Source organism: Poecilia reticulata, linkage group LG10 (assembly GCF_000633615.1).
Source record: "Poecilia reticulata strain Guanapo linkage group LG10, Guppy_female_1.0+MT, whole genome shotgun sequence".
NCBI classification, from domain to species: domain Eukaryota; kingdom Metazoa; phylum Chordata; class Actinopteri; order Cyprinodontiformes; family Poeciliidae; genus Poecilia; species Poecilia reticulata.
This window is the reverse complement of record NC_024340.1, coordinates 17,169,329-17,285,372: the sequence shown is the minus strand read 5'-3', so window position 1 is coordinate 17,285,372 and position 116,044 is coordinate 17,169,329. Positions and strand designations below refer to the sequence as shown.

The 116,044-nt window shown below is 40.5% G+C and overlaps 1 protein-coding gene across 7 annotated transcripts; it reads right to left on the bottom strand.

Moving 5' to 3' along the window:
• Positions 1-25,237: 25,237 nt before the first annotated feature.
• On the bottom strand, positions 25,238-108,221 carry pcdh19 (protocadherin 19). Of its 7 annotated transcripts, none has more exons than XM_008420593.2 (5): positions 104,990-108,221; positions 99,394-99,526; positions 65,123-65,181; positions 59,634-59,818; positions 25,238-27,889 (listed from the first exon to the last, which is right to left on the bottom strand). In XM_008420593.2, the coding sequence occupies exons 1-5, from the start codon at positions 107,119-107,121 to the stop codon at positions 27,330-27,332; spliced, it is 3,069 nt and encodes a 1,022-aa protein (XP_008418815.1). In that variant the 5' UTR covers positions 107,122-108,221; the 3' UTR covers positions 25,238-27,329. The 7 variants fall into 7 exon arrangements, with proteins under 7 accessions (XP_008418815.1, XP_008418816.1, XP_008418817.1 ...); XM_008420594.2 differs by having other exon boundaries at positions 59,634-59,806; XM_008420595.2 differs by having other exon boundaries at positions 59,634-59,806; positions 99,394-99,508.
• Between the last annotated feature and the right edge of the window lie 7,823 nt (positions 108,222-116,044).

Genomic DNA, 116,044 nt, shown 5'->3' with positions numbered 1-116,044 from the left:
AGTATGCAAAATCAGCCAGAACCCAAAACGCAGCCAAGACCAGAGATCAGATCAAAAAAGTTTATTACTAAATAAAGGGAAGGGGGTGGGTTCCACAGGGAGTGGTCACACTGGTGAGTGAGGAAGTGGGGGACCAGSAGGGTCGGGGAGCCAGCTTGGAGAGGGTAGGGTGAAAGGGCAGAGGGGTCCGCAGGGAGGAACTAGATGACAGGGACAAAATCCACAAACCAGAGGCTAGTCGTTAACACAGTCCAGGGTCATGCACAGGGGTTTCTCAGGCAAGGTAATCCAATAGACAGCAACCAGGAGGCAGGGTCAGGACCAGGCAGGGTTCAGCAACAGGAGGGCACAATCTTCAGAGCAGAGGGAAAAGGCAAAATCAGTGGTCAAAAAACAGGCAGGATCAGAAAACCAGTAGACTACTTGGAACATGGACAAGGCTTGAAAGCTGTGACAGTGGCAACAGACGATCTCGCACTGAGCTGGTGACGAGCAGCTGTTTAAATAGGGAGCAGCACAGAGCAGGTGAGGGTAATGAGTAATCAGCCCACTGAAGGTGGAGCTGAAGGGCTGAAATCATGACAAAATGTTGCCCATAACTGTAAATTTTTACAAATAAGCAATTAAAATATCCCAAAAGTTTGGCTTCCGAGCTAGTTTCAAACTAGTGTGACTTGCCTTTGATATTTCTCACCATGGCAAGAAATGCTATGTAAAATATGTGAGACTGCTCATTAGAATAAATCTGTTTTGAATGCAAGAGTCTGATCGTCCTTACCTCAGGAAGAATTTTGCCTCGGGGGACAAGCTTTATGTATGTTTTTCAAAGAGATACAAGATAAAGCAATCATTAGCATCTTCTTGGTATGAGCTGTGACCAGTACCTCTGAAAACAATACTTCCAATGACATTCCACTGTTTGATTCGCTGCAGTAACCTTGGCAATTGCCTCAATCACAGCAAATTTATTCCAGTCACACCACCACCACAACCTCCCCTCCTCCCCTGAGTTGTATCGGGTCTAAGCATTGTACCGCTGGCCTTGATTTACCCTGACTATCAGCCAAGCCCAAAGATTTTCCGGTCCCCAGACAGGTATCTGTCTGCTCCTGCTCCCAAAATGGTCAAAGTTGTGGCAGATTCGGTCCTCCTGTATTACCATATTCAGACATGATGTCATAGCAAAGAGGCTGTCTTTGCTTATGTAACAGCTTCACATCGTCTTGGACAAGTTTGGAAATGTTTGCCTTGTTGACAGTATTGTGTACAGTGCAGTAGAAAAGTGTGGTTTTTCACATTTTATCACATTACAACCACAAACTTCAATGTGGTTTTGGGGATTTCATGTGACAAGTAGATATTTGGGAAGTGAGCAAGTGAAAGTCAATTACTGCTTTTTGTTTTAAACCAAAAAGCAGTCCCTTAGCATTATGTTGCCACCACCATGTTTGACTGTGTACATAGTACAGTTTTAGTTTTCCAGCACATACACTGTAAAAACTGACAGCGCTATTAAGTTAAATGCACTTATTTTTTTCTAAATGCTAGTTGAGTGAGTTTTTCATACCGAATGTAAGTTAAATAGTTTTAGAGTCTCTATATCACAGCCACTTAATTTTGTCCTGTTTTTTTTAAGATCGTCAACATTCTTTTACCTCACATTTAAAAACTGACTTTACTCACCGCTTTAATTCAGCTTTTCAACTTTAACTTTGAAGTTAAATGATTTATTAGTGTACAAATCCTGTGTACCTACTCTATTGAGTGCATGCTTATATTAAAATCCAGATCAAGTACATGGATCTATGGGGTTTTCATGTGACAAAATGTGAAAAAGGTCACTGCTATGCACTGTAAATAATAAAATATTCCACAAAGATTTCAGCTTTCCATTTGAGCACAAATGTGTTGCCACCAGGATATCAGGTCGAATTCTGAAAGTACTTGGCCAATATGGGCTGCTCTCAGTTTCAGCTCATAGTTGAATAAGGAAACAGCATCTGCTCCTCGCTGCCGTTGTGCTGCAGATTGCTGTTACCACTGACTCTCCCTATTCAAAGGGCCGTGTAAGTAGCTCCATCAACAATAACGGATGCTGTGATGCCAGGCAGGTAGTCTAATTTCCACCACCTCACTTTTTGTAATGCACAATTAATGAGCCGTCTCACACAGGTTAGACGAGGTCTTTTAAACTCTGAGACATTTTCAAGAGCATTATTTAGAGTCTTATTTGTTCTGGCAGACTGGCCTCCTGCAGGATGAAATGTTATACTTTTTAGTTTGAAGCCGTTTCTTTGTCAGTTTTATACAAAGTCATAATCCAAATTTCATAGGGCGCTCTGTTGGGAAGGTTTTGATGAATATATAATTGACAACTGATTGCCGTCATCTCACAGCATGCAGGTCATGGTTTAAAACCCAGAGCTGTCAGGAAGGTTTTTATTCGTCTGCGTTTCAAACTCGTACGTTCTCTCCTTGTTTGTCTGAGCTTCGCAGTAATTCTCAAAGACTCCAGATGGTGGGTGAGAATATACTGAAACTGTAACAAATGTCTGTAGGTGCAACTGTGAGTGGTTATCCATCTTCATATCGGAAATGGGTGACCCACATATGCCATGCAAAACCTTTTGTCGTAGTTTGAACACCCCGTCTTCAACAACCCTGAACACTATAACAGGCAGGCGGATGAATAATTAGCTTTTGTACAAGACAGAATCTGATTTTAGCAAAACATTTTAAATGTTTATTCAAATACTAACAGCTTTTCCTTTGTCGTCATTGACAAATTCATCTGCAAAACATTCATAATCTAAGTTCTGAATGGATTTTTAATCAGGGGGAATGATGTATGGCTCATGTAAAGTAATGGTGACTTTGGGGGAGGTAAGTTGAATCTACAGTGGGAGGTTGTCTTATACCAAAGGCATCTGTGTGGGAGTGGCTGTAATTGGCTGCAGTGTGGAATTGTCTCATTAATATGTGGCCCTGGGGAAGGAGACGACCAACTTCTTCCCTCTGTGTTTGGGTGTTTGACTGGATCATCATTGATGCTAAATGCAGAGCTCACGGGAAACCCCATGCGTTTTTGCCCGCTTCCGTTAAAACCAAGAATATGAATATTAATGTAACAGTCTCTGAGTCGCACTAATAGACTGGCGTCAGAAGTCTGAAAGGCCTTTAACCCTGATGTCTGGATGGCTCTAATGGAGCCTTTGTGATGTGGGCTAAATTTGCAGGATGGAATGGTTCATTGGTGTATGGCTTATATTTTATATACCTGTTTGCAGAGTCAACAAACACCTTGAAAATGTACAGGGTGCATTAAACGTGACATTTAAATGTTTCAGTCTATCAAACATGTTCCTGGTCCTATGTGAAAATATTAATATCCAATTGTTGAGTAAACACATTTTTTGGAAACTTTAATTTCACTTGCTAAATCCACCACACCACAGACCTGCAGGATCAAAAATCACTTCAACAGAGACTGTTTGGCAGCATTAGTAGGCCAAAAGATCTAATAAAGTAACATAGCATGCCTCAATCTACAGAAATTCAAGATCAAATGACAAAAAATGCATTGACATCTTCTCAATGCATTTGAGAAGATGTCAAAATTACTTTTAATCCTTTAAAGTAATTTTAAAGGATTTGTGACTACAGAGAACCGTGTTAAGGGGTAAGAGAGGTGTAAAGAAATTAAGAAAATCTGGGAGAGTGGCAAAACAGTCCCTGACAAAGTGCATCAACGACTCATCCAGGAGGTCACTAAGGTCACTAAAATAACTCAGGTCAATATTTAAACTCCTCCAGGCCTCATATGCCTCAGTTAAGGTCCATGATTCAGCAAAGAGACAGATACCTGACAACAACATCCACTTTCAGTTTTTAACTTTAAAATTGATTTCTCATTTCACTGTGCATTATACATCTAAAAAGAGTGTAGAGGGTTTAAACATCATCTTGTTTGTTCAGTAGTTTCCACTCTCAACAAAGCACCAGAGCTCAAAGACACCCAGATAAGCTTTAAACATCTGATGGAGTTGAGGGATGAGTTTGTTTATGTTCATATCCCTCCACCAGACCATGCAGCCCTGGGCAGTCAGCCATATCACCCACATCAAAATCTGTCATCGGTTACATAATCAACTAGAAACACTTCATTTAGGGTGAGTGAATAGACTGGAGCAAACTACTAATATGTCAGTCTCTCCACTGGACTGCTATCTGTCTGTGATGAGCGGATGAATAATTAATCACAGAATACATAGAAGCCTCACTGGGGAGCTGCTCTGTATCCTCCGAACAGAAAACCACACAGGGACAGTCAAGGTCAGGTAAAATAGGTTTCTTTGCCGACTATGTAAGAATAAAGACACTGAAAAATACTTATAATTGGTTTAAACAGTGGCTCCACACTAGCCCTGCGGTCATATTGGCTTCTTTTCCAGCTGAATTTCGGCAGAATTAATGAAACTTCAATTAACCATCAGGGGTCCATCATCTGCCTAACCTTCCTAATCTACTGTGATGGAAGCAGTTAAAGAATCAGCAGAGCCAATTTATACTATCCCTCCAAGTAGTCAGAGTGAGAGTTTTGGGTACTGGTAGTTATAACAGTGACATGCTTCCCCTGTCAGAGTCTGCAATGTTGCATCATGCAGTGTCACACTGTTTCTGTTTAGCCTCCCCGATAATTTGTAGCTCTATAAACACTGCCACATTATAGAGCCGATGTCACACTGTTTAATAGAATCTGACCCCTGATGGTTAAATTATTTAGGTGCTTTGAAGAGAGGAACCCAGCGAGCCTCCTTAATTGATACGCCCTCACACAAACGCTCCCGCTGCTGTGAAAGGGTGCGCTGATCAGCAGCGCCGCGGAGGCCTTTTGGGCGCATTGTCATCCTCCCCTCAGCAAACTGGAGGCTTTATAACGAGCGACCACCCTGTTTTCCGCAGCATTGTTTGCAGCTCAGCTATCCACAGCTGGATTTCAGGACCAGGTGGAGTATTCATTATGCTGCCTCAGTGAATAGGATGAATCACTGTAAAAGATTTTCTTTGTGTCCGACATCATTTCCCAATTACCATTTTGCTGATGCTTCTTGTCACACATCATTTGCGTGGTTAGTCTCCAGCACAGTTTTACCAAATGATCTTAATTCAGGTTAATTGTGAAGAGAAAAAGAGTTGGTTATTGATTGCACTGTCTGCGCGGCGGATTTAAACGGATTAATCAAAACGGGTTTCGAATTTGTGAATTCTAGCACATCTGCGTTGACGTAAACATGCAACAAAATGGCACCAGTGTAAAGCCGCTAATCAAAACACGCAGCATTCTGTTAAGTTAAATATTCATTAACCCAAGCACTTTTTGAATACATTTTATTTCTAATTTTTGCATCAAGAATCACATGCAATTCTGAAAAAGCTGTCCCCCGCGTGCAAGTGGGTTCTTGTGCAGAAGCCAAAATGTGCCGAGTGAAATATTTATCTTACCATTAACATATGAGTGACTTATGCTTGCCTAAGAAATCGCTCTGTAATCCTACTCCCTGTCTCCCTTCCAAGGCTAACCACAAAACATTGGAAGGACTTAAGGCAGCTCTGGCCAGGGAACAACAATGAGCCAATTGCCATTTGTTAGCTCCATGGTGTGCAGGTAATAACATAACAACATAATTGGCACCCTTTCTTTTAAAGAGACAATCGCTCAGAAATATTACATCCAAGCCAAGCTGCAGGCTGCATGTTGCGCTGAGAGTTTCGACCGCGGTTATGAGTCGGACATTTCCTACAAAAATGAAAGCATTTTTATATTGGACATTTTAATGGATCTGAGATTTGATGTTTGCTTCAGGTCAAAGGTTTCTGATTAAACTGACAATGGACAGTCCCAGGGACATAAACAAATAAATAAATAAACATCAAGAGGATTTCTGTTGTGCTGCTCAGTTCAGAGAAGAAAGTATTCATTTCTCCCCCTATTCACATGCTGCACCTGTAGACAATAATCAGCTTATCCATATATTTATTAGAAATCAAAGCACATCTTCACAACTGGCTTACTTGAATGTTCTTGTCTTTTTCATTACAAAGACTTCCTGAGGGAAAATGGCTTCTATATAACAATATACAGTAGCTTGCTAAACTCTTCAGACCCCTGGACGTTTTCAACATGAGGTCATGTCAAAACCACAAACTTTAAAGTATTATAATGGATCATGTTAAAGTGAAACTATTTGTTGTGGATTCGTATTTCGCCCACTTTTATTCTGATAGCACTAAAATAAAATAAAGCTGTCAAAACATTAATTGTAACTATGGAGGAGCTGCAGAGATCCACAGCTTAGGTTGGAAACTAATTAAAATTAACAGAAAAATTTGGACAACATTGGAGAAGATGTCTATTGTCAAAAAAAAGCTGACAGACGTCACATTTGTAATGTGTCAAAAGCCAAGTTTGGCACTGAAAACGTGGAAACATGCTCTGGTCAGGTGAGCTAAACATAAAACTGAATATCACCCTGAACAAACATTCCCTAGAAGGGAATACATTTCATAAACTTTCTAGAAATTGCTAAGGGAGGCTGCACTGCGATGCATTTGGTATCACTGCTGCCTTGTAACAAGAAGGTCTGAGGTTCGACGCCCCCAATGAGCCTCCAAGGAGACGGGGATAAAGATACGGGTGACGATAAACCAGGGACTCTGTTAAAAATATTCATATTTTATTCCCTGGTTAATAAATGTTCTCAAAATAAAGGTTTGCTGCTATAATGAATATAATAATTGATTTTAAAGCTTTTTACTCATCTTCACCAGGAGTGGCAGTAATTGTGGAGGCACTGAATAAATTCTCCCAAAACAAAATTAGTTGAATATATTCTTCTCTACTTCAGTGCAGAGCAGCTTGTGAGCTCCTCATATTAACCCGCATTAAAATGCCAGATTCTTTTTTAATTTCCATGCTCAGAATAGAGCATCTATTTGTCTATTTACATGTGTCTCTGTGTAAATTTGCACAAAATAAATATCAACTTCACCTCACGGATGAAGTGAAAATGTCTCATTTGAATAAGGAATGTCGGCAGCGCCAGGAAAGTCGGCCTGCTGAAAGATCCAAACCTTCACCTGGAATATTGTCACGTAAAATATGGCACTTAAAAATTGACCCGAAAAGACAAAAATTAGCTAACAGCATGATTTCAAATTACTTTCCACCGCTGAAAGCAAACAGCTAAGTGTGTTTGGTATTATTTAGAAATCAACAGGGGACTACACTAAAAGTAGATGCCAATTCATTATCATCATTGCAGATTGTCATTTTTTACGTTTAGGACGATTAATCTCGTTTCCAAACTGAAGCCTTCTCTTTGCGGCGAGCGTACGGACAGGTGTGGTGAAACTCGTAGGTGTCAGTAGGGAAACGGTGATTTAATGCTCGCTCCATATGCTTAATCATGTAAAACACACAAACATGGCGGTGATTTGTTGGCTGCCAGTCTCACCCGCATTCAGAGCGAGCCATTTGATAGATCAAGCCAGCTGGATTTTCACGCCTCCATTTTAACTTGAAAGTCATTAATCCATGCCTGTCTCTGCGCTTTTGTTTTGTAGTTAGTTTGACAGAAAACAATAATGGTGATAGGAAAAAAAAAAAATCCCCAATCGCTTTCATTCTCTAGCAGTGATTTTCCCTTTCAGACAAAATCAAATGGAACCCACACAGGGTTGTTCTATTCCTGTAAACATTTTAATGAGGTGTATTGTGTAATATTATTGTGAATCAGCTGTTCATTGTACATGATTCTTCTCACACGAAACAAGAGCAATATAAGAAATAACAAAAGAAACCAAATGCAAATCTCTTGAGTACATTAATTTAACACCTCAGCTATCCAAGACAAAAAGCGCACAGAGAAACTGGCTGGTGAGAGCTGCTTGATAACTCGATATTTTTCCTAGAAGATAACACACCATACATAATTATTACCACGTCAACTCTCAACAAAACTCTTTGGTGTTTAAGCTCTTTCTGATTTAAGACTCGCCTAGTTCCTGTGCCACTGAGTCCCAGAAGCATCAACAAAATGCAAAAGCCCCAATGGAGCAAAAGTCATGCTAACAGCTAAAAATAAAGCTAAACTAAAACAGATATTCTACGCACTGAAATGCGCAGCTAAAAGCTAAAAGGTAAGTTTTGAAAGTTACATTAAAAATGAGTTTTCAGTAAAACAATATTTATGCTGACACGTTAGTTATGATGAACTGGATTTATTGATGATCTTGGTAGCATCGCTTCCATTTCAGCAACATCTTTGTTGAGGCTTTTATTACTTTAAAATCTTCAGTCCATGTGCTTCATATTTCTGGAGCCACATTTGCAAGTCCGTTTTGAAACGTATTTGCCAAATATTTTGCAGCCTTCATGTTGATCTAATAATAATAATTTGCAATTCGTCTGAGATATTTCTAGCTATTTAATTCAGGATTTGTAAAGGTTAAACTTTTCTGGAGTCTGAGTCGGACAAATATCAAACAAACGAAATGTCAGAGTTGGTACCCCTGCTCAAATGAAATCTCAGGGACAAAACCTTCGCCCAAAGCCCTCCCTCACCTGGCTCATCACCTCCACAGAGCCATATTTGTAGTTGAACATAATCTGACAGACCAAATAGGCTTTCTTTCATTGTGCTGACCCATTAGCACCTTGTTATTTGAACTGCTGAATGAAAAGTGCAAGGATCTTTTGCACCCATTGCAGAGAATTAAGGTCACAAAGTTAAATTTTCAGGTGTTTTTTTTCTCCATCTTTGGGCTCCTGGTTGTGCTGTCTCTTGTTGTGCTGCCTGGCACAGAGCCCCAATTCCTCCCAGTGTGGACATTTTCCCGTGCACCAACTCTCGACTATCAAAACAACAGTCATTAGGCAAATTTGCTTTGGTGCAGGATTACGTTAATTATCATGGAATTATCACTTCATTAAAGCAGGCAGAGATAAATTAACTCTGATGAAACGAATGCAAAATGAGGAAATAATGATCATGCCAGAAAAAAAAAAAAAATAAATAAATAAATAAACAAAGAGACTACTCGTTGAAGGAAATCAAGTCATTGTGTTCCAGAGAGTTGATCCCTCTGAGGCGATGCAGCACAGCACAACATGACGGAGCAAGTGGGACTCCACAGAGAGAGGAGTTAGGACCACCCACCCATTTACCCAGTGCGATCCAATTTTCCTGCCTGAGCCTCGACAGAGCCCGTAGACTCGGCTGCAAATTGGGAGTGTCATTAATCATGCCAAATCCCACTTTTAATGAATGCCCGCATACACCCAGCAGCACTCTTTGTTTCCGGGCAAAAAAAAGAGCCTTTGTTGCTACAGCAAAACTGGAGAGGGAGATTCTTTTACTACTGTAAAGATGTAGAAGTACTTCATGGTCATAAGCAAGCTTTCACTGAGCAAACTGCAGTTATGGTGAAATGATAGTGTGGAGCTGACACAGCCCACTCTGCTTTATTATGGGCGTAGTGGCTTGCCAAAGAATTAATACCGCTGTTTATTTTATTTATTTCATTTTTTTGTCACATTATAATAACAAATGAACAACAAACAAAATAACGCTTAGTTGTAAAGCAAAAAGAAAATGAAAAAACAAAGAAAAAAGAATGAAACACTTTTTGCACTAAGCTCCCTTTACCCCCATGCACCTAAATAAAACCATGTGCTACCACTTACCAGTTAGAGTCCAGTTGTATGTAATTTGACAAGGAAGCCATTAAGTTTTACTTTACTCACAAATCTGCTTTTTATGTAGGAGAGGCAAGATAAAAAAAAGTAATTGCTGAAAGAAAAATCTTAATAGATTTTTTTGCATCTGGAAACATCTATGAAGAAAATTCAACATGCAAAAAGATAAAGTAAAACATTTTTTAAAAATGTGTTGTTTTTTTTATGTGGTAGCTGCACATCAATCCTAAACCACAATCAGCATTGTGAAACATAGTGGTGGCAACATCCTGCTGTAGGAGCATTTTCTTAAGCAGAGGCAGGGAAGCTGTTCATTTGACAGGAAGATGCTAACTACAGGAAAATCCTGAAGGCTTCGGAAGTGACAAGACCTATGACATGTTCTCTGACTGAGGTTGAGGAATTTTCCAGAAGATTTGACAAATGTTTCAGTCTCGATGTGAGCTAGCACAAAATACTAACAGCTGAAAGTGTAGCAAAAAAGTAGTGCTGCAAAGTGTTAAGTCAGACAGGATAAAAAAAATAAAAAATCCATGGCAAACTTTCCAAACTCTTGTTTTGTGAAATCAATTTGTTCTTTCAATCCCGCTTTACAGATTGGCACCACTTTCTGTCTATCACAGAAAATCCAGATAAAATGCAACGATTTTTGTGATTATTACATGGCAAAATGTGAAAAAGCTCAACGATTCAGAATACATTTGCAAGCCCTTATGTATGCTTACAAAAGCAGGAATTACATGTGCAAAAGCGCAGCTGTCATTTCTGCTCCGTCTTGAGGCTGTAAAGAGAAATTTAGCACATTTATTCTCAGACTTGTCTATAAACCAGTGTGTGACATCTTGATAAATTAATCATTCTGCATCCATAGTTTCCTCTGTGGAAGCGAGGAGTGGCTGTGATGAATTTGAAGCATTGTTACAGCAGCGTTTTTTGTTTTAATGAAACTATCTGGATCACACAAATCGCTTTGTCACACCACCAGCTCCCAGAAAAACGGGAACAGAAAAATAACATCCTCAGAGTGACATGTTATTCTTTTCTTGTGTGTTTTTTTTCCCCCCATCCAGACAATCATTTAAATGATTGCAGCACAAAGACAGTGGTCTCTGTTTGATTTACTATCATGAGAATAATCATATTTCTATGGTGACATTATGCAGTAACAGGGGTCTTGGCAACATTCACTGATTCGCAATGTCTAAGGAATAAAGTGGTCCTGCTAAGGTCCATCGTCTGTTTGTGAGAAATATATTGTGGAAGTGTGATAAAGGAAAAATATTGCCTCAAATTATGCTTGACCTTTTATCTCCCGTGTAATTTATTTGTGCACTCAATCTTCTGGGTAAAACCGCATTGTTCTGTTGCTTGTTATGCAGCAGGTGTGATGATCGGTTTGTTGCTTATTCTCGAGGCTTCCAGCTCTAACCGCCTATTTCAGAAACACTGACAAATTGTTGCCCTACAAACCAGAAAAGGCTTTTATCCTGCTCAAGTGTTGTATTTTGTTGATGTTGGGTACAGCCTTAGAAATAGTTCCTATAAATGTGACCATGTGATGTTTGAAAGAATGGCTCAGATGCCTCACCAAAAGTCCAAATTCCAAGGTCTTGTTTATGCAGATGGTGACCGTTTTAAAGTTCTTAACTTTTGTTTTCACTTGCACGTGAAAATGGCTGCAAACAGTAATTCTACAACCGTACATCTTTGAAAAGCAGAAGTGGAGCCTCCTGCATAACTAACAAGAATATAGCAAGTGGTTTCTGGATGGCAAGTCAATGAAAAAACACTTCTCTTTTCCAGCAGCCATTGTACAGCGGAAAACCAGCTGACCACATGTACTGGAGCTCCGCTTGGGGCAGTGCTGGATAATTTGTGACGTTACATTCTGAAGGATTTTTAAATGATTAATTTTCCAGACAATGAAAACTTTTACTTGCTGCCAAAAAACAGCTGGATGTTTTTTTTTCCAAGTGCTTAGGTTTTTTTTGGAAGTAGTACAAACCCAAATGGAAGCACAAAAGTGTGCAAAACGTGATTTTTTTGCATTATAGATCCCCTTTAATGACTCCTGGTCCTGTTGGGACACCTCAATATGTCCCATGAGGGGGGGCAGATTTTAGTTCTGAGACGCTTGTGTTTATTCAGGCGTAGTTTAGGGATTATTTCTCTCATCCCTGTGTTCTTCCTGTGATACTCAAGTTGTTCTGTCATCTTCTCCAGTATTTCTTTGTAGTTGTTATATATTCCCTTTGTCATTTCTAGTCATTTTCTCTCATATCCACAGTTCATGCTCTCCCGGAACTACTCTTTATTCAGTTATGTAGACTCACCTGCTCTTTGATTCACTTATCACTGCTCAGAGTATATACGTTTCTTCTCTTCCTTTTCCTAATATTCGCACCTCAAGTTATTCTGCTGTTTGTTCTCATCATGTTCTCGTGTTCATCTCTTTAATGATCCATGTTTTGCGTCAGACCCCTGGCCTGCTCTTGGACAAAACAGTTTCATTTCAATGGCATGCTACACATTGCGACATATACAATTAGATCACCGTATAATCAGGACTGCCACTGAATTTTTTAGACTTGTTGAAAGAAATTCCACCATAAGTGCCACAGCACCGTAAATAGTTCAACTGTGATTCAGAGATTGTAGCAATGACCCAATAATAAGGTTACTTAACCTCACCTTGATGCTATGCAGACACTTCACTCCCCTCAGGATGCTTGATGCCTGAAACTGAAGGTGAAACTGTGGGAGTCACTTTCTTTCTGATTAGTTATGAATAGGCACATATATTAGAAAGTGAATATGCACATATAAATATACATATTTACAAGAAACTTTTTTTAACTTTCTTTTTATATATTTATATTATGCTGCCGTCTGGATCCAGAACTGTGATTTCCACGGACTTATTTCCAAGGCTCACTTACTATTCAAGGCGCCTTTTAAAAGTGCATACTTATAAAGCACAAACACACATACTTAAAAAATGTGGCAGGACTTTGAGTTGCAAAAAATTCTATTAATTACATTGCATTCACACTCAAGTAAAGAATATTTTTCCAAAATAGTGTGTGGATGGAAAGATAGGAAACAGTATAACAGCAACTTTGTGAATTGGATTCCTTTACTTTCTTTAATCCATTTATGTGTTGGTTTGGACTCTTTATCATAGGTGTTTATATGTATTCAAACTAGTATAGATTAGAGAAACGTAACAGGAAATCTGTACTAGTGCACCCAATTTTTGTTTCAAAAAATGCACAGCATGTTTTATCATTATCAAGTAAACCTTTCACAAGGGCTGTAAGTCTAATTTAATTGTCAAGAACAGTTTCTGCTCTGCAGAAATGTATATATTCAGCAGGTCCAGGGATTGGATTAATAGCAACACTAAAGCTTTAATGTAGCATTCTCTGAATCCCTCATAATAGTTGTGCATTTAAAAAATGTAGGTTTATTTCAGAAACACAGAAGCATTGTGGTTAGAAAGCAGTCTGTTGAATTTGAGATTAGGTTCCCATGTGAGTTGCTGAAGAACGACATAAGAAACACCAGAGATAGGGGATTCAAACATCCAAAACTGACAACTTTCTTTAGTGAATCCCTTGCAGATTTTCCCCCTCTCTCCCTCCCGAGCCGTTATGGTGGTATAACCCAGGTCTTCCATTGTTTGAGTGTTTTTGGGGGGAGAAAACCTCACACCAGGCAACTTATTCTTCATGAGGTCACATTATACAAAGACACTTACTCCCCATGGGGGACCAACTCTGCAGGTTTTTCTCTGCCTCCTAAAAGCCTTGCATTGTTAGACCAAAGTTGCTTTGGCTACAGGAGGCAGAATACAGCTTTCTAAGGACAAAAAAGGGGCCATAATCAATTTTAACAAGGAACACTAAAGCTTGGAAATTTAAATAAGGCTTTGAGGAGCAGCAAGCTCAGTGTTTGACAACAAAAGTATGTCCAGTAGAATATTGCGGATAAGGATGTTATCCAGGAATAGTAAGTCAGTGGCAAGGCCACAAGTGTTGGTAAATCTTCAGCTTTTGTATGCAGTACTGGCGAATACAATACCACAGCATGGAGACTTATACACTAGGCTGATTATCCTGGTGTCGAGTAACAAATTACATAAACCACCCACAAGAAATCTGTGAAGATGCATTGTAATGATGCAGCTACTTGAGTGCTCTTTCTCCTCGCACCCTTTTTTTTTTTGAGCCAGTATTTAATGTTGTCCCTTTGTACTGAGGAGAAAATTGTTTTGAACGATTTATACAAGTTTGGCCCAACATAAAAACGTGTTCAATTTCCTCTGCCTGTACCACTTTAAGCTACACGCACCTGTAGACAAAAGCTCCAGGCTCTCCGTTAGCTTTTGTTCGGAGATTTAAATAACGCAGGGAACAGTAAGCAGCGTGCTCTCTGCAAACTGTTCCAATTTCAGCTCCGAGTAATCTCTCATTCTTCTCTGCGGAGAGCTGAAATCCATTCAACCTTTTCTTGTCATTGACTCGCCAAATATCCCCGATGGTATTTATTCAGAACTCCAATGTAAACAGAAGGACTATGTACCACCTAATCATCTTAGACTCAGCTTAAGTTCCTTATGATTTGCTTTATATAAGTAGAAGATGTTCTGTATGAATTATAAATTGAACCATACACGATAGTTCTAACAAGCGGTGAAAAAAGCCTAATTGACACCTGGCCACATTCAGGTGATCAGACAGTAGAACAATTTTTAGAATGGAGGCAACTTGTGTATCAAGCTTGCTTTGCAACATTTTGAGCGCAGAGAAAAAAATCCTTCACACACAGAGGAAAATTCATTAGTAGACACGCAGAACAAAACAGGTAAATATATTATATTAATCTTTTCTCACTAATATGTTCATCACACTCTGATTGCCCTGCCAGATTTCCAAGTCACACTTTTGTTCGCATTTGAAGAATAAAGTGGTTTGTATCATTTAACTAGCATTTGCAGCACTTTATTCTCTGTGCTCTATTATATTGTTTCAATACATCGAATGATTTTAATCAATCCAGTTTGATCATGTATATCCTCAAAGGGGCCAATTGTCTCAGAATGTATAGATAAAACTACAAACAGTTAAAATATTACAGCTTTCTCTACATTTGACTTGTACTTCTTAATATTAAATAATGTGTAATATTCATATATTTTGTCCATATACAAATAAAAGCTCTTTTGATTGGTAAAATGATATATAAGCACAGTATTACCGTCTTGAAATTAAATTTCTGTGGCCTTTCATACCTCAGATTGCCAGACGTTTCTCTAACCGGGTGGGATTTGGCCCGTGGGCCTTCAGTTTGACACGTTATTTATGTGTAGAAAGTACCCTCATTTAGCCGTTTTAGTAATGCTAGCCATGCTAATTGCTACAATAAGACGCTAAGGAAAGTCTAGCCTCATTTTACATCGACTACTCACACACACAAAAGAAGTGTGACATTGCATCTGCTCCTAATTAAGATTATTGCTCGCTGTTCATAGCAGGAAGGCTGGAAAATACTTTACTGATGACATTAGCAATACTTTAAAATAAGAGTTCATGTCCAAGCTACAAAGACTCAATGACTGGATCTTATGATTTTGGTTGCAGTAGCCACCAAATTAAAGCATCTGTAATTCTTTTAAAAAATTTTGACACTTTCATCTAAGCTGATTACAGCATTTGAAACAAATACAGTTGTGTATGTTCACTGGCTATAAAGTTATTCATAGAAAACGTGTTAACTGTTTTGCTCGTGGAAAAAAAGGATTTGACTCAGTAAGAAGAAAACAACTTGAACCATAATAAACGGATGCAAATCAAATGGTACGAAGCTTGAAAACACACTGGCACTGATTATATTTTGTGTAAGAGAAACTTAATTGTCAAATTATCTCAAGAAGCAGAACGTCTAGTAACACTTGAGAAAACAAAGAGCTTGAACTGTTTTAAATGTTTTCAATATGCGCCACATTCGAGGAAACGTCTCGTCTTCTAGAAGCAAGACGAGATAGCAGTTTCAGTCATGTGCGGTGACATCTAAAGTAGTACTTTTTTTGTTTTGTATTGATCTCACCAACACTAGAAGCCAGTTTTCAGGCATCTAAAAGAATTTGTAAAATATTTATATCACTTATGAGCTAAAATTCAACAAAACTTTGTTGTTTTTCTCCTCCTGGAGGTCGGCGAGGTCAGAAAATGTCCCTGTGCCAAGGGTAATATAAATCGTTGACAAGCAGAGACTTTGGGTCAAATAATCACCCCTTTGATAATCCATGTCCATGGATTGGGCTGGTGAGATTCATTGCAGCACTCCTTCTGACAATAATGGAGGCTTTCAAAGGCCACAGTCTTTAATTTCTAGTCCCTGCCATCAGCGTTTTTATCCTCTGGAGAAGGGGGAGGGTCAACTACCCCTGTTCCACAGCCCTAGAGCCGGCATTCTGGGCATTAAGGGCTGGGAGAGGTGACAGAGGTCAGGCTGTGATTGCTGCTGGAGATGGCTGACTGACGAGTCCCAAGGCTCATCGGACCCTTCCCAGACAAAGAGGCTTCACAGAGCAGCTCCCAGGTCAGTCTTTATCGGGGCATCACTAATGGTTATGATATGATCTGTCTAGCATCACTTCCAATTAAAGCTTGTTGGGGAATGTGGCAGACACTGCTGCTCGTCTCACTGTGAGGACTATTGTTTGAGCCACTCATTTCAATGACGATCAAAGTTCTATTGTGGCTCCCACAAAGGGAAGTGGATACTGGCCGGGCCTATTAGATATGTAGCCATGGAGGGGAGATAGAGAGGGTAATCAGTCTTCTTACCGATAGCAATGGCCACTGTGACAAAGACTAACCTCTGCAATACAATATCAAGCTATAACAAAAGACTTATTCTTGTTCAGATTGCCGAGCATTTCAGCAAGGAGAAATACATTCTTTTAACTTTCAATATTCTCTGAAAAACTTTTTTTCAGACCTCACACCAGTCTCCAAGCTAATATCCTATTCTTGGAACTCGCAACTTTCAAATGACTGTGACTGCAGCAAAAGCTTGAAGGTGGCAAAGTCTGAACATGTCATCCCAAGCAGAGTGAAACCCCTGAATCCACCAAGGACTCAAATCTCCTTCCAGGTCCAGACTGACAGCTCTGCAGGTGTTTCTTAGGGATACACACTCTGGCCCGATTCAATTTCCAGCCAATAAAAGATGTAAAAATACATGATAAAGGAAATTGCCCAAAGACTGATGAAATGATAGCACATCTCTTGAGAAAATAATTTATAGTTTGAAAATGTCTATTATGAGTGTGAGTGATAAAGATTAGATGTCAAAGTATATAATATATTTTTGTACCATACCCAACTTCTCGGCTCCGATTCTGGTTTCCTGACCGCCCCACCTGCTTTTCAGTGATGGGAATGAGAGAAGAAATGTCAGCTTGAACTTTTTAAAGTTAGAGGATGTGTTGGAAAGTGTATTTTTTCCAAAAGGCATAGTGTGCCCCACAGTGTGAAAGCATTGGCACAGAAGAACCAAACTGGAAATCCACAGTGTTCGATTCCATTCACCTGATTTACATGAAACTAGTTAAAGACAAATGTCATCTTAAGGCATTTATTAATTTCTTATCCTCCACCACGCCAATCCTCTAGTGATATTGTAGTAATTAGATGATACACCATGTCACAAAATTCACATAATCTCAACTTATTCTTGTTGCCATTGTTTATCTATTGCAGAAGCGACAATGGGCATCGCAAAACATGCAAGGCTAATTTTTGGAGCACGACACTGAGCTTACTGTACGGAAATGACCTCAATAGCCCCCAATCTCAGTCCAACCGAACACCTTTGGGATTTAGTGGAAAAGGATTTAGTTATATTACAATACAGTCAAATTCACAATATGATGCAACGCCAACTGGTTAAATATTATCTATGTAAAGAAGCCAATCTAATTGCACAGAGTCACTAACTTAAGAGAAATAAGTCTTCCTAAACATGCATGTGGCGACTGTAGGAGGTAAAAACTCCACTTTAACGGGACGGATATGACAGAAAAACAGAGAAGCACATCAGTAATATGACGGGAAATTTACACTCTGGGAATTTCCCAGGCTTGGAGTCAAGCCCAGTTCTTCCAAGACCAAGACTAAATGTTAACAGTTTGAGTAATATTATGATTTTTTTTTATTGTATGCCACAAAATTTTAAAATCCATTTTAAAAAATGACTCAATTATAACCACTTTTTTGTATTAAACTAATAACTGTCAGAATAAGCCAATACTTAAATTATGAACTGCAGCCGCACAATCTCTAAACCTAATTAATCAGCATGAACTGCACATTAGTTATCTGAGAAATTTTAACAAATAGTTAAGAGAGGAATAAATGCTGGTTTATCAGAGATCTAGACCAGGAAAAAAATCACAAACATACTGCATCACAGTTTCTTCATCTTGAAGGTTTTTGTCATTGAATGAATTCCTTCTTCTAAGTATTAAATTAAAACGTTTATCTTTCAAAATGCTCATGAATGTTACCATTTAAGATGAAACCAGCATAATTTTATGGTCTTGAGTCTGAGTTGCTTCAGAGCGACAGACACATTGGCCGTCAACCTAATCCAATCCTGAACTTCCACCAGAGGTTAGTGAATGGAGTTGTTGGTCATAATGAGGCGGCAGCAGCTGCAAGCCCTTTTGATAGAATGAGGTCACTGGAGCAAGAGCTATCAGTGTGTCTGATTGGGGGGTTGGCTGAGCGCGGCTCCCACTCAAAAGAACAGACGACAAACTATTTCGTATTGAAGGAATGTCAAGCTGCAAGCCCTCCTTCTGCTCTTTGTCAATGCACAAATACACTGAAATGAATCACTGTAATTGTTCCATGTTTACCCCGGTCACCATTTTACAACGTGATAATTAAAACATTAATAGGATCTTAATGGGCTGTATGTCCCAGTAACCTTTGCTATAAACCTCAGCATGATGTCGAAGACTCTCTGTGACCACTAAGAATAAAGGGTAATTAAATATGTGTGCACTAGAAGCAGTCTGGGAATTTCCTGCATTAAAAACGAGGTCTAGAGGTTGCACATGTATGTATAATGAACAGCACCTGCAACGCTGCGTTGAGGTTAATGACAATCAAACTAGGTTTTCTATCTGAAGTTTAAACTGCCTACTTTGCCCTTCAGATGGAGGCAGGACTGTACCTTTGGTGTAGTTTGTTATGGAAACCCAAGGGTCTAAACAGTGCTGAAAGGGCATGAGTAATTCATATGAGTGGGGCAGGGCTAGAACAGTGGTATTGCCCATGAGAAGAAAACATAGCTGGAGGAAACAAGATCTTCCTTATAGACTAATGGATGTGTTAGCAAGTAAGCTTTCAGACCAGCTTTCATGTTGGCTCCACCAGGGGGTATAGAGGGAATGGCAAATTAATTATAGAAATGAAGCCAGCCTGTTTTTTTCTTATCATAGAGGGCAGCTGTGTGTTTTCTTCCACTTGTATACTCCCTTCTCTTTCCAGCGCCAGAACGCGTCCCGTTCTGTGTCGTTTCTCTGCTGCTCTTTATCAATCCATACTAACTTACTTAAGAGAGATACCTGCTGGCTGTGGGGGAGGTGAAAAGTGGAGCTTTTATCAAATGAAAGTATCGCTGAAAGTGTCGTAGGCTCGCCAAGAAAACAAAATCTTGCTTTTCCACTTGTCTCATGGCTGTAGGACCTTTCCATGAAAAAACAGTTCACTGATTAATCAATACTTCAAGTACAATCTGGTGTTTTAATGGCATCATACTGGTAACTGTGAAAGCAAATCACTGCTAGTGCATGAAGAGCCTCAGTGACAGGCTACATGGCTCCGATCAGCAGCAGCATTATGGCGCTTTGAGAGACGTCTCAAATATGGCAGGTCTAACATGCTGCAGCAAATAAAAGAAGTATTATATCAGAAAACAACTCTAGTGCACAGTCGGCTCACTTGTAGGAACATTCACACGTTTCTCCTGTGGCACTGTAATGAAAACTAAGTTTGGATATTAGAGGCTGACTTTCACAATATACAAGATTATGCCATCTTAAAATAGATGTTTGGGTTGGCTTCTTTACATTTAACCAGTTGGCATTACATCATATTGTGAATTTGACTTCCATCCTTCAGGGTAATCCTTTGGATTTCCCTCTTAATTTTTTCACATATTGAAATCAGAACTTCATGGCATAGATTCAAAAAGTTATTCCAAACTTTCTTCAGAGAATTTCGCCCACATTGCCATTAAAGCGTCATAACGTTGATGCAGATTTGTCAGCAGGACATCCAGGATGATGTTCCAGCACATCCCAGAGTAAGATGAGCTTCATGTGCTGGAAGTAGGCCTCATTAGACAGAGGGCTACTATAGGCATTTACGTACATGGTATGGACCCATATTTAAATGATATTCATTAGACATTGAGGACCCTAATGCCAAAGTTGTTTTTGCCAGTTTATTCATGGCTTCTACTTGTTCAAGTCAAGCTAATTTGTCTGTGAACGTAACACCTGGTTGGGGCTCATGGACGGCGGTAGCTAGCTTAGAAACCGACATAAACCTCCTCTCTCCGGACATGTTGGTCAACTTACCGTCTCTGCCTGAATTCAAACCACATGATTTATATCACTATGTCAAAAATGGCATTTCCCCTTACACCAGAGCAGCATTAAAAACGTACAAAAAAACCCGAGTCTTTTTGCATACATGCTAGGCTATATGACGGCGGCATTCCCATGGTTACCAATTGATAGAAGCAAACATTCTCTATAATGGGATATTTTATATATTTCTAATAATACTTAGTTATAAAGTATATAAATGTTAGTCTTCTTACCTTGTAAAAAAAAAAGAGTTTGCTGCAAACACGCGATTACACCGTATACTGACATTATTGACGGCTGCTATCCATCGCGCTGCATCTTTCCTCATTAAAAGTTATAAAATTAAATGACAGGTCTGGTTTGCATCCCTCCCTGTTTGTGCAACCGACCTCGCAGCAACCTATGACCATTTATAAAGTGAAATAAACTAAATAGAAGCGACATTAGGCTACAGATGTTAGTTTTTAGGCTAGCTTTGAGTCGTCCGTCGCGGTGGAGAGGGAGGAGTTCTGGAGAGGGTGACGTCACGTGAAAAAGGTCACGACCCCATGCCATCACACCACCTCCACATCCTGCAGCTCACACTAATGCTAAACATGATGATGGTAGCATAGACTTTTCTTCAGTGGGACAGGAAGTCTCCAGACCAATCCTAGACATAAAAGATTTTCAATTGTCATTATGTTGCTGGAACATAATGAAATTTTAGTGGTGTCCTTGATGATAAGAAAAATTAAAAAACTGAAAGTAAAAAGGATGGATGAGAGAAAACATATTAACGTCTGCAAATGACCTGAGAATGGGGTGGAGATTCACCTTCCCACAGGACAAAAACCTTGAACATAAAGCCAGAGCTACAATGATTATGTCAAGGCATGTGTGTTTGGATGGTCAATGCTAAAATTTAATTGAGAATTTTCTTATCAGCTTAATTGTGGATGTGCAAGTACCCTCTTTGTCCAATTTAAGTGAGTCCCAAAGAAGAAGGATAAAAAAATAATAATTCTTTCTAGATGTGTAAAGCAGAGAAATTTTGTTTTAGGATGGACCCATGTCATGCATGTGACACTTCTTGCCTTTATGGTTCATTTTAATAAGGCATTACTTTGCATTGGCCACATACAATCCAATTAAGAGTTTTTGACTTGGATTGCAGAAACTTAAGAGGCTCAATAAGACTCAGAATGCAGAAATCATAAATCAGTTTCCAAATCATCTGAACACATTACAAATCAATCCATAATTATTAAAAAAAGAAAAGCTTAAAAAGCCAGATTCTTGTTTGAAGCCTTGCAGGAAGAAGCATCTTCCTGTGAGTGTTTGACAGTTCATCCTCACACTCGGTAGGTTTTACTGCCAGGAACCCAAGGTGCAGAAGAAGGTGTGAAGTCATTCATATTGTCCTGAGAACTGCCTCTGCCTTGGCGCTTTCTGCTCATCCACCCTCTCTGTCTCTTTTCTTTCCCTTATGGTGCTTGATTAGAGAAACAGTGGACGGTCTGTAGGTTTAGGCCAACAGCAGCTGCCCAAATTTTGACTCCAGGCTCAAAACAATGTTTTATTTTTTGAATACATCTTAATGATGATCAGGGAACTCTAACAGGATGCTATTGTTTTGGAAAATGCAAATTTAAAAGTGGAGAAATGATGTGAAATGTCCAACAAGTCTTTATAATAAATATTTTATAATAAGTCAATTAATTCATTAGTGCAGGTTTTAGCTCTAAAACTGTCATGTTGATGTGTTTGTATTAAATTTTAGCATTGTGGCAAAATGTTTTGGCCCAAGTGTGACATTTTCTTAGTGGAAAACTTGTTGTTCATCATTACATTAAATTTGTATTTTTGAAAGAATTTCTTCAATTAGCAGAAATGCTTCAAAAGTTATGTCATGCGAGTTGGTGGCCATAACATAAGCATGGCGTCTTTTTAATTACCATTATTTTTTACCATACAATCAAAGTTTAATAATGGAAAGACCAAGTCGAATCTGCCACATGTGAACAAATTAACTTAGAAAAATAGCCTAATTATGAATTTGGAGCATATAGAATCGGCTAGCATGTGAAAAACAACTGCAATGTTTTGGTTTGTTTTTTCTCAAAATCTCAGTTTTGTGGTTTTAAACTTCATCTTTTAAATAACATTTTCTGCATCAGAGTAAAAGAGGCATTATATGAACATCAAATGTTTAGTTGAATACATAAAATTTAAATAAAGCACATTGAATTTTTAGCATTGTGTCATATTACAACCACAAAGAGCATCAAATTGATCAAACATATTTTTCTTTCCTAATCATTTATCCTCAAGATTATGTGATATCACATTTTAAACAATTATGTCAGAGATAAAAACAAAAGGCTTGACATGTTTATTAGCAGTTTTGTTTTACAGGGTGAGTAAGCTTTTAAGACGAGCATTATGTTGAAGCTGTAGTTTTTCTCTTTGTTCGCCTCAGATATTAATCATTCCTCTTCCTCAGTGGAAATACCACAACCAGCCCACTCCAAGCAAACAGTGAGAGAAAACTGTCTCCAAGGGAAAAATTCATGGCCGGCTTGAAGCAGCTTCAGCAGAACCTTTTTATTTTATTTTTCTTTATGACAGCAATAAATAAGCTACCATCCTGTGTGTTTTTTGTTTTTTGTTTTGTTTCTTGAAACATTAATTCTCACCTCATATTTTAGACTGTATACAATATTGCTTCAAGTCTATAAATAATCTGGACACACTCATACTCGCATCCCACATTTATTTTATTGATTTTTCAAGATTAATATCTTCAGTTTCAGTGAACAATACACATAAATGTTGATCCTGTTAGGTCCTTGTATGGTTTGATTTTCCTTGTTTGTTTAAATGTATAAAGATCAAGCTGAACATGTAATTTTGTGTATTCTCTGTTTTGACTGTGTTCTCTCATTTGTTGTTTGTGAAGCAGTAACCTGTTCTAAAAATGAACTTTTTTCAGATGAATAATCTTTCAGTGTAGGTAGACCATAATAAACTAGGCTGCAGTGAAACCTAAAGAGTGAACATGCTTTTTTTGATTCATTATGCAGATGGATGTGTTTTAAACACTGCCTTTTTTTAGTTTAAATGAATGTGGCTTTCAGTTTTTGAAAACCTAAAGTTCTAAAAAATATATTTTCTTAGGAAATTCAAAAATGTTACATAAGAGCAATGAAAAATATATGTTTAATACAGAAATGTAATGCTATGACATATACACGTAATGGGAAGATTGCTAAGTTAACAGTCCACCCTCCTAAAATGGGATTTTGGTAATAAAAACCCTTTTCTAAAAATCGATCTGATCCCGTATTGTGTGTTTCCTTTTCTTTGTTTCCTGTGTTTCAAATTCACTATTGTTCAAAGATTTTAGAACCTCCCAGATTTTCCATTTTTATTCCATTAATGTAAATATTGAACTAGTGGTTAGCAAATAATGCACATTTCAGAATAATAAAAATGTTCTTTTTCAAGGAACTAGAAATGAACAACTAAAAGTTTCTACAACAACTTAGGTTGATCCAAATTTGAAAAGCTGTTCCTACAGGTTCCCATGTCATCTTGATTATCGACAGCTTCCTCTTGTTCATAGGAAACACCTGCTGAAAGAATGGAAAAACACCATTGTAGTATACCCTCTAAAAGCATTATTTTAACAGTATTGCACTGCAAAAGGCATAGTGCTGCAATAAACTGTGATGAAAAAGATAATTAAAAAACAAAGAGTGATAATAAATAAAAATAGGCTTTTCTGACAGAAATTGTGAAGAAAGTCAGAGTGTCAGTGAGAACAGCTCTCCCTTCCTTAACAACTGGGACTCAGAAACTCGAAGAATCTGACAGGAAGATGCTTGAAGAGCCAAGAACTTATGAAAAAGGCGTCTCATGGGACAAAAGCTTCAAGCACAACTTAATACTGGCTGTAGTAAGCAAGTCTTAATCTTAACTGCAGAGAGAAGACTTTAAAGTGCAGCAAGAAAGATACTGCTAAGATATCAGAAGAAGAGAAAAAGGATTTCCTGGACCCTGAAACATGACCCAAGGGGTTACTGATGATAAAAAGAAGGTGTTATGGATCTTAGAATCAATTATTTCAATCTTTAGTTTGTCAAAAATTATTTTTGTAGAGTCCAGCAGGGCTTTTTAAAAACCTAGTCCTCAAGGCACACTGCCTTGCATGTTTTAGGTGTTTTCCTGCTTCAACACACCTGATTTCATTTGATGGATAATTAACAAGCTTTTTGCTGAGCTGCATTCATTTGAATCAGGTGTGTTAATCCCTGGCATGCAACTAGTTAGTCAGTAGATTAATTTTACGTTGAGATCATTACCAGTGGCTTACGTTTGTGCTTCCTGAAGAAAAAGCTTGACACCGTGACCAGCAACGTCTCTTAATATTACCTTCACTGAGCTGACTGGGATGAACTGACAAGACAAGTGAAAGCAAAGCACCGATCAAGTGGGAAAACATATGGGAACTTTTGCAAACACCAATGAGTGCATTCAGCTTCTAATTTGAATTTATTGTGTGTCACTTGTACATTTGTGCAATGAGATTAAAATCAGCTCCAAACCAGCGCAAACAATGTAGGACATGTTGAGCTGCTTGAATTTAAATAAAAAAACTGGACGACCAGATGTACTGCTGTGTTTCAAATGAATCTCATATACAAGTTGAACTAAACTACAATTTTTTTGAGGTTCGAATTTTATTGGCATGTACCTCGATGCATGATTTTAGTTTAACTAGCATCATTTCATCAGGTCAAGTAAAGACAAGAAAACAATGCAGAGCACATTTAATAGTTTAATTATAAGCTGCTGTATACATTCAGTGATTATTCCGATTTTTATGTTGCCAGAAGCATGGGTGAGACCAGCAAAACATTCAGCCACAGGATCTAGTGTGTTGTATGCATTCTGTCCATTTCCATTCATCGACTTCCACATTGTACAAACTACTGTGCACTGCAAAGAAACATTAAAGCCACACTGCTGGCGTGCAGCGTGGGTCTTCCAGGACCTTTGCTGGTTCAGACATGATTCCACCCAGTCTGTTGTGTGGTGCTCATAGGAGGGGAGAGCCCTGTGTCTACCACTCGCTGCCGTCTCTACCTCATCTTGGAGATCAGCTGAACACAGATGGCACATGGTGACAGCAGTGCTGAGTAAAGCAAGTCTGCATGTCAGGAGCTCATTTGAACTCAAGTCCAGCCTTACAAGCTGGAGCTAAAGGTGTGAAACTGCAACAGCTTTCTCCTCCTGAGATGCTAAGGATAAGCAACATCCTGCAGTCAGCACAGTTGGGTTTACATCTTTTTTTTTTTTTTTTGGTTTCTTTTGCTATCTCACTCTAAGCTCGTCGAACGGACACACTAATGTTGGTGCTGAGATTGCTTTTTTTCTTCTTTTTTTTTGTCTTTTTTTCCACATTTTCTAGTAGCCCACACAGAAACTGGATGGCACAAGAACTGACCAATAAGAAACTCTTTACAACAAGGTAGACTGCAAGTCAACGGTTGCCAGGGATCACACATTAAGCAAAACAAAACCAAAAAAATCCAATTTCATAAAAAAGAAAAAAAGAAAAATCAAGATCCATATAAAAGCAAAAGACAAATGAACAAAAAGCAAGTTAATTTCAAGTATAACTTACTCATAAAATAACTACACAGCATTAAATATTCTCATTATACATTTTAAATTATTTATAAAATATATTTTGGCATATATGTTTTTTTATGTTATTTTCGTGTTTGTGTAACAAACGCTACCGTAGCTTCAGTTGAACACCAATGTTTATTCGATTTTTTTTTCCTTTTGAAACAAAACATTAAAGGGATTGTCACATAACAACAGGTTATTAAAAATGATAATAGTAAACCCTATACAGAGTTCCACATAGCAAGACATGAGTGACGATCCCTTCTATCCTAGCCCCATAGTCAAAAGTCAAAAAAAGTACAAGACCAAAAGCACAAAGCTCTAATTTGTGCTCCACTGGCTACAATCAAGGTTGGGCACAGGAGATTTCAAAAGCATTAAAGTCTTTAATTTGTTCATACAACTTGTTCTGAACACAAAGATCGGTCTGTCCCACTTCCAGCGTTCAGAGAGGCTTGGCAGATAGCAGGAGTTCATTTTGCTCCTTCCGTGATAAAATATAAATACTTTAAAGACCTCACAGTCTGATGATACCAGGTTGTCCTCAGGGGGAAAAGCAGAAGTTTTCTCCTATCAGCCAGGCAGAAGACAAACGAGACCGAGAGGACTCTTGATCCTGCTCCTGAACGCACCACGAAGGAGCCAATGAGCAACGTGTGTTTGGGTGAATCCTGCGCGTGTGTCTGTGGTTGTTTATTACAGTGTCAGAGCTCACTATACAAAGGAACAAGGAGCGATTTTAGCAGCTAAAACACACTGCAAAACCAAAGAAGGCAAATGTCATTTTAGTCATACAAAAGTAGTTCAAAAGGCATAACTGTACGTAGGAATTGGCACCTCATGCGTCTGAACATGTAGTGTCCTGCTTTGGCTCGAGGGCTGGAGGAGCTCCACTGGCCGCGTCCATGCAGTCAACAGTAACCTGCCTGTTTACTTAATGCAGACTGAAAGAAAAACCGAACAAAAGCAAACGAGGAAAAAGTACTGCGACTACGACAAAGCCACATCCACTACCTGGGCTTGAGCACACAACTAGCTGCAGCAGACTACAGTTCATCATCAGCAGCCCAAGCTGGTTCTGGAGTTTTGGATTCTGCAAATGGGTGTGTCTCTACACTTCCACAGCCTGGCTGTGTACACACAGCTACCGTGGGGTAAATATATATATGTGAGTTTACACTGTATATGTGTGTGCGTGTTGGAGTGTCGCCAAGAAGCTTGCTAAAGCACAATGTCCTTGAGGCGCTTGCTGCTGGGGGACTCCTTGTCTCGGCCGTCGTGCAGGAGCGTGTTGATCTCCCTGACGGCCGGCTCGCTGTCCTTCCCCTCAGGCTGCCGCAGCAGGCTGTGGTTTGCGATCCGCTCTGCGTCACGACATTTCAGTGTATTGTAGGAAGATGACGCCTTGGACATCGGGCTCTTCAGGTGCACGGGGGAGGTGATGGGGCTGGCGGCCTCACGCCCGTTGCCGGCTTCGCGAATTGCCCCTCCGTTGGCCTTGGGGCTGCACACCTGAGACTCCTGAGTCCGCTTTCCCTTCAACTCTCCCCGTTCAACATCCTCTGGCCCATCCTTGCCAAAGGTGGCAAAAGTCCTCTTGATAGTGCCGTCCTCGTAGTGCGGCACGTCCACCGTGGTGGCCTCGATGGACAAAGCGATGACGTTGCGAGCGTGCTCGGGTGACTTGGCGCGTGCTGGGACCGAAACCCGAGGCATCCAGCAGCGGTCAGAGTGGCCCAGTATGCGGCACTCGTCCTGGCAGTGGAAGCCCTCTCCGGGATCTGCAGACAAAGAAAAAAAGTTTCCTAGATTAGTTTAAATTTAAACCACAAATTTTATTTGTGACCATTTGGGCTGGGAAATAAATCAGTAACATGCATCGCAATAAACACTTGATCAATGTCAGTAGATAATACAACCATATTCAATAATTTCACTGAACTCCGATCAATAACCAAACAGCATTCTGGGAAATGTAGGCTGATGAAAAGCTTTAGCCGCTCAATCTCTCACTGCCAGCTAAGCAAGGTTGGTGGCATCAACTCACTCACTCACTCTTCAGTTACCTAGCAACTGACTCTGGTTACCTAGCAACAACCTGTTGAGTGACTCGCACAGCAGCAGTTTCATATTTCATAATTGCTCAAAAATAAAAACACGAGTGAAATGAAAGGAGAAAATGAGTACAACAGCTTGAGAGGAAATTGTGGATGAAACAGAAAAGGTCACATCACCAGTTTGGCTGTACTTCAGATATTTGAAACAAAAAAATAGTCAATGATTATCAATATTGACAGATATGAAACCCTTGTATTGTGATATGTTTGTCAGACATATCATCCAGCCGTAGGGATTAATGACAGAAATCATTTGTTCGTGTCAAATCAGCCATTAAACAACTTAAAGAAAAAGCGATGAACAAGATAGGAAGAGTTTTTGAAGATGATTTGGCTTCATTCAGCAGGAAACAACATTAGACCCCCATCTCTCCCAACAACCACTGGCTAATCTAAGGCAAGTTAACTTTTAACTGGATATGTACTGTCTCCAGAATGGTCTGTGTAACTGCACTGTTTGTGTTCAACTTTAGCTTGGAACATGCTTTTTTTTTTTTAAAACATATTTTAATAGAAGAAGAATAAGATTGATACCCAAAGTGATTTTAGGCTGTTAAATTTCTACCATGTACATCAACTTCAAGATGCAGTCTCTCTCACACTCCTCCCAATCATAAACTAGATGTTTGAGGCACATCTAATGTACCAATTAAACCATGTATTGATAAATCAAAAGTCCATTTGGAGCTGTTGCGTAATTGGGTTTTCACTACCAAACGACAGATAAAAGGCAGGTTTAAACAGTGCAATCAGATATCCCAGAGAAAGACACCAGACGAGTTGCGGCGTTGCTGCCTGGTTCATATCTCTTCCTCCCTCTCTGTCTCTGTCATCTGGCGCCGAGTTATAAATATGTAATGATGTTTAACGCTGGAGCAGGGGGATAAAAAGCAGATTAGTCTGACTCTGTAAGGCTGTGCTGCACTTTGTTGTTGGTGGGAGAACTTTCAAGAACATTTTGGCATCATTGGTGATGACAAAAAGATGCTATGATCACTCATTTAAATTTAAATGCTGTTTTTCCTCAAAACCAGTGAAAAATTTGTTTGATACATAAAATAAAAACATATTTGATGTGAGGTAAAAAGAGCATCAAAAAGCGCTTAAAAAATGTTTGACTTAAAGTATTAAAGTTCATTTTTAAAATCTCTCGTTGCAGCTGTAGCATGTTTCTCCTCCAGCTCAAGGTCTAAAAATGAACCTGCTGCACGAGCACACGTGAGATATTTCTGTGCTCCCTACTGCTTGTTTCACTCCAAGCAGCAGCCATCCACCGTTCCAGAAGCACGAAATGACAAAAAAAGAAAAAAAAAGGAATTGTGAGAGAGGGATTGAGATCGACCCAAATGCATATGCTTACATCTGGCAATCCCAGCTTGAAAGATCACCTAATTAAAATCACTAATGATCTGTTTTATTTTTTTCCCCCCCTTCTTTTTCACACTCGCGAGAGGCACCTCTGCTAAGGCCCTGGGGATCGATATTTAAAGATCGGAGACAGGCTTTTCAGGGGCAGATGTGTCAGCGCTGTCTCTCATAAAGTATAATCTGATGGCGCTGACAGATAACACGGAAACTAAATGCCTGAATGAAGTGAGTAAAAGGGATCAAAGGCTATCTGAGCCCAAATATGTGGGAGTTGAATTATGGGCAGAAAATATGAGCACAGGCACCAAGAATGCAGGCCGCGAGTGACTGATACAACGGCACGACATTTCTTTGATGATTTCAGCCTAAATTTGGACACTGGGAAGCATTTATGAACATTTAATGGCTTTGAAAAAACCTCAGGTGAACATGTAATCCACTGACTGGTTTCAACGTGTCTCAAAATTACAAAATGTACCAAGAAACTGCCAGAATGACCAGAGTTTTCCTCATTTTTACGGCTCATGCAGTCATGCATTGTTGCTGCTCCCAACTTGCTGCTGTGCATTCCCAGAATCAAAAATGTCTTTTTTTTTCCTGTCACATCATTTCCTACGATCTCTCGGACGTTCAGTGAGGTTCCAGATGAAGTGCAGAAGTGACTCGAGTTTCCTCCATCGTTCCGTAGCATTTGATAATGCAGCGTTGCCCCTCCCCAACCTGTTGCTTTGTGGAGCCGTGTAACTGTATGATGTTTTTTCCCCCCGTTGACCATTCCTAACATTAAAAAGTAGCTTTTAATGACACACCAGAGAATATTCTGGGGTGACGGGAACATTTTACAGCTTTATGGAGCACAGTCTAGAGTTGCCCCTCCCCTACCTGTTTCTGTGCACCACCAACCAGTTTGCTGAAAGAAGGCTCCTTTAACTTCCTGTTGCTTACATGTTAGCATAGGAAAGGAAACATTATGATGTTGACTGAGACTGTCATATTTGATCAAATATGAGATGTCATATGCATTATTACAGCATATAATCTGCAGTAATAATGTTGAAATAACATTATTACAGCATAAATAATAAGTCTGTTTGAGTACTGTATCAGGAGAAATGAATAATTGTTGCTCTCCTTTTGTTTTTTTAAATAAAAACAGATCACCCTCGTTATACCATAAACTTATTCTGGTTTTCCTAACGTCGTCATCTACTGATAACTTTAAAATGTTTGAAGAAAATATTAACTTTAGTTAATATACTGCCATAAGGACCTGTGGAAAGCATATGAAATAATTTTATGCGGCAAAACATAACAAAAGAGGAAAGAGTATTTTTCTCTTCCTGGTATTATAGCTGGTGTATAAGTTCCTATAAATCCACACTGATTGAACTGACAAACTGCAAAGGCAGCAATCAAGCAGACAAAAGCTATTAAGCCGGGGATTTCTTTTTTTTTTCTTTCTTTTATAAGATATGCAATCAGTATGTAACAATGCAATCACAGGAAAAAGTCTTTACAAGGTACCACAAACATAATGAATGGTGATGACTGAAAAATAAACACATCGCTTAAGGCTATATGGTACAGAAAAACAGCCCCTTTTTAAGCAATTTTCATCTCCCTCTGCTTCCTGCAGGTCTTTTGTTACGGCTTTCTGAGCGACAGGTTTTTGAATGCATCCACAGACAATAGAGGAACAATAAGAAGTCACATTTTTGATCATTACACTAACATATAGTTACCATTTCTGTGCTCACTCCTGTACGTAATTTGATTTTACACATGTAGGAATGTGAAAATTCCTGTAAAATCTTGTTTGACGTGTTTGATAAAGCAGATCTTTTTCTCCACTGATTAAAAATTTACAAGCATCCTGGTAATGAATGCAATTTCCTCTAAACACTTTGGCTTATTTCTATAGCCCAAAGCATCCTCTGGGGCATGAAAAGCCTTAAGGCACAAAGAAATATACACAAGTTGCATGGTTGCTACTTAGCTGCGCTTGCATATGCAGTGAAAGCCATTTTCTCTCTTTCCTTTAGGGGTCTATCAGAGAGCAACTGGGTTGTAAATGACATTGTTATGGAAGCCAAGTGCTATTAACACTCACACATCCTGCCTGTGCTCGGAGCTTCATAAAACGCAGATGTTGCTCTGAAAGATCCACAAAACACTGAGAGAAAATTTAAATAAAAAAAAGTGACAGGCCATCGACCTCTGACAAAGCATAATCTCTTCCTATTTGAAATAAAACGAGGCGACTGTAATGGAAAGAGATGAATTAGGGGCTCTTACAGCAGCGCGAGTACAGAATAGGAGGCTGTGAAGGCACCTCCTGCTGAGAATGTGTATTCAAAGTCATCAGGAAAAGTCAGGAAATAGGGTTGCCAATCAGTGCAAGGAGCAGATTTAAAGCAGACGCACAAAGCAGGATGTTGTTGGGAACATTTCCGTTTGCAGATTTAATACCTATTAATTACTAAGTGACTTTCACTGAAGGGCGGAGGTTGCTTGTCTTTTGTTTTACATGATTGAAGCACTTAAACTACAATGCATTCTACTGGAAATGCAGCCTAAAAAGATCCTTGTCTGCCCACCGCTGCCTTTGGCTCAGGCATACTGTGCTTTAATACAGATTTCAGGTCAAAGGGCCGCTACGCTCTTGGGAGAACTTCCACAGCATGGGAATCTAATAAATAATGCCACTTCAAATGCCCAATACAAATCCCCCGGCAGCGCTGCTGTCCTTGTTTTTCTGTTTGCAGTTACCTGGAAAAACATCCCTTTGCGTCACCACGGGGAGAAAATCTACACATTCTGAGTCATTTTATCTTAAATGTGCAGCCTGCGACGGCAGATTCAGCCCTGACTCATTCTCTTGATCAGTTAAAGGCATCTGAACTTCAAGTTACAGATCTTTAGCTTCACTGTGGGAATCCCACAACCTGACTAGCTCATTGCTCACTTTACTCTGGTGTACTAGATATAATGATCCCTTCATATTATATGCCTACAGGCACTATTTTTTGTTGCTAATGTAGCAAAAAACGAGGAATCAGCAAAAGACTTAAACCCTCTGACACAAAAGCAAAGAGATGTGCTCCGTGTAAAACTCCTCCAGCTTTCGCCAGCTATTTTTCGTCCTTTTTGGCTCACACATGGAGCCTCTCTTGGAAAACACAGGCGCTTATCGCTCCAAAAGTAAGTGTTGCAGCTTCCACCTGTATGTAGCACCTCGTAATATTAAAACATCACAATGTGCCTTGTGAAGCACTGTGTAGTTGCTATTTTCGTCCAGGCAGTTATTACAAGCCCCAGATTTAAAGGAATGTGCTCTAGATGATTTTGTCCTTTTTTTTATACAATTGATGTCATTTCTTACCTTCCTTGTTTTCATTTTACATTAAAAGATAACTTGCACATTGTGAAGTAGTAGTGTATTTTTCTTCGAAGTTAAGTATTTTTATATATTACACAAATAATTTTTAACATGTTTAAAAATGCTTAATTCATTCACGTGTATAATTTAGAATAATTTAATGTGCACCAAGGTCCATTGACTGTAGTTTTGAAGCTTAATTATGGTTAGCTACTTTATACTGTTAAATACTATTCATTGGAGTCATAATGCCTCATTTCACTTTACTACTCAAAGTGAGTATGAAACCTGGTCAGTATGAATTACAAAATGTTTGATACCAATCGTTTTACAATAGCTTTGTAAAAAATTCTATAGATATAAAGCTTCAAAGTGTTGAAATGACTCGTTTTAAGCTGGATTCCCTGTTTAATATTATTTTAAAGGAAGGCAGAATGTACTCTTGTCTGATGAAGAGTACACATTTACCTAGACACTGAAGGCAAAAGTGGAAAATAAATGGTACCACGTTGACAGACAAAATAAACAACTTGTAAAAAATACAAATGGCTAACCATTAGCCAGCTAGCACTAGCTTAGCTTGTAATTTAGTCCAGATAGATATTTTTAAACTGGAATTCATAAAAACATTATTCTAGCAGTCAAAACAAAAAAGGAAAAATTTTAGAAACTTTAGGAAACTTTTCAGACCCAGCATAAAACCCACAAAAAGCAGATTAATGAAAACCTGACTGGAATCTACATGAGTAACAGATTCTTTAAAATGAAGTTTGTTATTCTGGGTCCTCTAGCGTAAAAAAAAGAAAAACAAACATACAAGACAGTGTGAAATAGATTACAAATGATTTTAAAGCATTTCAAGAACACTGCAGCTGGCTAACTCTTAGCCAGTAACAACTGGCAGCAAAGGCACCTGAACTGTAGCTGTAGCGCTCTACTTCAACGTCTAAAATATTTATAGAGGTAAACCTAAACCTGATTGCTTAACGCCGAGCAGCGGTTCTTCAAAGCCCAGTTTGAGATTTATGAAATATGTATAATTCTTTGCAGTAACACACAATAAATGGTTTATTTTTTGTGCTTTTTTGGTATTAGGATCTAGATAAGATAAAAATCGTAGCAGACTGACTCGTCAAACTTGGACTGAATTAATCTACATTTATTATAGACTCTAAAAATTCACTTATAAAAACAAAAAAAGTGGTTTATAAACAAGAAAGTGGTTTTGGGAGCTCGATCTCATGTATCATATCAGCAGCTGGATGCTTTGTTACACCTCAGTATGTAGCCGTGAAAATTAAGAGTAATGGAGGACGGGAGGCAGGACTGAATTCTCCTGGAGTCAGATTCGAGTGGCAAAATCTTAATTTTAGATGAACCACAAGCCCACAAGTATGTGCAGCGTGACACAATTCAGTCAGTTCGGCTTTAAAGCCAATGAACTCCAAAAAGAATGTGGAGCAGCTATCTGGTATGATAAATTATTTGACAAAGAATATCAGCAACTTTTGTCCTTCGCTACTTTTCTCTTTATGCTGACATTTATGCTGAAGCAACAAATGTCCCAATTCTGTTAGTCATGAAAACAGATATCCGTGCACAGACAGCCAGACATTTTAGCGATGCAGATGTTACAAAAGGAAATAATTTGGAGCACTTTAAAGCAGATACACGATTCCTGTGGCCTACACCGACTTTACACATTCTCTTTGATTTCCTGTTGTTTGCACATTGTCTTTGATAGTGAACCCCATTAAAATGCTGTGACAAAGCCATCACACAGAGCCTGTATAGTCAAGGAAGACAGTTATTAAGCTCTGCTGACTAAAAGAGCAAACAGCGACTCTGTCATTGCTCTCTGGCCTTTTTTTTCTTTTTTCATCATAGTAGCATGTGGCATATTTTAAATGCAAAAGAGCTGCACCTTAGGAAAAGCAAAGTAGAACCTCTGACGATGCTGTTTATAAGTTTCTATTTCCCACAGAGACTTTCCCTGCTTTTCTGCTCTCATCACCGTATTCGTGAGCGTCTCTGACACCGAGATGACTGTTTTCTAATTGCTCTCCATATTAATTTTCCATCCTAGCAGTCACATGGCAAAGATTGATTAAATCTAAATTGTTGCTACAGTGTCTTGATGGAGCCTGTGATGCAGATGCTGATGAAAGTCTCAGAGTGGAGGAGAAAAATCTGATAATATAGCGGCAGCGGCGGCTCAGAGGGCGACTCTCTCTGTGGCCGGTTTGCGCTCGAGACGTAACAGGCTGGGTCCCGTCTGATCTTTACACCGCGAACGGAGCTCAACATCCAGCGTGTCCTGTCTGAGGACAGTTCTACGGCCAGCTGAGGCTGAAGCTCGGCCAAGCAGCCTCCTACACTACTCACGAGGGAGAGTCCAAGCTCTGCTGTCATCCCAGCCAGCCAATTCAGTCTGCAGGCCATAAATCAGCCTGGAGGCTTGGCTCCTTCGGGAGCAGCAAGATGGAGTGTGATGGTCTTGTTTTTACAAACAGTAGAGGGGCACCCTTACTGCGCCACGTAAGCCATCATTCTCTGCACAGCGTCGAGTCCTTTCCTTCTCCCTACAGCATCTGGCTCAGCCACATCAAGCTCGCCCCCCTAAAAAAAACCCCAGATTCATCCCTCACCGCTCCCTGCACAAGGCCATCTTTTATGCCTCTCCTCCTTCTGTCCTCCTCTCCCATCTAACCAGTACTGCCAGATCACGTATACTGAGGTAATTAAATGAACCCCTCACATAAAAAGAAAATCACTCTCTCTGCTTTTTTTCCTACCTGACCAGAATTCCTTACGTTTTTTTTTTTTAAAGTCAAACAGTAAGTGCTGAGAATATCAGACACAGGAAGCGATCGAGAGAGTCACTGATGTATCAGCTGGTGACTGGTAAGGGACGGTTTTATGCTGGTCACACCCTGAACCAGATCAGCCAAAATTAGATTGGTAAATATGGGATCAACTACGCCTAACAGCCAACAAGTCGTGCTGATGAGACTCTTTGATGTGGAAGTTGATGCTGAGAGAAGACTCAGATATTTTCAATGTCAGTAATAGAATCATGTCAGGTCCAGACATGCAGATAAATCACACAGTGATCAGCTAATCGTATGCTTGATGACAGCGATCAGCTGTCAAAATCTGAGTTTTTTCCCATAAGTGAATGTATCATCACTAAGCACAAAAACTAGAAGGGAAGTTGCATTTCTGTGAAGACGTCTGTTGTAAACCAAGATCCTTTACATTTTTTAACAGTTTTTTTTATGTACTAGTAGCTTTAAATGTAGGTTTTAGCTAACTGAATAAATATGTTGAAGTACACGCTATGGTATATTGTTTTGTTGGCAAGAAATGCTGGAAGCTATTTTGATGATTAGGGGAATTTATGAGTACATTTTTTATAACCTGTTGATTTTGATTAGAGCTGATCACAGGGATCACAGGGATCAGTTCCAATCCCTGTGACTGGAGCTGCATCTCTATCAGTGAAATCCTGTTTGACTGCAGTACTGCCCTCTAACACACAGGGTTTGACATCCCCCGTGTTCTATAGATTATTATAAATAAAACGCTGCTTCACACTCCTTTATAGTTAATAAAAAATCTGGAGACATCTGACAGTAAATTACTGGCCAACACGAGTATTGATTTTTAATCGATTGTGCAGAAAAACATATTTTTGACGTGCAAAACACGTTTGTGAGTTGTCATCAGTATGATTTGAGTTGTATCCGTACAAATGCGTCCCATAACCTTTATTCTGTAGAGCATTATAACATTTCCTGTGGTTTACAGAGAGGTATCGTTCTGTCACTTGATCCTGTTTTGTTGTTTTATTTTATATTAAACATTTTATGAAAACAGTTACATTTTCAATTTCTCCAGAAAGTAAAAAAATTATAATTCGGCCACAAAATCTCTAATCGGTGAATCTCCAGGTATGCGTGCTTTGCAAGGTAAGGTCAGTCTCTTATTTCTATTCCTGGACCTCAGCAACAGTCAGAGAGTCAAGAACAAATTCACAGAATATCCAGGATCTTGGGGAAAAAAAAAAAAAAAAAATATCTTCGTCTTCTAGTACATCAATAAGAATTACAGGCCAGGAACAGTTCAAGCCAAATTATGAAAATATTTTCTTCCAATGCACGCTCCTCCCTCCTCCTGCTGCTCATCCATACAGCAGAGCCAGGGCATTGTGTAACAGCCTCCTGGTATAAAGAATGAATTTCCAAACTGGTGTTGACAAACAATGCACTAGCTTCTAAATTGGTACAAACAGCATCTGCTTAACAGCTGTGTAACAGCAGCGGGGAAAAAAAAAAAAAAAAAAAAGCAATCGCTCCGCTGTTTATAAATCACTATGTCATCGTAGAGCACTGCTCTGTTCAGGAGCAGGACCACTGGCCAATGGACTGCTTGATGTAGTGGAAACAATGCGAGCGGGTTGTCATGATGACATACGTGGGTGGGCTGGTTTCGGTGGCCTGGCAACAAATAGTCTTTTGCTGAGAGGATTCTCTCACCCTATTATGCCCTTCTGCAATGATTACTGGCTCCTAAGGGGTCACAGTGCCCCAGTCATACTTTCTAAGCCTGAAAAAGAGTCACCCTTGACTCATATCCTGGCTTACAAAACTCTTGGAGGAGAAAGGTTTGCCTTGATGTGATCCGTTGTTGTGCAGACCAGCCAATATTATAATTCATGCCCTTTTTCCCTACATTACATGAGCCAGTGGCCGTTTAACTCTCTCAACGGGCACTCTGAACTGGATTTAACCCAGGCAGGAAGGCGTAAACAGATAAGCCTGGATGCACAAGGCTAAACTGTGTTAAAGAGGAAGCAGAGAGGTTTTCTCAACACAGGCTTCGGCAGCGACACAATGCCCGTATGTGGCCGCCGAACACCAGAAAGCCTGTGGGGATGGCTGGTTTCATCTCAACCTGAAAAGAGCCCAACTGTTCGACCGTGCTGCCAATTCAACAACATGCAGAGATTTCGTAGAGAAAGTGACACACTTCCAGCAAGAATCCATTACTGGGCACAGAAATACTGGATCACGGCGGTCCAACAGCAGCACTGGGCCGTCCAGGTATCGAGATGTTGGTGTTTGTTTCTCTAGTTGTGAATATCAACACGACGCTTCCCTGATGTCTTCTTATTTCAGGAAGCTTTAGGACATTATTATATGTTTAAATGATCTAAATAGACTACCAGAACAAAATTTCTGGTTATTTATTTATTTTTTTTTACAAAACAACAATAAGTAGATGAATAAGTCTTTCAAGTGTCTTTGTGGAAAATCTGTAATTGCCACTCAATGCCCTTGCTGGTTCAGGACTTTATTTAGGACATCAGAGTGAAAGGGGAATGAAAACAAATGCAAACCACACTTTTTTTTTTTTTTTTTTTTTTTTTAGCAAAGTGGAAAACCATATGCTAGGCAAAGTACGAGATTCTCATGGCTTAATAGCCTTGAACTCAGAAAACCGAAAAGGAGCAATTATTCCTACTGCTACAATAATATAAAATTGCTAAACATTAGGAAAAGCATAGAATAAACACCCCCTAATCTTCTTAATAGTTTTAAAAGTGCCTATGGCTCAGAGTATTTAACCTACGTGCTATTTTGACAAGTTGATATTAGCTGGTTGCTCTGGGAACCAGCCTGCAGTCTTCGTCATACATTTGTGCTCATTTCAGCTGAATTAGTTTTTCTTGTAACCAACAGAAAACTCTATTTTTAGGAAGCTTTCTGTGTCCATACAGTTTGAAAAAACGTTTCATGCGTCCCAATAAAAGTCTTCAAACTGTAGCAAACGTAAATATGTAATGATAATGAGAGAAAAGGTAATTAACTGCAAATTGTTGGAATTGCTTTGATCTCCTTTTCCTTTTATACAGGTGATTTTACTGAAACAAGAAATCAGCTCAGCAGGTTTATGCTTGTAAACCGAATTATAGTGTTAGTCTATATAAGTACTGTGGAAAAAAAAAACAAAACTATTCACCGGTGTAATTCAGTGATGAATTTTATTGGATAAAATTCATCTTTTCGGCTGGAGTGTTTTAAAGAGACAATTATTTTAACTTGTGAAAGATGGAGGGAGAGGAAGAATGCAATTATAGTTCAAATTAAACCGAAACTCCAGCTCACCTTGTTCGCATAATTTGATCTGTTTCCAGTTAAAATAGGATTTTGTGGAGAGATATCTTGCAGGGTGGAATCTATTAAAAATATCCGAGGAAACATTAGATCATGCTACAGATTTGTTTGATAGGAGGTGTTTGCTCTAGCGTGGCATAATTGGTTGTGGCAAATTTCCAGACAAATTGCCTTTAAAACGAAATGCCCAACATATGGTTCTGGAAAATATATTTTCTGTGAAAATTAGAGATAACTTTTGGAAACATGTTGACCTTCATCTTGACCTTCACAACATTCAGTTTTGAAAGAACAATTATGCAAAGCAGAGTGTTTACAGTCTGCTCCTAAAATGCAGGCCTGCGTCCTGCTAGCATCTCTATGGTAGACCTGCCCACTCCGCTAAGCAAGCCAGCCAGACCGCCTGCTTCTGTCTGCCTGGCTTTCATTCATTCTGCAAAGCATCGACAGAGGACAACTTTAAATACACTGGAACAAATGCAGTATTTCTGTGTTTAAGCTTGACCGAGCTGGCGAGCTAATTTGCTCCTAAACCCTTGAGTCTGGGAGAAGCGAGGGGGCAGAAACAGACATTTAAATTACATCCATGAATGGGGCTGAGGGGGGAAGACGAAAGATATACGAGCGGCGATGGAAAAAAAAGAATAGACGAGATGGGTCGAAGATGGAAAAAAATGGATGGAAGGAAGGAAGGAAGGAACTTCTTCTTCTTGTGTTGTCAAAGCCTACAAAGAGACAATTGATCACAAAAACACTAAATAAACTACAACCAATTCTCAGCTCTTAACCTGAAAGCATCTCAGGTCAGTGATGGGGAAAAATGAAACAGACAATATTTGAACATCATTCGCACTGCGAGAATACCGTGCCTGGCTAACCATTAGCCGCTTACGCCACTGAAGTTTCCTTAATTCTCAGAGAAACCTATGTGGACAAAACTCAGATCACTTTTCTTGCTTCTAGGCACTTAGATATCCTTAAGCAACAGCTAGAGATGTAGTAAGACAGTGTTTTTCAACCACTGTTCCGCGGCACACTAGTGTGCCGTGAGTGATCGTCAGGTGTGCCGTGGAAATTATTCAATTTCACTACGGTACCGTATTTTCCGGACTAAAAGCTGCTACTTTTTTCCTTAACTTTGAACCATGCGGATTGTAGCCTGCTGTGGCTTTTCTGTGGATTTTTCTTCAACCACCAGGGGGCTCTCTAGCAGGAAGTGAATCATTAGAAGTCAAAATAGTAAATCAAAGAAGAACGGCTAATTTTCATTTAGAACAAGCACATGCTAGCAGCAGGCACGATGGAGAAATGTTTTCAAACTCATATCATGCAGCTTTTAAGTTGAGGGCTGTCGATCTGGCACTACAGGAGGGACATAGAGCCGCTGCAATTAAGCTCGGTGTGAACGAAACCATGGTTTGACTTTGGAGACGGAGTGCTGCGTCCGGCAGATTTATTAGAACGCCGCCCTCTGCGGGGTCCTAATGGAAAACCGAGAGCAGCTTCCAGTTTTTATTTTATTTTATTTTATTTTTTTTTATTGATGGTGCTAGTATGGTGCGCTCTATAGCCCGAAAAATACGGTAATTGGTTTTAAAAGATTTTTTGAAAATGAATTGTCTGCAAATAATGCCATCTTCGAGTGTCTGCTGTAGCAGTGACTAGCGGCGTAATCATGTAATGTTCTTACCACTAGATGGCAGTAGGTACAGAGCATTTTACATTAAAACGAGAATTAGTGATGCACGAATGTTAGATAGCGGTGAGAGCACTGAATCTAGAAAGACTGTGACGACAGTGATGGAAAAGACAGTGAAGCTCAGCAGTAGTTGGAAAGAGCATGAGTCCATTTCCCACAACATATCTATGTGAAATTGAGCTTCTCTAGTCTGGTTACTATAAAAACTAAAACCAGAGAGACAGAGATGTTGAGGAAGAGCTTTGTCTTTCTTCAATTTCTGCCAGGAAATCAGATCTGTTTTCATCCAAACATGCACAGGTTTCATACTAGGTGGGTAAAATATACAGATATTGACATTTTGTACATGCAACTCTTCATATTGTAACAGTGAATATGAAGTGAAATGTTTCCCAAATATTATTGCTTCTTTCAGAATAATAATTATTTTCTGTATTCTGGCTATAAGATGCTTGTGGATTAGTTTGTAAAACACTTTGAAGTTTTCTACAACTTCTTTAAATTTAACACCACAGTGTTGTGGCTGTTCAGGTGTATTTTTGAAGTGGATGTGTTAAGTGCAATTTGAAATAAGAAATGTAAAATGTGATAAAAATGCATTTTTGTGTTTGATTCCTATTCAAGAGACTTTGATAAGAATGACTATATATAGGCAGCTACAGAGTATCTTTATTTCCATTTTTAGTTGGTGGTGTGCCTTGGGATTTTTTCAATTAAAACAGTGTACCTTGACTCAAAAATGGTTGAAAAACACTGTAGTAAGAGATGAGTAACAAAACCAGAAGCAGGCAAATATAACACAACTGGCTACACCTGGCTTAGCCGATAATGCCGCTAGTTTAAGCATCTGCTTTGAAACTTCCCATCAGTGCTAAACTATTGGGCTACTTTAGAGACTTTAGGGAGCTCTGATGGCATATGATCAACTGCAGTTCAAAATATAAAAGTTTCCATTCTTGTAACACACTCATTCTGTGAGTTTTGAACTATTATAACACAAGAAATTATTGCATTAATATCAATTTATGCATCCGCCCATTTTGTATCCAGGCCTTGCCAAAGTCAACTATTACATACCCTTTGTGGTTATTCTTTAATTATGAAAAAAAATTATTCCCACAGATGATTTCCACTGATTTAGGTACAAACTTCTCAACATTTGTTTGGTCCAGTTCTTGGGAAATAGGACATCCTGATCAAACTCTACACCATCTAGAGCTGGTGGATAACATTCACTGGAGTCAGATAAAAATAATTATTAAATCGTCAATTGTTAATGCAAGACAAAGACGCCCCAAAGTGGCTATAAATTGTTGAATGTAGCATCCTGTAGCAATCAGGATCTTTCTGTTCCTCAAAAACTGGGCTACAAAGAAACTAAAACTAATACTGTCCGAAACGGTGAAAAGGCAAAGTGACCAACATCAGTTTTTTTTTTCTACTTTAAACGTTCATGTAGCTTTCTAAAATAACTTCATTTCTTCAGAACTTGTCACTGTGTCCGACTAGGCATGACAGCACTGATAAGCTAGTATCTAAGGATTTCCTCCCCTGCTGTGAGCCAATGTTTTGCTTCAAAAAAGGGACCTTACATAAGTAATATAATGTGGCTTCTCATTGAGTCGCATTCACTTTGCGTTCGCCAGGACTGTGTGTTTTATATTCCTTTTTATCTCATCAAAGCAGCAAAAGCATGGTGTCTACTTTCTCTCATGTTCTCTTTTCCCTCTTCTTTCCATTTTCAAAAAATTGCACTTGTCTCGTTATAAAGCGATCTTTGGAAGTAGGACACTGTAACACGGCGGCGTTGAGGGTACGGAGTGGGACAGGCAGGTAAAAGTTCTGCACAGAGGAAGTGGGCCACCTTGGGAAACGATCATGGCTTGAACAAACAGCCCCATTGTTTCCCACTGAACAACACAGACGGCGTCACTTAGGGATAAGAGGCAGATAAAAGAAATAAAGAGCCACAGCGAGACACCCCCATTGCGTCTAGATACATTAGATTTACACCTACTGGGTCTAACTCTTTCTCCAGCACACATCCTGCTTCCCTGTCACGAAGGATGATCTGTTTGGCATCTTTGGAGGCTTGCTGATTCTCTCCCAGGTTTCTCCATTATCCACCACAGCAAAGTCGGCACCATGATGCCACATAATATAACGCAGTCAGAACCTATGTCCGCAGCATTAGCCACCCACCGGCCGCCACCACAATATATAGACGCTTGTCAGGAGAAAACGCTGCAGCCGGTTCGGTAAGACACTCAGATTAAAACGCAGGTGGGAGAGTGGTCTGAAGAAAAGAAGAAGGAACTAATAGGCACATCTTTTCTGATTTGAGGAACATGACTACAGCATACATAAGGATGGTGGCTGGGGTCTGACACAGAGGTAGTAATTGGATTTCTCAGGCCCTGTGCCCACTCATGATAACATGCTGAGCTGTGACATGAAAAGTCCTTATGTGTGGCGAGGGAGCAAGGTGCAGCAGAGTGGAAGTGACAGGTGTCAAAGATCCAATTCCCTTGCTCTTCTCGATCCTCCAGTTCCTTTTCTCGGGAGACAGCCGCGGAACAACCTGCCCCACACTAAAGCCAAACACCACGTTTGACATTCAGTTGCAAATCCCGGCAAGTTAAAGTTATGTAGAGTGCAGCAGGGGAGGCAGAGGAAGGGGAGTCTGCACGTGCCGTGGATATAAGGGGTCACGGCCCTGATTGCCTGGTTTATTTACAGTATATTCTGATGCTAATGGAAGCTGAACACAGAGGGAACTCAGGAGAGGATTGCGAGAGTCGTGCTGCAGATCTTGGAGATGATGGGGGGGATGTGCGGAGTCTGCACGGACACAGTCCCCTCCCTGTCCTCTCCGAGCGTTCTGGCCTCGTCTTTTAACGAGAGCTGCATGAGAAGAGGCACATCATTAAAAAGAGCCATTCTGAGGTTTTCCTGTCTGCCATTAAACTTAACAACCTGCCTCTCTCATTACCTTTCATCCTCCCTATAAAAAAAGAGGGGGGGACTCCGATTTTGAAAGTTGCATCAGCCTCGCAATGATGGATTCTGTCGCTCATTCAATCAAACCTGAAGGCATTTCTAAATATAGAAATTGCTGCTGCAGCTAGTGCTGTATTTACATGTTTAACGCTAAACTGTTTTTACATATTACACTAATTTGATATAATAATTGGGTTAATGCCCAGACAGATATGTGGTAGCCTAAAGGAAACATCATATTAGCAGCACCACAGAAAAACAGAAGCCTTTGAGGACGTCTCTATTTAACGGCAATGAATTTTCTCTAATTTGATTATCAACCACCGGCAGCTATGCAACAACGTAGAGAAACACCCCTCCAGATCCTGTTCTGCTCTTGACCTTTCTCTGAAATGAACCGAGTCAAAGCAGGCAGATTACAGCGTGTCCGCCGCACGGTAATTCAGGCCGACTTGTGGCGTTCAGGCTGTGCACATTACAGTCCTGATCTTTATTCACCAAGAAGACACAACTGAGCTCAGCAGCAATTAGTGTTTGTTTAATCTGCATTAGACGTGGGCCAGTGTGAGATTCCCATGGTATGATAATGTTGAGTAAAACTACCAGGGTACTTAAAGGTGTTGGTGCTTATGGGAAAATTTAAAACAAAAACGTGTAACCTGATCTAATTGCTATTCCTTCTTCTCTAACATTTCTACTTACACTGATTATTACACTTCTCTCGGACTAACAAATCTAACACCATGTTAGCTGATTATTAGTCAGGCCATTTCCTCAAATAGCCACTCTGCATTTGGCTGCCTAATGAACCTGCTGCTTGTAGTTTGTCAAATGTAAAACATTATTTTAATAGAGTTGGTTTCCACGACACAATTGTCTTTTTTTTTTTTTTTATAGCCAGTCATATTTATAAGCAACTGAAGGGAAAGTGTGGCTGCTTTCTTTCTTCCAGTGTGCAGCAACAGGAGGGGGAGGGGCAGTACTGAATTAAACGAAATACAGGCACAACTTCAGTTTTTCAGAGTCTTTTCTCTGTAATTACAGATTGTTGTAGCACTGGAAGGCTACCACTAGATAGTTATTTATTATCTATCTACTCAGGTACAAAAAGAAAACAGGTGATCCCACTTTAAAAAAAAAAAAGTAATCAAATTAAGTTTATCCAAGTAAATATATTAAGTTGTCATATTAACACAAATGTAAATGAAGTAAATTTGACTAATTTAATTGAATGGCATGTAATAAATTAGCTATTTTTTGCTTTTTATGTTGGTGCTCCATTTTCTTCTCTCAATGTAGCCAATTGCATAAACAGGAATTTTGATTTATCCAAAGGAACCAGGCCTTATCCATTATTAAATTATTATTTTAAGATGTTTTGCTAGAAAATCAGGATTTTAATAGTTGAAGAAAAGTGAACAACTGCAGTGAGGGTTACTCTAACTACAGTCTTTAAGAGCTACTCTCCTGCAACTTTTAGATGCATCCCTGCTCCAACAAACCTGGATCAAATGGTTGAATTACTTCTTCTAGATGCCATGGAGTTTGGTCATGAGTTATTCATTTGATTCAGCTATGTTGGAGAAAAGTTGTGCCTAAAAACTGAAATCCTGGAGATTCCTGCTCTACACTGAACGAAGTCAACAAAGTTGGGAAACCGATTTGTCCTCATGAACCAAAATGATGCATCAGAGCTAAAAACACTCTTGTAAGTTCAGAAAGTTGCATTTACAGAAAGTTACAACATGCCAGAAAACATTTGTGGTTTTAACACTGAAACCTTTTTGAACCTCCGTATATCTTGATAAGAGCGACTGGTCCACATTTAGTCTGCATTAGTGAGCTACTTTAAGAGGTGAGTGACGACAGAAAACGATCCAGAAGGTCTTCACAGTGAAGGTCTGCTGAGAGACGAAATGCAGACGAGGTTTTAGGGTAAACTGCTGAGGAGGGAGATGGAAAAGGGCACAGGGGGGCGGGGAGGATCTGGATCCTGACATACCCCAGAAGGTCTTTTCTCTCTGTTACTGCACCCTCCGTCGCTCATCAATAGTTTATAATGTGGGTCACTGGCAGCCATAAGGTGCCTCCCACTCCTGAGGCCGACTCAAAATGCAGAATTACGGCACACTGAGCTCATCTCTGCAAGGTCATGTGGGGGACAGAGCGGGGAACACTGACACTAATTGGTGAATGAAAGATAGTAATGATAGAGGTGGTTTGGATGACTTCTCTTTAACCTCTGTTTAACTTCTGCAGACTACAAATCCAACAAGCACATTCTGCCATGCTTTAGATTTACAGTATGTCTAAGGAAGAGACGCCGGATTTAAACGGCCGTAAAACGTGGTGGGATAAATCACTCCCTCTGAATATACATGAGGAGAGGAAAATATGGAAATATTACATCTCTATGCCTGAGGTAGTAACCTTTTGTTGCCACAACTGAGGAGGACGACATAACTTTACATATTTCTGCTTCATAATCCATTTGAGTAATAATGTTGTCAGCAGATGCAAGGTGATGAGAGCTGCGATAGAAAAAAGGAAAACGGAGAAGACAAAGGAATTAGGGTAGACGGTGGAAATGAAAGAAGAAAAAAACAAGCAAAAGGAAATCCCAAATGGATATAAGACGAGGGAGTTAAAATATTTTTTCCCAGAGAAAGGAAGTAATAAGGGTTAAAAAAAAAAAAGACAGATACACTACATGCCGCAGCACTGGAGGCCCCCCTCCCCTCTTTCTTCCTTCCTTACCACAGCTGCAGTGATAAATGTCTCTTTGTATTCTGGACAGAGAACTGCAGGCTACAATGTACTTGTCAAAAGACAGCTGATTCCCCCCCCACCCCATTTAAACAGAGTATTTTTAATCTTTCCTTTCATAGGAATAGAGCAGGAGACGATAAAACAAATGCCCTGTGCCAAGACGCATAACGCCCAGAAAATCTCCCCCCATTCACTGCCTGTTTGTGTGCAGCTATGAATGCGCTCCCGCAGGTGTAGCATTGACTGGTGTAACTGCATACTATTTGTACTTTTCCCCCAAATTTTGCCGCGTCCTTAATCCCCGCTGTGCAGCCATAGTTCCACTATGACGGCCCCTAAACAGGCGTCAGTGCTACAGGTAATGGAGCTGATTATAGCTATCTGGGCTGTGGGCCAGCTGCCAGACTCTGTCCTGCCTGGAGGGAGCTCAGGCCGCCTGGTGTCTGATATCCTGGGATCCCTGTAATACAAGCCTTGCCTTGGCAGTCACTCTGCAACTATCTTGCCCACTTCAAGCTGCACACAGAGGTTCCTTGGAGGAAGTCTATGGGTATAGGATGTCCTCATCAAGTTGTTTACTCCACATTGTAGTAGTCTACAGTCCTACCATTTCATCAACAAGGCTGGAGAAGGGGATTCTTTGGTAAGGGAATGTTATTGGCTCAGAGTGATAATAGAGGACTGGGACCTGGAAGTGGTTTTAATAGGTCAATAAAAAATTATGTACACAGATTGCATTGCTGACATAAAAAAAACAATAGTTTTCTTTTTTTAGGTTATCAGGCGGTGATGCATTCTCCCCTGTTGTGCAGTAATTTTTCCAGTCAGCTCAATGGCAGCTCAACCAATAACACCTGAGGCTCATCGAGCCAAGTGGGACAGATCCGAACGCCGCGCAGCATGCTGCTTTAAACAGCAGCGCTTCATTTATGATCAGAACATCTTCATCAATCATCCTGGAACCGCAAAGAAAAAGACGTTACGATCCAAATGATCAACGAGTCACATCGAAACAGAGAGGAAGCAAACTGAAATCACCACGATCCAAATACCAGCATATGCAAGACCTAACCGTTTTGTAATTGTGTTATGAATAAATGATAAATGATGGCTCTATGTGTGTTTTAAATAAAGTGTTGTCCGAACATTTTAGCTGGGCAGAAAATATCAGATCTTACAAACAAGACAACAGAAAAACATGTGAAAATAGATTATTTCTTTACTTTCTTTCTGTATCAAAGATCTGCGCTGCTGTCTTTATTAATATCTTTACAAAAATATTAGACTCCATATAAATAGATACATTTTTGGTGAAAGAATCTTATGTTTTTAAAATATGTAACTCTGAAAACAAACAGAAATTTGAAAAAAACAAAAAAATTAACCATGTATCTCATGGCCTTAGTCCTGGGCAGCTTATTGAACATAGACAATTAAAAATATTATACTAAATACCTCTGTGTCTGGGGGTACGTGTGACATTTACTCTAGTTGTTACAATGTAATTTTACTTTAAATACTTTAAGAAAGTTTTAACCTAAAGAATTTGCTCATTGATTTACTGGTCTGTCCAGATAAGCATCAACCTCCCACATGGAGAGCGAATGAACAGATGGATAGTATTTGATTTTAAACTGAAGTCAAATTATGATCTTTGAACCTGATGTTCCAAAGCAAGACGTCATGTTTGGGTCATAAAATAGTCACTGCCATTTATATACAGAGCTGCTTTGGGGGATATAAAATTAAGCATGTTTTTAACCTGTATGTGTCTAAACTAATTGCCTTTTTCCCTGTTTTTCCCCAGTACATCACTTTTCTTGCTTCTTTGTCAATGCTAAATTACCATGGAGACAGGAGGGCTCATTCACCTAAATGTAAGTGGCATTTGCTGAAACAACATCCACTTGGTGCGACTGATGTTATCATTGTCCTTGGGAGAGCGTCTCTATAGATGCCTCGAGAAATGTGAAATTTCAACACACAGGAAAAAAACCACAGTGAATAACAACTTACAGCAGTTCCTTTGAAGAAACTTGTATTTTTTGCTGTTATGACAGGCATTTGTACAGCAGCCTACATGAACCTGTGGTGTGTTTGTAAATGAAGAATGGCAGTTCTGAGAGGATCCTTTGTTAACGCACGGTTGTATTAAATTTACAGCACATGATGATAAGATAGCCGCTCTGGGGGGTAAATTGGGTTCAGATTACGATCGCCTGTCAATGGCAGAATGCCCATTTTAGTCTGGTGGCAAAGATGCAACAGCATGGAAGCAGTAATTGAAAGAACCTTCAAGTAAATTAAATTTACCTTAAGGTAGATATATGATTATAGATTAGGAATATATTTGATTGTTTTATACATGTATATTATTTTCTGAAGAATTTACAATTTTCTGCATGCTTGCAAATATTGTTTGATATTTTTATAGTAGCAACACATCCCATTTCTGAGATACGCAACACTGTCCTTCCACAAGAAAAAGGACAGATGTGAAAAATGAAACGATTCCTGCTAATCTGGTTTCATGTACTAAATATTTGAAACTGTTTAAAAAATGTTGTTAGATATTCCAGTTCATGTTTCAATTGTCTATGCACTGTGGTTTTAATTGCTGTGTTATTCCAAAATAAGAAATGCTCCCTTTTTGTTTAATCACAAATCCAGATAAAAGATTCTTCATCTCAAACTGTGTTTTAAAAAAAATCTCTTAGGATAAAATCATCCAGTCTTCTTGGTTCTGAAGTATTTCAGATTTTAACTCGAGATGATTGTAGTTGAAACTAAAAAAAAAAACTAAGATATTTTGTTCTGAATCAAATTATTCTAGAAAAGGTTGATTCAGTTTGTATGCATTTCAAATTTTGAGCAAGTTTTGACAAAAGCCAGTCTGTTAAATAAATCCTTATTAGTTCAGCTTGAGAAGCTCTGACGTGTCGCTAACAGTTAGCCACTATTATTGTTTCAGCAACTTAAAAGATTTTTTTAGGACTTGCTCTACAGTACGTTATTTCAGATTTTATCACAGATAATTAAATGCAGTCTGGACCCAAGAAAAAAAACGATGAAATAGCTGTTTGCTAACATTAGCATTGCTGGCAGCTCATCTTTCTGACAGTTTGTTGAGAAATAACCTGAAACAGAGTTTTTTTATATATATATATATATATGAAATGAATATTTATAAAATAAAGTAGGGATGGATTTCTGACATGTTACAAAATGTGTGTTTTAAATCCCTGCTGGCTGGAAGCTTTGAAAGGGAGACCTTTATTGCTTCAGCTTGTGCAGAAGGATACGCTGCATTCAATAGTAAATACACAAAAGGTTGCATGGCCTCTGGACGATATAAATAATGTGTGCTAGAATTGCGCAGGGCAGGTTCCCTGTTTGGAAAATGCAAATGCGCACCAACAGGTGTCTTTCTCTGTAGGCATTGCTTTAATGTAACAAGGTACATTTGAAAGTGACACAACCCAAACCCACGAGGCGTTTGTGATTTCAGTACTAATGTTACTGCAGTCCTCGCTGCTTTGTTTTACCCCACAGTCATGGTTGCTCCTTGCTTTGAATTACAGTGGGAAGCGGCTTGTGTCCACGCTGCGACCTCAAAGAATTAAACACACAATGCAGTGCGGTTAGAAAAATGGCTGCTGCCTTAGTTCCTCAGACGAGAACAGAATCAATCAGGGCCACAAAAGGCAAGCAAACTGGAGACAACGCCGTAGCGCCGCTTCTTGAATTTCACTCTTCTCCTCCCTTCCTACCCGCAGCATTTCTTTATTCATCTTTCTCCCTGTGCCTCTCTCTTTTCCACTCCATTTCTGATTAACCTTTATAGACGCACACCTGCATGCACACAGAGGCTCCTCAGTGTGTTGTGTACGCACACTCTCAGATGGATTTAAAATGCAGGTACTCTCCCCTTCTCTCTTTAATACACACTCGGCCCCCATCAACTTCTGCGCATTACCTGCTCTTAATCTCCTTCCCTCTGTCTGGGATCACCCTGATCCCCCTGTTTTCCCATCTGCTGCTGATTGGGACCCAGCTTGGCAAGGTGTTCAACAAACAACCGCGATTCTCTTGGTTTCTGCGGAGATTATTAACACACCTAGCATGCCACAGCGTCATGAATAAGCAATGGAGATCCGGAGACCTATTTTCTGTCTGCCTCTGTGTTTCCTCCCTCTCTCCAAGTCTCTGTCTCTCACTCTCCCTCTCTCTCCCTCTCTCTCTCTTTTTTTTTTGCCCCGTCTCGTTGTGAACTGAATGCCAGGATTGTCTAAAAAATGAGCTGTCAGTGGAGGGCCTGCAACGAGATACATCAGGCTCATTGTGAGCTCTAGAAAATAATGAACTATTCCCATTTCTCTCTCTGATATGTTCAATACGCTATCCATGACAAGTGCAAAGAGATAAGCAGTCCCCTCTTGAGCTGATTAAATACACTGAGTACATTCAGAAGAGCTTTGACAGCACGAGGGTTCAGCCGAAGTCATTATGGTATTATAACGTTACTATATGTTTTCCGTCTCGACTGGAAATGAAGACCTTTTGTGTGCGGCTTGCGTCTGTGCTCAGTTACAGACGCTATCCGGTGGTAGCAAATGTGTACAGACAATAAAAACAGAGCTGGTTAATAATGTCTGGTTTTCCAAAGAGATAAAAAAAAAACTGATCATTTCTGTATGCATTTAGGTTGTTGACACCATAAAAGGCCCCAGAATGACGGTGATCAACTTGCATTAGCTGGTAAACACCAAAGCGGCGACTTTACACTGATTTCAACATACATGGATTAGTATTTTCACCATTTTTAACCAGCTCATAAAATGACTGAAATGAAAATAACTTCAACCCCTTTTTAAATTAAAGAATTTTAAAAATATGTTGATATTGTTGCAGATTACCGTATTTTCCAGACTACAGAACGAACCTTACTATAAGCCGCATCTACAATGTTTTTTTTTTAACTGGAAACTTACATATATACGCCGCTGGTATCTCCGCCGCTCTTGGTTTTTCAGCAGCCCTGCGTCTCCAACGCCGAACCATGGATTCGTTCCCGCAGCGGCTCTAGTTCCTTCCTGTACCACCACATCGAAAGCCTTCAACTTAAAAGCTGCAGCATATGAACTTCTTCGTGTGGTTTCCATGATGAGAGGGTTTGAGTTTGAAAACATTTCTCCGTCGTGCCTGCTACTAGCATGTGCTTGTTCTAAATGAAAATTAGCTTTGGCTTCCAATGATTTACTTCCTGCTACAGAGCCCCCTGGTGGTTGAAGAAAAATCCACAGAAAAGCGCACCGGTTCAAAAGTATGGGAAAAGAGAAGAGGCTTATAGTCCGAAATATACAGTGTGTATATATATATATATGAGCATGTTTTCTGAGTGTGTCGTTGGTTTTTACTGTAATTATGCTGCTGCTGTCTTTGCCAGGTCTCCCTTGTAAAATAGATCTCTGATCTCAGTGGGACTAAACTGGTAACATAAAAGTTAAATAAAATAAAGACAGGCTTATGAAATGTTGCTTTCTTCTGTAAGATGAGGCGTTTAATGCCCAACATGTCTCAACTCATACCTACTAGAGAATGTTTTTAACTGTTTTGACAACCAAGGACTTAGAAGTACTTTCTTTTAATCTTTTAATCTAATTATAGTCTACTGCAGGAAAATGTTGCAATGGGACTCCAGTAAACTGAATTAGAGTTCTTTTAGTATGATCAGGGCACATACTCTCTCCCAATTCATAAAATTCAGCTGTCTTAATTCATAAAAGTTTGCTCCAAAATACAATAATATTTAACTGAATTAAATTACATGTGAGATTTGAACATTTAATGGGAATTTATCTCTAATTAATGGAAAAACTTGATTACAAAACCAACAAGCACACACTCTATAGTTTAATTTTCTAAATGTCCCCTCTTTGGGAAAATAAAGAATATTTCTATTAAATCCAGAGGTACAAAATTGTTTCTTTATGAAACAGAAATGGCAATATTAAGAAAGAACAATTGGACTGGCGAAGTTGTGAATTAACCTGCAGTTGCAAACATCTTCTTGCAAATTGCTCCATGTCTGATTATCCTAAAACTCATGCAGGGCTCATAAAACACAACTCAAAACTTTTTTGCTGGAGTCAAGCAGAAAACAAATAAACACCTTTGAATGAGTAATTTGATTTAAAATATGTAAAAATGAGGAGAAATCAATTGCAGTGGCCTCAAAATAACTCAGCTTATGCCTCAGGTGACGTCACCACATCCATGTGAGGGTGGAAATTAGTTTCTGAGGTATATGGATATTTAAACAAGTAACAGCAAACAAGGAAGATGAATAGAAAAACTGATCATGGCATATTGTTTTATAGTTGATGAACTGCATGTGAAGTGAGTTACAGAAAAGTCCAGGATGTATCTTTAAAGAAGAGCTGCTACAGGCGATGTTTGCAAAAAGACGTCAGGCAGCCAAAATATGCCACATTTGTTTTCACTTGTCTCCAATAACGTCATGAAAAAAGGAGAGTACTTTTTCAAACGATTCTTGGAAAAAATTGTCAGTATGCTTTTGAAAATATGGCAAAAACTAACCTGGAGGTTGTGAGCAATTTAGAAAGAAAAAAAAAAAACTTAAAGGAGAAATGAAAGCTGCGTTTGAACAGAAACATTTTTTTCTTTTCCAAATCGCTCAGTGGGAAGGAAAAAGAGCAGAAAAATCACATCTTTCCCTCTAGTCACATGATTCGTTTTTTACAAGGTGCAAAATCAATATCAGTCTGCTCTGTTTTATTATATTAGGTGTAATTTCAATATGACACAGCCAGGCACCTCACGGTGTAACAGAATTTCATTCACTGATAAGCACAATAAAAAAGATAAGCCCAGATGGACACGGCTTGAAATGACATTTTATTTCCTTCTCTTTTTTATCCTCACGTCTCCACAACTCGGAGGCAAAAATCTGCATGTCGGCTTGTTCATTACAGACTCCACTACACCTGCTAGCAAGCATGGAGTGTGTTTGCACTCTATCTACTTTAATGTTGCACCCAGCTCTTTGTCACTGTCAGCCATTTTACCTCCACCGGTTCCCACATTAAATTAGGCAAATCCAAATCAAAATGGATGGTCTCAGAGTGGAGTTCACTTGTTAATCTAATCATAAAGTATCACAATGCAACATGTGTCTTGTACAGCAGTTTTGATGCCTAATTCAATCAGATGTTGTTTGGGAATCAGTCACATCCTCTGGCAAATTCCCATTTACCTCATAGCAAGAGGAATGGAGAAAACAAAATCCCTCCTGCCTGTCAGGGATTTTGTTTCTTCTTCCCTTTTTATTTTCCCTCACTAAGTCTGCTTAGTAGACTCTCAGCTCATCTCTCAATCTCCGTCTCCCTCGCACACAGACTCTCTCCGCCTCCTGTAGTGTTGTCAGCACAGCCCCGTTCCTGTTGCCTTCCTGATTCTGACACCTGTCAGCATTTTTCGTTAGTAGATCAGAGAACTGCAAACTAGAAATGTTCCCGTGCCGAATTTAGGGCAAGTTCGTGGCAGAAACATGTGAGGTGCCTTTACTCTTCCTCTAATTCAACAGGGGGAAAGGGAAGTGCTTGACTGGCACAAAGTTTGGGAGATGTGGGTTGGAGGTGTTTGCAGTCTGAAGAAAGGAGAGAGAGAGAGAGAGAGAGAGAGAGAGAGAGAGAGAGAGAGAGAGAGAGAGAGAGAAGGTGGAAGGAGGGGGAGGAGGGGCTTAAATCAATTAGGAACAGTGAAACCCTGTGGATCTACTGATGGAAAAAGGGAATATGAGGAAATGTGCAGCCCACAAAGGGGGCTTCCATTCCTGGGCTTCAGCTTCAGGCACACACCCACAGGGAGCTAACAGATAGATGAGAGATATTCTCCAGAGGTGGAGGCCGAGGAATATGTCAGAAATAAAGGCGCCCGGTTCCCTGCTCTGGCTAATTGAGCAGTCCTGCATCCCCTTTGAGTGTAGCAGCCCAGGCAGGACTGAATCTACTTGATGAGCACTTATACAGTGACCTGGAAACAATACCAAAACCCAGGCTGCAAACGCTCTAAAACCAGAAAATGGCAACGCTGCAAACGGCGCGGCGCCCCCGCCTTTTCCACGCCTGCTGAGGTAAGTTGAGCGATTTAACAATACATGAATCTTAATCCTTGAAAACCATAACTCATCCACATCCAAGAGGAATTACAATGTGAGCTACAACAATCAAAGAAAGTCGGAAAAAATAGATTAAGCTCCCTTTGTCAGCAGCCTCCTCAGAGCCGGCTCCCCTGACACTAATGGTTCCACAGAGCCGAAGCTAGCAGGTCCCCTATTTCAACAAAATCCCCCCTAACTTCACAGACATCCCTGTAAAGATAAAGAGGAATTCATTATATGTAGTTCTTCTCCTCAGTTTACAGCTACAGCGACTTCGTCCTTTTATTCAACTGGCAGATTTCATGCTAAAGATACCCTTCCGTTTATAGATTTTAAGAGATTTAAAATAATTTGGTCCTCAGATGCTTTCCAAATCTGATCCACAGGGTTGAGGGATGTTTAAGGTCAGTTCGCTGAAAGGAGCACACACTCCTCTTTAGGCAGGGATTCAACAAGGAGTTATTCACTCAGATATAAGTCGAAAATCTCTTCACAGGCACTTCACTGAACGTCACCTCGGTAAGCCGGGGGAGAAATAATGGACAGAGGACAGTCCAACCCACCAGGGACGCAACACCTTTATTGGACTGTCCCCCAGTGGGGTCACCCAGTGGGGTTGATGGACACCCTTAAAAATTTGCAGGTGCCTCTGTCTTTTCTAACACAGCATGTCTTCTAGGCAGACAATGCTTCCAGGGGAGGACCTGTCATGAGGAACAATTAGGCCAATCAGAAGTGATGATTTTTGATTTTAGAAATCTTATACCTAGTAGCTTAGACTTCCTCTTCAGCATCTGAGACACAAAATTATGGGTGCACCGATTCCAGTTTTGGCTGATACCAAAGCTTTTTGTCTGAAATATTGCTCAATATACCAAGAAAGTTGCTGGTGGTCATGTCTGGTGGGCCAGACCATGTAAAAATCGGCCGATCACCGATCTCCCAAAATTAAGGAAGTAGCTGTGCATGAAAAGCATAAAAAGTATTTGTTTTTCATTACTATTTTGAGACACTAATGCCCAAAGTTGCTCTTTTTTCTGAATCACAAAATTCAACCAGTGGCACAAAAGAGCAAAATTCAGCAATTTAGTTCACTCTACTTTATCTATTTATTTACATTAACCAGATTTCTATTTTCCTTCATGATGCAAGTGTCTGAATGTTTGTCAAATAGTAGCAAGATCACAAATAGGTCAAAGTTTAGGAGAGATACAGCAATGTAAAATCATGGACACCAAATTTTAAGGTGGAGTATGTATAGTAAATGCTAACTGGCTAATTCCTGGTTTATAGCTACTGTTTTTAAGTTCGCGCTTTAGCTATTAAAATCCCCGAACTCCACTAGGCTTCTGATTTTGTTGTGCTCACCCCAATATTATTAGTGGCCCTCATCTGGACACCCCTTAAAACATTTCCTGGAGACGCCCTTAATTCTTGATCAGAGAGGAGGGAAAAATGCATTGTGTTGTGGCTAGTTAGCGCTCAATGCTGTCACACAATCAGATTCCCACATGAAGGTCAGCAGAATGAAGGGAAGGCCGGGTCTTTGTCTAAAGGTAGCGGCTTGTCTCCTGGGCAAACAAAGCCTTTGCATGGCACTGGGAATGGTAAACATTTGCATGGTGAAAAGCCCCAGAGTTTAACCCTTCCTCCCTTTCCTCTTACAACTTCCTTTTATCAACACAAGAGAAAAGAACAATAAAAATCAAATACAGACACACAAAAAGTAGGTGCTGCTATCCTTAGCTAGCGTGCTGCTGTAGTCCTTTGGCAATCGCAGTCTCTCAACTTGTTTTCTGCTTTAGCTGGCAGGAGACGCACAGCACACTACACAGCAGATTTACTCCCAGAAGACACCTAAACAGCGGGGCGTTTAGCTGAGATGCCGCTTTGTTTTCTAAAATCTCCCCCTATTCACACAACAAGAAAAGTGTCCGTTTTTTTTTTTTTTTTGGTCAATTAAAACAGACAATCTCAAAGTAAAACGCGCATCAGCACATAATGTGTAGCCACTGTACCTCTCGTCTTCCATAAACCTCAAAGGTTGTTTTTCCGCCTTCATGCTCGAGTCGGTTCGTATGGAGGGGTAAAACAAGCAGCAGGGAAACGACAGAGCTGCGGCGTTCTCCCGAGGAGCTCCGGAGATATTCTGATCATGTGAAACTCGCATAAACCGGGAGAGACGGATTCAACTGTGCATCATGTGCCCATCACTGTCAGCCTTCTCTGCCCTTTAACTGTGTAATTAGACCATTGAGATGGAAACAGGGGACAATTTCATCCACCATGTCATTACATTTCTGCATGTCATCTTTGGGCAAATCATTTAACAACTATGAACAGCCCCACTGGTGTGACCACTGTAGCAGACTGACATCCAAAACAATGGGGAAAAGAAAGATCCGAGTCAGTCATTAGCTTCCTGACAGTCTTTACAGAGCTCCTCTGTATCTCTGGTATCGCAGTTTTAGACATTTCTTGGCTTAAATTTCCATAATTCCCAGTCAATCCATTAAGATCCAGCAAAAACAAGAGAATGAAGGAATGGACAGAGAGAAAGGTGGATTCATCAGTGGGCGAATACTGGATAATGGATGGACAGACTGACAGACAGGTAGATGGTGAGAAGATTGATATGGACAGATGGTGGGGTGTGGAGGATGGACAGATAGTATGAGTATGTTTTTCTTTTGTAAAGTTTGATGTGTCACCAAAAAAAATCTCCCTAACCAGCTTTGAATTGTATAGAAAGACAAACAGGCGGATAGATGGATGAATGGATGGACAGACAGTTGAAAGGACGACTGGACGGATGAAATAATTGTTAAACTGATTAAAAGAGATGCTCTAGGATGGACGGATAGATGGATGCAACTTTTGAACAATGGGTCCAGGAATTAAAGAATCAATTTCTCCAGCCTTATCTATGCCAGAAAAAATAAATCTAATTCCACATTTTTCCATAATTTTCCGCAGCGTGGAGGAACCTCGCCTTTACCAAACAGAAACGCTGGGGGAAAAGTGACTCTGCGGCGAGTGGAGATGAAAGAGGAAGAAAAGAAAAAGCCAATAAGAAGCAAACACATTGTAATTCCACACAGATACTCTGTTATCATCTATTTTACTCTGGTCAAAAGAATGGACAGCACTGTGAAATAGCCTCTTGTTCTGTTTACCGGCAGTGTTGTGCTGCATTAGACATTCAGGAGACACGCTTCCATTTTGCTGAAACAGATACAATCATCGGTGGTGTTAATGAAAAACACACCGCCTCAGAGAGCTCTCCCCCTTGTAATATTCTTCATGTACATCATTTCTAATTGTCTCCAATAATGAGATCCCACTACCAGAAGACCTGTCAGTGTGCATTCTTTGGAGGCATGAGGAGTTTTATTTTTTTATTTTTCGCAGGTTGTGAAGTAATTACAGCTGGCAACCACTAGACAGTCAATTCACTTTTCTGCACCTATTAAAGGCCGACGCTGCCGGGCGAACACCCGGGACAATTCGGTTCTAATGGTCACCATTCGCTCTGACCCCGCACACCTGCATCTGCATTTCTCAGCCAAAAAACAAAAGCATCAACAGTAAAAAACCGAGAGCTGCCGGCCAGAAAGACAGATGCATTTGTATCGCTCAATTCTCGATGAACATAAAATGAAGGTTGCATGATGTTATTGTTCCCCCGTCAAACGACATAAACGGAAAAACTGCTCCAAGTGAAGCATCTGGTTGGGTAAATACGCCAAGATGAGCCTGCAGACATCTTTTACTGCATTTCAAGCCACACCCACAAACTTAACACTGGTAAAAATAGATGGCTAAATAATTCAGATAAATCACGTCGTGTTCATTCTTGAACATGATGCATATTTTTAAGGCAGGATTCCTTCCCGCCTGTCTTTGGCTCGTTAAAACCTCCTGTCTTACGTGAACTAAAGAAGCAAGAGAATGAATTAGTGAGTGACTAGACAGTGTTTTCTAGGGCATTGTTGGTGTGAAATGAGTCAAAATTATTTTGATGTCAAACAGGAAGAGAAACCTTGCACACGCTGAAGGAACCGGAGCAAATGTGACATGCGGGAATTCCTCCACAAACGCTTTTCATTCAAACTCTAATTACGAGCTAAACTGCTAATTTTCAGATCATCTCCAATTGTTGGACCATTTTCACACGTGTTGGCGAGCCGCAGCACCTGTGTGTGCAGTTTCCTTTGAGCTCATAAAAACCCCCGGCAGCATCCTGAAGCAGCTTCATCCTGCTATTCTCCTCTCGCTGACCCCCGCTCTCTTCCTCGGTCTGAACCAACACGACCTTGTCACCTGACCCCTGCCGGCGGAGTAAATGTTTCTTTTCTAAAACAGCCGATCAGAAATGAAACATCAACATTAATTCCCTGCTAAACGCTCCCACTGAATAATGGATGTGGACACAAGCGAAGATATGTAGATTTCCACCTTCTGCTCTAATTGCTGCCATTCAAACACATCTGAAGTCGCCCTCGCTTTGAGAGCCGGCTTGGCTGCTATCAGTCAATGAAGTTGCCTAAGCTGGAATCAAAGGGTGGCCTTATCTGTCAGAGATCCCTCACATTAGCTGAGAGCAGGACATCAAAGACAAAAAAAGGGGGGGGGATGTTATTTATGCACATCTGATACCTGCAGTGGACATAATGGATCTTTAAAGATGTCCTGGTTGAGTAAAAACGGACTCAAGCACACACAAACACACAAATCCATTTTGGGCCCCATCTTGAAAGTGGAAACAGCGTCCTCCAAACCTCTTAACGCGCTCAGCCTGCACACATAACAACAGGCGAGTACTTCCTTACCTTGGTCTGGCAGCTGGCAAACATTGGGGGGGACGGTCATGTTCAGCATGTCATTGACAGCAGTGTCAACATAGTGTCCTCTCTGGACGTCATGTTCGCTGTCGGTCTGGTCGCTCTCCTCGTGGCCGCTGTCCTTCAGGCTGTTGCCCTCCAGGTCCTTGAACGTTGATGTGCTACATGGGGGCCAGGAGGGAGAAAAGGGAAATGTTGATTAACTGTCACATCACCTTTTCTAACACGGTGTGAACGGTGTTCATTGTCACTTGGTCCCTGATGGATTTTGACTAGCTGCCTGTCTTTTAATCTTCTTTCCCCCCCACAAACAGAACATAGAGAAACTGGCTGGCCTGTTTTTGGAAACTCCACTCTCCAATCTTTTTGTAACCAGTGAACACACCATATTTAAACTCTCTTTGGTATGGAAGTTGTTACTGCAGGAAGACAACTCAATGTTTTTGAGTTTTGGCTTTTTTTTTTTTCTTTAGTTTTTCAGGTTCTTAAGATGTTTTGAGCAATTAACAGCAAATTAAATGGACCCGGAGCTGATTTTAGCAGAAAACAGAAGGTTTTAACATGTTCTGGGCTGGAAACACTCTTGGATTTTGAGGCTGTTGTTGAGTGAAAACTCATGAAAAAGGTTTCGTACTTTCAGTATTAGTGAGGCGTTTAAGAAAGAAGTCAGAGGAGGAACAGAGAAGGAAGAAGCCTTTTAAAAGGAAATTGTATTTTGTACCTGTTGAAACTTGTTTACAGGTTATTCAGGTGTTGAAAAAGCAAGAAAGAATACAACTTTAAACAGATACCAGGAAGATTTTCTTTGAGCTTTCAACCTATTTCTATTTTATAACATATGGGATTTAAAATTGTGGAAATTTCTAGCTAAAGGTAATTGATTCTATTCATTAGGAAACGCAGAGAAAATACTGAGAATATTGGACTAATCGGTAATGAGTTGATAGTTATTTTGATACATCATTTTGTGTTTTTGTAGTTTTTTATTCATCTGCTGCAGGATATTTTGTGTCAACCAGTTTGAGACCTCAAAGAGAAGATTTCATTTAAGTATTTTTTTTTATAATTGACTCAAACCTACTGTCATTTTAATATGATAAAGAATTAAGTTATTTGTAAGATTTGGATAGTTTATTGCTATTTATCTCTAAAATATGTTACCACAAAGAGGATGAAGCTAATATCTAGGTGCATGGAAGCAGGAAAGAAAGAAATATTAAGGCACAGATATGAAATGGAGTCAAAGTGACAAAGGGAAAATCTGAGCTGGAGTAATCACTAACATCGAACACTAAAGACAATTTAAAATGTATTTATCTTTTCTAAAAAAAATTTAGACTGTAAAACCTTGTTTTACAATAAATTACCAATTCCTCCCCTGATAAAAAATACTAGTGATTTCTTTCCTGAAAGCTAGAAATAAGTATTTTGAGCCTTTTAAAGAGAAATATTAATCTGTTCAAATCTATCATCAGTTCAAAGTATCATAGTTACTGGAGGGAAGCATTCGCCTACAAATCTCTGATTGCTGTGTCCATAAACACACAACATTTCCAGGGATTCAAACCTAAATAATAGTAATTTATTTTAGAATAAGTGGCCGTTAAGCACTACTCCTTTGAAAAGAAAAAAAGTCTATGTCTGGCTTCTGTTTGCAGTTTCCACAAGATAAGAAGGAGGTGCAAATCTTTTGAGAGCTTTTATGGATTAAGCACATATTTCTGAACATCACAAAGCAAGTATGCGGTGATTCAGACGGGGACATTGTGGATGGATGCGCCGCCTTCAAGGACATTTCAACGAACAAACAGGAGGCACTCGCTCACTACAATCAAACAAATACTGCAGTAATCAGGAATTCCTGGAAGGGAGACGGATGAAGAAAGGCGCTGGAAGCATACAAACGGAGCATCTGTCTTGTTTGGGGCTCACAGTCAATAAAGATGGTGGGGTGTGGGGGCCACAATCAACAGCTGCACAGTAACAGCGTGATTTCCCCTCGTTTGATTCCCTTCCCACTGGAACAAATCCTACTTTACAAACAACACTAAACTGGAATGAACACGTTTCTTGCACGGGAGAGAAAATAAGACGCCTTGGTTTGTGAGGAGGGGGGGAAAAAGAAATCGGCGTAAACAAAAAGGAACGGTAAAGTAAAAGGTGGAACAGGAGGAAGTGAAGGACAGTACAAGGTAGAGCTGCATTCCTCGGCCCAAGCTGGGAGAGAGGACCGCAGCGGAGGTAATGCCGGCTCTGATGTTATCACTGTAATTGCACCTGTCCCAGACCATAGGCTCCCCGGCTCCTGAGGGGATTTCTTTGTAGTATCCTGCAGAGGCCCACACTTGAATGCTCTTTGTTTATATTAATGCAAGGAATCTTTTTTTTTTTTTTTGAAAGCGGGAGGGAGGAAGTATGGAGGGGGAATTACCTTAATGGGTTTTCCAAAGGACGGCACGGCCTCAAACAAAAGAAAGGCTTGATTGTTTTACCGCAGGTAAAAAACCAAGAGCTGCAGCAGGAACAGTTAGAAACCCTCCGGAGGCTGCGAGGAATTTCACTTTGACCCCCTTCAAAACCGTGACGCTGAATTCCTGCAGCCCTATCAAGTGTCCCGCATCAAGTGGGCTGAGCAACAATGCACAAAGAAAACATTTATTCTTTGATTCTTCACGCAAGGAGACCTGAAGTGTGTATTATTCATAAAAGTGTTGCCTTGAACACCTCCAGAGAAAACCTTTAAATAGTGTTGAGATGCTGCTTTAGTCTTTGTGAGAGTCTGGACTCTGAAAAAGTTAGAATGTGGAAGAATTTGGTACTTTGTGGATTTAATCTAATAAATCTTAGATTTGTTTTTAACAAAGTGTCTCATAAACAGGTTTCCTACACAATACACAACACATAAGGCTTTGTTTCCTGTGCATTGTTTCCTTCTTTGTTATCCTCTCTTCTCTCCTTCCTTCATTCCTTTTATAATTTTTTCCTTCTGTCCTTCCTTTCCTTGCTCCCATCCCCTTTGTTTCCTTCCTTCCCTTCTTTCCTTACATGTATCCTCTTCTTTCCATTTCTTCTTTTTTACACCTATCCCATTTTTTCCTTCCTTCTTTCTTTCCTTTCTTCCCTTACTTGTATCCTCTTTGTTTCCTTCCTTGTACCCTTATTTCCTTCATTTCTGTCTTCCTAAAATCCTTATTTCTTTGTATCCTATATTTTCTCTTTCCGTCTGATTTTCTGAATACTTACAGTCTGCTCACTGTGGAAATATCTATCAAATATTCATGGTGGATTTACCATTACTATTTTACATTTTAAAAATCAATGTTAAGGACTGAGATCCTCTGGAAAGTTGAGTCTGGAAAAGTCTGCAATCTGAACATGAAGGAGAAAAGCAGGAACTACAATCGGGTCGGTGCCTCTGCCTGTCTCCCTCAGTGCGATGCGGCCCGCTCGGTCGAGACCCAGCTCTCCCTCCATCTGGGAGAGACCTGAGGGCAGCACTAATCATTAATAATTACGACGCTCAAAGTACTTAAATTATCAAACAGCAGAACAAGCCTTACTTTGATTTTTTTTTTTTTTTTTTTTTGTCCACGTAATTAGTGGAAGCTGCAAAGAGAACATGTTCAGAGCCGAATTATCTCCAAGGCGTAGAGAGGGCGAACGCTGGTCTGTATCTCCCAGTCAAGATCCTCGGCAGAGCAAGATGTGAATTTATAAGAGATTTTTGGAAACGATATGTGCCAAATCTGACATGCTTTGAGAAATAAATCTAAAGCTGTGTGTGTTTGAGGTCAAACACTTTACAGTAGATTTCTAAAACACAGGGAGACTGGCCAGAAACGCCATGAAATATCGAGTTAGAGCAAAAACAACAACATTGTTAGTCATATAATAATGATGAAATGTAGTGTGAAATATCACTTTAGTTCACATAGCATAAAAAACCTAATTAATCTCATTAAATGTACGTTATTTCTCATTTGAACTGTTGAAATTGTACACGTTAATACCATAAATAGATGATTTTTCTAAGCTTATATAATAACGTGTTAACTAAGCTGAATTTTGGGGAGGAAATTTTCATTTTAATTACTTGGAAATAAATAAAATGGGTTTCCTATGCCTCTGGGATTAGGCAGCTTATTGAAGGCAGACTCTGCAGGGTTCCTACAAATTTTTCATGCTAAATTTAAACATTACTCCAGACTCAACTTTCCAGTCCTTTGTAGTCATTTTACATAATAAATAAAACTAAAACCTTCGCGATGAATTCATAGCAGATGTGTGTACAGTGGGCAGGGCTTGCATATGGGCAAAAAAAAGGAAGAAAAACTGTAAGACAGAATGTAAAAAAACTGGAGAATAAAAAAATATAAGAAAGAAAAATGGAGGCTGGTCACAAGAAACGGTGCAAGAGAAGAAGGGACCAAAAGAAGGGCAGAAACCAGGAAAGGAGAAAGGACACAATGTAGGAACGACAGACAAAATCAAGGTGGAACAAAATAAAGTAAAAAATAGAAAGAGGAACACAAGTAAGAAATGGAGAAAGAACATAAACGAGGGACAAAAAGAAAGAAAGAGTTGAAATAAAAAACAGAAGGAAGATTCAGAAACAAGAAATAAGAAAGAACACAGCATGTTTATGTTTCTGCTTTTATCCAAACAAACCTGCTACTGAATATGTAACAATGCAGTTAAAGTCAGAGCTAATAATGAGCAATTTACAAGGAATCCTCTAATTTAACAATGTAGAAAAACAGTGTACGCTCAAAGCGAAATGCAGAAATGTTGTAATTTTTAACCAGTTTTTTTACTTGTTCATACTTATCCAGTCCTGGAAAACATTGAAATCAAGTACCCTGGTTTTCCAGGCTGCATAGGAACCCTGACAGTTCAGGTTTTACCTAAAATGTTTTCATTTTACAGTTTCCTGTTGCAGTGTTTGTATTTCTGTAACATTGCGTTCAAACGCTTTTTATCTATTGAGGAATAAGAAGTAATTAAGGTGATCAACTTCATCTTAAATGTTAAAGGTTAAGTTTAGGAATAAAGTGCTGTTTCTTGTGCTTGTAAGCTGGAAACAAATGTAGTAAAATGAGTTAATTCCTCACATCTTGTTGTGGGTTTTTTGATTATAAGAGCAGATTTGGACTTTCCTGCAGTAAACCATGAGCGGATGTAAAATTACCCACATGTCCTGTTGATAAGTAAAATCAGAGAGGTGGAATAAGCTTATTCTAAAACATGAAACTATCTTTCTTTTTTAAACATTTGTTTCCACTAAATGCTTCACAGAGTAACATTATTTATCCCAAAATCTCATCCTCCCCTTTTCAATTACACCGAGTAAAAAACCAAAATAAAAAAGCATGCAGGTACACATGCAAGCTGCACCAAGTGGTGCTCTCATTAAGATAAAACAATTACAGATAACAATGGTAATGAGGCGCTGGTAACAATTCCTAATCAAGACATACCTTTTAATGAGGTGGGCTCTGCTGTTCACATAACTGGAATCAATGGAATAATTCTCCGTCTGCAAGAGAGTGATGAAGAGGGAGGGACGGAGGGAAGGAGGGAGGGATGATGGGGGCAACAGAGAGAGGTACTTTTAATAATGGAAGCAACCAAAATAATGTTAGCAGTAATTGGCTTTCAGTAGAAATGTTATTTTACACAAAGGCCCTGGTGAGCAGCCTCGGCTTTCAAAGGGCTGATTCCTATTCTCTTTCAAAGCACACACGTAGAGAGGCTGACTGAGAGCTGAGAGCAGCAGAGGAGAGTGCTGCAGCGAGCGCAGCCGCTCTTCTCCTCTTTGCCCTCCCCGCTCTCGATCCCATGCTCCCTCCCCACCCTGCCGGTCAGCCCACTGTCTTTAAAATGGAGTCATTAGGGAGGACAGACTATCATGCAGATTGGAGAAGAAACAGAAAGGTTCTCCTTTTCTCCCTCCCTCTCTCTCTCTGAACTCCCTGCTTTTCCCATGTTGGAGAAGACATTAATGTTGAAATATTAAATAAATAAATAACTGTAAGAGCAGTAGATGAAATTAAGAGAGTACCGGGGGAATCTTAACTCCGCGATTGCACGATGAAAAGGCTTTCAGAATATGCATTCAATAGATCTCTGACCCATATTAAAAAACACAGTTAAAATGGATCCTTTGGTCAATTTTTCCCACATTTATTCAGTTAGTAGAATCTATGACAAAAGGAATGAGAGTACTTTTGTGCAGGTAGCCCCTCCACATCTGCCAAACATCTACTGACTCTAGGTGAGACGTCAGAGAGCAGTGGCAAATCAAAGACCTCTCCGAGGAATTTCCCCGTTCTGCACCAGGCCAAGATATGACTCCTCAGACAAAGTCGGACACGAAGCAGGAGTTTCTGCAGAAAGAAAACAGTCTTCACTTAAAATTCCACAGAGGAGACACTGTATCCTGATAAAGCCCGAGTCAACGGCTGATTTCCGAGGAAAGTGTAGCGTACCGGCATCAAAGCCTTGCTGAAAGAAGAAAACACTCCTTCCTAATCTTAAGAGAGGTTAATGCGGCCGCTGGAGCACAGTTGCTGATCATCAAGTGGACCAACTATTTGATGCAGGCCTGCTGTTGAGGCAGCAGTGGGCCTGTGCAGCTGTCATATGCATTGACAAAACACATTTGGACTGAAATGGAGTATGACTGTGCAAACGCTGACCTTGTTAGAAGGTGACTGGCTTCAACACTTTGACTATTTGGATTGCTACTAGGTTCCAGCCAAGATAAATGTCATTTAAGGAAAAAATAAAAGCACAAGCAGAAAGCTTAACATTAACAGGTGAGGTCAGATTTTGACCAATTCATGCCAAATCTAGTCATTTGTTACCTTTTCGACAATAAGAACGCAGATTCTGCTTGGCTATTAGCATTAGCCCTGATATGTGGTGGCTAGCTAAACTTAACCAATCAGCACTCCAAAGCCATATTGTTTCTTTAGTACATTTACTACCAAAACTGTTGGTAGAAGTAGCACAACTGTGCACAAAGATCTCACTTTTTATTTGTTTAGGTGAAAGCTAGGATTAGCACTGAAGCTAGCTGTTCCCGAAAGTTAGAAACGAATCATTTTAAAACATCCCAATGCTTAAAAAATAAGACAAAGCTCTTATTTTTTTTACAATCTTTTATTTTTACCCTGTGACAACCATCAGACAGATAATGACTATAAACTGTGGTATTTGGTGTCACCATCAGCCACCATTGCTTGGAAGTGCGTCATAAATTGCTAGTGCTTCACATATTTTGTAAGCCAGTCACTTCGGAGTCAGCCACTATGATGTCTAAACTCATCTTGGCACAAACTAATTGAGGAAGTTGGAAGAACCGTTCAGCCTTGAGAACTGCCTAGATGGCTTAAATTCAACAAGGTCAACAAGAGATTTTGGTCTACGTCAACAAGACAGCATCACAGAGTTTCCGCAAATTTGTCAAGGAGTCAAAAGTCCTGATCCAGTTCATCCCAGAGGTAATTTAATGGCTTGAGATCTGGTGACATCTGAGCTACTGGAGAACTGAAAAACCATGCCCATGTTCAAGAAATTAGTTTGAGATGATTTGAACTTTGTGGCATGATGCATTTCCCTGCAGGAAGTATCCATCAGAGAATATTTAACTGGTCATAACGAGACGAAGATGTCAGTAACAACACTGATATTTAAGCAATGCTAAGTTGCTGCTAGCGGGGAGAAAGTAAGCCAGGAAACTACGCCAACACTTATTACAGCACGACATAAGTCAGGACGGATCCATGCTTTCATGTTGTTTACAGCAGATTCTGACCCTAACAGCTAAAGAGACTAATTGGACCAGAAAAAGTTTTTTTGATCTAAAATCATCCAATTTTGATGACGTAAAATCAACTGTAGCTTCAGTTTCCTGATCTTAACAGACCTGGTGAGACTTCAACCCTTCATATCATTCAGTCTTTCCATTCTCCTCTAACAAAGCATTTTGTCCACACACTTGCTGCTTTGTGGATCTTTTCTCTTTTTCAAACATTTCTCTGCAAACCCAAGAGACGGTTTTGTGTGGAAAATCCCTTTAGATCAGCGGTTTCCGAAATTCTCAGACCAGTCCGTATGGCATCAACATCCATGCCATATTTAAAGCCCCCTAAATCTCCTTTATTTCCCGTTCTGATGCTTGTTTGGAACATCAGCAAGCCGCCTTCACCACATCTAAGCCTAAATGTGAGTTGCTGCCATGCGATTGGCTGATTTGGATTGGGGCCTTTTTGGAAAACTTGAGCTTCTGAGGTGTGTCCATCTTTCAAAGTCCACCAAACTTTGATAAATCACGAGACGAGCTAACACGGGCGCAGGATGTTTACTTAATAATAATAATGCATCATATTGAAATTCCTTCTCCTTTTACCATTTACCCCTAATTAAACTTTAAGTCATTACTGTAGAGGATAAATCATGAGAAGGAATGTAATTAACATTTTAGTAGTATCAAATAATCTAGGGCACGCAGTGTTTGTTCATTTCTATTACCCCTGACTCCTCCTGCTCCCATTCGGCTTGACTCCATTAAATATCAAAGTTAACAGTAGTGGCAGAATAATGCAAGTCAAATTCTTTAATTAATTCATAAACAGGGATACATTTTTCAAATGCACCTGTATGGGTAGGTTTATTAGACATGTGTCCCATGGCAGAGCCATGAATGGGTATCACAGTATACGAGGACTAAAGTTTGTATAATGCAGAAATTATGCACTGTGTAGTTTATGCATAATGTTTTGTGTTGCACTTGCGCGGCGCTTTGATCCCAGCACACAAAAATTAAACTGCCTCATCTGCCACAGTGGCTGCACATCCACTGAGAGACTAATGAAAATGCAAGGCATGAGTAACAAGAGGAAAACTTCATTTAAAAGACCAGATAGAAAATATCTTGTGAATGTCACTCAGGCGGCAGCCTGTAATTGGTTTGGTTGGCATGTTTTGGGTGAGAACGGCCCGCAGAGGACGGCGGCAACCCCCCACTCAACACCCACCCAACACCCCACTCTCACAACCTGTCCTGAAATGGGACTCTGCTTTTTTATAACACGACTGAAGGGTTCCAGCAGGTTCCTCACCGGTTCAAGTCCTGAACCGTTCCTGACTCAAATCAACAGAGTTCTCAGGGAACGAAGGAAAAAAGAGAGAAAGGAAACAGAGAAAGACTGAAGCAAGGGAGTGAAGAAAGTATAAAGTGAAAGGCTAAAAAAAACTGGAACAAAAGAAAGAAAAGAAGAAATAACAACAAAGAAGAAAGGAAAGAAGGGAAGGAGAAAGAAAGGGAAGTAGAAAAATGAAAAAAAAACAGGAAACAAAGAACAAAAAGAAATAAAGGGAAACAAAACAGCCATGAGAGAAAAGAGAGTAAGAACAAAGAAAGAGAGGAAGAAAGGAAGGATAGAATGAAACACCAAAAAGAAAATAGTATGGAAAGACGAAAGGAACAGCAAGAATGAAAGAATAGCAAAAAGGATAGAAATAAGAAAAGGAATAACAGCAAGAAAAAAGGAAGGAAAAAGACATGAAAGTTGCAAAATAGAAAAACAGGAACTAAATAAAGAACAAAAAGAAAAGAAGAAGGAAACAAGACAGCCAGGATGGAAGAATATGAACAAAAATGAGCAAATAGAAAGACAATAAGGACGGATGGGTGAAGGACAGGAAAGGGAAACTGCAGAAGAAAGGATGTAATGAAACAAAGGACAGATAGAGAAATAAAAAGGACTAAAAAAGAAGGATAGAAAGAAAGTAGGTAGCAAAGAAATAAAGGAAAGAGGAAAGATGAAGGACCAAATGATGAAGTTATAAAACAAAGTAGAAATACAGAAAGAGACGAAGGAAAGAGGGCACAACAAAAACGAAAAACAAATTAAAAATAAGAGGGAAAGAAAAAGGCATAGAAAGACAGATGTATGTAATAGATTAGATAATGAAGAGTGGAAAAATATTTTTCTATTTTCTTTGTCATACTTATCCAGACCTGAAAAACGCATAAAGTCAATACTAATCCCGCCTGGCGTCTGAACCCTGACAATCGGTGCATTGAGGAAGCTCCATTACTTCCACTTCAGCTATTCCTCCAAACTGCAGTTCCCCATTAATCAAGGAATGTGGCCTATTTTCCTCTGTTTATTAAATTGTCAAAGGGAAATAAACAATAAATCATCATGGGGGCATAACCTTGGGCACCGATGAGTCAGTCAAGAGGGCCTATTCTGAGGAGGAATCAGATGCTTCAGTCAGGGCTTCCTGTAAAGAAATGCAACGTCCTCCCCCACGTTTCAGACCGACCTCACTCTGGAGGACACGTCAATACGTCTTGCAGGGAGGTCAAGTTTCACGCAAGCCGATCGCGGACTGCTTAACTACAGCGTGGAGGCCACAAATGGCCGCCTAATCAGGTTGGACAATGTGTTGTTGTGATCTGAGCGGCCCCAGTTCAGCGGCCAGAGTCACTCTATCCCTCTAATTATTGTTCCGTTTCATCCAAACAACTGGAGGCAGGGATGTAGTCCCCGGTGTCACCCAGTGACTGATGGGTAGTGTCAGGACGAGCGGAAGAAAGAAGTGGAAAGAGATTGGAGGGGAGGAGGGTGAATGGGTGCAACCTGCCCAACAGGAGCGTTGGCGCAACCCAGCAGCTCTCCACTTTTCAGCCGTCTCTTCTTTCCCTCCATCAAAACCAGAGGGAGCGCTGGACTCGCTTCCCTGCGACTGAGAGGAAAAGCAATCTCCTCGCCTAGTTGCTGCCATAAGATTTGATTTGCCTTCCTCTCAGCGTGACAATTGCTTCGGCAGTCTGGATGCAAGTGTATTCATTGTATGGGGGCTCGGGCGGGAGCATCAGTGTGAAGAGGGAGGGTGGCAGGAGGGGTGAAGACACCAGTTGTTACACCAGTAAACACCCGACAAGTTCAGCAGATGTCACACCGATAGGAGAGGAAAGGGAGGGGAAAAAATGTGACACAGCTGGTTGACTCTCTGCACCATCAAAGCTGATTGAAAGCCAGATTTAAACCGGAAAGCAAGCTATCAAACACTTTTTCTTCTCCATTTTAAAAATGGAAACAAAACACCAAACGGATTGACATTTATCTATTTACAGAGTTCTGACCCCGCCACAACCGCAAGGCGAACAATAAATCCTTTAAAGTTAACATTTGAGACAAATTGCATTTAATAGATCAAGGGCGGCGGGAATAGAGGGGCAGCAACACTGAGCACATATGGAAGAAAAACTGATTCCCTCATGTCTGTCTGCCATGGAGGCAACTCTTTAATGTCATCCATTTAGCTGACAGAGAACATGCAGCCATGCTGTTTGTGGAAAAACTCATGTTCTCGCTGAAACGCAGGCTTTAAACATACAGAACAAGAGACGAGACTGAATCTATTAAGACTGTCGGATGAAATTTGTCTGCTATGGTTTGTATTGAAGCAGCACTAAGTTGTGTCTCAGCCTCCTCTCTGCCCAGGAAGGAAATATTACATGTGTTGCCCTTTGTTGTGGATATCCAAGTGCAAAATAAAAAAAGAATAAAAAGAAGTCGGCGCATGGGAAAACAGTCACAATAGCCAGTTAAAGATAAACATTCATAAAAACTGACTTTTTGCTTAACTCTATGTACTGAAATAGGAAGAAAAGTAGACAGCTCTAATCAGTGAAGTTTTTGGTTTTATTTTCTTTAATCAAAACCAAAATTTGCATTTTACTTGTGATATCTGGAATATAATATTCAACAATCACTGCTTCAGTCCTTCAGCACACATTGCTGCAATTAGGATTATTTGTGATATTTTCTGCTTTGCTAAAGCTGCTTTAACTCAAGGTTATGAAGCTGTGAGAACCTCCCAGCAGCTCACGCCGAGTGCAAGAAGGGAATATTTCATACGAGCATTTGTTCTTTTCATGTAGTTCTGCAGCGCAGATCGAGGATGCATTGTGAGCGCTTGGACTTGCAGGTAACTTTTTGATTCCCTACACAGTGTCTGTGAAAAGAAATGTTTCACTTTGAGCCTCCTGCCCGTCAGCGTTCCTGCACACACACACACACACACACACACACATGCACACACGCTCTCCGTTTCCTATTTGGAACAAAAGCACCACTCCAACAATCCCTGACTCACAAGTCTGTGCTGGCGCCTGACGTCCCCGCCTCTGGGTCTGCATCCAGCCGTGCCTCTAAGCGGCTCCAATTCAGGCGGCGTGACACCCACGGACAAGATGCAGATGATGAATGCACCTGTTCGCGGCGGAACCGCGCTTTGCTCACCTTCCGAGAGAGGAGGAATGCTCCTCGGTTATCGCAGACCTTTTGCTCCCTCCCCCTCAGTGACCAACATCAACACCTTCAACTTGATTATAAGATTTCTCATAGACCTCTGCCATCTGCTAGATTATAGATTTCCCTCTTCCTTTAGAGAGGGCAGAGCCCCAGAGGGAGGATCAGTGGTAAAAAGGGTGAAAGAGTGCCTGAGGCGCAGCTATGGCTGTGGATGGGATTACATTTTCTATTTCTGCCTCCTCAAAGAGGCCCAGCATGATGAATACAGAGAGTTGTTACCATTTAATATCAACTGCCTTCCCTGCAAACTCAAATTATACACAATCAATTGTGACAGAAGGGTACACGTGTGACAAATAACCTGCCACATTCTCTGCATCATTTCACTTCATCACACATAAGTTCACCCCAAACCCCGTTGCTCATTGGGAAATCAATCACGCCACGGAAGTGAGTGATTCTGTGGAGGGGTTTTAAAAACATTTCGCCGCTCCGCCTTCGCTTGTGCCGCACTCTTTACGAGTTGATGACAAAAAAACGGCCGAGAGGTCACCCACGGCCCTGACCACCGGTGTTCGGCATTGTGTGGGTCACGCTAAATAACAGGCTTTCAGCAAAACAATGAGGCTTGAAACACAACGGCACTTCCTGCTTGCGTTTCCTCCTCGCTTTTCACGCCTTCGCCCGTGAAAACGGGAGGAAATATTTTCCCATTCAGACCAAAAACAATCAGCCGCTGTTCCACGATGCCGTTGTTCTTGCACCACCTGTGCATCAACCACCCACATTCAAATCTGCATATCACTCGGCTGCCTTTCAACCGTGGCGCACAGACAAAAAGTGCAGACCAGTCTCCACGTCTCTCAGGACCACAGGCTCCACAGAAGTCCAGTTAGTAGGAGATGTGATTAATTATACATACATTGATAGAAACAGCATTCATTATTCATGAGCTTCTCAACGTCAAAGCTATTTCCCTCCCTCTCAGAATGATGAAAAGATTTTAAATAATAGCACCCGTTTGCAGACGTCTGCATTCCAGCGGAGACGACTGACGCTGAAAAGGCTTAAAGTTGGAGCTGCTGTCTTAGCAGGGAATCACCGCTTGGGCCCCGACGTGTTTCAAACTGTTGGTGGCGTTCAGGGTGCGAATTACACATTCCCAGGCAGGGTGGGTCGATTTTGAGTTGGCAAACCTTGAAACCAATTGTGTCTCAGTAAACTTTTTTTTTTTTTAAGATTTCAAGAAATCAAATCCAAAGGTTTTCGAGTCATAAATCACTTAAAAACTAAATGCCAGAAATTTAGACCATGAACAAACAAGTCAGACTTGCACAACAACACATCAGCTGATGTTTCTACCTAATGTTTACTGCAGCTCTGTTGTTTTCCTAGAAATAAAGAAATGATCCAATTAGTTAATCGATCTACTGTGTTTATGGGAATACATAAATGAGCAGAAAAATGTTTTTGCTCAATTAGTAACACCTAAAAATAACTGTCTTTTGTTTGGAAGGTGCAATGCCTTATTGCACGTCTTTTGTAATGCAGCACACAATGTGATCACCAGAGAAGTCAGGCAGTTACAGGTTATTTTGAGTTTTTCTCACATGCAATAAAAACCACACACCAACTGAAACCAAAAGATGTCACTTAATAATTATCTGACTACTTAGAGTAATTAATAGAGAACTTAAATTTAAAGGTGGTCAGTTTATCCTTGATTTATTAAAGTAATGCAAGCTGTTCTGATGCAGCAGAACGCTGTGAATGTCACATACTTGCAAAGTCTTCATTTCCTCAGAACGTGGTTTTCAACATGCCACAGTGCATGGCAAAATGCATGAATGTAAGAAAATATATTTAAAAATGAATACAATGAAGAAGCTCAGAGTGATTAAATCCTAAAATGTTCTTCAGTGACTTACAGCGGACTGTGGTATATCGGTTGAGACGTTTGTTTGGAAGAGGTGGAAATTTAAGAAAGATCAGGTTCAGAGATAATTTAAGGCGTCTGAAATCGTACTATTAGATTCTTCTAAGTTATTTATGCAGCCAAACAGGATATGAATGTTTTACACCCAAATCTGGTATTTTTACCTTCGTTGTTGGGTTCCAAGATTTCATTTGACGGATAAAGCTCCACTTCCCCCTTGCAATTCACATAATACGGGTGTTTTGTTTTGCCTTTTTGTGTCGACACAAGGCTGGTGCTTTTAAGCCGTTTAGATGGAGTTACAGTGTCCATTAGAGTGAATAGGGGTGTACCGCTTCAATCTGGGAGGATAGAGTTTCACTTAACACCTGTTCAGTGGTCAGGGCTGCATTCGCTCTCAGACCCAGAAAACTTCTGCTCCGCCGCGTCATTATAATTCACGGTTCAACAGGGAGAAAAGCAGGGAGGGAGGAAAGCGACTATCTGCTCTGGTTCCTAAAAGAAATCGGCTTACTTTTCTAAAAGCCTGGGGAGCCCAATCAAATTCAATAGCAGGGAACTTCCCCTCCAGGCAAGTCTTGAGGGATTTTCTTTAATTTGGATGTCAGACTCAAAAGTTTGCACACTCCTCTCATCCTAAAATCCGTTAATGTGCATATATGGCGCCACAAGAGAGCTAGGTGGTAATTTTTTTGAACAGACTTCAGAAACACTAAGGAGCCAGTCTAATCCAGGTAGATTTTGTGGTTTCCGTTCCCCCCCAGGAATAGGCATTACAAACATATTCTTTTCTTAGCAGTCATTTAATTTCTTTCTTTCTTTCCTCAAAGAATCACTAGCGATTCCTGCTTTGCGTTGTGGCCTACATCAGCCACAGTGTTGAAGGGGGTGTTAAATTAGAGCAGGAAATATTCCCAAAGGTTCCTCCCGCCTCCCCTGGGCCGGGCCTTAAAAATAAACACTCAGAAACACTGCAGATTATGTAAACACATTTCTCTTAAACGCTTATGCGAGAGCAGCGGCTGAATAAACACCACTTCTTTCACTCACTTTGGAAATCAGTAAGCAAAAGAGCACATTTTTAATAAACCCGGCGAGGACGACAGAAACTAGAAACCCGAATCGACTCGTCTTCTGCAGCGCGGAGAAAGGAGTGCAGGAATTTCTCTCGGCAGCTTAAAGGTGGCTGCCACTCACGTCGGCGCAGCTGTAGTCTCCCTGTCTCCCCTGCCCTCCCTCCCTGTCTTTTCTTTCTCTTGCTCTCTGTGACAAGGCATCTTTCCAGACATTTTAGTTTGATGGAGATTTGCAGCAGCTCATTACAGACTGGGAGGCTCTGTGAGCGGATGCAGTCACTCGGAGATGGATTGAGTGGGTCTGTTTATTGACATGCCTTAATCTGACACTGGGTAAAGGGAATGAGTCACCGCCTCCAGACACACTACCACATCACAGCCACTCCGGCAAACAGGGAGGCAGCACCTAGGATACGAGTGGAACTTCATCAGCGCTCATTAATCTAGCAACCCCAGGCCACTCGCTCAAACAAACCGTGTTTACACTGCATGTTGGCTGGATGGGGGGGTGATGGAGCTTTTCAAAGGGCATGTGTGCAGGTGCTCGGATCTCTCACACACACAAACTGTGACCACACTAACATACAAACTTCGACTCAGGCTCATAGCGAGGGATTCCTTCGATGCTTGCCCCTAAGCACAACGCATGTGGAAACAGCTGCTATCAATTCAAAGTTTTGTCACGTTGCGACAACAAGCTGCAATGTATTTTACTGGGATTTATGTGATAAGCCAACACAGAGTAGCATATATTATGAATGTAAAACATGGTTTAAACATTTGCTTATGCATTCACTAAACAGAATTCAAACCCAGTGGAAACAATTGGTTAATTACAAAACAGATGTATGTGATGTAGTCTCAATATACAACATGGAAGAACATTTAACATCTGAGCCTACATGCACACAAAAAAAACGGAGTAGAAGATTACTATCATTGAACCCTATCACCCTGAAAATCTCTGTTGAAACATGGCGGTGGAAGCATGGTGCTATGGTGATGCTTTTCTCCAGCTGGGAAAGTTAAGCTGGTGAGAGTTGATGGGACGATTGATGGAGCTAAATAAAGGACAACCATGAAAGAAATCCTGTCAAAAACTGCATCAGACTTTCATCAAAACAACCCAAAACTTACAGCCAGAGCTACAATAAAACACAGGTCCTCTGGGGTCAAATCTGGCATGTTTTCCATCCATCCATCCATCCATCCATCCATCCATCCATCCATCCATCCATCCATCCATCCATCCATCCATCCATCCATCCATCCATCCATCCATCCNCCATCCATCCATCCATCCATCCATCCATCCATCCATCCATCCATCCATCCATCCATCCATCCATCCATCCATCCATCCATCCATCCATCCATCCACCCACCCATTTTCTTTACACCCTTGTCCCTCAGTGGGGTTTGGAGCGTTGCTGGTGCTTATCTCCAGCTAACGTTCCGGGCGAGAGGCGGGGTCACCCTGGACAGGTCGCATGTTTTACATGTTTTTCTGAATAAAATGAAGGAGGATATTCCACTGTTTGAGTTAACTAAAGCATGTATATGCGTTAGAATGGCCCAGTCAAAGTTCAGATCCCTAAATCCAACTGAGAATCTGTCAGAACTGGAAAACCAAATGACCAAGCCTGAGCTATTTTGCAACCAATGTAAAGCTCCTAGAAAAGCCCCATGTTAGTCACTCAAATTAAAAAACCATGTCAGCACCGAAGGTGTCTGAATACTTTCACAAGGCGTTTTTATCCTCCACCCATTCTCCTTCTGCCTCCTCTATCCTTTCTATCCTGTTTGTTGGTGCTTTATGTTTGAGCACATCTGGTTGTGATATTTAGGATGGTCCTTTTAGGCTGCTGTCAGCGTGGGGATTGACAGCGGAGCATTAGCTGCGTGCAGATCTCTGCCGCATCTGTAAATCCGGCTTATTAGCAGGACCGCGACAGACTGCATTAAGGCCACAGTTAGAGCAAAACGACAGCAGACGCTTTTTGATTCAGCAGTGTCTTGTTTCTGGTGAGAGATCGAAACGTATAGTATACTGCAAAAAAAAAAAAAAGTAGAAGAAAAACATTAAAACAAATACTCTGACATCATAGCCTCACATAGACAACAATAAAACTATTTTGGAAGAAATGCATTTGCGCGCAGCCGGAGAAAATGAAAGGGAAGAAGTTCTGTGAGTCGAATTTACAGTGAAACACTCATTCATATTCACAAACACGCATAAAGTCGCAGCGGGGCCATGAGTCTGAGGGGGAGCCGGCTGCTGCCTCCATCAGGGACTGGGAGTCTGGCAGCTTGAGAGCTCGGCCAGCGGATAGGGGTCCAGATGCACGCGTTCGTGAGAGAGGGTGGGGGGTATTCAGCAGCTGAAACACACAGGGATTATGCACAGACTTCATTTAATTTAATTTGTATCAGGGTTGTCTTTGGGGGCAAACACCGTTTTTCACTGCGGGGGGAAATGCACGGGGTCACGGAAAACAGCAACAGACGGCGGATCTCTAACTCGCACCCCTGCAGTGGATCCACGGGGGAAAGCGACGCACGGCGCGCTCAAATCCTGGCCACGTTGCTTCTCACTTACACACAAACAAACAGGCGAGCCGATATCCTGCTTCTGCCTAATTACGACTATATTATAGAGTCAGATCCATCCAATTGACATGCATTTTAGATCCGGCATCCACCTATCCGTGGCTTGATTTCTTGAAATGAAAACCCGGAATCCTTTTGTTCTGCCTCCGTAAACAACATGTAGTAATTTCTGGTGCTTATCAAAGCCTTTGTGTACTAGTCTGCTGCAAACACTCAGACTAAGCTGTTATCTACCAAGAACATATCTTAGGGGTGGATGTTTATCTGCGCAGATGCAGATTGCTGGTGTTCTCTTTGTCTCAGAGCAGTGCTACATATTATTTGTCTTCTGCTTTTTCATCATTTAAGTCTGATACAGTTTGATGTCTTACAATGGAAAAACCCTTTTAGTTACCCCAAGGCATCAAATGTGCTGCTGCTACTTGTAATCTGGTAAAGGCGCAGGAAAAAAAGAAGAAAGAAAGAAATACTAACAATTGATTATTTAACCTTCCTTTTGTTGCTTCAAAGAACATAATTTAATCTGTTAGTGAGTAAGAAACCAACACATCCTCTATGTTTCTCTGCTTTCTTCAAGTTCCAGTTGGTAAAATTTAAGACTTTTAAAACTATTTCAGAGTCTTTGTTGCATATCTTGAGCAACTTATATTTTAATTAGTAACTTTAACAAACTAGATGTAACTTTGGCAACATGCACAGTGTCCAAAATCTTTGAGCTTTTCCATATTTTGTCAAGTTTCAGCCCCACATTTGAATGTAATTTATGGGGATTTCATGTAAAAACCGACACAAATATTGAATAATTGTAAAGTGGAAGGAAAAATATAAATTTGTTGCCTTTCAGTTGAGACTATGACAATAGCTGGAGGTATTTTATTGACATCCCCCCTTTCCTCTGCAAAACAGTTCAGATTGTAAGCATCGATTCTACTTTGGTGTGGCTTTGACTAGGCCATTCTAACACATGAATATGCATTGATCACAACCATTTTTTTTTGCAGCTCTGTGCCTCTGCTCCAGTCTTTTGCAGCCTGAAAAACATTTTCTTTCAGTATTGTTCTGCATTTATCTCCATCTGTCTCATTTAATCAGAGCACCTGTCAGATGTGTTTTCTAACCTCAACAACTCTTGTGACAAACTTTAAATGAGAGATTTCTTTCTCATTATTTCTAAAAAAAAACCCATCAGATTTGTGGCGCACAGGAATAATAACTGTCCTATTAACTCTCACTTACACACATAGGTGTGTAAGTGAGACATAGGTGAAACAACTTCTTTAAGCCATTGTATGTTTGTTTTTGTTTTTTTTTATCTGGAAGGTAAACCACTTGCTTTTACATATCAGTTATCTAACTTTAACATCCTTTACCTCCTAAGTGGGCTTTGCGATGGTTATTGACAACAGGTGGCAACCTGCTAACATAATGTAAGCGTTTAAAGCCAGACCTCATTAAAGCAACAATGAGGTTGTAAGAACATTTTAATTATCCAAACAAACAAGGAAAATCCAGTTTCACGAGCAGATTTCTTTGCCAGGTTTGGGAGAAACGGCTCTGAGTGATAAAATCCTCCTGATGTTTGCTGCTGCAAAGTGGCAGCATATGATTTCCCTAGGCTCTGCTTCAACACAATGCCAGTGATGTATTCCAAAAAACATGTAAAAGCAGAAAAAAGTCAGTGGATGAACAGAGTTAAGTCGTAACAAAATGAAAGTTAAGACCCTTTATAGAAAACTTGGACATTGTCAAGACCTTTTCAGACTTAAAACTAAGAGGATTACTTTTAAGACTTTTTAAAGCCTTGAGTAAACCCTGTATGGATTGGAAAAAGTAGTTTGATTAGAAAAAAAATTAAGACAAAATGTGAGCAAAAGCATCGCCTTGTCACTTCCAGAAAGGTCTGCGCTGCTGGAGCCTGTTGAAGACAATCAGGCTCTCACTGGCAGTCGCTCCCTCTCCTCTTTCTCCCCCCAGCCTCTATCAAAAGATGTTAGTGTGTAAAATGTCAAAGACAGAAGAAGAAAAGAGGCAAGAGAAGTAATCTCTGTTTCCGTTTTGATCGCAAGTGGAATAATTGGAACCCTCTTAGGCTCATTACACGAGTTGCCCGCCAGCCAAAAGACGGCTCCAACTGCCCCTCTCCATTCATGTGGCAGCTTTGAAAAAAATATCGCTTCCTCTAGTTGCAACTTTTTAGGAGACGTGGCGGCGAAAGGTCCTGCTACCTACATTAACGATAATCCCTCGGTGCCTTTGAACATCTTGCAGTTGCTGATGTCAAGCACCCACTGTGAGGAAACAGAAACAACCTGGCTCCGTAACAAGGCCATCAAGAGCGTTGCGCAGCGTTATTCCTCAACCTCGCTGCTTTTTGGCAATACCATTCTTCTCCATTACATAAGGTATCGCATACGTGCAACAAGTCCATTAGGATCCCTGTTACTAGTGGACTTGTCTTCGCTGCTATTAACGTACGCTTGTAATTATTGTGACTCTAATTACAATTACTGTATTATCCAAATTAACCTTATTCCTGGTTTAGATCACCCGGAATGACGGTAGCCAAGACATGCCTATGAAGAATGGCAGCGACGTCCCTTCAGATAAATCCGGTATAATTAGCTGTGTGCCTTACAGGGCCTGTGTGATGGTAATAATTAGAGCTACTGTGGCAAAGGTCATGCAAAACAATTTAGCGAGGATGCGGGCTGCATGGGTAATGGGAGGCGGCCCCTTCCTGTTCAGAGCCGCCGCCGCTTTACCTCTGCTGCTCTGGCCTCGTGTTTTTAACCAATGCTCTCAAAAATATTAGAAAGTGAGAACCCATCTGAGCGGCAAGCAGACTCCCAGCTAACACAGTTTAAATGGATCCGTGATTAGATTTGAGGAAAGTGCTACAGGGTTTATGTGTTAACTGGTATCAGCTAAAATCGATTCGCCGCTTTTGAGGTGCGATAGCGCCCTCCCCATCACCCCTCCTCACTTTCCCTCCTCAACTCCTACCACTTCCCCGGATGTTGCATCTGTTAGCCTGATGTAAAAGCGTTCATGGCTACCTTTCGTCATTGCAATTAATTTTGAAAGACGGGGAGAAAAGGAGGGAGGAGAAGAGAGGGGGGGGGGGGGGGGACAGAAAGAGGTAGATGCTCTGATCCACCCAGGTGCATGGGTTAATGAGCTGAGTCAAAAACGTTGACATGAAGGTAAACAAGCGCGCACGTCGAGGTGCTTCTATTTCTATCCGTCTCCCATGTGGCTTCGCGCGCTCTCCTCCTCTCTTTGCAACTCCCAGATAGCTGGAGCGCAGGGAGCGCAGGGAGCTCCGGGTTCGCAGCCCGGAGTCCACCAGGAGCTCGCTCTGCTCCCTCGTCTCTCCACCATCACGCCCCGATGAGATAAGCAACAACCTCACACTTAAATATAGCATCTCAAACAACACATATGTGAGCTCGATCGGTCTCCGCGCTGCAACACAACAGCCCTGCCCAAACTCCCAGCACTCCCAACAACACTTCTTTAGCGCCGAATGATATAAACTGATCTGTCTGCCACATAAGCAGCTTGACAGCTCAAAGCCTGCCAGCTGATTTCACTCTACCTCGACAAAATGATGGTGCTTTTGGATTTTTTAACATATTTCTGCCTGCTACAAAGGCCATCTCTTGCTATCAGCTGCTGAGAGGGACACCAGAGAGTAAAAGATCAGCCGTCTGGAATATAAGAGACTTTTAAAGTAGCTAATTATCATTATATTTCTTTTCTGTTTGGCACAAACAAACGTGTAAAATGAGCAAGTTTTCAGGAGAAGCATGTGCCAGATTTTTTCTTGGACCAAGATCTGGCCGTAAGAGCTAAAACGTCCCTACATATATCTGGGTTGCATGGAAAGCCAATAAATATGCCAACATTTCTAAAACTATTAATGTGTGGGAAATAAATTCAGAAATAAATCATTCAAAACCATCAGCCATGGTCTAGTTCAGTGGTTCTTAACCTTTTTTGAGGTACCGAACCCCCCAGTTGCATATGCGCATTCACCGAACCCTTCTTATTCCAACCCCCCCTCGCCCCCGGCACACAAAATACTTTGTGGTATTCTGATTTAGTAATGTACTTATATTAGCTGTGTTACCACCCCCACGCCACTAGAGGCAGTAGCAACCCCGAAAATATGCGACTAAGGAGCAGATTTAGACTATAGAATTTGGTAAAAACTGAGCTTTGCTGGAGTAATTAAAGACAAAAGTTCAAATCCATGCTGAGAGTGGAACTCCTTCAATCAGTGCTCCTCCGCAGCTCTGATTGGCTAAGCAATATAACGCGATCCTCTGATTGGCTAAGCAATATAACGCGATCCTCTGATTGGCTAAGCAATATAACGCGATCCTCTGATTGGCTAAGCAATATAACGTGATCCTCTGATTGGCTAAGCAATGTAACGTGATCCTCTGATTGGCTAAGCAATGTAACGTGATCCTCTGCAGCAAGTGATGGCAAAGCGGGACGTCATCACGACTTTACACAAGTGTGTCTTTACCTCCGCGGTCGGCAGAGGCTCCGCCGAACCCCTGAGACCGACTCACCGAACCCCTGGGGTTCGATCGAACCCAGGTTAAGAACCACTGCTCTAGTAGATATAATACTTTCACTATTTTATTGGTTCTGTCCAATTACCACAACTCATTGCAGCTCAAATAATATCTAAAATAATGTTAAAAAGAAAATTATTAAACAAGCAAATTAATGTAAAGTTTAGTGAATGGAAAAACTGCACAAACAACAGCATGAAAGTTTTAAAATGAAATACTGAAATAAATTAAACTTTTCTATGATATTCTACTTTACTGAGATGCAGCTGATTATCATCCATGTTTTGATGTTTATACTTTACAGTTCTGACATAATATAGTTTAAATCAGGAAGAAAAATAATAAATTAAAAAAAAAAAACAATCCATTACATCAATTCACCAAAAAAACAATGTTTTATACCAAAATAGAAAAAGAAATCTGGACACTCTTAAACCTAATTTCTGTAGCAAGTCCAGCACTCATGTGGCCCCCTGCTGGTGTGGAGGCCTTAGACAAGCAGCTGTGTTTGTTTATGCCTTGGGCCGGCTCTAAAACTCATGAACATACATCTGCACCACTTGTAGAAAAACCAGAAATTTCCTTTAGAGGAGGAGCATCTGTTTTGTACGACAACAATAAAGCCATCGTTTTGTGAGAATAAAGTAATATTATAGTTAAGTAGTTTTCGAGGCTGTTTCGTCTGTTTGCCTACAACTTTAAGAGGCTTGCTTATATCAGAGCAGCATCAAATTCACTTTTTTTTTATCAAACAATAAGAAAAAAGCAGAAAAGCATTAAACCTTACACAAACCGAACTCAGTGAGAGCCGTCTAACATAAATGTTTGCTCAAAGTGCTCTGTCTGTGAGAGGACCTGCAGTTTGGAACTCACTTCCTGTTCATTTAAAGTCTTTAACCAGTTTTAGTATGTTCAAAAATCAAACACAACTCTGGTTATGTCAAAAACAGAACTGTACCTATTTTTGATGTTTTCCATTTTTCTGTTTGTATATATTATGTTGTGCTATTTTAATGTTTATCACTTCAATTTTCAGAGTTATTTTTTAAAAGCCCATCTAGGGACAAGTGCTGCGAATTAGCTGTTGCTATTGCACCATGATGCAAACATGGGACTGCTGTTTTATTCAGTTTGTCTATGTCGATGTGTGTCTGTCCCTATCAAATAAACTTTATAATAATAACATCTAATTTATGCGTTTTTGTTCACTGAGATGAAGCCTGCTGATAAAATTTACTGGATGGGAGCTGAGGCATATGCTACCATCCGTATGTTTTTGCGACTGTTTGGATTTAAAGAACCATAAACTGTGATTATCATTGATCTGCAGTTGTCAGACACCTAATCTCTCTGACTCATAACCACCCTGGTCAGACAGGGCGATGATGGCCCGTCCGCCCCCACATCTGAGGACCCGGACAAGTGTTGAGGGAAGCAGCGATAAGCATGTCCTTATCCTTTTAAAGACACTCCCATAATCCAACCGCGGTGGGAGGAGGGGCAGGCAGAGGGACGGGAGGGGAGGGGGGGGCCTTCATCTTTAGGGGATTTAGTCTGGATTATAGCTAGTCCTCCAAATTAAACCAAAAGTCAGCTTTCTGCAGTTGCTCATGCAAGCTGGCAACTGGCTTGTTACCAGCCCTACATACGAGGCGAGCGATGAAGCTCTATAATTAGAACGTCTTCAAACTCAGCCGCCACATGATTTCACAAAGGAACTGTAGCTAAACCCGGATCCATCCTCTCCCTCACACACGCACACGCATACCGTCGCTGTCTAACCCCGCCAGTCTCCTGCTGACCTCCTGCGACTGCTGTCCTCCATGTTGTGTACCTGACTCCCGTTGCCAACCGGCTTAGCCGCAGACAAGCTTCTCAGCGAGAGCAAGGCTGCTCTGTCCCTGCTGATGCTGCTTCCCACAGCAAAACAAGGCCAAATCTGGGACTTAGAGGCTAAAATAATCATTACTGGGTAGTGAACAAATGAAAAGTCAGAACACTACTCCCATGCCCCCCCTCCAAACCCCTCAGCACCACTGGTATTTTGCCTGCTGTCCTATCTCAGACAAACAAAAAGAGGGAAGCCATATATTAACATTTAAACAGAATTAACAGAGTTTTGGCTCGAGACGGATAGAAATTAAAGCTAGAAAAGGATTATCTCCGTCTGGAATAAATACATAAAGAGGAAAATATGTACTTAGAATATAAAGAAACCGTTTGACATTTTGGAAAAATAAGAAGATTGATCCCACTTTCATATTAAGTGTTTTCAATTTAAAGCTGCTAGTACAGGGATAAGGAAAACTAAATAAAGAATAAATCCCATCTTTGCAGAGACAAAGTGACAGGAATGTTATTGGTGAGACTTTAATTGTTTAAATAAAAAAAACAGTGTTGGTAAAACTTTAGAACCTCATTTCTCAAGGAAATGCTCACATGAAGAGAAAATATTCAATTTTGTAGTTCTTTTATTTAAATAATTTTAGATTTTATGAAGTTAAATGCTGACCTCTGTACACAGAAGATTGTTTATGTCTCTTTAGCTGTGTTATGTGCAAAACTTTGTGTTTTTTCAACATTAGTGGAATATCGACTATTTTGCAATTGCTGTGTTTCCATTAAAATAGAAACTAAATTAAAATAAAACGCAACAAGTCATTTAAAAACATGAGGGTTTCTTTTTTTATTGAGGTGTTTCCATTAAATTAATTTTCGTGATTCCAATTTTGTGGCAAGGAAAACAAAGTCTTTGTCTGTGGAGGCTTTTCGTGGCTCTACGCCCAGGGCAATAAAGTTTGGAGGGCGACATGAGAACTAAAAATGAAATAACATTATTCCACACAATATGTGAAGCAATAGGATAATCTGTTAACAGGATTACTATTAATACGTTTTGGTCTAGTTTCTAGTGCAAATATCTTATTACACTTAAACTAATGCTAACTGACTAAAAAGTTACTTTTTAGTAAAATATAGAGGCTTGTTTAAAGTCAATAACTTCTTAACATTGATGAAAAAGTACTTGTCTTGATATAAGTTAAATGATCTGTCAGTGGAACTAGAACTTTTTCATCAATGTTAAGTAATAATTTACTTTAAACAAGCCTCTACATCTTACTAAAAAGTTACTTTTAAGTTATTTCAAGTGTGCTAAGATATTTGCACTAGAAGACCAACAATATTTGGTAAGATTTTGTATTTTTACGGTGACCAAGTATTTCACAACTCTGGCATTAGTGAAACTGTGGGAAGATGAGAGAATTAGTTTATATAATCAAAGGGAAGGCGGTTAAAGATGATGGCAGCGTCATGGTGTGGGGAGGCTTTCTTAGCGTTGACGGGGAAAGTGGCCAGAGTTACAGCAGCGGACTGATGATGATCTGATCAGTTCTGAAACGATAAGTGTGTTTTTTGCAGCATGAGGCTCATAGAGTGAGTGCTGTTGTGTTGAGGGTTCATGTATGCATCAAACATGTCGGAGCATCCCAGCCTCCTCTGATGCCCCCGATGGAGATGAAAGGACTTTGCTCGTTAGAGACCTTTCTGCAAAGGAGGAGTCAACCTGCGTTACTAAAGCAGACATTTTGAGCAATCTTCTCTGAAACACGTGCAGACATGCTGTTACCAACCAGTCTGAACTGGGTTCAGCTAATCTGGGGGTTTCTGGGGAATGCCATGCCCTTTGTACACATTAAACACGCTCAAAGGCCAAGTTCACTGGTTTTCTTGGCTGTGTTTGTATGTCAAAACATGGACGAAAGAGGAAAGTAAGGAAGTGGTGTCCCTTGGACAACTAAAGACTCCAAATTGTTTTGTGATTACAAAGAAGACAAAGACGTTGGTAAGGCTGTTATCAATCCCTCCGCAGGGCAATCATCACTAATATCATTTGTAGTGTTTTCTACTACTTCACCCACTCAATGTGGGCTAGGCAATCTATTGCCTAGCCCACATTCTTGTCTTTGCAACTCGACCCGGTATTACTTAAGCAAAGAATTGGTTCCCCGCCTCTGTGGAAACTAGATATGGGTGTAAATAATACGCCTCGGCACTTTGTAAAAGCCCTAATCCCAAGAAAACAAACCTGAGTGAATCAGGCCCACCTGAATTGCTTTCAGGAAAACTAGATAATCAAAATGCAAAGCAGCCTTTGATGGAAAAATGAGCCGAGTTCCAGCAACAAATCCCCTACAACTAACATCAGCAAATTCTCCCCTGAACTTTTATTTGTATTCAGTGTTTGGGTTTTTAATGTAATCACGCCGCATTCGGGGCTCCATCAATGAGCTATTCTGATTTATGTCAGGCTGAATCAGACTTAGTGCTGAGAGGTTTGCAGACATCATGAATGAGAAAAGGAGCCACACACTGAACACATTAGGGGTCCCACCATCTCCCGAGACAGGGGAGACAATGGAGACGGAGCAGAGATAAAGGAGCAGGATAACAGGGGTGAAGGAATGGCTCACGCTGATCGGGCAGGAGAAGAATGGGAGAATGGGCGAAAAGAAAGGCGGAGGCCCCGACACACTGGCCACACAGGGCAGAGGGAGCGAGGGGGCTCTGAGAGGCCTACACTCGGTCATAGCCCATTAGGCAGCCTGGGTGAAAATGCTACAGCTCATTACATGCTCTGCCTCAGTTCTGTGGATGAACAATGCACAATTACGCCACCCTGCTGCTCCTCGAGCCATACTGCTGCATGCCTCTGAGGCGCCTGACGCTGCAGCTACAGCGGCCGGCCGGCCGGCCGGCCTGCCAAGAGCCTCCGCCGCTCTTCAAACAGCCCATACATGCACTCCCTAATGCAAATCCAGGTTTGTGTCAAGAAACAAAGGAACTGTATGAATTTGCTCCAGTGAAAGGAGAGGAGAAACAGGAGAGACGGCCGTGCCGCTGGAGAGAACACAACAAAGGTATAATGCAGCATTTGTGAGAGCAACACAATGATGTTTGCTCCTTTTGTCTGCTTTGTTCTCCTTAAGTTCCTCAAAAAGGTAGACATGTGACAAAGAGACAATTCCTTTGTTTTCCCCGGTGGATTTACTTCCCCCGGTGTTATAATTACTGCAAGCGGAGGAGCAACCCAAACATACAAAGCGTGTACATTTACGCTCGGTAAATGTACACGCTCGGTGGAGCCTCCGAGGTTCGTTAATGTCAGATGTACCAGTTTTTAGATGTTTCTCTAAAATCTGATCCCTTCTAATGAAAGATGAAGCTTTTATTTGCGTGTGAACCGCTGCAGTATTCCAACTCCGGAGCTAGAAGTTACTAGATGATGTCATCACCAGATTTGCATATTTGGTCATGTGATCCAGACTATAGTAGGAGAGAGAAATATCAACTTGGTGAGACAAAAAATGAGTATAATGCGTTTAGAACTGCAAATGAAAGTTATAAAGTAATTTAGTAATCTATGACAGAAATAGCTAACTGAAATACTCCATCCATCCATCCATCCATCCACCCGTCCATCCATCCATTTTCTTACACCCTTGTCCCTTAGTGGGGCCAGGAGGGTTGCTGGTGCCCATCTCCAGCTCACGTTCTGGGCGAGAGGCGGGGTACTGAAATACTCAAATATAGAAAAAACAAAAAGTCACTTGAGGGGCCTGAAAAGTGGCTAAATATTGTGACAAAGTCTCGATGTCGGCAGCGGTGAACTTCTGTAAGACTCTTCTTCTGTTGTCATTCTGTGTTTGAGCTCCATTAGTTTCTCAGTGGTGACCGCTACTGGTTAGGAGGAGAACTGCAGCAAGTAAGCAACATGAAGAGTTCGTAGGATTTCATCAGTCCTGATCTTTGTTTCTAAGGACTATCACGCATAAATTTAAAGAAAATATGCAGAACTATAGAAGATGCAACAATCAGTGCTGACCAGAACTGACTTTCGGTTTTCTTTGAGATTTGACCAGCTAACTGTTTTTGTTTGTTTGTTTGTTTGTTTTCCTGAAATGCCTAGATTGTCACAAAGTGAGAAACAAAAATTCTTCTTGGAAACACAATTATTGTGGGTTTTTTATTTTTTTTATTTTTACTGTTTCTGTTTTTCTTTGAAGTGTAAAAGTAGACTGTGTTTTCTTAACAACTATAGGGAAATCACTTGTGTAGGTTTGAATCAAACAGAAATAAATGAATTATTATTATCCTCTTTAAGCATCAAGTTATAATTTTTCTGACTTTTGCTTATAAATTTTTTACTGTGATCAAAATAGTCTGAAGTTTGTTAATGTGTCTACACACACAAAAATGGAGGGATTTTTTTTGTTTTAATGCAATAAATAAATTGGGATTTCACATTCAGGTTGTATAAAACTCCACTTGCTGATCACAGATTAAGATTCCTACATTTTTCTAGTCACTATTCAGATTCTGAGCGACAGATGGAAAAAAAAAATCAGTTGCACAGGCCTGTTGTGTTTTGATTGTAATATAAAAGAAATGTTTTTAAAATTATATTTATTCTAAATCAGTTCCTTCATGTGGCTCATTTAAATTCATTGAATTACATCCCATTAAATCAAATTGCATTGTATTAAGTTGAACCAAAACATACAGAGGCTGCATGTGGTTGAGTGGTGAAGCATTTCATCAAATTTGTCTTCATGTTAATGTTTCTGTCTGATATGATACGTGTGGCACAGAAACCCAAAGCAAAAACACACAGTTCCTAATGCAAAAGCTAAAAATGCCTGAGACGTGGAGTCATCTATCCACCAGCAGCATCAGCTCCCTTTAAATCTACCATCCTGCTTTTCTGCAATTATGCATGCGGAAGTTGACATTTAATCTGATGGTAGAAATGCTAACGAACATGCTCCTGCTTCTGCTTTGTTTTAAGCAAAGCAAGCACCAACAACAACAAAAAAACAGGACACTTGGAAAGGTCACTCTTCCCTGGTGTCGGAGCAAAGGAAAAAGTTTCTGTTCACAGCGAGTATTGGGGTATTGTTAAGCTAAACTGCCTCCCTCCCCCGTTTTCCCCTGCCATTCAAACAGCCAGAGCAGCGGCCCTCGGGACAAAGCCCTGGGAAATCTCCCAACAATAATGTGGCTGCAAGACAGGACACAGAAACACAATTATAATTCTGATATCCATGGATTCTAATTAATACCTTTTCTCCCTGCACATTTGGAGAAAATTAGTTTTGGGCGAACGTAATTGTCATTACAAGTGAACTGTAATTACTTTCCACTGACTTTGTTTACTTTCTTTTTCAAGTTTGGTTGTTTTGTTTCAGCCAAAGGATGAAATGTAAGGAATTAAAAAAAAAAAAAATACTTTTATGCACATTCAGGATAAAATATATGAAGGAGTCTGAGTTTTGTATCGTTTCATGTAAAAAGGTAAAAAGAAAAAAAACACTGCAGCTAGTGCGCCGAGCTCAAGCTGAAATGAGATTCTCCTCCAGGTTATGACTTGAAGTTTGTGTTTCTGTATGTATAAGCTGACCTTTTCTATGCTCCAATAATGTAAATACAGGCATTTAAACCACAGCCAGCCACATTTGCATGGGTGAAAGATGGGGGTATGTTGTTTTTTACTCTCCTGAAGTCCTCCACTGTCAAAGGTTTTCCTCAGAATCCCAACAGAAACAGGTTCTAACCCCCACCTTAGCTCTGTGGCTCGCCGCTGACAAATTTCGCCGCTAAATGTGTGAGAGGCTGCTTTTATGAGCACTTCAGCACACCTCAATAAATCTGTGTTGATGATGCATTTCCCCTCCTCTGCGTTGGGACTTGAACACCGAGGGATCTCCATTAAAGAGGAGCAAATGCGGTGTGTTTGTGTTGGAGAGTTTAATTTGAGAAATAAAAAATAAAACAACAACAACATCAAAAAAAAAAAACAACGCTGCGAGAAACTAATTTAAATGGGTAATTACATCCACGCAGCATTGCTTGCAGGGCTTAACAAGGTACGTAATGATGTCCCCCTTCCCCAGCGATAAACATCATCACTTCGTCCATTTCCTTCACTCCATTTAGCCTTTTCTCATTTGCGGGTGGACCCATCAACCTATAAGCCCAATGCCATTACACCCCTTCTTGCATTTAGATTCGCGTCCAATAAAGACCCTGCAAACATAAATTGCTCGATGGCTGCAGCCATTATGCTGCTATTTTTAGCTGCGCAAAAATCCCCCTTCATTTGACGTTTAATGGGTTTACAAGAAAGCTAATTCTGCCTTTCTGATAGAGCTTTTAAAAGTAATTTAAAGTGTGTTTCCCCTCATTTTGTTGGAAAGTTGTTTCTTAAATCAAGTAAAATGATCTCAAGAGGAAGGAGGACGTTTAAAGCTGATCGGATTTAACCTTTCTGAAAACATGCCTCCTGATGATTCTGTTGCAGGAATTTTAGACAGTTGATGTTTTTTTGTCCCCGACTTCAAATTCCTTAAGGAAGAACAGTCAAGGTGTAGACGTGCATTTAGTGTTTATCACGTTACAAAATCAAACCTCTTTCCATTTATTATGGAGGGAAGGAGCGTAAAAGACAGAGGAACACAACATTATTCTGAAACAGAAGAAATTACATATATGGAATTCAAAATGAATACCAATATGAAACATGTGGCATACATATGCTTTTAGACCCTAAATTAAATTCTGAACAAAAAATTAATTTCTGTTGCTTTGCAGCAAGAAAGTCCTGGGTTGAAATCCCAGTCTGAAGTTTTTCCTCATTGCTGCAAAAACACAAAATCTTATGAGATATTTTTGGTCGTTTCTAGTGCAGATATCTTATTACACTTATAAAAAGACAAAACTGACTTAGAAATAACCTTTCAGCAAGATATAGGAGTTTGTTTTTAGCACACATATCCTCATTTTGAGTTTTTTAAAAGTACTAGCTCCACTTGCAAATTATTTCCATTATTTCACTTATAACAAGACATTTTTCTCATGTTATAAGTGAAATAGTCTCCCAGTTGAACAAATACTTTTAAAAAATCAATATTAAGGAATTATTGACTTAAAACAATCTCCTTTCTTGCTGAAAAGTTACTTGTAGGTTAGTTTTGTTTTATTTCAAGTCTACTAAGATATTTGCTCTAGAAACTAGACTAAAATATTTGGTATGATTATGTGTTTTTGCGGCGATAGAGTCTGCATGTTCTCCTGGTGCATACATGTTTTCTCTCTGGGTGCTCTGGTTTCCTCTCACACTGCAAAAATACGACCGTTAGGTTAGCTGGTTTCTCTAAAGTGTTGCTAAATGTGAGTGTATGCATGATTTTGTGTCTATATGTTGTGCTAATAGTTGCCAACCAGCTTGCTGTATGTTTCTGCTGCACTTGTGATTAATTATTAGGGTCTCCGAGCCATCGCCCTAATCTTAAAGCCCCTCTGCAGGTTTTCAATTAGATTCAGTGGCCACTCCAAAACCTTAATATTATTTTCAGTCATAAGAAAAAAAACATATAGGTATATTTAATATTACTTTTAACCTAATTCTCCCAGATGTATGAATAATTTTGGCCACTACAAATGAACACCCAACAGAAAAGAAAAGACATGATTGCTTTCCGTAAAGGTCACCATGATTTGTGGAAAATAATCTGGCCCTCATCCGAACACTGCATTTTGCAGGGAGAAATAACACGTTTCAGGCAGCAGGAACACAGGTTGAGAAAAATCATTGCCGTTCTATAAATAGATCTCGCTCCCCACTCCTCGTCTTCCACGTTTCTCTCCCTGCAATTTGCCAGGACTTGGCGTTTTCCTCCCGCCGTACAATCTGTACGAGTCGAATGCAGTTAAGGACACTCGCGGTGACATGCGTACGTCAGGCGCTGTCACTCATGTGTTTTGACTGTTAAGCTCTTCTGGCTGGATGCTCTGATCCTAACAAGAGGGTGGCAACCCAGCGGGCCCGGCTGCTCCTGACTGGCTGCCTGCGGATGTTATGTCAGCTTGTTGTACCTCCGCGACATCGGGGGTGACATGCAGCGTTGGGGGGCTGTTGGCGGGTTGGGGTCAGGGCTACAAAAACCTAACCAAGTGTTAAACCGTCACTGCTTGCCAGGGAGCTGAAAACCATCTCGTTGAGTAATGTCACTCAGTCACCCTCGGCCACACCCTCGCTTTGCCTTAAACGTGAAAGGAGGAGCCAGCGGTGGATGATGCCGAGTCCATCACTGTCACGCTGCTAATTTGCTGGTGGCAGACAGCTTTATTTCACCTTATAAACAGTGACACTTAAAAAGCGGAGCGTTTTTTCCCCCCTAAATCGTTGCCTTACAAATGACCTCCCTAAATAATTAACAAGTTCGTCTGCTGCTAAATCGGCGCTCATCTGAAGCTAAAGGTGATGAAAGATTATTTGCCAACTGCTTCGAGAAGGAGGAGACTTTAAAGACTGCGATATACACCTCCCGAGGTTTCAAAATGCTAAAATATATATTAAAAACACGCCGAAGAAGATCAAAGACTTCTATAGCTCTTCCTTTATTGCAGAATATCTGTCATGATTAGTCTCTGACAAACTGTTGAGCGATAAGAGGCTTATACGGACTTGCGTATTTTTATATATAAAGCTGATAAACTTATACATTTTTAAAGGATGTCTGTGCAAGCATTCACCCACAGCAAGACAGACGAGACACGATGAGAGAAAGAGGAGGCTCTGCTTTCAATTTCTGCTCCTCTGCTATCTGTGTTGTTTTTCTCCCAGTTACACTTTCAGCCAGCAGTGATGTCCTCCACTTTATGTCAATCACAGCTTGCTGAAGACAACAAACAAACAAACAAAGCTAAGGCATTTTGCAAGAATCAATCTGCAAAGATGAAATGAAAGAGAATAACTTATCCCGACTACTCAGAAGATTCACAATGCTAATATGATTTTTTGTTGTTGTTGTTTTAAAATCGAACATCTGCTGAGATAAGAATATAAAATATTCGTTCCTCTTCAGTGTTTTTACACTGTCGAGTCACAATTACAAACTTGACTGTTTTATTGGGGTTTTATGTGACATACCAACACGAAGCAGTGCGTAACAATAAGTGGAAGGATGAAATGACGCTTTTTCTACAAAATGCAAATTGATCAGAACTTTGACTAGGCCATTCGAAATAATAAATATCAACGTTCATTCTGGCTGTATGTTTTTTCAGTCTATAAATGGTTTTTTTTTCACTGTTGCCTTCTGCTTAGCTCTCACCCTTTTCCCCTCAGCATGATGCTGCCACCACCTTGTGATAGACAGCATTGATTTTTCTGCAGAAAAGCTACATTTTTGACTTTCTTCTGTCAGGAAAAGTGTGGAAAAAGTTCAAAGTCTCTGAATACTTATGCAACAGCTGTGCACATGTCACATTAAAAACAAAAGAAAGAAAGTTAGCGCTAAAGTTTGATTAATATTGAAACCTTTTCTCTTGCTTTCGCTCATGTTTATTAATCCGAAACACTGACGTCCTTTTTTCATATAAATATCTGCGTACAAAACCAATATGATGCCTGGAAGTGAATTCATGAGTGAGTGAGTAGGGGGAGATTGGCACTTTAACAGATGTGTAGCATGCACTGACAGCATGACATCTATTTTGCATGCTCAATATGACACGTTTGAATGCCCGCGTGCATATTGTCCCAATGTGAAGGAACAGCCTCGGCGGAACCACTCCCTGTTGTTCCTCCCACATAAACACCAAAAACATCCTTATACTCACACGGACAAAAAACCCCAAAACAAAACACGATGAGCGCCGCCATGTTGACGGATTTGTTTCACTTTTTTTTTTCTATTCCAGTTGGTTTTGACTGGTTTTAGTAGTATATGTTACTGATTTCTGTGTGACGTTAAAATTACGATTGAAAACCGGTAAAACTCATGAAATGGTCCCAAAGTGAGCAGCACAGTGAGCATCTGGAGGAAGAACGCTCCAGTTGTCAGATAACTTTTACTCGTGGGACTCGGTCTCAGATGAATACTGAACATCCTGCACCATGCAGGGCGATCTCCAGCCAACGCTTTCATAAATTCACCTGACATCTTTTTCAGATTGATTTATCATCCTTCTAAAGGAAAAATCATGACTCTCTTACCTGAATTATGTTAATTGATATAGTAAAATCGCTCATTTTCCTGCTCTGCTCATTATCAGGATTCACAGGTGTGAGAAGCCTTACTGCGAATTACAAATTCAAAAACAGATTCTAGCCAAAGGCCATTCCTTTACTGTATAATTGTCTTCCCCCCCAACAAGTGATTCACTATAATTAAGCCATGGAAGACAGCTTTATTCTCCTGTGAGCTTTCATATTAGTGCTACCACAGGCGGGTCTCACAAACATCTCACAGCTGACGCTTTAAAAGACAATGGATAGTCATGTTCAAGGAGGTATCTACAGGCTTACATTGTCACAAGGGACAATGCAATACACACAATGTAGCTGCAGGTAGGAAGCCTTCAGGGAGACCTGTCACTGTTATCTTGGCCGACTCTGCCGCGTCTGCGTGTCTTAAAGAGGAAAAGCCAGACTCCAGCTGCTCGGAAATAAGCAGGATGCTCGCTGGCCCACATAAGCTAACAACAGAGCACAACTCTGAATTAATCACACACATAAATTAAAAATAAACAAAAAGCTGTATCCTTATTTACATGAGAATAATCACAACCGTCCCTGCAAACCAGGAAATCTGGTTGGTGACCAGAAACGGTTGATTTTCAGTTTTATAAACACTGATTGGCCGAAGGGAAGCTCTCATTTAAAAAAAAAGAGAAATAGAGAAGAAAGGAACAATAATCAAAGTGAAATCAAATACTAAAGAAATAAGGCCAGTTAATGCAGTTAAAGGCATTCGCTGTGGATGCTCTCACTGAGAACCGGATCAGAGATGCCATGAAGAAGCATTGCTCCAAAACCTGAATATTAGAAGCAATTTAAAAGGAAACTGCACCTTTTTTTTTTACATGTCGAGACATGCATATGTACATGTACATGTATACAGGCACGTGTACATGTATACATGTACATGTACATGTATACATGCACATGTATACATGTTATTAATCCGAAACACTGACATCCTGATGTACATGTATACATGTACATATGTATACATATAACATATAACCATTTCATGCATGGCGGTCACTGCAGGGGACAGACATCTAACAGCCACTTTCTTGTGTTTCTTGTGGATTTTTATGTTATAAATGCACACAGACCACCAATGTGGACATTAGTACATCACACTCCTAACTACTGGCCATCCACTGCAAGTACAAGAACATTTGTTTGTTAAATCCAATATGGCAGACAGACGAAAAAGCAACTCAGGAATATCCAGTCCCTCCTTGTACTGTAGAAAACTCTTGCAGGTAAAAATAATATCAAGTAACCGTTAAAGATTAATACTGCTGATGTATTTTACAAATAACAACTTTGTGTTTGGAGAAAATTACAATTGATCAGCTAGGGGGAAAAAATCCTATAATTTTTTAAACAAATGTTTTTCTTTCGCTTTTTTATGCCTTAAAAATTAAAAAAACATTTGAAAAAAAAACCCTGACAAAAGGATCATAACTCATGCCTAAAAGGGTTAATATTAATAGCATAAATATAGTTTATTATGGTTATGTTTTCATCAGCTTGATGTCTGAAGTGGATCTCTAGTATTTGCACTTGTTGTATTTGCACTGCAAATCACAAGACTATAATAAAAAATGAGTTAAAAGTAGTAAAAAAATGAGTCATGTGTATTTTTAAGGTTGCCCTCCGGTTGCATTTATATTTGTAGAGGTACAGAGGATGCAGTCTAATCACAACCAGATAGTCACTTGTGCCCTAACCAGTCAGAGGGATTTGGGTCGAGAACCTGTGAGGTCAAGTGGTTTCAAACCCAAACAACAAAACCATTATCAGCCTTTCCACCGCTGCTGCTGCTGTTTGTTTGCTCTACAAATGGTATTGTAATTAAACTAAGCACATTTTTTATTCAAGAGCCACATCTGTACATACCGGATGCTTCTGTCTCTTGCAAATGTCACAGTGGGGAGGAGGGGAAACAGTGACAACTGGTGTGGAGCGGGGCGGCTCTGCTGGAGGCTGAGGCGTGCTCCTGCTGCCACTCTGCACATCTCCCACACACATAGCTGCTTTTCTCAGGCCAGATAAAATGTGCACAGACTGGGTCAAAGAGATGTTTGTCAACATCAAGTGTAAGAAGGAGCGAGGTGGCGGCTGCATGCTAAGCAGCTCCCGCCTCTATCAAGCCAATCAACTGGCTCTTAGAAAATGTGAAAACGTGGACACCTGGCACTAAGAGTCCAGCTTCACCCTCCTTATCTGTCTATCTGCCCTCACGCCGCTCCATCAAGACAACTCCGAGCTTTGCATAATGAATCATCAAAATCAATCTCCTCTCCTATTTGTCTTCCTCTTCTCTTTTTCATTAGCCGGCACAAATAACGGGAGGAGTCCTAATCCTGAGTCTAACGCAGTTTTATTGGATGCTTCAGCTGCAAGACGTGCAACATTGCAAGCAGTTCTTTCTATCTCTGAGCACTGGTATCAAATATTTAGTTAGTTGGCTGTGAAATGGTGGAAATGATCCGCAAAAAGTACACAGCATGTAATACTTTAGGATTTGTTTGTTGTTTACTTCAGTGCTGGTCATTACATCCCCTCACTTTCTCCTCCTTTGTTGTTTTGTACGTCTCAGACACAACTTTTTGAAGGAAAAGGGAAGCATTTTGTTCCTGCTTCGATAGTTTACTGTGAGGAAATGTGTTATTTTTGCCCCCACATAAAAGCAGCAGGAGCTAATAAGGTTTGACCAGGAGATCCCAGTATGCCTTATTTTATGCAAGTCATCTGACCCAAATAGGAACTAGAACCAAAATGAGTGGATATATGGTGAAATTACGGCTGGACAATAAATCAATAATATATATCAGGACAGACGTGTGATCAATATCAACAGATAATTCATCTGATAGAATATTCCATATTTAATGGGAGATATAGGCAGAGAAACATCTTAACATCTCAACAGGAGCTAAATTAGGTTAGTGGAATCAACTAACTCACTCTCTCTTTGGTTACCTAGCAACTCACTCTTTGGTTACCTAGCAACAACCTGTTGAGTGACTTGCAGAGCAGCAGTTTAAGGTTTTGCCTCTGTGCCTCATGTCTGTTTAAAACTAAAAAACAACTTCATGGAGTGAAAACTGTGGAAGGTTAAAACAAAAAAAAACCAATAATTCTCAATATTGACAATTAGACTGATACGAAACGCTTTTATCGTGATAGGTTTTTCAGCCATATCATTCAGCCCTGGGTTAAATAGACATTTTCTGAAAGTAGCACACAATTGAATAAAGTTATACGAGGGATTTTACCGCTTTATGACAAGAGAAAATACTCATTTAAGAAGAAAAACTAATTGATATACAATTGTCTGAACACCTAAGTAGGATGAACAAAACCTATTCCCCTCTACTTCTTTTATTTTTCTACACTGTTTGCCTCTTAATAATTGACCAATTTGCTTCCTGGGGCAGATACGTTCTCCATTATTCAATACAGCCAACTGGACAACAGGTGGGAATTTCCCTCCTTTTGTAAAGCAATTCTGACACTGACACTGTGGGATACCCTGACCCACCATATATATAAAACATCCACTGACCACCACAAAGTAACACCCCAAAAACAGCATCTTATCCCTTCCACCTGTGTTATTCCAGCCCACTCGCTCACCCAGAGTGGCTCCGACAGGCCCAGTAAATCAGCATGCCTGTAAGTAGGTCTCATTGACCCCTCAGTGTCCAATAGCGCCTGGATCTCTCTGGATCATCCGCTCAATATATCAATATCCATCCTGTTTCTTGTTTTAAGACCCCCACTCCCAAGCCAACACGCCCCACTCTCCCCACACTGAATGTCAAGCGGAGATTGGACTCATCAATTTCAGGAAGATGTGTACATGTGTGCGTGCGTGTGTGTATGTGTGTGCGTGTGTGTGCGTGTGTGTGCAAGTGGTGGAGCTTTTTCTATGAGCAAGCATAGTACAAAAACTCATAAAAACACATGGCCTAATGCACTTTCCCTCTCTCTCAGACACACATAAATGTCCCTATTCCCTATGAGAGAAGTGGGCCAAGAACAGAAAGGGGGAGATTGCCAAAAGGATCCAGTAGACGAGTTCATACATGCAGAAATCCATAAACTAAAGATCAGCGGCTCGGCATACACCTGTCAGCTTGAATAGCCAGACTTTCACTGCTCTGCCGGAGCAGCTTGTGGTACGTCAGGGCAATTCGAGCAGCCATGCGGCAAACGCTGCAGCCAATCGGACAACATACAGATTCAAGCAATGATTACTCTTTCTGTTAGCCCCTGAAATGATGTGTGGAGGAGCTGATTAGCCGAGTCAATACATCTGGCAGGTGCACAAACTCTTGTTCGTTTTGCAGAGGCTCAGCACACAGCCGAACATGGAGAGTGAAAGAAAGGGAGAAAGGAAGAGAGAAAGAAAGAAGGGACAAACAAAGGAACAAAGACAGGAAAAGAAGAAAGAAAAGGTAAACAAGTGCAGTTAGAGAGGCCAAATATTCCACTTTGTCAGGCCTCCAGATTGTGCTTAGCAAAGCGTTCTGATCGCAGGTCAGCTCCAGCCTTTAGGCACCTTGAAATGCCTTGAAGGATTCCACTCCACTGACACATCGCCATTTTGAATAGCTCAGCTTTTCCATCAGCAACAAATATTTCCCTGACACAATGTGCTTTGATGCAACTGAACTCCAAATACGTCTAGACAATAGGCTGAGTTGAGAGAGAGGTTTGCTTTCTTAGAGTCTAGTTTGACCTAGGAGACCTTCTAATTACACTTGATGAAAAACTAAACGTTCAAAGATATTTCCTTGCCGCTACATTGCGTTAAATCAATTTTCTCCTTCTTTTACCCCCGACAGGCAAAGGCAGTCCAGCCAAAGATCAAGGACATAGCACATTGGATTGTATCTCACCTCTGGCAGTGGCATGCCGTTGATGATGAGGTCTGGCTGCTGGTGACCCTGCCCTGTGAACGAGTGCTGATAGCCGTGGTTGGGGGCCGCATTGCGTGAGTTCTGGTTCTCCACGTTGAGGAAGGTGCTCTCGGAGCGCCTGCAGCCCAGTGGCAGGCTCTGCTGGTGGTAGTCGAAGTAGTTGAGCGAGGAGGTGAGAGATGAGCAACTCACCACATTCATCTTGTCTGTCTCCTCGACGTCTCGCGGCACCAGGCGGATGTCGTTCTTGCTCAGCTTCTTCTTCTTGCTGGATTTTTTCTGGTTGCCGTAGGAGTACTCCGCCACCCTGCGCAAGTAGAAGAAACTGAACAGACTCAATAAAGCAGTGCTCTGTCTTCCCCAACCAAGCCCACACAGTCAAAGAGCCTCGGCCCGGTCATGCTGGGTGGGGTGCCAGACGAAAGCTCGTAGCCAGGGCCGGACTTAAAGCTGCTGCCGCTTTCTACCGTGACTTGTTGTTGGTGTCATGAGGAAATGAAGCAGATTCTGTGTAGCATAAAGTCATTTAGGAAATCTGAGTGTTGCTTTTTGTGCTTCCCTTCTTAATGGTGTACATGTATTGAGGTCAAGGGTGAGTAACTCACTGTGGCGCTGCATCAGGACAAGGTGTGTGACTTTAGCTGTAGCGTTACACACTCGTCTTTTTCTTGCAAAACTAGTAGTAGGAACTCGTATTTTTTCATCAATATAGAAAAAGTACAGCTTAATAAGTAGGAGCTTATTTTATTGAGTTCAAATAAGCTCCTACATCTTGCAGAAAACTTACTTGTAAGTTAGTTTTGTCTTTAGATATTTAACTTAGAAGCTGGATTGAAAATATTTCATAAGATTTTGTGTTTTTGCAGTGCAGTGAATTGACTGTTTTAGAATATAAAATCAATGCTCTTTGAGTATCCCTAGACAATCAGGTAATTTATTTGCCAAACTAATCAGAAAACATACATAGCAAAGCATCAGATTCAGTTTAACTTTCAAGCTTCCCATGCTGGTATATTTTCATCAGCACAGACAGAGCGTTTGCATAGCTTTACATGAGATTAAAAATGTTTATTTTTTTGATGCTCCAATCTTTGAGGAGTGGTTGTGGCATACTGTGTAATGGTAGCTTGTTTTATCCAATAAATTATGTACACTACAGTGTTAAATACCTTGTAAGTTGATGCTGAAGCATTGTTTACCGAAGGCATTGTTTTTTCCTTGCTCTTGAATTTAAAAGCATGATAGGGGTACTTGAGATGGTACAAGTAAACTGAGGCAAAAGTCCAAAACCACACAGCCACAGAAATATATACATACTCCAGGGCTGCATAATATTAGAACTGCGACAACATTTCAATTTTGTTGGATTTCATTTTCATTGCACGCCTTCTTTTGTTTTGGTGTATTTAAGGACCGAGTTACTGATAAGCACTTCGATACTGTACCAGTTTGGGTTCACTTTTGTATGGAAGAAAACATTCCTACAAAATGTGCCATCTTTTTAAGAAACCTTTTAGAAGAGACAACTACAAAGATTGTTTCAGAAACACTATTTTAATGTGGACAAGGCCTAGAAACACTCAGTCAAAATGCACCTTTGTAACGCTGTATCTTTGCTTCATAAATATGCATGAAGACTTTTGTTTTTCTCCAACTTCTATACAGTTAAATATTTATAAACCAGGGTCTGTAAAGCTTTTTGTTTTGTTTTAGAACCTTTATATATTTTGGAGATAAATGGTCATAAAACACTCAGATATCTCACATAATTGAATATGATGTTCTGAATGTCTACTGTATTTCTACTTATTTTGGTTCCGATCTTCTTTTTGAGTTACAAAATATGACACATTTTGAGCCCTGGTCAGACTCCAGTTACTGAGTGACCTCCTGCTGACATGTATAATTTATTGCAGTCATATAACCTCATTTCCTTACTCTAGAGCACAAGTATTACTTTAAATTGTTGGTTGTCAAAATAGGCCAGAAATGTCATTCTGGAAGGCACACATTTATACACGGTTGTCAGATGGCTCCATTTCTTTCCCGAAGTAGTCGGGTACGAAATGAGCAAAGCTGCTAAGGCACAAAATGGCAATGCAAAAAAATTACTAGTACTCCCTAAACACCTCCAAAACGATGTGTACCTATTACTCTGTTGCAACAATCATGAAGTGAAAGCAACCTGTGTGGACGGGACACCAAGGCTGGCTCTGGCCCTCTTCCTCCTGACATCCGGCCCTGTTCAAAGCCCCTGTACGAGTGTGGAACGGCACACAGAGGTGGCCCACCACACCCGGCCTGCAGTGGAGCCGTCGTAAATGTTTGTTTGCATTTGCATGCTCAACAATCAACATGTCACAAACAGGCTGAAAATGCAAACATGCCAAAACCACAGAAGCAAAACAAAAAGGAACACAGTGAACCTGAGAAGCACCACCGGTATATGCAATCATATTCAAAGCACAGAACACTCACTGATTCCAGTTTTTTCTTTCATTAGCAAGCAGGCCCACAAGCAATATAGAAAAGCAAGAGAACTGCAGATTCAAATTTGTTCGACGGCTCTCTGTGACTTCTGCAAACTGAAGCTGAGCATTTTGACTTTAATAAGAGCAAATGAGCAGCAGAGCTAGCTTTATCAAAGGATGCTCACATTGGGGGAAATGTCTACTCTTTGCAGAGCCTTGCAGTTTTTTACACAGAATAACAGATGTTAAGTAGTCCAGTGATGACTACAGCCCTCACAGGACATATTTACCATCATGTCTGGTGTTTTTTTTTTTTTCTGCTGCAAATTTTACTTTGCAATCTCTACAGAGTCAAACTCTGAAAGCTAGAATCTAACTCGATAAGATAATCCCTGTGGCTTATGTCCTTTATTAGCTCCATAACAAGGATAGAGATATCTGTGAAATTGCAATCTCTGTTCCTGTCACTTTCTTAAATTTCCCTGCTCTACTCAGCCACACTGGTCTTTGGTATTCACCCCAGTACAGCACCAGGGCTATCCCTTTTTTTTGTTTGTCTTTTCATTTGCGTCTTGTTGCAAGCACGTAACCTCAATCAGCTCCTTCTTGATGCAGAAGGAAGAACTTGGTAGAAAATACAACATCTCTCCTCTGTTTTTCCCCATCCTTTGTTTCCACATGTTCTCTCCGCCTTATGCCCAAATCGAAATCTTGGAAGAGAGAACTTCAGAGCGAGACAGACTGACAGAGGACAAGCAATAAATTGGAGATAACTGCTCCTCATATTCGAGGTGGTGACTGAGAAGCAGAGCACATCAGCGCTGATTAAAGCTCCCAGCGGGGAGACGGGCTCACAATGGGAGAGAGGAAAGTACTGGGAGCAGTTTTGAATTTCGAATTTGTTGTTTGTCTGTCACCGTGTCTTCGCTGCGCAAAATGTATGAGTGACATTTAAATAAGAGCAAATGTTTTTAATCAAGCTGTAACTTCACAGATTTTTTTTCCCCTCTATTTTCAATCAAAGCTAATTCAAAATTACATCTGGAAAAGTATTTTTAGTCAGACAGGAAAGATGACTTCTCCGGGTCAACTCTCAAATGTGGAGCAGCAATCATTTCTGATGCTTTCCGTCAAGAAGCACTTAATTTCCATATCTAATCTTGTCAGCTGAAAACATTTGGGAAAAGGAAAACTTTAAATCAGTACAGTAGAAATAAAAATCTGATCACTATTATGCTCATTTTTCTGCATTTCTTCTCCTTTTAAAAATAATGAGGTGAACCTCAAATCAACAAAATTATGTCAGGAACAAAATACGACTATAGCTTCAGGTTAAATTCTCAAATCCAATCTATATGTAAATTTTACAGTGGTAATGTGGCACATGCAGGGAAATCAAAGCCAGAGCTGATGCTCAGATTGATGAAGAAAACAGAGTTCGCAGAAATGCATCAAAAGAGGGGGGAATAATCAACTGCCCATAAACCTGCCTCCTAACAGTTCATGACACTGATGTAACTGATAATATCTTCTAAAGCACAAGCCTAATCTCCTACATTTATTTTAGAGTAGCTCCTTCTGATGTGCCTTGATGAAAACAGAGGGGAATCGGAGTGATCCTGGAGGACCGTCCATAATCACAGCAGATTAAAGCTGATAACAGCCAATCAGCCACGGTGGACGTTAAATAATAAATGTCCCGGACTGCCATTGAGGCAGCAGGACGTTAATTGTCCGGCAACACATCCGCAAATTGAACATGACAGTCGAACCGTCGTATTTATGAGTCAATTGGTTACAATGGAAGGATTAAATCCATCAATCACCGTTTGCCTTAATGCAGAACAGTGGGCCTCAGCAGAATGTGTCTGATTTAAAGCAGTCGGGTTCATTTAGGTCTACTTCAGCTGTGGAGCCGAGAAGGGAGAGAGAGAAAAGGGAGAGGAGGGGGGGAGAAACGATCTGCAGTCCTCACATACAGGGCCTCTACATGCTGCATGATAAAAAAGCAATGCACTGTCAACTGGCACAATCACATTCACACACATTCCAGGGTTCCTACGCAGTCTGGAAAAAGTCAGGATTTTTGATTTATCTAAATATTTTAAAAATGCAATTTCTGAAAAAAAAAAAAGAGAGTTTTTTTCATTGATTCATTCGTAGAGGGCAAAAAATTTTAAATTAAGATAAATTGTTACATTTCGCCTTTCTTTCTTTTTTTTTTTTGTACTACAGCCTCTTTGATAAGGGTTTGATACTGAATGGGTGTGGAAACCTTTTCTTAACAAAAAGATAGCCCACATCACCAGCTGTGATTTAAAGTGTCTGTATTTAATGTAGGACAACATATTGAGTCTTATTTGACAAGTTGTACTGGCATTTTGAAGTGTCTATATGCCAAAAATAAAAATAAAACAGCCCTCAGAAGCATTATTTTACAGAAAATAAAAGCCAATTAGGCTCAAAAATACAAAATGTTGTGATAAACTCCCAGACTCTGTAAAAATCTGGAATCTGATTTTAAATTGACAAAGTTTGGAGAAAAACAGATTCCTGGCTTCATTATCTAAAATATTCTTAATTTCTGAAAAATAAAGGGCTTTTTACGTTCACAGCAACCATTTGACCAGATTTCTTTTTCCTCAGTTTTACCTGGATCTTCTGTTTGTGAATTGGGTTGTTATTCTGGAATGTGGAGGAACATTTTGTACTCAAACTATCCACATTTTTATGTTACAAGAATTATCGAAACCAGTTGTAGTTTCTTTTATATATATGGCTCACCACCCAGGGTGTTCTTCTGTCAGGGGCGGCACGAGTGATTCATCAAAATTATATTTATATATTTCTGCCACTTGTACCCTGAACATATTTTTAATTGCTATTTCCATTTTCCTTCACCTGTTTTTGAATGAATACATATTAACCAGAATCAGAGTCAATTTGACTCTAAAGTTTATATCTGACCACAGGTTCTGTGCTTAACTAAAGTTTTTACAGTAAATTTATTTTATTTTCTATATCAAGCTGAAAATATAAAATAGATCAATCAAATCTGAAACTGATTACTTTACATGAAATACTATAAAAATACAGTAATAAAAAAACTGTCGTATTTGTGAAAACACACACAAAAAGTGCTTTTAAAATGCTGATGTAGTTTGAGAGGAACATAAATATCAGGCCCGAGGGACCCGGTTGCCCAGGGCCCCTTTCATATCAGAGCCTGGTTGAACTATTTATAAATTTGAGTCTAGAAAAAAATATGAACATTTGTAGGAACCCTGACATTCACATTTCCTGTGTTCATTCAGTACCTGCAGTTGTATGTCCGGATCTCCTTGTTGTCCCTCTTGCATTTGACCGCCACAAAGATCATGGTGATGAAGAGGATGGCCGCAATGGAGCCCAGGGCGATGATGAATATGAGAGACAGGTTGACGGGTCCGATGGTCTCTTGGGCGTTCAGATCCGGAGAGAGGTACACCACGATGTAGGCCGAGGCAGAGAGGGAGGGTTTGCCATGGTCCCTGGCCACCACTGTGATCTCATAGGTGGATTTGGCGTTCTCCCCAAACATCCTGGTGGAGCGAACCTCTCCATTCACCTGGTCGATCTCAAAGAAGGCCCTATCGCCCTCTGAGATGGTGTAGGTCAGCCGCCCGTTCTCCCCTTCATCATAGTCATCAGCTTTCACCTGGGTCACCCTGTACCCCACCACGGCGTTCCTCGGGATGGAGACCTCCGCTGTGCCGTTGACCAGCGGAGGGTTTGTCATCACAGGAGTGTTGTCGTTGACGTCCAGCACCACGATACGAACTGTGGCGTTGCTGGACAAGGACGGGTTGCCGTTGTCTCTTGCCAGAACTTTGAAGTCAAAAGTCCTGGTGTATTCATGATCGAATGACCTCATGGAGTAAATGCGGCCTGATGGGTTTATGCTCACGTATGTGTTTACATCCATGTGCTTAATCTCACCAGGGACTATGGAGTAGGAGACTGTGCCGTTCATGCCCAGGTCTGGGTCCTCTGCTGACACAGCCAGCAGACAGGAACCTGGGAGGTTGTTCTCCATCACCATCTCTTGATAGTGTGGCTTCAGGAAGTGTGGCGGATTGTCATTCTCATCTGTGACTTTGACCACCAGAGATTTGGTGGCGCGTAGCTGAGGGATGCCGCTGTCCTCTGCCTGGATGGTCAGGTTGAAGGTGTCCTTCTGCTCCCTGTCCAGCTTCCCGTCGACCAGAATGGTGGAGAAGCTCTCATACTCTTGCAGCCTGAAGGGAACATTGCCCTGCAGGGTGCACTTCACTTTCCCGTTGGCCCCCGAGTCCTTATCTGACACCCTCACCAGCGCAATCACATACCCACGCTGCGCGTTCTCACTCACTTCCACCATCTCCGTGTTCAGCGAGAGCAGGCTGATCACAGGTGGGTTGTCGTTCGTGTCCATCACGTTCACTGTGACTTTGCAGTGAGCCGGGATGGAGTTGGGACCCAGATCTTTGGCCTGGACGTCGATCTCGTAGATCTTCGTGGTCTCGTAATCCAACACGCTGTTGACGGTGATGATCCCCGTCCTGGGGTCAATTTTGAAAGCCTCCCTCGTTTTCTCGGTGACGTAACTGTTGAACGAGTACACAACCTCTCCATTAGTGCCCTCGTCAGGATCCGTGGCGTTCAGGTCTATGACTAATGTGTTGACGGGGGAGTTCTCCATCACATTCACCGTGTAAACCGGCTCGTCAAAAACGGGGTTGTTGTCATTAGAATCTATCACTTTAATGTTTAACTGGACCGCGCCTATCTTCGGAGGGTCTCCTCCGTCCTCTGCGCTGATTTCATACGTATAGTGGGACTGGGTCTCTCTGTCTAAAGATTTCTGCACGACAAGCTCTGCGATCTTGGATCCGTCCCCTCTAGTTTTTATTTCTAGTCCGAAAAGCTCGTTTGGGGTGATGGAATAGGACTGCACTCCAAAGATCCCCGAGTCCGGATCGCTCGCACCCTCTAGGGGAAACCTGGTACCAGGGGATGCGTTCTCGGAAATTTCTATGTCAATGTGGCTCGTCGGGAACCGGGGCGCGTTGTCGTTCAAATCCTCGATTTCAACTTTGATTACGCAGATCTCCATGGAGTTTGACATCACTTCTAGGGAAATAATGCACTTCGGGTTCTGTCTGCAAACTACATCCCGATCTATCTTCATCTGGGTTGTAAGAATCCCGGCCGGGCTGAGTTCCACCCATCGCGGTTCTGAATTGGAAATAACCCTCAAGTAAGGAGGCTGCGGCGCAATCTGAAATCCCTGCTTGAGCGCGTCCCTCGTAACGTTCCCAATCACCGACCCGGGCTTCATCTCCTCGTTTATTCCATATTTCAGGTTGATAACAGCCTCAGTTCCGACCCAGAATAAAAGGAAAACGGAGGCTAGTTGTATTAATTCCATCTCCAGGGCTTGCTGTTGAACCTGTTGAGTTTTTCTGAAGAATTACGCACAAGGATGCGCGTCAAAAATAGGAGAAAAAAACGCGCAGATAAATCATCTCTTTTAACAAAACAAACTAAGTTTGATTGAAAGTCTCTTCTATATGCAGTCAGTGAGCTCTAATTCTAACAAGTGCCTATTTGATTCTTCTCAGGCAGAGCACATCCTCCGGTCTGCTGCAGCGGGAGAAACACTGAGCGCGACAGAATAGTAAAAACATGCTGAATCTTCTTACAGTTGGGATTTAGCCGTGGAAATCCGCGCAGCTCCCATAGAGCAGAAAACTGATCTTACGCACGATTCATATGTTAAAGTGTCCATTTTTTTAGGAGAGCAAAAGGGAGGAGAAAAAAAATGCTGCAGAGACTCAAGTCCGCAGAAATCTTTATCTTTCGCGCAGATGGAGTGATGTGGCTGAAAAGTCTGTGTGAATTTCACCGCCCCGACCTGACAGGGGGTCGATATTCAGGTCGTCCTTTTTTTTTGTGGATAAAATAATTACTCTTTTTAATTAGAAGCAGCAATTTTTTAAAAAAATCCTCTTGAAAATCGCATCTCATGAAAGATAAAAAAAGAGAAGATCTTCAAGCAGTGAAATGTTCAACAGTCCGGATATCTTTTTTTGCGTAAAAGGGGTGCAGTTGAAGGAATGTCTCATCACATCACTCAAACTCCCGATTACCTTTTCATTTCCAGCAGATTTAGTCCTTCTTCCAACCCCCTCCTCAAGTCTTCAAGCTTTCACTTCCAAATTAATTCCCTGGCATATCGCTTGGAAAGGCTAAAACAGATCCCAGTCAATAGTCCAGGCGCACAAAAAGAAAAAAAGAATCCGCTGAAAATGCAGCCAGTTGGGATGAGGCGATGCCAGAGCTTACTGTACGTTCAAAACGCATCTTATGTGTGGCTGCAGAGAAACTGAAGCACAGTAGCCTATATCCAGCCTGACTGAGGCAGAGAGGGATGAAAAAAAAAAAATCTCCACTCGTTGCCAGTAGGCTGTCTAGTTGACTCCAACAAGCGCTCCTCTCGCTTCGCTGGTGCACACTGGCAGACGCGCAGCTCCGAGCTGAGCGCTCAGTCTCAGGACCCGCAATCCCCTCAGCCAATCAGGGGTTACTCAGGAGGGCCGGAGCTGCTGGTGGGTGGGGCGAAGTAGAGCAATGAAACGCGGCCAACTACCTGTTCTCCTGCAGATGGAAGACTCTACAGGCAATTATGGTGTACACGTTAAACACGAAATTAGATGGTCGTTAGGGCTGCTTCCAGAAGTATGGTTCTGTGGGGACGTGGGGGCGGGGGGGTCACCATGGGAGTGGATCTCTGAGAGGGATTTCACGGGGGCCCACAGTACAGAGAAAAAAAAAAAGAAGAATCGTGTTTTTAATGCAGCAGAGGCGCAGAGGAGAGGTTACCAGGGGTAACTTTACAGAATTTTGCTCGTTTCCTCTTCTGCAACAAGCGCCATGAATCTACTTCTAGCCACATTTTTCACCGTAAAGCTTCGTTTGCCCACTGCTTTGGTCATTAAAAAAAAAAAAAAAGTTTGTGGACCTCTGAGTAGAGCTGGTGGCATTTTCCGAACCAGAGATCAGACCTGGAGGTGGAAACCCTGACAGAAACACAGGACCAAACTATTCTTCTAACTATGGAGCTCCAACAAAATACTGAAGCTTTACACCACTGTCATGTTTGCATCACATGGATATTTACCAAGAAACTCATGATTATTAACACTGGAAATAAACACTGGAGGCAGTGCAGCACCATTGACCTTCCTGAGGGAAGCAAGCGGTAAACGTAAAATATTTCTGGTAAGAGTAAATGTCTGACAGACAAAGTACGCTGTTAAAAAGCAATATTTTAACTGGAGCTAGAGGGAGCACTATTTTACTGATTTTTATGTAGTATTACATTTCTATCAAATGTTTTAAATGCTGAAATTTTAGTAAATAGAAAAAGATTTCTAGTGACACTTCTAGTAAATCCCTATCCAACTAACTATTTCTTCACTGATAAAAGTTAAGGTGTGCAAGATGAATATTTTGTGGCCTCTCATCTGGCTTCCTGAGCAGCAGCTTAGTTTGCTTATGCTTTGGGCCGGATCTGAAGGGATATTAAATGCACCAGAACTTTTTTTTAGGTTCTCAAAGACTTTTCACAGCAGACAATTATGGTTTGTGACATCACATGGTAATAAAAAAAAGGAAACATTTTTCTCTGTGATTTTACAGCTACTACACCTCTCAGTTTTTACATTTTATGATAAAATATATTTTTTAAGTACTGTATATAATAAAATGTTGCTTTTCAAAAGCAGGTTCATTAAATACAATTATGAATTTCTGAAATCTATATCCTGTGAGAATTCATGTGTTTGGTATCGCCCCCTGCCGGCAGGGAGTCCGTGAAGGTCGACTTATTTTCCATATTTCTGGCTTGGATTTCTTTTTATCCAAATATTTATTTATTTTTATTCGTTTAAGTTGTACAAATTCATTCTTTTTAATTTGACTATTTACAAACTTTAGCTGATTATCCTTTAGAAGGAGGCTCTTCCTTAAACATAACTACACATTTGAAAGTGTAAACGTGTATATTCTGGATAAAGCAGACTTGAGTGACCCCTGCTGGTCTGGAGGACTAAAGCAGCTGCATAGTTTGCCATGCTGGCTTTGACGGGAAAGACTTGTCACCTCTCATCAAATGTTTTTCATTACATGTTTGATTGAGGATGCCTGAGGCCTCGGGGTGTTTGACGTCGGCTTTTCCAATTAAACACGATTGAAAAAGACAGTACAGAATGACCTTGACTTTGACCTTCCGAATGTCAAAGTCAAGCATGAGCCTGTTGATTGCAACTGCATCTGTATCATTTTACACCATTTATAAGCTGACATGGTTACTTGTTGTTTAATGTACAACCCAACTTAGGCTGCAATAATGAGACAACTACCAATATAATGACTGAATAATAGATATGGCTTAAGTTTCCATGTTGGAAAGAAATATTGACAAATCAATAAAGCAGGTTTTAAAATTACATTTTGAAAGATTTTCCAATCAATAAGGCATTTGAGCTCCACTCCAAATAGTTTTGCAGCTTTAGGATAATATACAGTCAACCTACAACCTGCTTCATTAAAGCTATAATTAGCTTCTCTCACATAAAAATAAATATGCTTCAGTCAGTGTATGAAAACGCTTGTTATTAAGTTAATAAAGAGGAGAGCGCTGACCTACAGTCTGCAGCTCATCGTCATAATAAAAGGAACAACACATCAATTAGGCCATTATTCAAAGCGACCCTTCTCTCTTATCTCCGTGTAATTCAGGAAGACGTTATAGCTGCGGCTCCTTGTGATGTGAACAACCACCAAACGCTCCACACGCCAGACCATTCAGGAAAAACAACCAATGAGAGGGGAGAAAAAAAGAAACTGGAAATGAAGTTCTGCACATACTGCGTCCTCTTTCCTTGAAATCTCACTTCTCCTCTTTAGATACACTCGCTAACAGCTGGCTTCTTTCTCTCTGTCGCGCGCGCACACACACACACACACACACACACACACGCACACACGCACACGCACACACACACACACACACTTTCTCTCCCTCTTCCCCTGCACCCACCCGGCTCCATCCTGTTCGGATGCAGGCCGATTTCAAAGTCACAAGGGTGACACCTAGCGTCCGCCGCCGCCGCTCGGTTCTGTTAGTCCATTTTGCCCCCCAGACTCCTTCACCCCGAAGAAAAACAAAAGCGCTCCCCGAGAATAATAATGAAGCACATCAGCCTCCTTTCTCTATTGAAGCAGAAGTCTTCATTTAGACCCCAATTAATATTCCGTCCATGACGACAATTTAGGCTCTGAGCCACATCCAATCATCGCTAATCAATCGTGATTGGGCTCTAAATGAAGATTATATCATTTTTGGGAAAAATGGCGATGTTTGTTTTTAACTTTTTTTATTTTTAGAAGCTTAAATTGAGTCAGTGCATTAAAAATGTGAGAGTATTTATCACTACTAAAAAAATATATGGATCTTCATTTAAAACTATATCTGCACCACAGTTTATTTTATTTATTTTATTGTAGATAACTGAAGTGACAGCAGAAGCAATATCTGTGTATAAATCTGAAATGTGTGGCATGCATTTGTGGAATCACCTTTTGCTGCAATTGCAACTGCAAAAATGGGGATTTCCTTCTACCACCTTTGCATATCTACTCAGACTGGACTGTGAACATCAGGTATTCTCCATAAATCCGTAGTTTTGTGGCGGGAGCACACAGCAGCTCTGGGTGTTGCTCTGGGAGGTAAATCTCTGCTCCGATCTAAAAGTCGAGTGCAACCTCGCACAGCTTTAATGTATTTAACTCCACATATTTTCCCATCCACTTTGACCAGATTTCTTGACATTGGAAAGTCGTCTCTTCAGAGTGGAGGTGTTTTTTTCATGGCTAGATTTCCTGCACACATAACCAACAGGTCAGTTTTAGTCGAATCTGATCAGAGCAGTTAGCTTACACATTTTCTGTGTCTTTTTATCTCTTTCAACAGAAGCTTTCTTTTACTCTTCCTTTTCAGAAACACTTGTACTAGTTTCCTGTCAACAGATTATCCCACCTCAGCTGTGGATCTGTGCAGCTCCAAAACCTAAACCTGCTTTATTCCTGACCTGTCTGCTGCGTTCCTTCATCATCATCATCATCATCATCATCATCATCATCATCATCATCAACATGGTGAGGGTGAGCGATATGGACTTAAAGTTTTACTGTGATACCAATAAAAGTATGACTAAGAAGCCAAGCCAAGTTCATTTGTATGGCACATTTCAGCAATAAGGCAGTTCACATCTTAAAAACAAGAGCCATCAAGAGCCATTAACTACTTATTTAATGGGTAGCTGTTTGGCCGTGACTGCATGACACAGCAACACAAATACCGCTCTTGAAAAACATTTGAAATATGCCAACAGTTCAAACCACATACAGAACTGTGATTTCTATCACTGAACGGCACACAGTAAATGGATTTAGTCATATTTTGGAATATATTGGTATTTAAAGAAAGTGGAGAAAATAGTAAAACTAACAATATGGACAGATTTAAACATCATTCGTAGGAGTTTATCGACAACACGATAAATCAGAATACTTATCATAACAAGGAATTTATCACGATAAATGATAAACAATACGATAAATGCCCTTCCTACATCAGGATGTTTGTTTACAAATGTTTATAAACTTGGGGCTTTCACAAAACATCTGGATTTACTAAATCACACACAGTTCAGCTCTCCTTACTAGAGACTTCTGATGGAAACTGGCTGCATATGGGTTTGTTTGGGGAGATCAGAGTAAATAGTTTGAATACAAACGGAGAACCGTGTATCACAAAATAAATACTTTTCTGTCAAACACATAACATCCCAGTAAAATTAATTGAAAGTTTTAGTTGCAATGAATCAGAATGAGGAAAAAGTACAATGGATAGTTTTTCAAAACTCATCAAAACCCGTCAAACATTACTCACAAAGATACTGAAATATGAAGACAGTAAACCAGCAAAGTTTCCTTAAGGAAGCGTGTCTATTCTCCCGCCGCATTACGCAGCCATATCTGGACAAACCTGCATCAACAAAGCAACTTGTTTGCTCTGCTGAAACACTTTCCAAGATATGTAGCAAGTCGCACATGGAGAGCGCCGGTTGAATCTTGAAGCTCATAAATTCTTAATGTCGGTGAGTTAAACAACCGTAGGCAGTGGCGGGGGACGTTTCCCATCCTCGGGGCTTTCTGGTGGCCATGTATACCAGAGCGCACTTTGCGTTTCCCTCAGCTTGAAATTATGCTGCAGAGGCTTACTATTGGGAAGGGAAAAGATGCACTCGAGTGCAACTGTTCACTAGAAATGCATATATAGGGTTGGGTTAGTGTATTTTTTTAATATATATTTGTGAAATTAACCGTTAAGTCTCTAAATTGGAGAGCCAGAGTGCATGAGGAGGACCAGGAGGGTTAGAAAATGTGTCAGGTTTTCTTTACCCCCTCCAGTCGAGTGTGGATGCGGAGGGCAGCTCTGCCCCGGGCAGCAGGGTCGATCATAAACTACAGCAGTAATTTAGCCTCAATGTTTTCACTTTTTTTTTCCCCTTCAGCTGTATTTCTTTTAAGCTACAACCCACCTCATATATTTACTGGTGCTGGCATTCCTTTGTGTCCTTTATTGATTTTTGCATCTATGTTAAAATCTTTAAACTTTACCCAGTGAGTGATGGGTCATTGACAACTCAGCGGCGCCGTTTGGATATTTCATTAAACTGTCAGTACACAGAGCTCTGAAGCTTTTTACCGGACATAATATGTACGTGTCTCGTTTTCTGTTTTTCAAAAACAGAGCGTTCTCCTTCACTGAAAACGTATTTCAGTGACAAATGTGAGAAACGCAAATCTATAAACATGACTGTGTGCTGATGGAGGCTTCAAAGTGATAATTAATGCAAATTACACACTTGTCATTAATGTGCATCAAACATACAAAACTATCCTGTCAAATTAATGGAAAAAGAAAAAAAAACTGCAATCTCAGTTAAGCTTTGTTTTTATTAATACACACATCGTTTATGTGTTGTGTAGTAAATTAAAAACAGAGAAAATACCCAATCGTTTTCATCGCATGTCACTATCTATTCCTCATCAGTGTGTTTGGGTTTAAATTAAAAGCTATCAAGTGCTGTGGGGTATTTTTTAAAATTGAAAATGAAAGATATCCCCCATATGTTTTTCCTCGCACACCCAGAACTGCAGCGAGAGTGATTTGGAGCTTTGCAGAGGTTTTATTGTAAAACCTGAAGACAGAAGGCAGAGTTGCGTTATTGAAGTCCATGGGAATTTCAAAACCTTCACATCAGTTTTGAGCATATTTGAAGCGTTTGTGGTGGGAAGCTTGAACCAGTGCTGCTGAAAGTACACAGAGAATGACTGATTCTGTTTCATATCAGTCCTTTTTTTTTCTCTCCTCTCGCTCTTTCTCTCTTCTGCCAAGGAATGGCACACGTCTGTAGTCTGTCCCTGCTGCTCACTTGGAAAGGAATATCCAAGCTCCTCCGACGGATGCTGGCGTTATCACCTCTGACTACTGCGCTGCTCTGGATCTCGGCCCGTGCAAACGACACAGACTTAGAGGAGCTGGTGTAAAACAGCAGAGACGGAGGCGCATTGATTCTAAATGGGCAAGATGGTCATGGTTATTTTGGCTGCAGCTGAAGATGATGTCATTATTATGGTCCTAGCGCGCACAGCTCTACTTAAAAAATTGATTCCTCTTGAGCCTCCCTTGCCAGAGGCACAGGAAAAGAAACTGACAGGCTTAATCTATGGGGCGCTAGTCAATGACGATACGTCCTCCACTCTTTTCTACATGTTGCTATTTCATAAGACATCAATTAGCATCAGCTCCTAATGTCCATGCAAGGATCCAGAGTCTGTTGGGATCACCAAAATGGCGAAAGGAGCAATTTAGACGCAAAACAGTTTCTTTTTGTGATTTTCAACAATTGTTTTCTTGGGTTCCGGTGACTTTTAATTTAATCCTGTTTTTATTCCTAATTTCCCCAAGCGGTTGCCCAGGACCCAGGGGTGAGCTGAGGAAGGAAGAGAGTACGGCTCGGCTTTCTTTTGTTACGAGTCGGTACCGTTCCTGCTGCTCACCGTCGCTAAACGAATGGAAATAATACCAGAGGAAAGTGTTTTCCTCTCTTCTACTTGAAATAGCTACAAAACTGAGCCATCCTATTGTTGCAGACTCTGTTTTGTTTTGGTGACACCCGGCTCAGCTTCCAAAAAAAAAATGTTTTTAAGAGGAAGCTTGCACAACATATCCTGCAAAACTGTTTCCTAAAATTCAGTTCCTCTGGTGTTTTAGAGCCACAAGTCTGGCTTTTCTGTAAATCCAGTAAAATTCACTAAAGATATAATTTACCAGCGATTGGAGATCCATCCATTATCGTTACCTTGTAGAGCTGGAGCGTCAAAAAAAAATCTAAATGTTCTGAAAGGGCCGGTTGCGCCAGAATGTATTGATAAAGCCCATTAAATTGCTAAAATATCAATAAATATCTGTTTGTTTCATCATTCAATGTGTTTTTCTAAATCATATTTATCTTCTTTTCACTCTGATCAGTCCATCCAGGATTTTGTGATTGTTCTTGTGTTTTTTTTTATCAAAACTCACAGATTTTGTCATGCTGATTTAGAAACATTTGTAAGGACTTCTTAAGATATTTGTGCTAATCTGTAATGTTTTATGTGACTTTTTATTAATTGCTGTGTTGGACTATAACAGACTATAACTTGACCTTAAGTAAGGCTGAGGCAGCAGTCACTTGAGCTGAATGTTTTTGGACAATTTTGAGAAAAAATGTGAGTAAAATCAGAAAAAATGTGGGGATCTGCTGATTTTGTGTGAATTTAGCAGATTTGTGAAAAAGACAGTGACATTGATGTAATCTGGAGTCTAGAGGGCCACATTAAAAGCTACGGCGGGCCAAATTTGGCCCCCAGACCTCGAGTTTGGCACATGTTGTAGAGGAGACTCATTTGCTTGTATATTTTTGATACTTTGGTCAGAACCCATGACCACAGATGAGATACGAACTTCGACCCAGAGGTAGACTGGAAGCTTTGAGTCTCTTCACCACAACAGACCGGATCAACATAATGAGGCTGTTTTAATAGGATATGGGATTGAATTGTGTAAAAAGCATTTTTTATTTTATTTTTTATTTTTTTATTTTATTTTTAGGGTTAGGGTAAGCATTTTTTCTGCTCAGGTACAAAAAGAAAACAGGTGATCCCACTTTAAAAAA

Coding starts and splice junctions, on each gene's coding strand:
- pcdh19 (XM_008420589.2), bottom strand. CDS start 107,121: ATGGAATTAATACAACTAGCCTCCGTTTTCCTTTTATTCTGGGTCGGA. Junction 99,527..104,989: donor ATCCGGACATACAACTGCAG/GTACTGAATGAA, acceptor GAGTCTGTTCAG/TTTCTTCTACTTGCGCAGGG. Junction 27,890..59,633: donor TTGCCAGCTGCCAGACCAAG/GTAAGGAAGTAC, acceptor CTTTGTCTGCAG/ATCCCGGAGAGGGCTTCCAC.